The sequence below is a fragment of the Jaculus jaculus genome, chromosome 14 (assembly GCF_020740685.1).
Source record: "Jaculus jaculus isolate mJacJac1 chromosome 14, mJacJac1.mat.Y.cur, whole genome shotgun sequence".
In the NCBI taxonomy this organism is placed as follows: Eukaryota; Metazoa; Chordata; class Mammalia; order Rodentia; family Dipodidae; genus Jaculus; species Jaculus jaculus.
The window spans coordinates 4,575,629-4,715,950 of record NC_059115.1 but is presented as its reverse complement, the minus strand read 5'-3'; the positions used below and the strand labels follow the sequence as shown (position 1 = coordinate 4,715,950).

The 140,322-nt window shown below is 49.5% G+C and overlaps 6 protein-coding genes across 12 annotated transcripts in view; 4 read left to right on the top strand and 2 right to left on the bottom strand.

Annotated features, from left to right (window-relative positions):
• Gpr4 (G protein-coupled receptor 4) overlaps nucleotides 1–9,796 on the top strand; it is a 22,694-nt gene extending 12,898 nt beyond the window's left edge. Inside the window, exon 2 of the mRNA XM_045134009.1 lies at nucleotides 7,386–9,796. Coding sequence (XP_044989944.1) covers nucleotides 8,099–9,250 — 1,152 coding nt within the window. The 5' untranslated portion in view covers nucleotides 7,386–8,098 and the 3' untranslated portion in view covers nucleotides 9,251–9,796. The remainder of the gene's footprint in view (nucleotides 1–7,385) is intronic.
• An 11,472-nt stretch (nucleotides 9,797–21,268) lies between these two features.
• On the top strand, nucleotides 21,269–48,165 carry LOC101602688 (outer mitochondrial membrane lipid metabolism regulator OPA3). The gene is made up of 2 exons (XM_004672958.2): nucleotides 21,269–21,550; nucleotides 45,678–48,165. The coding sequence occupies exons 1-2, from the start codon at nucleotides 21,409–21,411 to the stop codon at nucleotides 46,082–46,084; spliced, it is 549 nt and encodes a 182-aa protein (XP_004673015.1). The 5' UTR covers nucleotides 21,269–21,408; the 3' UTR covers nucleotides 46,085–48,165.
• Nucleotides 48,166–62,480: 14,315 nt separating this feature from the next.
• LOC101602981 (optic atrophy 3 protein-like) lies at nucleotides 62,481–62,902 on the top strand. The gene has a single exon (XM_004672959.3). The coding sequence runs from the start codon at nucleotides 62,495–62,497 to the stop codon at nucleotides 62,900–62,902; it is 408 nt and encodes a 135-aa protein (XP_004673016.3). The 5' UTR covers nucleotides 62,481–62,494.
• A 1,189-nt stretch (nucleotides 62,903–64,091) lies between these two features.
• LOC101602100 (vasodilator stimulated phosphoprotein) lies at nucleotides 64,092–84,587 on the bottom strand. 5 transcript variants are annotated; one of them, XM_045134188.1, is made up of 13 exons: nucleotides 84,232–84,587; nucleotides 71,574–71,745; nucleotides 71,323–71,488; nucleotides 70,096–70,183; nucleotides 68,997–69,046; nucleotides 68,641–68,882; nucleotides 68,403–68,503; nucleotides 66,580–66,631; nucleotides 66,385–66,421; nucleotides 66,148–66,193; nucleotides 65,900–65,993; nucleotides 65,058–65,115; nucleotides 64,092–64,930 (listed from the first exon to the last, which is right to left on the bottom strand). In XM_045134188.1, exons 1-13 carry the CDS (start codon nucleotides 84,234–84,236, stop codon nucleotides 64,893–64,895), a joined length of 1,149 nt encoding a protein of 382 aa, XP_044990123.1. In that variant the 5' UTR covers nucleotides 84,237–84,587; the 3' UTR covers nucleotides 64,092–64,892. The 5 variants fall into 5 exon arrangements, with proteins under 5 accessions (XP_044990123.1, XP_044990125.1, XP_044990124.1 ...); XM_045134190.1 differs by having other exon boundaries at nucleotides 66,385–66,418; XM_045134189.1 differs by having other exon boundaries at nucleotides 68,403–68,500.
• Nucleotides 84,588–93,542: 8,955 nt separating this feature from the next.
• Nucleotides 93,543–100,847, bottom strand: Ppm1n (protein phosphatase, Mg2+/Mn2+ dependent 1N (putative)). The gene is made up of 5 exons (XM_045134197.1): nucleotides 99,897–100,847; nucleotides 98,924–99,041; nucleotides 98,743–98,848; nucleotides 98,596–98,656; nucleotides 93,543–93,840 (listed from the first exon to the last, which is right to left on the bottom strand). The coding sequence occupies exons 1-5, from the start codon at nucleotides 100,845–100,847 to the stop codon at nucleotides 93,748–93,750; spliced, it is 1,329 nt and encodes a 442-aa protein (XP_044990132.1). The 3' UTR covers nucleotides 93,543–93,747.
• Nucleotides 100,848–103,608: 2,761 nt separating this feature from the next.
• Rtn2 (reticulon 2) lies at nucleotides 103,609–118,699 on the top strand. Of its 3 annotated transcripts, none has more exons than XM_045133809.1 (11): nucleotides 103,609–103,734; nucleotides 107,442–107,486; nucleotides 107,593–108,063; nucleotides 109,007–109,252; nucleotides 115,120–115,327; nucleotides 115,613–115,751; nucleotides 115,871–115,940; nucleotides 116,053–116,099; nucleotides 117,697–117,755; nucleotides 117,842–117,923; nucleotides 118,192–118,699. In XM_045133809.1, exons 1-10 carry the CDS (start codon nucleotides 103,701–103,703, stop codon nucleotides 117,891–117,893), a joined length of 1,371 nt encoding a protein of 456 aa, XP_044989744.1. In that variant the 5' UTR covers nucleotides 103,609–103,700; the 3' UTR covers nucleotides 117,894–117,923; nucleotides 118,192–118,699. The 3 variants fall into 3 exon arrangements, with proteins under 3 accessions (XP_044989744.1, XP_044989742.1, XP_044989743.1); XM_045133807.1 differs by lacking the exon at nucleotides 117,842–117,923 and adding an exon at nucleotides 110,577–110,786; XM_045133808.1 differs by lacking the exon at nucleotides 117,842–117,923.
• Nucleotides 118,700–140,322: the final 21,623 nt, after the last annotated feature.

The following is a 140,322-nucleotide window of genomic DNA, read 5'->3' as shown; positions in this document are numbered from 1 at the left end:
TTTAAGTTGCTGATAGGAGGAAAGGGTTTATTTTCACTTACATCCTTTTGTTTGTTTGTTTGGTTGGTTGGTTTTTTTTTTTTGTTTTGTTTTGTTTTTTTTGGTTTTTCGAGGTAGGGTCTCACTCTGGTCCAGGCTGACCTGGAATTAACTCTGTCATCTCAGGCTGGCCTTGAACTCATGGCGATCCTCCTACCTCTGCCTCCCAAGTGCTGGGATTAAAGGCGTGTGCCACCACGCTTGGCTTCACTTACATTCTTGAAGGGATATATCAGCATGGTGGGAAAACGTGGTAGAACGGAGGCTGGCATCACATCTTGCCACAGCAGCCAGCAAAAACCAGTGAGAATGAGCTGAGCTCTAAACAAACACTGGCAAGCTGGGCTGATAAGAAACCTTAAGTTCTGCCTCCAGTAACACACCTTCTCCAGGATGGATCCACTTCCCAGATTGCTACTATATAAAACACATGATGCTTTGGGAGACATTCCCCATCCAAATTGCCATGGGTTTGTTTCAGAAAGCTATGAATGGTCCCTTATCCTATCAGGATGTTTTAAGGGAAATTTAATCTCTCACATTAAGCTGATGAGGTAATATACAAAAGGTTGTACTTCTTCTGGTTCTCAGCACCATCTCTGATTGATCCCAATAAAATAACAAACTAAGGTAGGTAATAAGTCTACCTTATTGAGTTTATTAGGTTTCTAACTACTGTTGAGTTGTCTGAAGGGTAAATCATAGACTAGAGAGTGCATGGTTGAGAACTACTGCAGCCTTGAGTGGAACCTGAGCTATCTCTTTGGCCTGTTGACTAGCCTGGTAGTTTATTTTTGGTTGTTTGGGGTTTTTTTTTGTTTGTTTGTTTGTTTTGTTTTGTTTTTCCAGGTAGGGTCTCACTCTGGCTCAGGCTGACCTGGAATTTACTATGTAGTCTCAGGGTGGCCTCGAACTCACCACACCCAGCTTAGCCTGGTTTTTAACCTGAGAAATGTCGGAGTGGTCCTTCTGGTGGGCCTTGCAATGTATAGTAGCCACCTGAGTTGGAAGCCAGATGGCTTAGAGTAGAGCCAAACTCTTAGTGCCCTGTTTAATAGGGTTATTGTGGACAAGTGAGATTCCTTCTCCCTAGATGACTGTATGGGTGGATCACATGGAAAACACAGGCTGAATCTGTGTAAATATTAAATCTCATTCCAGCCCTCAACTGGAGAGTCATAATGAGAGTGATTAATTCAGGTTTTCAGGCTGATGTGGGAATACCCCAGAAGGGACTCAGATTCTATGACCCCTGTGAAGTCCCCTATTGTCTACCCAAATGCCTGTGTCCTTCCACTATAAAATTACTTCCCCTGTGATCCAGCCCTGGGATCTAGCAGTAAGGTAGCAAAACTTAAAAGTCTGGCGAGGTTTAAAGTGAGCTCCAGAGCTTGTAAATGAAGAGTCTAGTACTTATTAATTTTGCTTTCTGAGGCTCTTGAGTTGAAAGTTTTAAGGGCCTGGTAAGATTTTCAAGTGGGCTAAAGCTGGTTATTTCAATGACTGTCTTCATAGGGCCTTAAGAGCCTTAGGTTCCCTAGCTGGTCAGGTCAGGTGAGAGGCCTGGATGGTGACTGGTAGAATTTTATGTTATAATATTATTATTTATGTTTATACTTTCCTGTGAAGTGTTTAAGACCATATGGGTAGCTAAAAATTAATCTTTTTAGTTCTGGTCAGTTGAGATTATTCAGGCGTAACTTTTAGGGACTTGAAAGAAGTCCCTTGGTACCTTTAATTTTCCTCTGCCACTTGTGCTGTCAGGTATTCTTTTTTTTTTCTCAATTTTTATTAACATTTTCCATGATTATAAAAAATATCCCATGGTAATACCTTTCCTCCTTCCCCCACCCCCACTTGTTTTCTTTTTATTGTGATCATCAGCAATCCTTTGGACAGTAGTCAAGCCATTCCTCTGGTGAATTCTTTTTTATTTATTTACTTTTTTAAAAAATTTACTTATTGAGAGTGAGAGAGAGAGAGAAAGAGCCAGAGAGAGAGAGAGAGAGAGAGAGAGAGAGAATGGGCGCACCAGGGCTTCCAGCCACTTCAAAGGAACCCCAGACGCGTGCGCCCCCTTGTGCATCTGGCTAACGTGGGTCCTGGGGAATCGAGCCTTGAACTGGGGTCCTTAGGCTTCACAGGCAAACGCTTAACCGCTAAGCCATCTCTCCAGCCCCCCTCTCGTGAATTCTTACATGGGTGTAACCCTCTGTGCCTGCGGGAAGCAGGTCATCACCCTTGCTTGTATCAGCAAAGGGGATGAAAGAGCGGAGGTTCTGGACAGCGGACGTATGACAAGAGTCCTTTTCCTTGATGAAAACGGCCTGTGGGAGAGACTGTGGGAGAAAGCAAGCGGGGGGCCAGAGCGTTGGGAAGCGAGGGAGTTCGAGGGGCAGACAGACCTGAGTCCTCGGCAGCAGGTTCACGACTGGGGCTATTTAAAAATTTTTGTTGTTGTTGTTTTTTCGAGGTAGGGTCTCACCGTAGCCCAGGCTGACCTGGAATTCACTATGGAGTCTCAGGGTGGCCTCGAACTCACGGTGATCCTCCTACCTCTGCCTCCCGAGTGCTGGGATTGAAGGCGTGCGCCACCATGCCCGGCTTGAAAAATATTTTTGTTTGTTTGAGAGAGTGAAAGAAAAAGAGAGAGGGGCTGGAGACATAGCTTAGTGGTTAAGGCGCTAGCCTGTGAAGCCTAAGGACCCAGGTTCGAGTCCCAAGGACCCACATAAGCTAGATGGTACACGTATCTGGAATTGCTTTGCAATGCCTGGAGACCCTGGCACGCCAGTTTTCTTCTTTATCTATCAGCCTTTTCCTCTCTCATAAATAAATAAAGAGAGAGTGACAGAGAGAGAAACTGAGAATATGGGCACACTAGAGTCTCCTGCCTCTACAAATGAACTCCAAGCAGCTGACTTTATGTGGGTATTGATCCCAGGCCTTCAGGCCTTGGAAGCAAGTATCGTTAACCACTGAGAAATCTTTCCAGCCCCTATTTATTTATTTTATTTGGGAGGGGTTGGTAGGGTCTCACTCTTGCTCTGACTGGCCTGTAACTCACTGTGTAGTCCCAGGCTGGCCTTGAACTTACAGAAGCCTCCCTATATCTACCTCTCTGGTGCCCTCTTTCTTGAGAAAAGTTCTCACTATGTAGCTGAGGTTGATTGGAAACATACTATGTCGCCCAAACTAGCCTCTCAATTGCAGTACTTCTGATTCATTCTCCTGAGTGTGAAGATTATAGTGTGCCCTGCCAGGCCCCGACTTTAAATCTTCTTTTGGTTTTTCAAGGTAGGGTCTCACTGTAGCCAAGGCTGACCTGGAATTCACTCTGTGGTCTCAGGGCAGTCTTGAACTCACGATAATCCTCCTACCTCTGCCTCTCAAGTGCTGGGATTAAAGGTGTGCGCCACCACGCCCAGCTTTAAATCCTTTTTAAAAAAATTATTTATGCGAGCTGGAGAGATGGCTTAGCAGTTAAGGCGTCTACCTGCAAAGCCAAAGGATCCCAGTTTGATTCTCCAGGACTCACGTAAGCCAGATGCACAAGGGGATGCATGCACCTGGAATTTGTTTGCAGTGGCTGAAGGCCCTGACACACCCATTCTCTCTTGTCTCATTCTCTCTCACAAATAAAAAAATAATAATAAATATTTTTTAAAAATCGATTTACTTAGCCAGGTGTGGTGGCACACACCTTTAACCTAAGCACTTGGGAGGCAGAGGTAGGAGGATCGCCACCCTGAGACTACAGAGTGAATTCCAGGTCAGCCTGGGCTAGAATGAAAACACTAGCTCCATAAACCTATATAAATGTGAGATATACATAGGTAAATAGAGAGATGGCTTAGCAGTCAAGGCTCTTGCCTGTGAAGCCTTAACGACCCAGGTTCGACTTCCTAGCCAGATGCACATGGTGGTGCGTGTGTCTGGAGTTCATTTGCAGTAGCAGGAGGCCCTGATGTGCCAATATTCTCGCTCTCTCTTTCTTTCTCACTCTCTCTTTCTCTCTCACACACACAAATAAAACTTTTTAAGAGAGAGAAAGATAGAATGGGTACACTTGGGCCTCCTGCCACTACAAACAAACTCCAGATGCATGTGCCACTCTGTACATCTGCTTTACATGGGTACTGGGGGAATCAAACCCAGGCTGTCAGGTTTTGCAAGCAAGAGCCTTTAGACGTTGACCCATCTTAGATCTCCAGCACTTAAAAAAGATCTTTTTTGTTTTGCTTTGTTTTTGTTGTTTTCAAGGTAAGGTCTCACCCTGGCCTGGGCTGACCTGGAATTCACTATGTAGTCGCAGGGTGGCCTCGAACTCATGGAAATCCTCCTACCTCTGTCTTCTGAGTGTTAAAAAAGATCTTAACTGGAGTTAAGCTCAGACAGTGAAAGGAGAAAGCGCTTGGTGCTCTGACTGGAATAAAGTGGAAACAGGGAAGCCACCAACAAAACGTCCCCGGTACACACTTTTGCAAACCATGATGGCCAGGCTATTGGACAGATGAGGAAACTTTGGCCCCAAGAGGGGAAGGAATCCAGAGAGTCCCTGGGAACTTCCCAGATGCTCAAGTCACTGCCCAAAGGGAAGTCCTCATGGCTGTGCTCCAGATGGGCTGTGAGCTTTAAATCCATGGACGGGTCACTAACCCTCTGTCAGCTGTGGGCTACCGTCACTGCCTGCTGACATGCTTGCAGTAGCTTCCTACTGCCCTCCCTCTGGTCTCTCTGCCTCTCCTCAGCTAGCTTCACAGAGCAGTCAGGGAAAAAAAAAAACTTTCTAGCATGGGAATCAGCTATTATTATCTGCATGAAACTCTCCAATTCCATCCAAGTGGCTCTTCAGGTGCTTGCCTGGGATCCACAGTGAGGGGCTGGGGCGTGGCTCAGAGATAGAGCACTTGTCTAGAACCCACAGTGAGGGGCTGGGGGCGTGGCTCAGAGGTAGAGCACTTGTCTAGATCCACAGTGAGGGGCTGGGGGCGTGGCTCAGAGGTAGAGCACTTGTCTAGAGTCCACAGTGAGGGGCTGGGGGCGTGGCTCAGAGGTAGAGCACTTGTCTAGATCCACAGTGAGGGGCTGGGGGCGTGGCTCAGAGGTAGAGCACTTGTCTAGAACCCACAGTGAGGGCTGGGGGCGTGGCTCAGAGGTAGAGCACTTGTCTAGAGTCCACAGTGAGGGGCTGGGGGCGTGGCTCAGAGGTAGAGCACTTGTCTAGATCCACAGTGAGGGGCTGGGGGCGTGGCTCAGAGGTAGAGCACTTGTCTAGATCCACAGTGAGGGGCTGGGGGCGTGGCTCAGAGGTAGAGCACTTGTCTAGGATCCACAGTGAGGGGCTGGGGACGTGGCTCAGAGGTAGAGCACTTGTCTAGATCCACAGTGAGGGGCTGGGGGCGTGGCTCAGAGGTAGAGCACTTGTCTAGATCCACAGTGAGGGGCTGGGGGCGTGGCTCAGAGGTAGAGCACTTGTCTAGATCCACAGTGAGGGGCTGGGGGCGTGGCTCAGAGGTAGAGCACTTGTCTAGATCCACAGTGAGGGGCTGGGGGCGTGGCTCAGAGGTAGAGCACTTGTCTAGAACCCACAGTGAGGGGCTGGGGCCGTGGCTCAGAGATAGAGCACTTGTCTAGAACCCACAGTGAGGGGCTGGGGCCGTGGCTCAGAGATAGAGCACTTGTCTAGAACCCACAGTGAGGGGCTGGGGGCGTGGCTCAGAGGTAGAGCACTTGTCTAGATCCACAGTGAGGGGCTGGGGGCGTGGCTCAGAGGTAGAGCACTTGTCTAGAGTCCACAGTGAGGGGCTGGGGGTGTGGCTCAGAGGTAGAACACTTGTCTAGAACCCACAGTGACGGGCTGGGGGCGTGGCTCAGAGGTAGAGCACTTGTCTAGAGTCCACAGTGAGGGGCTTGGGGCCTGGCTCAGAGGTAGAGCACTTGTCTAGAGTCCACAGTGAGGGGTGGGGGCGTGGCTCAGAGGCAGAGCACTTGTCTAGAACCCACAGTGAGGGGCTGGGGGCGTGGCTCAGAGGTGGAGCACTTGTCTAGAGTCCACAGTGTGGGGCTCCGGATGCAAAAGCCCTGGATCCACTTCCTAAAGACATAAGCAGGCCTGTGGTGTACTCTGAAATCCCTGCATTCAGGGTAAAGCAAGAGGACCCAAGTACATGGTGGCTCATGTTTCTGGGGGGTTATTTTTTTAAATGAAGGGTATCACTCCTAACAGTTCAACTGCTCAGATAGAAGCTAGCCTCGATATCCATGACCTAGCAGTGCCTGGCATTATCTCATAATAGGAGAAAAAGACAATGACATCAAAATAAAAGGGAGACTAAAGGAGAGATGGATGCCATATTATGGGGAGCAGAGTTGTGACGGAGAAGTGGGGGAGGGGAGGGAGATATCATGGTTTATTGTCTGTAAGTATAGAAGTTGTCAATAAAAAAATATTAAATTTTTTTGTTTGTTTGTTTGTTTTTGGTGAGGTAGGGTCTCACTGTAGCTCAGGCTGACCTGGAATTCACTATATAATCTCAAGGTGGCCCTGAACTCACAGTGATCCTCCTACCTCTGCCTCCTGAGTGCTGGGATTAAAGGCGTGTGCCACCATGTCTGGCTAAAAATATTTTATTTATTTGCAAGGAGAGAGAGACAGAAGAGAGACAGTGAGAATAGATACACAGGAGCAGGGTATGGTGGCGCACGCCTTTAAATCCCAGCACTTGGGAAGTGTAGGTAGGAGGTTCGCTGTGAGTTCAAGACCACCTTGAGATTACAGAGTGAATTTCAGGTCTGCCTGGGCTAGAGTGAGACCCTACCTAAAACGAAACAAAAAAACTTCAAGCCAGATGTGGTGGCACAACATCAGGACCCTGGACAAGTCTTGGGTGGCTCCCTACCTCAGTTTGTCAAATGTGAACACCAACCATTTGCATCATGGGAATCTGGAAACATTTTAAGTGTTTCCTACAGTTGGCTACATTGTAGCTTTTTGTTGTTTGAGACAGTGTTTCATGTAGCCCAAGTTTGTCTCAAACGCCCTCTGTGGTTGAGGGTGACTTTGAACTCCTGACCCTCCTCTCTCCACCTCCCAAGTGCTGGGATTACAGGCATGCACCAGGCTCTGCACGCTGGGTCTTTAACATCTAATCTGGAAACCTCTGTTTGCCCAAGTCCCTCACATCTGTTTTTGTTTTGTTTTGTTTTTGTTTTTTCTGACATCTGTTGCTTTCAGGTAGGGTCCAAGCTGGATTTGCTGGGGTGTGTGGCTCCCTGTGGACAGATGTGGGGAGACGTGGGTGACAGATGTCCACATCTGCCTCATGCAGCCCTCTCTCCCACAGGCCCTGCGAGGTCAGCTTTCTACCAGGTGGTTAAGTGGAGCCAAACATCTCAAGCCCTCAGACCCCACCAGGACAGACCCCGAAGTCCTCCACGGGTCCATCAGACTTCTTCCGTCCACAACGCTCCTGTGTTCTAGTCCTTACTCATCTTTCTATTTCTTCCCACAGTCCCCAGCCCTAGCCAACGTTTTCTTAGAGAATACCTCATTTTCTTCCTCCTTGGTGAATATATATATATATATTTTTTTTTTTCCCCTCATTTTCTGCTGGGGCCTAACAAATGCTATCCTTCTTGCATCTTCCCCACTCTGTGTCCCCCCAACCCAACCCATCTGAACCCTCTGCTGATAGTTCCTGAGCCTTCTGGACCATTCCATGCCAGTGGCATTTCATCATGGCTGCGGTTTACTCCCTAGGACCTTGACCAGCATCCCACCCATTGGTGCCTTCACCGCCTCCTTAATTAACCACCCTAAACGGCCCTCCTCATCCGATCCCCCCTGCGCCCGTCAGGTGCATGACTCCGGCTCTCCATGGCTTGCCCAGTCACCCCTCTCTGACAGATCTCTCAGCCCGGCCTTGTTTCCCCCATCCCTCGGGCCACCTTCTCCTCCCGAGCCCTCCTCGCCGCCGCCCAGCTCAGCCGGGGTGGATTGCTCCGCGTGCCACCATGCCGCGCCCCTGAGCCTCCGGAGAGGGGCCCAGGGGACCCGATGGCCTCCCGCCCCCGGTGTCCCTGCAGCCCCCGGTGGGTCAGGGGGAGAAACGACTGGGACACGCCGGCGCCCAGCATGGGCAACCGCACGCTGGAGGGCTGCCACGTGGACTCGCGAGTGGACCACCTGTTCCCGCCGTCCCTGTACATCTTCGTCATCGGCGTGGGGCTGCCCACCAACTGCCTGGCCCTGTGGGCTGCCTACCGCCAGGTGCGCCAGCGCAACGAGCTGGGCGTCTACCTGATGAACCTGAGCATCGCCGACCTGCTGTACATCTGCACGCTGCCCCTGTGGGTGGACTACTTCCTCCACCACGACAACTGGATCCACGGCCCCGGCTCGTGCAAGCTCTTCGGCTTCGTCTTCTACAGCAACATCTACGTCAGCATCGCCTTCCTGTGCTGCATCTCCGTGGACCGCTACCTGGCCGTGGCGCACCCGCTGCGCTTCGCCCGGCTGCGCAGGGTCAAGACGGCCGTGGCCGTGAGCTCGCTGGTGTGGGCCACGGAGCTGGGCGCCAACTCGGCCCCGCTGTTCCACGACGAGCTCTTCCGGGACCGCTACAACCACACCTTCTGCTTCGAGAAGTTCCCCATGCAGGGCTGGGTGGCCTGGATGAACCTCTACCGCGTCTTCGTGGGCTTCCTCTTCCCCTGGGCGCTCATGCTGCTCTCCTACCGGGGCATCCTGCGGGCCGTGCAGGGCAGCGTGTCCACCGAGCGCCAGGAGAAGGCCAAGATCAAGAGGCTGGCCCTGAGCCTCATCGTCATCGTGCTCGTGTGCTTCGCCCCCTACCACGTGCTGCTGCTGTCCCGCAGCGCCGCCTACCTGGGCCGGCCCTGGGACTGCGCCTTCGAGGAGCGCATCTTCTCCGCCTACCACAGCTCGCTGGCCTTCACCAGCCTCAACTGCGTGGCCGACCCCATCCTCTACTGCCTGGTCAACGAGGGGGCCCGAGGGGACGTGGCCAAGGCCCTGCACCACCTCCTCCGCTTCCTGGCCAGCGACAAGCCCCAGGAGATGGCCAGCGCGTCTCTCACCCTGGAGACGCCGCTCACCTCCAAGAGGAGCAGCTCGGGCAAGGCGGGGGCGTCCGGCTGGGTGACCGGGGACCAGGGGCCTCTGAAGATGCTACTTCCGGCCCACTGAGCCAGGCTGGTCACCCTCCGCCCTCCTCTGCTGTATGCAAATTGTATGTAAATAAGGTTAAATTCCTGAGAATGTAAGAAAAAAGAGTGAGGTCTGCGTGCGGGTCGATATTAGCCGTCTTCGTCCATCGATCGGGACCCCTGATGATTCAGTCTGGCTGGCTGGGCCCGCTGGGATAATGACCCAGAGGTGCCCGGTGTCCCTGTGACTTCCCAGATTCTGCCGCCCTCTGGGGGTCACGGAGGGCTTCCTGGAAGAGGGGCCGAGTAAATTATGTCAAATGTTTGGTTTCCAAAGACGAAGACAAAAGGAGAAGAAAGATCCTAGCCTGGTGGCACATCAGTCGTCCCACCTGCTTGGGGACGCTGAGGCAGGAGGATCCCAAGTTCAAGACCTGCCTGGCTTACAGAGTGAGAAGTTACCTCAAAAGTAATAAGGGCTGGAGGGATGGCTTACTGGTTAAGGCGTTTGCCTGCAAAGCCAAATGACCCTGGTTCGATTCTCAGGACCCATGTAAGCCAGATGCACAAGGTGGCACGTGTGTCTGCAGTTTGTTTGCAGGGGCTGGAGGCCCTGGCGCGCCCATTCTCTATCTGCCTCTCTCTCTCCCTCTGCCTCTTTCTCTCTCTCAAATAAATAACTAAATAAAACTTTTAAAAATGTTTAAAAAGTAACAAGTGTTAAAGAGATGGCTCAGCAGTTAAGTGGGCTTCCCGCACAACAAGCAGGAGGACCTCGGTCTGCGCAAGTTCGAATCTCCAGAACCCGTGTTAAGCAGCTGGGCGTGGCCACACACACCTGTCACTACAGTCCTGAAGGGAGCAGAGACCCACGCATCTTCAGAGCTCACAGGGGTGGGAGGGCATGAGACAAGAACAGGTGGGGCTGGGCGTGGTGGCGCACACCTTTAATCCCACCACTGAGGAGGCAGAGGTAGGAGGATTGCTGTGAGTTTAAGGCCAGCCTGGGACTATAGAATGAGTTACAGGTCATCCTGGGCTAGATTGAGACCCAACCTCAAAAAAAAAAGGGGGGGAGGGGGCTGCAGCGATGGCTTAATGGTTAAGGCAATTGCCTGCAAAGCCTAAGGACCCTGTTTCAATTCCCCAGGACCCACAGAGGCCAGATACACAAGGTGGCACATGTGTCTGGAGTTCATTTGCAGTGGCTGGAGGCCCTGCTGTACCCATTCTGTCTCTCTATCTGCCACCCCTCTCTTAAATAAATAAAATTTTAAAAAATTAGGGCTGGAGAGATGGCTTGGCAATTAAGGCGCTTACCTGTTAAGCCTAAGGAACCCGGTTCGAGTCCCCAGTACCTACATAAACCAGATGCACAAAGTGGTGCATGCATCCGGAGCTCATTTGCAGTGGGTGAAGGCCCTGGCATGCCCATTCTCTGTATTTATCTGCCTCTCTCTTTCTCTCTCTCTCAGATAAATAAACAGAGAAGTAAAGGATGGTTTTCACAAAGAAGTCAAAGTCTGTGTGCCGAAGGGGACATGGAAGGAGAGATGCACTTAGCAGAGCAAACACATTTGTCCTTGGGGCAACCCCAGTCACGTTGGGGAACAATTCCTTTCCTTCTTTTTCTTTTCTTTCTTTTTTCATAAACAGAATTTTGCTATTTATTCCAGGCTGGCCTCAAACCCACTATGTTCCTTCCGTAGCCTCCTCTGGGATTACAGTGAGCAGCACATGACCCAGCTGAACAGTAACACTGAGATTCTGCATAAACAGCCTTCACCAGGGCTGGGTGGGAGAAGGAGGCTGGATAATGTCAGAAACCATATAAAGGGCGATTTCGGCCAACCTCACGGAAACAGAGCGAGCAGAACAGAATTGGAAAGGAAGCTCAGGCCAGAAGGAAGACTGTTCACACCTCCCTTCACCCGTTCATTCCGTGGCAGCTCAAGCCTGGCCTGTGCTGAGTGGGGCCTGACTCTGTTCTCATGGGCTTCAGGATTACCGAGTAAAGGGCAAGGGCGACGCAAGTGTCTACACGTGCCAGCTACTCAGAAGGCTGAGGCAGGAGGATTACCCCAGCCCATGAGTCTGGGATTGGCTTGGGGAGCATAGGAAGACATTGTTGTTGTTGTTGTGAAGCAGGGTCTCACTCTGGCCCAGGCTGACGTGGAATTCACTATGTGGCCCAGGCTGGTCTTGAACTCACGGGCCGTCCTACTAGCTCAGTCTCCCAAGTGCTGGGATTATAGGTGTGAGGCACCATGCCTGGCTATACTTTTTTCCTTTTTCTTTTTTGTTTATTTTTATTCATTTACTTGAGAGTGACAGACAGTCAGAGAAAGAGGCAAAAAGAGAGAGAGGGAGAATGGGTGCGCCAGGGCCTCCAGCCACTGCAAACGAACTCCAGACGCATATGCCACCTTGTGCATCTGGCTTACGTGGGTCCTGGGGAATCGAGCCTTGAACTGGGGTCCTTAGGCTTCACAGGCAAGCGCTTAACTGCTAAGCCATCTCTCCAGCCCTTCTTTTGTTTTCTTTATTTCTTCTTTCTAATTTTATTTATTTGAGAGAGAGAGAGAATGGGCACACTAGGGCCTCTGGCCACTGCACATGAACTCCAGATGCATGCACCACCTTGTGCATCAGGCTTATGTGGGTTCTGTGGACCTGAACCTGGGTCCTTAGACTTTGCAGGCTGCTGCCTCAACTGCTAGGCCATCTCTCCAGCCCCTCTTTTTTTTTCTGAGGTAGGGTCTCACTCTAGCCCAGGCTGGCCTTGAACTCCTATCTCTGTCTCCCAAGTGCTGAGACTAAAGGTGTGCACCACCATGCCCAGTATCTCTCCTTTCTTTCTTTTTGTACTGAAAATTGAACTACATTTCTGGTCCTTTTTTTTTTTTTTTTTTTTTTTTTTGTTTTTGTTTTTCGAGGTAGGGTCTCACTCTAGCCCAGGCTGACCTGGAATTCACTATGGAGTCTCAGGGTGGCCTCGAACTCATGCAATCCTCCTACCTCTACCTCCCAAGTGCTGGGATTAAAGGCGTGCGCCACCACGCCCGGCTCTTTTTTTTTTTTTTTCAAGCTTCTTATTTTGAAACAGTTCTGATAAATTGTCCCAGTTGGCACTGAGATTGTGATCTTTCTGCTTCAGTCTTCCCAGTACATAGAATTCCAGGCACCGCTACAATCAGCTGTTTTTGATTTTTCAGGCAGGGTCTTGCTCTAGCCCAAGCTGACCTGGAATTCACTATGTAGTCTTAGGGTGGCCTTGAAGTCATAGTGATCCTCCTACCTCTGCCTCCTGAGGGCCGGTATTTAAGGCATGAGCTAGGATTCCCAGCTCAATAAGCTTTTTAAAAAAATAGTTTTTTGGGAGTTGGAGAGATGGCTTAATGGTTAAGGCATTTGCTTGCAAATTCAAAGGATCCTGGTTCGACTCTCCAGGACCCACGTAAGCCAGATGCACAAGGGGGCACTGCATCTGGAGTTCATTTGCAGTGGCCGGAGGCCCTAGCATGCCCATTCTTTCCCTCCCTCTCTGTCTCTGCCTATTTCTCTCTCAAATAAATTAAAAAAAAAAATTTAAGTTTATTGAACGCTGGGCGTGGTGGCACATGCCTTTAATCCCAGCACTTAGGAGGCAGAGGTAGGAGAATCACCATGAGTTCGAGGCCACCCTGAGACCACATAGTGAATCCCAGGTCAGGCTGGGCTAGAGTGAGACCCTATCTTGAAAAACAAAAACAACACAAAAAATAGCTTATTTGCAAGGAGACAGAGAGAAAGAGAAAGAGAAGAGAGAAAGAGTATGGATGTACTCTAGCCACTGCAAATGAACTCCAGATGTATGAGCCACTTTGTGCATATGGCTAATGTGGGCCCTGGGGAATCAAACCTGGGTCCTTTGGCTTTGCAGGCAAACGCCTTAACCGCTAAGCCATCCCTCTAGCCCCATAATCAGCCTTTAAGTTTTAACGCTTATATATTTTACTATTTGAGAGAGAGAGAGGGAGGGAGGGAGATAACAGGCACGCCAGGGCCTCCAGCTGCTGCAAACTCCAGATGCATGTGCCACCTTGCACATCTGGCTTTTGTGGGTCCTGGGGAATTGAATCTGGGTCCTTTGGGGGCAGGCAAGCACCTTAACCACTAAGCCATCTCTCCAGCCCAAGGAAGATTTTTTTTTAATTGGGTGGGTGGGGGCGGGGCAGATAGAGGGAATGAGCATGCCAGGGCCCGCTGCAAATGAACTGCAGATGCTCACACCACCTTGTGCATCCAGCTTTAAGTAGGTCCTGGAGAATTCAACCTGGGTCCTTCAGCTTGGCTGGCAGGCACTTTAACCACTAAGCCATCTCTCCAGCTTGGCTTTATTTGGGTGCTGGGGAATTGAACCTGGGGCCATCAGGCTTTGCAAGCAAGTGCCTTTAACTTCTGAGCCATCTCTCCAGCCCCTTCAGGTTTATTTGGAAGAAAGACTTTCAGGAAAGAAACACCAGGTTCGTGGGATTGTGTAACATGAGCCCATGGCCCATTCTGGGAAAAGGGTGCCCAGGGGGCCTGAGCGGAAAGGGCCTCTGGGAATGAGCCTAGCCTGGTCGTCTGCAGGCGCAGCAAAAGGGTTCAAGGTCTTATGGCCGGTGAGTCAGTGCTGGGGCCGCCCATATTTGTGTTTATTCCCACGCCCGGGTTAGCCAGGGCTGTCTGACCTAACTAATGGGGTCCCATTCCTGAGGTCCCTGGCCTCAGGCATCACTGCGAATGGCTCTATGACCAGGCGGGAATGTAGAAGGAAGGGCTTAGCTCTGAGTGGCCCTCCTAATGGTTCACACTTGCTGCTGGGCATGGTGGCTCACACCTTTAATGCTAGCACTCAGGGAGGCAGAGGTAGGAGGATTGCATGGCTGTGCGTTTGAGACCAGCCTGAAACTACATAGTGAATTCCAGGTCGGCCTGGGCTAGAGCGAGACCCTACCTCGGAAAAACCACAAACAAACAAGGCACACTCCTCACCTGGATGCGAACACTTCCCTGGGAAGTGAAGGTCTCTTACACGCCCCTCCTTGTCCCGGAAGTTCCAGGAAACCCATCTCAAGAGAAAGGAAGAGGAGGGGAGAAGGGAAAGGAGAAATAAGTGCACTTCGAAAAGGATTTTGTGGAGGAAGGTGTGGGGCGCTCAGAGTGCGGGGAGGCGGGGCTTTGGTGTTAGAATAGGAATGGGGAGGCCTCTGGGTGGCATGGGGTGCGTTTATAATCTCAGCACTCTGGAGGTGGAGGAAAGAGAACCATGAGTTCAAGGCCAGCTGGGGCTACATGACAAGACTTTAAAAAATAAAAAATCCAGCCAGTGGTGGCGCAAGCCTTTAATCCCAGCACTTGGGAGGCAGAGGTAGGTGGGTCGCCATGAGTTCGAGGCCACCCTGAGACAACCTAGTGAATTCCAGGTCAGCCTCAGCTACAGTGGGACCCTACCTTGAATAACAACAAAAAATAAATAAAAGTAAAAAATAATAATAATCCAGGTGTGTTGCCACACACCTTGAATCCCAGCACTCGGGAGGCAGAGGCAGGAGGATCGCTGTGAGTTTGAGGCCAGCCTGGTACTACAGAGTAAATTCCAGATCAGCCTGGGCTAGAGTGAGACCCTACCTAGAAAAAGCCAAAAGATAAAAAATCTAAAATTAAAAAAAAAATAAAATAAAAAGGTATTGAGTACTGACTGTGCTATACAACTGTTCTCAGAACGAATTAAATGAATCACAAGTTTGAAAGTTTCACAAACCCTTCCTGGGGGGTTCGGCCTCCCTGGAGGTCCCTGGGCTCCAGGCTGACTCCAGCATGAATCAGGGGAAGGCCCTGGGGGTCAGGGGCAGGCTGAAGAGAGCCCGGGCTCGGCTTCACCTGATCACCTCTGGAACCTGAGGCAAGTCCTTCCCATTCTCCGGCCTCAGCCCTCCCTCCTTCCCATTTGACACACTCTTTTTTTTTTTTTTAAATATTTTATTTATTTATTTATGAGACAGAAAGAGACAGATGGAGAGAATGGGCATGCCAGGGCCTCTAGCCACTGCATAGGAACTGCAGACACACGTGCCCCCTTGTGCATCTGCCTTACGTGGGTCCTGGGGAATCAAGTCTGGGTCCTTAGGCTTCATAGGCAAATGCTGTAACCGCTAAGCCATTTCCACAGTCCCCTTCCACCATTTCTTATTAAGAAAGAGAGAGAGAAAATGGGCTTGCAGGGCCTCTTGCCATTGTGAACAAACTCCAGATGCATGGGCAACTTTGTATATCTGGCTTTACCTGGAATTGAAACTGGACCTGCAAGCTGTGCAAGCAAGAACCTTTTTTTTTTGTTTGTTTATCATTTTTATTTATTTATTTGAGAGTGACAGACAGAGAGAGAAAGAGGCAGAGAGAGAGAGAGAAAGAGAGAGAGAGAGATAGAGAGAGAGAGAGAGAGAATGGGCGCGCCAGGGCTTCCAGCTACTGCAAACGAACTCCAGACGCATGCGCCCCCTTGTGCATCTGGCTAACATGGGTCCTGGGGAATCGAGCCTCGAACTGGGGTCCTTAGGCTTCACAGGGAAGCGCTTAACTGCTAAGAAGAACCTTTAAATGCTGAGCCATCTCTCCAGCCCCGGACTTTATTTTTTCCTTTGGTGGTGCTGGGGCGGGGGGGGGGGGGGCTGAATTCCAGGCTTCAGCTACCCTACCATGAGCTATATCTGCAACGTTTATTTAACATTTCTACTTTTTTCTTTTTTTCAAGGTAGGGTTTCACTCTAGCCCAAGCTGACCTGGTATTCACTATGGAATCTCAGGGTGGCCTTGAACTCACAGTGATCCTCCTACCTCTTTCTCCCAAGTGCTGGGACTAAAGGCACACGCCACCACGCCCGGTTTATTTAACATTTCTTAAAAAAAACTATTTTAGCCAGGTGTGGTGGTGCGTGCCTTTAATCCCAGCAGGGGTAGGAGGATCACTGTGAGTTCAAGGCCAGCCTGAGACTACATGGTGACTTCCACGTCAGCCTGGGCTAGAGTGAAACCCTACCTCTACAAACAAAACAAAACAAAAATAATAATAATAATAATAATAATGAGGGAGAGAAGCAGATAGAGAGAATGGGCAGGCCAGGGCCTCCAGCCACTGCAAACAAATTCAGATGCATGTGCCACCTTGTGCATCTGGCTTACCTGGGAACTGAGGAATTGAACCTGGGTCCTTAGGCTTCCCAGGCAAGTGCCTTAACTATTAATCCATCTCCTACAGCCCTTATTTTATTTATTTACTGGCTGCTTGTTTTTCCTGACATAGTCTCTTATTCCAGGCTGGCCTTGAACCATCCGTGTGGCAGAGGATGAGCTTGAACTTCAGATCCTCCTGTTTCCATCTCCCAGATACTAGGGTTACAAGCCTGCACCACCATGCCTGGCGTATGCAGTGCTGGGGATGTAACCCAGGGCTTCATGTAGGTGAGTACTCTCTTGACTGAGCTCCATCCCCAGCCCCTCATTTTACTGTTGTTAAAAATATTTTATTTAGGGCTGGAGAGATGGCTTAGCGGTTAAGTGCTTACCTGTCAAGCGACCCCGGTTCGAGGCTCGATTCCCCAGGACCCAGTTAGCCAAATGCACAAGGGGGCACATGCATCTGGAGTTCATTTGAAATGGCTTGGAGGCCCTGGTGTGCCTATTCTCGCTCTTTCTCTCTATCTGCCTCTTTCCCTGTCACTCTCAAATAAATAAAATAAAATAAAATTTTAAATATTTTATTTAGCCAGGCATGGTGGCGCACGCCTTTAATCCCAGCACTCGGGAGGTAGAGGTAGCAGGATAGCAGACTCCATAGTGAATTCCAGGTCAGCCTGGGCTAGAGTGAGACCCTACCTCGAAAAACAAAAAAACAAACAAACAAACAAAAAATTTAGGTCAGGCATGGTGGCACACAACTTTAATCCCAGCACTTGGGAGGCAGAGATAGGAGGATCACTGTGAGTTCAAGGCCACCCTGAGACTGAGACTACATAGTGAATTCCAGGTTAGCCTGGGCTAGAGTAAAAGTCTACCTCAAAAACCAAAAAATATATACATATATATGTGTATTATTTAGGAGAGAGAATATGAGTGTGGGCCTCCCACCACTGCAAAGGAACTTCAGACACATGCACCAATTTGTGCATCTGGCTTTACTTGGGTTCTGGGGAATTGAACTCAGGTTGTCAGACTTGTAAATAAGAACCTTAAGCCCTACCCTGATCCATTTTACTTTTTGAGGCAGGGTCTCACTAAATTACCCAGGCTGATCTGAAACTCACTCTGTAGCCCAGGATGGTCTTGAACTTAAAAAAACAAAACTTTGTACACGTGTGTTGTGTGTGTGTGTGTGTGTGTGTGTGTGTGTGTGTGTGTGTGCGCGCACATCAGGGTCTCTTGCCACTACAAATGAATGTCCATCTGGCTTATACATCAGTGGCTGGGGAACCCTGGACCAGCAGACTTTGTAACATAAGAGCCTTTAACCACGAAACCATCTCCTCAACCTTGGCCTAGAACTTTTGATTCCATTGCCTCAGGCGTCCAGGCTTCTAGGATGACAGCACCAGACCCAGCTGTCATCATTACGGATGAAGGAGCACAGGTCCCTCGGGGTGGGACCGTGAAGAGACAGAAAGCCTGGGGTCATGAGGCTGCAGAGATGATGGCTTTGTGGGATAAAGTGTTCGCTGCGCAAGTGGGACATCCTGATGTCAGAGCCCCGGAACCCACATACAGCTGGGTGCAGTAGAAGGGGTCTATAATCCCAGCACCTCTACAGAGAGACGGGAGGAAGAGACAGGAGACTGACCAGATGCTTACAGGGTAGCCAGACTGGAGAATACATTGGTGAATATGAGAGCCTGCCTCAAAGTAGAAGCTTTGGACCAGAGCCCTCTGACCTCCACGCGCTCACACACATGAACACACACACAAGGATTTTTTGTTTGTTTGTTTTTGTCTTTTTCGAGGTAGTTTCTCACTCTAGCTCAGGCTGACCTGGAATGCACTATGTAGTTTCAGGGTGGCCCCGAACTCACAGTGATCCTCTTACCTCTGCCTCCAGAGTACTGGGATAATATTTTATTTTTATTTATTTATTTGAGAGAGAAAGAGGCAGAGAGAGTAGGGGAGGGAGGGAGGAAGAGAATGGGCACACCAGAGCCTCTAGGTACTGCAAAGGAACTCCAGATACATGCGCCACCTTGTGCATCTGGTTTACTTGGGTCCTGGGGAATCAAATCTGGGTCTTTAGGCCTTACAGGCAAGCACCTTAACAGCTAAGCCATCTTTACAGCCCTCCTCCTTGTTTTAAAACTTATCTTGGAGCCTGGTGTGGTGGAGCACACCTTTAATTCCATCACTTGGGATGGGAGGCAGAGGTAGGAGGATCACTATGAGTTCAAGGCCACCTAGAGTGAGACCCTACCTTGAAAAACCAAACAGAAAAAGAAGAAGAAGGATGCTATTGTTCATCTTATGTTAGCCTGGGGATGATGTCCACCCTCTGCTCATGCCATCATTTTCCCCTGCCTTTTTGGAGCTTCCCCTTGAGCCTGTAAGCCAAAATAAACCTCTTTTTCCCACAAAAAAAAAAAAAAAAAAAAGGAGGAGGAGGAGGAGAAGATAGAAGCAAGGAAAGAAAGGAAGAAAAAAGCTTATCTTGGGCTGGAGAGATGACTTAGCAGTTAAGGCACTTGCCTGCAAAGCCAAAGGACCCAGGTTTTATTCTCCGGGGCCCTACGTAAAGCCAGATGCACAAGGTAGCTCACATGTCTGGAGTTCCTTTGAGGCAGCTAGAGGCCCTGGCGCGTCCATTCTCTCTCTTTCAAATAAATAAATAACAAACATATTAAAAAACAAAAATAGGGGCTGGAGAGATGGCTTAGCAGTTAAGCGCTTGCCTGTGAAGCCTAAGGACCCCGGTTCGAGGCTCGGTTCCCCAGGTCCCACGTTAGCCAGATGCACAAGGGGGCGCACGCGTCTGGAGTTCATTTGCAGAGGCTGGAAGCCCTGGCGCGCCCATTCTCTCTCTCCCTCTATCTGTCTTTCTCTCTGTGTCTGTCGCTCTGAAATAAATAAATAAAAATTAAAAAATATTAAAAAAAAATAGCCGGGCATGATGGCGCATGCCTTTAATCCCAGCACTTGGGAGACAGAGGTAGGAGGATCACTGTGAGTTAGAGGCCACCTTGAGATGACATAGTTAATTCTAGGTCAGCCTGGGCTACAGTGAGACCTTACCTAAAAAAAGAAAAAAGAAATGAAAAAGAAAAAAAAGAAAGGGGGAAGAATGCCCAGAGTCCCCAGCCCAGACTGTGGTCAATCTCTTCCCTCTCTAGCCACTGTCACTAGGCAGCTCTGCTTCCTAGTGCCTCAGGCCACCCTTGTTCCACCCCCAGGAATTTCAACCCTGTCCTCACTTTGTTTATAGGAGCCTGCTCCCTGCTGGGTACGAGAGGACAGTCTGGAAGTCTGGAACATGTCCTTAAAAAGCTTCTTCCTCAAACAGCTCCCTGGGGACCCTCACCCTTCAAAAAAAAAGGAGTGGGGTTGCTTGACAATGAATCTCCTTAGTCAACACGCAGGGCTACCAACCTCTGTCGGCCAAGAAAACGTTACAGACTGCAGCTCTCTGGGCCTCAGTCTCTTGGTCAGTTACTTGGAAAAGGATGGATTAGCATTTTAAGGCTGAATGCACACAGCCTGGGCGTACAATGGGAGCCACACCATTCCAAGCACCTCACAGTAATCATTTACTGTGCTCTACACTCAGAATTCACGCACAAGTGTGGGGATGTAGCACAGTAGGAGAGCTTGTCTAGAGTCCACAGTGAGGGGCTGGGGGCGTGGCTCACAGGTAGAGCACTTGTCTAGAGTCCACAGTGAGGGGCTGGGGGCGTGGCTCAGAGGTAGAGCACTTGTCTAGAGTCCACAGTGAGGGGCTGGGGGCGTGGCTCAGAGGTAGAGCACTTGTCTAGATCCACAGTGAGGGGCGGGGGCGTGGCTCAGAGGTAGAGCACTTGTCTAGATCCACAGTGAGGGGCTGGGGGCGTGGCTCAGAGGTAGAGCACTTGTCTAGGATCCACAGTGAGGGGCTGGGGGCGTGGCTCAGAGGTACAGCACTTGTCTAGATCCACAGTGAGGGGCTGGGGGCGTGGCTCAGAGGTACAGCACTTGTCTAGATCCACAGTGAGGGGCTGGGGGCGTGGCTCAGAGGTAGAGCACTTGTCTAGATCCACAGTGAGGGGCTGGGGGCGTGGCTCAGAGGTAGAGCACTTGTCTAGATCCAAGGTGAGGGGCTGGGGGCGTGGCTCAGTGGAGCACACTACTTTGGGTTCCATACCTAGCACGGAAAAAAACAAAATCCATGCAACCCTCACTATACAACATCCAAACAGAATAAAAGATATTGGGACTTGCCAGCACTGATGTTCAAAGTTGGGTGAGGTGACTACACCTGTGTTACTCCATAGGAATTCAGGGCTCTAGAACCCTCCACTTTGTGAGTGAGTTTAGGACCATCCTTCTGAGACGTCCAAAAGAAGAGAAACAAAACATAATTGAGGAACACTGACTTCCGGAGGCAGAGCAGCTCAGACAATACTTAGAATTCTTTTTTATATTTATTTTTTTGTGGTAGGATCTCACTGTAGCCCTGAGTGACCTGGAATTCACTATTCAGTCTCAGGCTGGCCTCGAACTCACGGCGATCCTCCTACCTCTGCCTCCCAACTCCTGGACTGGAAGACGGGCGCCACCACTCCAGCCTGCGGAGGAAGGAGTATGGGAGACTCCTTGGTCTTCCTTGGTCTTAATGACCCCTATTTATGGGACCCTTCCGGGCAAGAACGTCGACCCAGCGTATGACATCACACGAACGCGGCGACGTCACTCCGCTCCGTGTCACTGCCCCGCCGCCTTGTCGTCATTTCCGCCTCATTTGCATATGCAGCGAGCGGAAGTTGGCTGGCGGCGTCGCGAGGACGTCAAGGAACGCCCCCGGTCGCTGCCAGTCGGAGCGTCTCCGTACGTGCTGTGCGTCGCGTGCGTGCGTACGCACGGCCTGTGAGCGGGCGGGGGAGGAGTGGCGCGGTGGGAGGAGGCCCCGCCCGGTCAGCGAGGTCGCGCGTGCCCAGTGAGGCCGCCAAGATGGTGGTGGGCGCGTTCCCCATGGCGAAGCTGCTCTACCTGGGCATCCGGCAGGTCAGCAAGCCGCTGGCCAACCGCATCAAGGACGCCGCCCGCCGCAGCGAATTCTTCAAGACCTACATCTGCCTCCCGCCGGCTCAGCGTGAGTCCGACCCCCCACGGCCCTCCAACCTTTGCTTGCTCCCAACCCCTCTCAGGTGGTTGCTCGGGGGACGGACTTGTGGGACTGGCCAATCCTAGCCCGGACCGGCAAAAGGAGCCTCTGCCCAATAGGAAGGGATATTGCTTGACTGGTGTATGGATCATCCAATAGCGACGAGGGGTGTGAGGCAAGGGGCGGGGCGCGCATGAACGCGCGCACGTTTGGAATCCCAGCCAATAGAAAAGGACGGTGGTGGAGACTGACGTATGGGCTAGCCAATAGTCTGGTGGAAAAGGTGCAATTTGGGCGGGGTTTCCAGATGAGAGAAGTTAGGGGCGGGACTGAGGAGAAAGGAGACTTAGGGGGATCCTTTGCCAAATCAAGCTTGTGCGTTTTAGACTTCGGAATTGTATCCTGTTCCTCAGTTTTTCTTTGCCCTAGGAACTGCTAGTGTTTATCCGTTTAGGTCATGGCTTTAACCCCTGGCCTAAGTTAGGGCCATGGTGGTGAAACTGGAGTCTGGGGGCGTGACTTGATTATCTGTCCAAAAGGACCTGAAAAAAAAAATTAAGGGGCTTGAGAGATGACTTGGCGGTTGAGGTACTTGCCTGCAAAGCCAAAGGATCCTTGTTGGACTCCCCAGTACCCACGTAAGCCAGATGCACAAGGGGGCGCGTGCATTGGAGTTCATTATCAGTGGCTGGAAGCCCTGGTGTGCCCATTCTCGACCTCCCTCCCTCCCTCTCTCAAGTAAATAAAAATAAAACATTAATAAGGAGCTGATCTGGGCGTGGTGGCACGCCTTTAATCCCAGCACTCAGGAGGCAGAGTAGGCCGCCCTGAGACTACGTAGTGAATTCCAGGTTAACCTGAGCTAGTGAGACCCTACCTCGAAAAACAAAAACAAAAAGGACCTGAAGCCAGATTGGGCATTCTTCTATATATTTAATTAATTAGTTTATTTATTTGAGCGATAAAAGGAGAGAGTAGAAGAGGCAGATAGACAGATAATGGGCGCTCCAGGACCTCCAGCCACTGCAAACGAACCCCAGGTGCATGCACCACCTTGTACATCTGGCTTTTATGGGGAATTGAACCTGGGTCTTTACGCTTTGTAGACAAGCACCTTAACTACTAAGCCATCTCTCCCTATATAAGCCCTCATCCCTACATTTATTAATCCGGCGTGCATTCATCTAATAGACATTGTGCAGGAGTTTTCATGGGCATGAGTGATGGGGGAGCTCAGGAGACAGGCGACCCACCCAGGGGCAGGGGGACAGGAAAGGTGTCTAGCGAAGAGCCACCTAAGCTGACGTCTGCGCTGCGTCACATCACTGAAACTATGAACTACTGCCAATAAGGTAATCCAGAGAAATAAAAAGACAATCTCCATGTACCAGGTATATAGGAGCATAAGCTGAGGATCATTAATGTGACTTGAGTACTATCCACCTCTCTATCCACTATCCATTTTGCTTGTTTTTTTATTTTCTATTTATTTATTTATTTATTTAAGAGAGAGAGAATGAGAATGGGTGTGCCAGCTGCTGTAAACAGATTCCAGACACATGCGCCACCTAGAACATCTGTCTGTCGTCTGTGGGTTCTGGGGAGTCAAACCTAAGGACTTAGGCTTCACAGGCAAGCACCTTCACCGCTAAGCCATTTCTCCAGCCTTGTTTTATTTTATGTTATGTTATGTTATGTTATGTTATTGGATTGGGAGAGAGAATGGGCACACCAGGGTCTCCAACCACTGCAGATGAACTCCAGATGCATGCACCCCCTGTACATCAGGCTTACGTGGGTCCTGGAGTCGAACCAGGATCCTTTTGCTTTGCAGGCAAATGTCTTAACTGCTAAGCCATCTCTCCAGCCCTGTATTTTGTACTTTTTTTAAAATTACATATATTTTTATTGACAACTTCTATACTTACAGACAACCATGGTATTTCCCTCCCCTCCCCCACTTTCTCTTTCATAGCTCTGCTCTCCGTCATATCCCCACCCTCTGTCCATTAGTCTCTCTTAATTTTTCTCCTATTATGAGGGTCTTGTGTGGGTACTGCTAGGCACTGTGAGGTCTTGTATATCGAGGCCAAATTCTGTCTGGACAACTGTACGTAGGGAGTGATACCAGTCCTTTGGCTCTTACGTTCTTTCCACCACCTCTTCCGCAATGGACCCTGAGCTTTGGAGGGTGTGAGGTGTTTGTTCTGGACACTCCTCCATCCCTTTTCAGCACTGTGTTGCCTTCTGGGCCATCCCAGTGGTCATCGCCATCTGAAAAGAGAAGCTTCTCTAACCAGAAGTAACAGCAGTGTTCATACTCATATATTAATGTTAAGTGTAGTGATTTCAGGGCAATTAGGTGAGAGTAATATATGCATTTATCCAGACAAGAGCAGGCTCATGACCTCTCCTGACATAGGCTTTTGATTAGGTTTTTAGTACCAGGTATCAGTTCTATAGAGTGGGCCTTCAGCCCAATTAGAGAGCCATTGGTTTCTCCCACAGCAGATAGGCCACTACTGCACTCGTTCAGACATCTGGCCTGTCTGTCCAAACTTGGTTTCCAGTGTCCACAGTTTTCACCGTTGATGACTTCTGTCTCCTACAAGACTGCATATAGTGCAGCTTTTTCCAGCTTTCAGTTGGGCTACAGGGAGGTTTTCTGCTCAGCACCGCCTTCTCAGTAACTTTGCTGATCAGGCATGTGACATCTTCAGCAATATATTTTTTACTTTTTAAAAATATTTTTTTTAGCCGGGAGTGGTGGTGCATGCCTGTAATCCCAGCACTCGGGAGGCAGAGGTAGGAGCATCACCATAAGTTCGAGGCCACCCTGAGACTACATAGTAAATTCCAGGTCAGCCCGAGCTAGAGTGAGACCCTACCTTGAAAAAACCAAAAAAAAAAAAAAAAAATTTTTTTTTTTTTTGTATTTATTTGCAAGCAGAGACAGAAGAATGGGTACCAGGGCCTCTAGCCACTGCAAATGAACTCCAGACACATGCAGTACTGGCATCCAGGTATAAATGGGTACTGGGGAATCGAACCTGGGTCATCGGATATTGTAGGCAAGCACCTAACCTCTAAGGCATCTCTCCAGCTCATTATGTTATTTATTCATTCATTCATTTATTTATTTATTTATTTTCAAGCAGAGAGAGACAGAGGACGAATGGGCACACCAGGGCCTCTAACCACTGCAAATGAACTCTAGATGCTTGTGCCACTTTGTGCATCTGGCTTCATGTGGGTACTGGAGAAGCAAACTCTGGTCATTAGGCTTTGAAGGTCAGTGCCTTAACTGCTGAGCCATCTCTCTAGCCCTTTTTAATTTTAAAATATTTAACTTATTTGCAAGCAGAGATTGACAGCAAAAAGAAAGACAGGCAGAGAGAGAGAATGGGAACCAAGGCTACTGCAAAAGAACTCCAGACGTGTGCACCACTTTGCACATCTGGTTTACATGGGTACTGGGGAATGGAACCTGGGTCCTTAGGCTTTACAGGCAAGTGCCTTAACCATTGCGCCATCCCTCCATCTTGTATTTTACATGCATTTATTTTGTGCCAGTGGTGGTGGTGATGCTGCTAGTCTCAGCTGTGAGTCCAAGGAGCTCACAGTCCAGTGAGGGCAGACCTGCATTCCCATGGTGACAAGCCAGAGGGACCCAGCGGAAATGGGCAAGCCCAGTAGGCACCTAACCTGGTATGGAGGTTAGCAAGGGTTTCCTGGCAGAAGGTGCATCTGAACTTAACCAGAAGGGTGAGGAGAATCTAGCCCGACAACACCGGTACCGCAAGGGTGTGGAGGGTAAGGAGAACATGTATAAAGGCCAGATGGCTCAAGGGAACCTTTCTCCCACCATTAGTTTGCGACTGTGTGGTCATTTGGTGTTTAATGGTACCTCTGCATGGGTTACAGATCTTAGAATGAAAAAGTATTGGGTTTCAAAGCTGGGTGTGGTGGCGCCTGTCTGAAATTCCAGCATTTTGGAAGTAGAGGTAGGAGAGTCAGGATCAAGGCCAGCCTGGGCTATGTGAAATCCTATCTCAAAAAACAAGAGCTAGGGGCATGGCTCAGCAGTTCAGGTATTTGCCTGCAAAACCTAATGACCGAGTTCAACTCCCCAGTACCCACATGAAGCCAGATGCACAAAGTGGCACATGCATCTAGAGTTCATTTGTAGTAGCTAGAGGCCCTGGCATGTCAATTCTCTCTGTCTCTCTCTATATGTATCTTTCTCTCTGCTCACAAATAAATAAATAAAAATATCTTTAAAAAAAGCTGACGTGATGGTGCACTCCTTTAATCCCAGCACTCAGGAGGCAGAGGTAGGAGGATCACCAAAAGTTCAAGACCATCCTGAGACTACATAGTTAATTCCAGGTCACCCTGGACCAGAGTGAGATCCTACCTTAAAAAACCACAAACAAACCAAAAAATATATATATGTGTGTGTGTGTGTGTGTGTGTGTGTGTGTGTGTGTGTGTGTGTGTATGTATATATATATATATGTATGTATGTATGTATGTATATTTTTTAAATCAGACCAGGCATGGTGGTGCACACCTTTAATCCCAGAATTGGGAGGTTGAGGTAGGAGGATTGCTGTGAGTTCGAGGCCAACCTGGGACTATAGAATGAGTTCTAAGTTAGCCTGGGCTAGAGTGAGATCCTACCTCGAAAAAGCAACAGCAGAGCTAGGTGCCATGGCACACACCTTTAATCCCAACACCTTTAACTGTTGAAAGGCACCCAGCCTGACCCTTCATTCTTGTGTGGGAAACTAGACAAAAGTACAGTCTGAAAGCCAGGTGTGGTGATGCACGCCTTTAATCCCACCACTCGGTAGAGGTAGAAGGATCACCATGAGTTCGAGGCCACCCTGAGACTACATAGTGAATTCCAGGTCAGCCTGGGCTATAGCGAGACTCTACTTCGAGAAACCAAACAAACAAACAAACAAACATAATCTTGCATTTCAGCAGGAGGGGGACGGCTTATACTTGCCTTTGGGGGGCTGAGGTGAGGGAACTGTTTTAATTTGAGGCCAACCTGAGCTACCTGTGCAAATTCCAGGCCAGCCTGGGTTACGTACTAAGATCCCGTCTCCAGTAATACTAAGAAGCAGCAGCTAGGTGTGGTGGCACCAGGGGATCTAGGCAGGAAGATCAGGAGTTGAAGCTCAGCCCTTGCTACATAGGACCCTCCATAAAACCCACTCCTCCCCACCCCATCACCCCCAAAGTTAACCTTCACCTCCTAAGAACAAAGATATTGTTATATATCAGGCTTCTTAAACTTTTACCACGCTTGATCCCTTTTGTCTAAAGCTTCTCACATGACTGGGTTTATAAATATATAAACTAGGTATATAATTCAAACATGTTAATATTAAATTATAAAGAAATTTAGGGGTTGGAGAAATGGCTTAGTGGTTATGGTGCTTGCCTACAAAGCCAAAGAACCCAGGGTTGTTTTTTGTTTTGTTTTCCAGGTAGGGTCTTGCTGTAGCCCAGGCTGACCTGGAATTCACTATGTAGTCTCAGGGTGGCCTTGAACTCACAGCGATACTCCTACCTCTGCCTCCCGAGTGCTGGGATTAAAGGTGTGCGCCACCATACCTGACTAAGAACCTAAGTTTGATTTCCCAGGACCCAAGTAAGTCAGATGCACAAGGTGGCACATGCATCTGGAGTTTGTAGCTGCTGAAGGCCCTAGCCCACTCATTCTCTCTATATCTGTCATCTGTCTGTCTGTCTATCTATCTATCTATCTGCCTTTTTTCTCTCTGTCTCTCACATAAATAAATAAAAGAAATTTATTGTCAAGCAATTGTTGAGCTGGGAAGGGTGGCCCATACTTGTAATCTAGACATGTGGAGGCTGAGCCAGGACGGCCATCAAGTTTGATGCTCTCATGGTGCTGGGAAGAAGTGACAGGAGTGCTCAGCACTAAAACATCTCTATCACACCTTTCAAAGCTCAGGGTCCATTGTGAAAGAGGCGGCAGAAAGAATGTAAGAGCCAAAGGAAGGGTAGGACTCCTTATAACGTGCTCCCTCAAGACACAAAATGGCCTGGATATCCATGACCTCACAGTGCCTGACACTACCTACACAAAGCCATCATAAGAGGAGGAAAAGATCATGACATCAAAATAAAAGAGAGAGTGATTGAGATGGGGAGGGGATATGATGGAGAGTGGAATTTCAAAGGAGAAAGTGGGGGGGGGGTATTACCATGGCATATTGTTTACAATCATGGCAGTTGTTAATACAAAATAAAATTGAAAAGAAAAGGAAAAAAGAGTCTGATGCTAGCCTGAACTACATAGTGAGTTCCAGGTAAGCCTGGGCTACAAATGAGACCCTGTCTCAAAACACACAAAACAAACAACAAAAACACCAATCAGGCCTTGGGATACAACATGCACAGAACCTTAGGTTCATGCTGGGTGCACGTCTTTAATCCCAGCACTCAGGAGGCAGAGGTGGGAGGATCGCTGTGAATTTGAAGCCAGCCTGAAACTACATAGTGAATTCCAGGCCAGCCTGGGCTAGAGCGAGACCTTACCTCAGGGGAGAAGAAAACCCAACACCATATATAACTGTGTTTAGTGACATGCACTTGTGACCCCGGCACTAGGGAGGCAGCAGGACATTGAGGCCAGCCTGGGATACATGACACCTGTCTCTTGAAAAAGCAAACAAAAAGGACCCAAACAGTTCTTTGCTACATATATCATTTTTATTTGTACATGTGGCACTATGCCAGGGTCTCTTACAACTATAAGTGGCACTTCTTTCTTTTATTCATTTATTTCAGAGAGAGTGTGTGTGAGAGTGTGAATGGGCACTCTAGGGCCTCCTGCCACTGCAAATAAACTCCAGATGATTGCACCATCATATACGTCTGCTGCTAGTGGGGACTGGGGAATCGAACCCAGGTACTTTGGCTTTGCAGGTAAACGTCTTCACCACTTAACCATCTCTCCAGCCCCACTATAGTGTTTGTTTGTTTGTTTGTTTGTTTTTGGTTTTGAGGTAGGGTCTCACTGTAGCCCAGATTGACCTGGAATTTACTATGTAGTCTCAGGGTGGCCTTGAACTCAATGGCGATCCTCCTACTTCTGCCTCCAGAGTGCTGGGATTAAAGGCATGAGCCACCACACCAGGGCATTTTTAAAAAAATATTTTATTTATTTATTTATGACAGAAAGAGGGAGAAAAAGCGAGATAGAGAATGAGAATGTTCAGGCCAGGGCCTCCAGCCACTGCAAATGAACTACAGACACATGTGCCACCACGTGCATCTGGCTTATATAAAACCTAAAAATTGAACCTGAATCCTTAGGCTTTGCAGGTATGCTCCTTAACTGCTAAGCCATCTCTCCAGCCCTCCTGCATTATTTAACTATTTAGAGAGAGTGAGAGAGAGAATTGGTGCTCCAGAGTCTCCAGCTACTGCAGTTGAATGCCATACAGTGCGCCACCTTGTGGACATGTGCCACCTTGTGTGCTTACATCACCTGGTGTGTCTGGCTTACATGGGATCTGGAGAGTCAAACATGGTCCTTAGGCTTCACAGGCAAGTGCCATAACTGCTAAGCTATCTCTCCAGCCCCATTTTTTTCCAGCCCCATTTTTTTGTGTGATTTTTTTGTTTGTTTTAACTTATTTGTATTTGAGACAGAGAGGAGGAGGAGAGAGAGAGAGAGAATGGGTGCACCAGGGCCTCTAGTGACTGAAAATGAACTCCAGACACATGCACCACCTTGTGTATCTGGCTTATGTGGGACCTGGAGAATTGAACCTGGGTCTTTAGGCTTTGCAGGCAAGTGCCTTAACTGCTAAGCCATCTCTCCAGCCCCATTAAATAAATAAATAAGTTTATTTATTTAGTTTTGAGACAGGGTCTCACATTGTACCCCGGACTGGTCCTGAATTTGTATTCGTTTTTGAATTTGCCTCTCCTCCAAGTGGGACAGTCACAGGCCTCACACCTGGCAACAGCAACACTGTGCTTTCCTGTCACAGTCCTTGGCTTTACTGGTTCCTTGCTGGTCCTTACTGGGCTCCACAGGAGAGCCATCAGTGACTGGCACAGGCTGGGAGGGCCCTCAGAATTGCTCATGTCATCCTCACAGCCCATGGGAGGCTGCCTGCCCTCACGGCACAGCTGTGGTATCCTCAGGGTATGTCTTGGGCAAGTCACTTCCTTTCTGTATCTCAGTTTCCTGCCTGTGAGGTGTAACACACACTTCATTGATGCACAAATACCTTCAGTGGATACCCTAAGCATGGGCCTGGCAGGCAAGAATTGGCCCCGAGCCCAGCCTGAGTGTCCAAGTCTGTGTGACCCTGAGCCTGTTTGTAGTCTGTTGGTTGATTCTGTAAAGTAATAATGAACATAAGGGCCTGGAGAGATGGCCTAGTGGTTAAAGTGCTTGTCTGCAGAGCCTAATGACCCAGGTTCAATTCCCCAGGACCCATATAAAGCCAGATGCACAAAGTGCCACATGCATCTGGAAATCGTTTGCAGTGGCTAGAGGCCCTGAAGTGCCCACCCCCTGCCTCCTCTCTCTGTCTCTGTCTCTGTCTCTCTCTCTCTCTCTCTCCCCCTCTGTCTCTCCTTGCAAACAAATAACAATGTTGTTAGGGCTGGAGAGATGGTCAGTCATGGAGTCAATTGCCTGTGAAGGCTAAGGACCCAGGTTCAGTTCTCCAGGTCCCACGTTAGCACATGGTGGGGCATGCATCTGGAGTTTGTGTGTAGTGGCTAAAGGCCCCGGCACACCCATTCTCTTTCTGTCTTTGCCTCTAATAAATAAATAAAAAATATACACACACACACATATCCAGCTTATCTATTTAATTTAAAAAATATATGTTTTAAGTCGGGTGTGGTGACACACACCTTTAATCCCAGCACTTGGGAGGGAGGCAGAGGTAGGGGGATCGCCATGAGTTCGAGGCCACCCTGAGACTACAGAGTGACTTCCAGGTCAGCTTGGGCTAGAGTGAGACCCTACCTCGAAAAACCAAAACAACAACGAAAACATGGGGAAGGAAAAGAACAAGGGGGGATGCCTCTGGAGCTGGTGAAATAGCTCTGAGTAAAGGAAAGTGAGCCAGTCACACAGGAGGGTGGTGGGTGGAGCCAGGGCCCCCCGACCTACCGAGCTTGCATACCGAGCTTGGGCGCGCTGGGCAGAGCTGCAGCACCGCAGCCCCAGCGCCCCGCTCCAAAGCACCCTGCCAGCTGCTTTTGCGCAAGTGCTGAGCCAGACCGAGGCCTGAACACGGAAGCCACCTGATCCTCTGGGGGCGGTTCTGGCTTCCCTCAGCCTGAGGTTGGGGACCTTGCTGTAGGGAAGCTCCCCCTGGGAAGACCCAACCAGCCCTAGCTCCGTGGGAGACAGATTCTTCCTCATTGTCACTGGCTGGGGATGGAAGCCGGGCCTCAGGCATGCTAGGCCAGTGAGCTTCCTCTGAGCTATACCCTCCCCATCTTCGTGTGGGTTCAGAGCTGAATTCTACTTTCTGGAAGGCCCTGGAAATAGCGCCTGAGAAGGAACCTGGGGTCTGGTGTACCCTTAAGTGTTGGCAGGGTAAATGTAGACCTCCCCGAGGAGAGCTACCTAGGCTCAGGCTTTGGAGAACTTCACATTGCTTTTTGGTTAAAAACGTATGCTCTAGCTGGGCGTGGTAGTGCACGCCTTTAGTCCCAGCACTTGGGAGGCAGAGGTAGGAGGATTGCCGAGAGTTCGAGGCCACCCTGAAACGACAGAGTGAATTCCAGGTCAGCCTGGGCTAGAGTGAAACCCTACCTCGAAAAAAAAAAGAAAAAGTATGCTCCACTGAGAGTGGTGGTGCTGAGTGAGTCAGCAGAGAGCCGACGTGGCGGGTCAAGGCTGCACACTCTACCACAGCATTATCAGATGTGGATTTAAAACCCAAGTTTGTATGTTAAGAGGTTAGAGGAAAAGGATAATAAAATACAAGTAAAACAAAATTTCCAGGAAGCTGGAAAATGTAAAAATAGAATTCGTCAGGCTGGTGAGACGGCTCAGCAGTTAAAGGCGCTTGTACGCAAAGCCTGTCTGCCCGGGTTCACCTCCTCAGGACCCACGTAAGCCAGGCGCACAAGGTGGTCACGCATCTGGAGTTCATTTGCAGCGGCAGGAGGCCCTTGCACGCTCAAACAGAAAAGAGAGCCTGACATGGTGGGGCACACCTTTAAAAAAAAAAAAAAGCAGGGCATGGTGGCACACACCTTTAGTCCCATCACTTGGGAGGCAGAGGTAGAAGGATCGCTGTGAGTTCAAGGCCACCCTGGGACGATATAGTGAATTCCAGGTTAGCCTGGGCTAGAGCGAAACCCTACCTTGAAAAACCAAATAATAATAAAGAAATAAATAACAACAACAAATAATGCTTGCCTGCAAAGCCGAAGGACCCAGATTCTGTTCCCTAGGACCCTTGTAAACCAGATGCACAAGGTGGTGCATGCATCTGGAGTTCATTTGCAACAGTTGATTTCAAGCCCTTGTGCACCCATTCTCTCTCTCTCTGTCTCATAAATAAACAAAATAAATGAAAAAGAAAAAACTTTTTTTTTAATATAGACAATATATTTTATTAAATTATTTATTTATTTGAGAGCGACAGACACAGAGAGAAAGACAGATACAGGGAGAGAGAGGGAATGGGCGCGCCAGGGCTTCCAGCCTCTGCAAACGAACTCCAGACGCGTGCGCCCCCTTGTGCATCTGGCTAACGTGGGACCTGGGGAACCGAGCCTCGAACCGGGGTCCTTAGGCTTCACAGGCAAGCACTTAACCGCTAAGCCATCTCTCCAGCCCAAGAAAAAACTTTTAAAAGGAATATATATGTATGTATGTGTGTTATTGCATATAGTGCAAAGAAGGCTAGGGCTGGAGATGTAGTCTGTGGTTGAGCACTTGTTTAGCACGCCCAAGGCCTTGGCTCCATCCGCAGCACACACACACAATAGAAAGACCAAACAGCAGGCTAAATACAGCTGCCACCAGAATGGGTGAGCGGAACAGACCTGCAGGGAACAGGTGGCTCTGCACGATGCTCCCCTTATTCCCAGGGTGCCACCCACACCTCATGGCCTGGCCAGCGTGGGGACGTACTGGACGTTTTTATTTTCTTAAGTATCCAGAGTGGCCTGAGGCCTATTTATAGTCCGCAGAGTGTCACATCGGTCTGGTATGTGACGGGCAGGCTGCTGTTGCTGACCTCCACACACTTTGTACACGCTCTCCTATTAAGGAAGCACTTTGGACATTCTTCCCTGGTATCTATGTGTGTGTGCATGTGTACAGGCATAATTATTTATTAGTTATGTATATTGCTAATATATATAGTTATATGATGAATACTGGGAAAACACAAAAATTAGATGGCATTCTAAAACTGCATTTTAGAAATAACTTTATTTTTCATTTTTGGTGTTTAGAGGTAGGATCTTGCTCTAGCCCAGGCTGACCTGGAATTCACTATGTAGCCTCAGGGTGGCCTTGAAGTCAAGGTGATCCTCCTACCTCTGCCTCCTGAGTCCTGGGATTAAAGGCATGTGACACCACGCCCAGCAGAAATGCACTTTTATGGGCTAAGGAGATGGCTCAGCAGTAAGAGGCACTTGCTTGCAAAGCCTGCGGTTCAATTCCCCAGGACCCATCCAAAGCCAGACACACAAAGTGGTGCGTGCATCTAGAATTATTTTGCAGTGGCAGGAGGCCCTGGCTTGCCCATATTCTGTGTGTGTGTGTCTTTCTCTTTCAAACAAATACTTTTTTTTTTTCTGTTTTTTCAAGGGTCTTGCTCTAGCCCAGCCTAACCTGGAATTCACTCTGTAGTCCTAGGCTGGCCTCAAACTCATGGCAATACTCCTACATCTGCCTCCTGAGTGCTGGTATTAAAGCTGTGTGCCACCACGTCTGGCTATCACATTTCTTTCTTTATTTTTTTTAGCTGAGCTTGGTGGTGCACACCTTTAATCCCGGTACTCGGGAGGCAGAGGTAGGAGGATCTCCGTGAGTTCAAAGCCACCCTGAGACTACATAGTAAATTCCAGGTCGGCCTGGGCTAGAGTAAACCCTACCTGGGGGAAAAAAATTAAAAAATAAAAAAAATTATTTTTTATTTAGGGGCTGGAGAGAGGGCTCAGGGGTTAAGCCACTTGCCTACAAAACTAAAGGACCCAGAGTTGATCCCCCAGTACCTGGTAAAGCCAGATGCACTAGGGGGTTGCATGTATCTGGGATTCATTTGCAGTGGCTGGAGGTGGGGGAGGGGTGATGAATGGGCACTTCCACTCAGGAGGTAGAGGTAGGAGGATCACTGTGACTTTGAGGTCAGCCTGGGCTAGAGTGAGACTCTACTTCAAAAAAAAAAAAACCCAAAAACATAAATAAAAAATAATAAGGGCTGGAGAGATGGCTTAGCGGTTAAGCGCTTGCCGGTGAAGCCTGTGGACCCTGGTTCGAGGCTCAATTCCCCAGGACCCACGTTAGCCAGATGCACAAGGGGGCGCACGCATCTGGAGTTCGTTTGCAGTGGCTGGAAGCCCTGGCGCACCCATTCTCTCCCTCTCTCTCTCTCTCTCTCTCTCCCCCCCTCTCTCCCTCCCTCCCTCCCTCCCTCCCTCTCTGCCTGCCTGCCTGCCTTTCTCTCTCTCTCTCAAATAAATAAATAAAAATAAACAAAAAATAATAATAAAAATTTAAAAAAATAATAATAATAGTGTACTCATCTGGAAACTTTACCAGCAACAGGGCTGGAGATGTAGCTCAGTGGTAGAGCACTTACCTAGTGTGCTTGAATTTCTAGGTTCCATCATCTGCAGAGTGCACTCGCCACCCCACCCCCCGTCTGTCTCTCGTGTGTGTGTGTGTGTGTGTGTGTGTGTGTGTGTGTGTGTGTGTGTGTGTGTGTAGGTTGTTGGCTTGCTACTTGAGAATATCTGTCAGAATTTACCTTCTCATGCTGCAAGCGACACTCTTAGTGGACAGCAGAGGGCGCCCTTGTCAGCTTTTCCGCTATTGAATTCCGCCCTTGGTCACTGGCCGGCAGGCGCTGGAGGCCATCTGTACCCTGGTGTCGGTCTGTGTGCGCGCTGCTCCTCCGTAGTGCATTAAAAATGCAGACCACGCTGTCACTGGCTGGTAGTAAGCTCTGAGGAAAGCACTCTGTGGCTGGTCTGGTGGCTTATAGGTGGCATCTGGGACGTATTTAGATAGTACTCCCCACCATCTCCAAAGGGCTGCTGACCTCACCTTTTACACTGCAGAGAGGCAGTGTGTTGAGTCAGCCAAGGCGGGCCACTTGCCTGCAGTGATTAGCAGGTAAGGATTAAATATTCCAGGTTAGAAAATGGCTTTCCAGAACCCCAAAATACTCCCAGCACCCCAGTTACACACTAGCCCTGCTGCAGGGAAGCAGAGATGAGGTCACTGTGGGGACGATGGCTCCTGCAGCCCTTTAAATTTGTATTTATTTCTTTATTTTTGGTTGAGGTAGGGTCTCCCTCTAGCCCAGGCTGACCTGGAATTCACTCTGTAGTCTCAGGGTGGCCTCAGACACACAGCGATCCTCCTATTTTGGTCCCCCAAGTACTGAGATTAAAGATGTGTACCACTATGCCCGGCTTTTTTTTTTTTTTTTTTTTTTATCTGAGCAAGAGAGAGAGAGTATGGGCTTGCCACAGACCTCCTGTTGCTTCCCATGAACTCCAGGTGCACATGCCACTATGTGCCTCTGGCTTTACATGGGGACAGGGGACCTGACTTGAGCTAGCAGGGTTTGCAGCCTTCAACTGCTGTCCATCGCTCTGACCCAAACCTTTTTTTTTTTTTAATATGTCTTTATTCACTTATTAGGTGATAGGGAAATCATACGGATGTGCTCGGACTTGTCACTGCAAATAAGCTCCAGATGTCCTTGCCACTTTTTGTGCCTCTGGCTTTACATGGGGACTGGGGACTCGAACCTGAGCTACCAGGCTTTGCAAGGAAGTGCCTTTAACCATGGAGTGGTCTCCGCAGCCCTCCCGCCCCTGTGTTTTTTTTTTTTTTTACATAGTCTCTCTGTAGAGCCAGGCTGGTCTTCCCCTGGTGCTCTTTAATCTCCGGGTGCTGGGTGCCACCACCCCCGGCACAGGCTGCTCTGAGCCTTCTCAAGCATTCCTTTGTTCTCTCCACACCTGGAGGAACTGGGGGAGGGGCACGGTTACGTAACCTGCCGGGGGGCACTTAGGTGGTGCCTGGCTCAGCCAGGGCTCCGAGCCAGATGGCCTCACTCCTTGGTGGCTTTAGGCACGGTCCTGTAGGGCCCCACTCCAGCCCCTGGCTCAGACAGCCTTGCTACACCTCCCATCAGATAAAGGCAACTTGTGCTCAGTCCTGGAATGAGCCGAGCCTGCAAGCCTGTCTGAAGTTCCCCACTTTGCAGTGGAGGCACTGGGAGCCCCAGAGGGCTGGAGCCTTGTCACAGCTACACAGCCAGGCAGAGGCAGAGCCAGGGCGGGGGAGCCTCAGTGCTGAAGAGCGCCTCCTGCAGATGCAGAGAGGAGGGCCTGGCCACGCGCCGAGGCTGGAGAATGGCCGGGGCTCATAAAAACACCCAGCAAGCTGCAGACTCCTCATGAAGTGAGAGCGATGGAGAAGGACACCGACCTGGCCCTTCAGCCACTGCAGGGGAGCACGTGGGGTGCCTCATGGGCACATACGTGTGCGAACAGCACACCACACACACACACACACACACACACACACACACACACACACAGTACCCATTACATACTCATCTGCAAAAAAGATACTAATTCAGGACTGGACTCAGGACCACCCAAGTCCAGAGCTCCCCAGCTCTCAGCCTCTGTTCAGCTGCTTCTTTTAGACTAACACCAGCTGGCCTCCATCAGTGTGGGTAGAGAGGTCAGAGGTCAGTGGGATGCGGCTCCTGGGTGGCCATACTGCAGTCCCTAACTCAGGACGTGTGTGCCATTAGCTGCCCTCCGAGGGACTACCTCAGCCCACAACCCTGACCAGACACACCGTGCTCATGGGGGCAGAAGTGGAGGCAGGAGGATCGAGAATGCCAGGTTATCCTCAGCTGTATAGCAAGTTTTAGGCCAGCCTGGGCTACATGGTGCCCAGCACTCAGGAAGCAAAGGTAAGAGGATCGCCGTGAGTTCAAGGCCACCCTGAGACTACATAGTGAGTTCCAGGTCAGCCTGGGCTAGAGCAAGACCCTACTGTAAGGTTCAGGAGTGACCAAGGACCATGAAGACGGCTCTGAGGCAAAGATGGAAGTTTTTATTCGGTGGGGGGGGGAGAAACATGAGCTGCCAGGACTGACTCTCAGGAGTGGAGCCGTCAGTCTGGGTTATAGACAGTGGGCTTTAGAGGAGTTTTCAATTGGGGGCAGGTGAAAAAGGGAAGGAATTTGCTTGTTAGGACAGCGAATCTGTTCTTTTACGTTAGCCACATGGAGAGACCAGGAGTGACCTGGTGAGAGATAAGGGGACAGTAAATCTCTGATCTCAGGGTGAGACCAGGAGTGACCTGGTGAGAGATAAGGAGGGGCGTAAACCCTGTTCCTGGGGCACCCTTCTTGAGGAATGTGGATGATCCATTTCCTTACATTTTTTACATTTACATTTCCCTGTAGCCATCCTGTTTTCCTTTGTTGACTCCCTTTTAGGAAGCCCATTTCCACCTAACACCTACCTTGAAAAACCAAAAATGGAAAGAAAAAAAAAAAAAAAGACGAAACAATGCCCCAAAATAAACACTAACCCCTCTTGTTGGGGTGCTCACATTGGAGGGTGTTAGTTACCAACCCTGGTGATGGGAGGTGCCTCTCCCCCAGTTTTCAGATTCCCGCACTGGTTCTTACTCAGAACCATCCCTCAGTTACTGTGGCCCAGGAATGCAGTCCTCGGGTTGGCCAGACCAAGGGGAGGGCTAACTCACCCTGAACCTCTGGAGCAGGAGCAGGGCCCCCAGGCTGGCTGAGGTACAGGGTTGACCCAAGTGGAGCCCTCAGTTCTTAACACCTTCAAGGTGAGGACTTCATGGTAGCCTTGCTCCAGCCCAGGCTGACCTGGAATTCACTTCGTACTGTCAGGCTGGCCTGGAACTCACAGCGATCCTCCTATCTCTGCCTCCCCAGTGCGTGCGCCTCCATGGGCAGGGTGAGGACTGTGGCTTTGGTTTTCCAGGGCGTGGTGATTGGCCTTGAAGTTGCCATCCTCCTGCCTCAGCCTCCCAGGTACTGGGATGACAGGGAGCAGGGAGATGGCTCAGTTAGTGAAGCATTTGCTTTGCAAGCAGGAGTCAGACCTGAGTTTGAGCCTCAGAACCCGCACAGGAGCTGGGGCTCTCGGTGTGTACATTGGGAACACAGAGACAGGATTCCTGGGATTTGGTGGCCAGCCCACCGGCCTAACTGGTGAGCTCTAGACCAATGACAGACCGTCTCAGTGGAGGTGGACAGCATTCCTGAGGATGTCTATGGCTTGCATGCACATGTGTACCCATGCGCACACACATGCACATGCAATAAAATCTTCCAAGTGCTGAAATGAGTGTGTGCCTCCCCCCACCTGCACACATACGGCTTTAGGGCTGGGGTGATGGAGTGTGCCTCTACCCCACACAGCTTCCGGGTAAGCTTTGGGCAGACAGAGCACGCCCAGGAAGATGGCCAGGGCAGCACAGCTGGAAGCTCTGCCTGTACAATAGCTCGTTAACCGATAAGGACAGCAGGTACTTAATGCGCTGCCCATTATCTGGACATTGACGTTTACCGTCTTGTTGGAGCTCATGGATCATGTAGGCTGGCTGGCTTGCTTGCTTACTTTCATTTATTTATGTATTTATTTTGGTTTTTCGAGGTAGGGTCTCGCTCCAGCTCAGGCTGACCTGGAATTCGCTATGGAGTCTCAGGGTGGCCTTGAACTCACGGCAATCCTGCTACCTCTGCCTCCCAAATGCTGGGATTATGGGATTAAAGGCATGCCATGGCAATTCGCCTTAGCTTTATGTGTGGGGAACTATATCAGAGGAAGAAGCCAGCTGCCTGAGGCAACACGGGCTAAGAAATAAAGCCCCACTGGCTCCCAAACACCTCCTCTCATGTTAGCTACTAAGATTATTTTAAATATATTTTTTTAATTTATTTGAGACAGAGAGAATGGGCACACCAGGGCCTCCAGCCACTGCAAACAAACTCCAGATGCATGCGCCCCCTCGTGCATCTGGCTTATGTGGGTCCTAGGGAATCAAACCTGTGTCCTTTGGCTTTGCAGTTGAATGCCTTAACCATTGAGCCAGCTCTCCAGCCCAGTATTTGTTTTTTTATATGTATGTTCTTATTGAGATCCAGCATGTATAGTGCAAAGTACAGGAATAAAGAATACATGCCTGGAATCCTAGCTCTCTGGAGGTTGAGGAAGGAAGGTTGTTGTGAGTATGAGGCCAGCCTGGGCTGCATGGTGAAGATCAAATGTATATAAAATCAGTCTCCAGGCATGGTGGCACAGGCCTGTAATCCCAGCACCTGGGAAGGGTGGAGGTGGAGGCAGGAGGATTAGCAGTTCCTGGTCATCTTTGGCTACCTAGCAAGTTCGAGGCCAGCCTGAGCTGCATGAATGAGTTCTCAGAAAACAACATGCAGTGAATAAACAAAGTGGGCAGGGGACGAGCACTAGTAAGTGTGGGGGGGGGTTACAGTTGTGTTGCTAGGAGACAGCAGTGGTGGGGCTTACAGGCTCAAGGGAATTCCCAGGGGGCAGCATGCAAGAGCAGAGGCTGCACATCACCTCTGCCACAGCAGGTGGAAGACAGCAGCAGGAGAGTGAGCCAAACTCTAGCAAAGGGGAGCTGGCTGTAACACCCCTAAGCCTGCCCCCAGCCGCACACCTCCTCCAGCAAGGCTCCAGTTCCCAAATTGCCCCAGCTGGGGCCCAACCAGTCAGAAAACCTGAGTTTATGGGGGACACCTGATTCAAACCACCACACTGAGTAAGCCAGCATGCAGATGTAAAATATTTCTTTCCCTCTAGAAGGTTCCTTCCTCCCACACCCTGTTGCCCTATCTGAGCCCCGCCCCCGCCTGTCACTGGTAGATTCTAAGAAAGTACTGGATTTTTCTGCGTGCTCGCTTTGGTTTGGTCTACTTGCTGATTTATTTTGAGCTAGGCCCTCCCTGGGAAGCCTGGCTGCTTCGAGTGCTGGGATTACAGTGTGTGCCCCAGGCCGAGCAGCCCCGGAGCAATCCTCGGAGGTACTTTTGAGATGGTTTGAGATGTTTGCTACTGCATAGGTACACTGATCTTTGCTTGCTGGTTTTAGTCTAGCCACCTCTCCAGCCAAGGGTACACATTTTAAAAACAGTCAACTCATCTGGAAATGTTTTAGAAATAAACAAAAAAAATGCCGGGTATGGTGGTGCACATCTTTAACCCCAGCACTCCAGAGGCAGAGGTAGGAGGATTGCCGTGAGTTCAAGGCCATCCTGAGACTACATAGTGAATTCCAGGTCAGTCTGAGCTAGAGTGAAACCGTACCTTGAGTGTCGGGGAGCCAATGGTGGGGTGGGGAGGATAGGGTCATGTGAGGGTGAACCCAAGGTCATCTGAGGAGGGCGGGCTTTACAGGTTATAGGTCAAATCCATGGTTTACATGTGGCATGTCCCTTTTTATCTTTGAAACAGGGTCTTGCAGTGTAGCCCGGGTTAGTCTTGAATCATGATCCTTCTGGGATTACAGGTGTAAGCAGGGGCCCACGCACCCGGTAAGAAAGAACAAATGAGAGCCATCTGTGTGCCTGGCCTTGGACACTTCTGTGCTGGGGCCAGCTGCAGATGGCTTCTTGAGTGACCCACCCTTCCTGCATGTGACAGGAGCTTTGAGGGAACGATACAGTTGGCATTTCTCCTGTCAGAAGGTCAGGTATGGGCCAGTGGTCAGAACTGGGACAGAACTTTGGCATGGACAGTAGAAAGTGATCTGGGAGGGCTGGAGAGATGGCTCAGTGGCTAAAGCACTTGCCTGCAAAGCCTGATGACCTGGGTTCAATTCCCCAGTTCTCATGTAAAGACAGATGCAGTGTGGTGCATGTGTTTGGAGTTCTTTTGCAGTGGCTGGAGCCCCTGGTGCACCCATTCTGTCTGTCTCTCTTCTGTCTCTCTCTGCTTGCAAATAAATTTAAAATATATATATACTTTTAGGGCTGGGAAGATGGTTTAGTGGTTAAGCACTTGCCTGTGAAGCATAAGGACCCCATTTCAAGGCTCGTTTCCCCAAGACCCACATAAGCCAGATGCTCAAGGGGTGCACACATCTGGAGTTTGTTTGCAGTGCCTGGAGGCCCTGGCGTGCCCATTCTCTCTCTCTGCCTCTTTCTCTGTCTGTCACTCTCAAATAAATAAATAAAAATAAATATTTATGTAGTGAATTCCAGGTCAGCCTGGGCTAGAGTGAGACTGTACCTCAAAACAGACAGACAAACAAACAAAAACAACAATAAATAGGGCTGGAGGGATGGCTTAGCAGTTAAGGCTTTTGCCTGCAAAGCCAAAGGACCCAGGTTCAATTCCCCAGGACCTACGTAAGCCAGATGCACAAGGTGGCACATATGTCTGGAGTTCGTTTGCAGTAGCTGAAGACTCTGTTATGCCCATTCTCTCTCTCATCTATCTGCCTCTATCTCTTTCAAGTAACTAAATAATAATAAATTAAAAATTACAAACAAATAAATTAATTTTTTTAAGCCGGGTGTGGTGGCGCAGACCTTTAATCCCACCACACAGGAGGCAGAGGTAGGAGAATCACTATGAGTTCGAGGCCACCCTGAGACCACATAGTGAATTCCAGGTCAGCCTGGGCTAGAGCAAGTCCCTACCTCAAAAAGAACAAACAAGCAGCAGCAGCAGAGGGACCAGGCACCTAGCTGCCAAGCTTTGGCAGGTGGGGAGGACAGCCAGGGGCAGGGTGGAGCCCAGGAGGAGGAGGAATGGGCGCTGGAGCTGGCCACAGGCTTGGACATGCCCAGGGTGAGGTGTCGACAGACTCCTGGCTGGCCTAGACCGTTGGCTTTAACAGAATACAACTGACTGCAGAGGCCGGGCGTTCGTGAGCATGGCCCGCCATCTGCTGGGCCCCACCCAGAGGGCAGGGGAGACCCAGGGTGGGTGGGAGACCGACGGGGCGGTGGGCCCGCCACAGGACAGGCACTTCACGGGGAAAGGGAGCCCCTCCTCCAGAGCCTGCACTTTCACCTGGCTCTCCCTGCCTTTTGTGCGGCGAGCCCGTCCTCGCGGTGCCCACGTTATGAATCATGGGCTGGCAACCGGATGTGTGCAGAAATCAATTTCCTGTGACTTGAAGCTTCTCAGTGCTGAAGTATTTCCTTCTGGATTGAAGTTGTTTTTGTTTTTGTTTTTTCGGGGTAGGGTCTCACTCTGGTCCAGGCTGACCTAGAATTAACTATGTAGTCTCAAGGTAGCCTCGAACTCTCAGTGATCCTCCTACCTCTGCCTCCCGAGTGCTGGGATTAAAGGCGTGCGCCGCCACGCCCGGCTGGGTTGAAGCAAGTTTAAAGTGATGGAGCCATGCGGGGTGGCTCTTGCTGTAATGCCAGCACTCAAGAGACTTGAGGGAGCAGGACCCGAATTCAAAGCCAGCCTTGATTACAAAGTGAGTCAGAGACCAAACCTTGTCTGAAAACAAACCTAACCGAGGGCTCTGAGGTAAGGCGCTTGCCTGCAAAACCTAAGGACTCAGCTTCAGTTCCCCAGACCCCACTAAAGTTCCCCAGACCCCACTAACCAGATGCACAAGGGGGCACATGCCTCTGGAGTGGCTAGAGACCCGGGTGTATTTCCCTCTCTCCTCTCTCCGCTTGCATATAAGTGAAATTTCTTTTATAAAATTAAAAATAAGTGTGCAGGGGCTGGAGAGAGAGTTTAGCAGTTAAGCGCTTGCCTGTGAAGCCTAAGGACCTCAGCTCAAGGCTCGATTCCCCAGGACTCATGTAAGCCAGATGTTCAAGGGGCGCACGGGTCTGGAGTTCGTTTGCAGTGGCTGGAGGCCCTGAGGTGCCCATTCTCTCTCTCTCTCTCTCTCTGCCTCTTTCCCGCTCTGTCTGTCGCTCGCAAAAAAATGAATGAATAAAAATAAAAACAAAATAGTTAAAATAAGGGTGGAGCTGTGGCTCTGCAGTCAAAGGCCTGCTGGGTTCAGTTCCCCAGCACCACATAAAGAGTGGCCAGAGTCCTTGATGTGCTGACTTCTTTCTCTCTCTTTGTAAATAAATAAATAAAATGCAAAATAAAAATAAATTGGGCATGGTGGCGCACACCGTTAATCCCTGCATTTATTTTTGTCTTTTCAAGATAGGGTCTCCCTTCAGCCCAGGCTGTCCTGGAATTCACTCTATAGTCTCAGGGTGGCCTCGAACTCACAGCCATTCTCCTACCTCTCTGCCTCCCCAGTGCTGGGATTAAAGGTGTGCACCACCACACCCAGCTAATCCCAGCACTGGGAGGCAGGGGTAGGAGGAGGGTCTGTCATCCTGAGTTTGTGGTCACCCTGAGATTACATAGTGGATTCTAGGTCAGGTTGGACTAGAGCAAGACTTTATCTTACCAAAAAAAAATAGGGCTGGAGAGAGGCTCTGCAGTTAAAGTGCTTGCCTGCAAAGCCACAAGACCCAGGTTCTGCTGGGCGTGGTGGCGCACGCCTTTAACCCCAGCACTGGGAGGCAGGAAGATCGCTATGAGTTCAAGGCCACTGTGAGACTACATAGTGAATTCCAGGTCAGCCTGGGCTAGAGTGAGACCGTACCTCGAAAAACCAAAAAAAAGACCCAGATTCTATTCTCCAGGATCCACATAAGCCAGGTGCAAGAGGTAGCACATTCATCTGGAGTTCATTTGCAGCAGCTAGGGGCCCTGTCACACCCATTCTCTCTCTCTCTATATATATATATCTGCCTCTCTCATTCACTGTCTCATAAATTAATAAAAATTTAAAAACCAATCAATAAATAAAATTTTAAAATTAGCTGAATGTGGTGGCACACGCTTTTAATCCCAGCACTTGGGAGGCAGAGGTAGGAGGATCGCTGTGAGTTTGAGGCCACCCTGAGACTACAGAATGAATCCCAGGTCAGCCTGGGATAGAGCAATATTGTACCTTGAAAACAAAATTAAATAAATAATAAATCATGGGTTGGAGGGATGGCTTAGTAGTTAAGGCATTTGCTTGCAAAGCCAAAGGACCTCAGTTTGAGTCCCCAGGACCCACATAAGCCAAATGCACAAGGGGCTGCATGCATCTGGAGTTCGTTGGCAGTGGCTGGAGGCCCTGGTGTGTCCATTCTCTCTCTCAAATAAATAAACAAATAAATAAACAAATAAATAAATAAAGTTTAGGTCTGGAGAGATGGCTTAGTGGTTAAGCACTTGCCTGTGAAGCCTAAGGACCCTGGTTCAAGGTTCAATTCTCCAGGACCCACGTTAGCCAGATGCACAAGGGGGCGCACACGTCTGGAGTTCGTTGGCAGTGGCTGGAGGCCCTGGCGCGCCCATTCTCTCTGCCTCTCTCTCTGTGTCTGTTGCTCTCAAATAAATAAATAAAAATAAATAAAAGTTTAAAATAATAATAATAAATGATGGCAGGCAAACAGAGCCTCTAGTTTCAGCTGTCTGGTGCTGAAGCAGAAGGGTGGTAAGTACAAGGCCGGCTTGGGCTACAGAGAGGCCTTGTCTCGGTTAACAATAGCAATGATGACAAGAAGTCAAAAGCCGGAGCGCCGTGAGTTCCCGCCACCCTGAGACTACAGAGTGAACTCCAGGTCAGCCTGTGCTAGAGTGAGACCCTGCCTCGAAAAACCAAAAATAATAATAATTTTTAAAAATGCCGTATGGGGAATGCATCTGGGAAGGAGCTATCCAGGTACAGCCCCTTCCTTCCCTCCCTCCTGCCTGGATGGAAATCCAGACGCCAAGCCAGTGAGGGTTAAGCTCTGCCCCACGCTGGAAATGAAAGCTCCTTCCAGAGCTCCCCACAGCTGCTGCCGGCCAGGCACAGTGCCCACGCCTGTGACCCCAGCACTTGGAGGTGGCGGTGGAATCACATATGTACATCCTGGTCAGCCCAGAGACAGACACCCTGTCTTTTAAAACAAAAAGAAGGCTTAGCCGGGCGTGATGGTACAAGGCATAGGTAGAAGGATCACTGTGAGTTTGAGGCCACCCTGAGACTACATAGTGAATTCCAGGTCCGCCTGGGCTAGAGCAAGACTCTACCCCGAAAAACAGGCATAGCCAGCTGAGGAAGGGAGTTCTGTCCCTGTGAGTGTGTGCTGAGAACCTAGGGCTGGAGTCTGCAGAGCCTCTGCAGGGACTGTCTTCCTGGAGTCCGAGTACTGCAACCACTCCCACACCGCGGCTGCCACACTAATTCCCTATTTTGAGAAGATGGGGAGAGGGAGCTGGATTCTAGTAGCTTGCATGTTCCGGGCCTGTGACCTGCCTTCCAGGTCACAGCCTCCCTTCCAAGGACCTCCCTCACAGCAGTTTTCTCCTCCTCTGCTGCTTGCCAGAACCTTCCACTACTTAGAAAAGATGCCCTTGAGGCATGGTAGGACAGGCCTATAATGTCAGATGCATTGGAGGCTGAGGCAGGAGGGTCAGGAGTTCAAGGTCGTCCTCAGCAAGTCAGAGAACAGTGTGGGCAGTGTGAGACTCTCAAGATGAGAACAAAAGTCCTGAGTGGGATCACGGCCAGCCTGGGCAACTGAGACCCTAAAATAAATGAAGACAGGTGTAACATAGTGGTACAGCATTTGCCTAACATGCACCGGGCCCTGGGTTCAATCCCCAGTACTGACTGGGAGGGGAAGGACACCCCCAGGTAACCCCACCCGGGTAACACAGTATTTCCGGGGGGAGGCCACGCTGGTCTTAAGTAGACCTCCTCTCCACTAAGTCCCCGCTGTTCCGACCCGGGCACAGGAGGTGGGGTGGCCCACCCCTGAGCGCGCCTGACCCCTCTCTCCCCCCGCAGTGTACCACTGGGTGGAGATGCGGACCAAGATGCGCATCATGGGCTTCCGGGGCACGACTATCAAACCGCTGAACGAGGAGGCGGCCGCCGACCTGGGCGCCGAGCTGCTGGGCGAGGCCACCATCTTCGTGGTGGGCGGAGGCTGCCTGGTGCTGGAGTACATGCGCCAGCAGTCGCAGCAGCGCCACAAGGAGGAGGAGCAGCGCGCCGCCTGGACCGCGCTGCTGGACGAGGTGGGCCGCCTGGCGCTCACCCTGGAGGCGCTGCAGGCGCAGGTGCAGGCGGTGCCCACGCCGGGCGCCCTGGAGGAGGTGCGCGCCGAGCTGCAGGAGGTGCGCGCCCAGCTCCGCGCCCGGGACCCGCCGCCCAAGTGCCAGGCGGCCCCTGTGGTGTCTCCGTCCAAGTAGGAGACTGCTGAGACCTGAACTTCGGTGTGGTCACGTGCGTGGCTCTCTCCCCACACCGGGCTCAAGCGGACGCCACCGGGATCGTAATGCAACCGTGGCATTCAGTCACCCCAACTGACAAATCCGAGGGGCTTCCCCTTGGAGGCACCTCTGGCAGCAGAGATGGGAGAGAGCCCCTCCGACCTCTGACTCACTGGCGCCATCCGCAGGGCCAGGCCCCCACCCACGCCATCATCGCCACCAAAAGTGGTGGCGCACGCCTTTAATCCTAGCCCTCAGGAGGCAGAGATAGGAGGATCGCTGTGAGTTCGAGGCCAGCCTGAGACTACATAGTGAATTCCAGGTCAGCCTGGGCTAGAGCGAGACCCTACCTCAAAAAGCAAAAAAAAAAAAAAAAAGTGGAAATGGCTGCTTTGAGCCAAATGACCTTTGTCACGATGGGACTCAGGGGCTGTAAGAAAGCCCTGCTCAGTTGTGGCTCACCTCATGAGCTGCAGCTGGCTTCTGCAGAAAAGGGTCATTGCATCCTCCTTTTCTTCCGCCTACTTCCTCTGCGCCCCTAGGGCTAGATTCCTGCCCGGCTCTCAGTCCTCTTCCTTCCTTGATGGAGAGCTCAATCGAGTGCAGCGTAGTCCAAGCTGTCTTTCAGATCCAGCCTGTTGATCTGTCCTGAGTCTCTGGGCTTTGTGCCCCGTGGCACGTTCTTCTGCCTTCCCCACAGCCTTCTCCAGGGGCCCTAGATGAGTCAGTGCACCCTGGTGGACCCTCCCATCCCTGGAGCCCTGGTTCTCCCCACCTCCAGTTAGCTGGGCGAGGCCACCAGTCCCATGCCCTTGGCTTCTCCTCACCCACCCCCCACCATGACACAGTACTATGTGATGACAGTGAACCGGACCGGTTCTCACACGGTCCCAGAATGCTGAGCTGAACTCGGGGTGAGCTCATTGCAAGACCCTTGATCCCATCTCCAAGAAGACCCCTTTTCTGAATGGAGACACGTTGGCAGGTCCCAAGGCTAGCACATGGTCATATCTTTTGGGAGGATCACTGTCGGGCTCATGTCCTTCGCCACCCCAAGGCCCCTACTAACTCCTGGACCATTCAGCGACTTCCTCGTGGGCTCCTCCTTCAGAATTGGGTTAACCACCGCCTCTCCGGGAGGGCTGTGGATGGGGTGGCCAGGTTCTTGGCGGAAGGAACCCCTGGGTGAGGCATCTTCAGAGAGTGTGAGACCCTAATGTGGTTCTGCAAAGCCAGGCATAGTAACGACCTGCGTCCCGGCACTCGGGAGGCTGATGCAGGGTCGTCACCGCGGGCTTGATTGAGATCAGCTGGGCTATATGCTGAGCTCTAGAGTCAGACCTTCTCAGAGGTGGGGGCACCAGAGGGGTGAAAATCCTGAGCGCTTTCCCACATTGGGAACCGAAAGCAGGGAGAGCAGAGGGCCAGGCTGCCCAGTAGTGAAGGCCCCACTGCAGGGCTGGCCACAGGAAAGTACTATTGGGCAGAGGGTGCCATCTTTGCCTGGAACCTGATTTCTGGGACAGCATCTCAGTTCCTTGTAGGAGAGGGGAGAAAATGAGATGGGTCATGGGGTGAGGGGTGTCTTTTAAATTGTAAATGGCTGAAGTGGGTGGACCACGGAGGGATGAGCCCGGAGAGGCAGGCTGTGTGGCCCTGCCCAGAACACGGTTCTCAGGTCCGGCCGGCGCTGTTCTTGGGGCTCCGTGTAATCCCCACCACGAGGGTTTTCTCCACTTGATGGGGGAGGAAGCTGCTTCAGGACGCCCCAGCAGGGAAAGGTGGGGTTTCATGAAGCCAGGCAGTCTGGACCTGTGCCCCAGCTCCTGAGCCTGCACACACATCCTGCACCTGTAGGAGGCTTCAGGCAGCCCTGGTGTGTCCCCACAAATGGCCAGTCCTTGTGGGCAGTGAAAGAGGAAGGGGGTGTGGGGCTGGGGTGTGGAGGTGCACAGAACTCCTCAGGGGCCGGGAAACTGATGCCACTCTGGCCTCCTGCTGCCTACCATCTTGTATATTCTGCCATGTGGGGAGAGGGTGAGAATAAATTTATAAATGAAGCTGGTTGGTGTCCAGTTGATGTTTTGGCTTTTCATATTGAAGTCTTAAGTCTAGCATGGTGGCACGTGCTTATAATCCCCAGTATTCAGAAGGCTGAGACATGAGGGTCACAAAAAGCTCAAGGTCAACCTTGACTAATGGCAGGACCCTAAAAGTAGACTACGAGCCTGCATTGGTGGCGCACGCCTTTAATCCCAGCACTGGGAAGGCAGAGGTAGGAGGATCGCTGTGAGTTCGAGGCCGTCCTGAGACTACATAATGAATTCCAGGTCAGCCTGGGCTAGAGTGAGACCCTACCTCGAAAAACCAAAACAAAACAAAAGGAAAAACCAGAAATAAATAAACAAAATGAGCAAATAAGTAAAACCTGAACACGTGCGTGGAAGCCCTACGGCTCGCAAGCCCTGCTGCCCTACATTGGTGTCCTCGTTGGACAAGACGTGATTAGAGTGTCCACGATAGCTGACATGCACCCATAGAAGGATGAGCCCACACGCGCTGCAGGCAGCCACTGGCCCCGTGACCATCCTGGGGCAGAGCTGGGCACTGAGCACCACGGGCAAAAGGAGAGAAACCATCTTCAGAGCAAAAAAGGTGACACTCGCTTGCCTGAGAAACCCAAGGACCCAGGTTCGATTCCCCAGAACCCACGTAAGCCAGATGCCCAAGGGGGTGCATGCCTCTGGAGTTTGTTTGCAGTGTCTGAAAGCTCAGGCAAGCCAATTCATTCTCTCTCTCTTCAAATAAATAAAAGTAAAATATTCGTGTTCAGCTGAGCACCGGCTGTGCTGGGTTCCTGTCGCTAGCCACCACCAGCACCTCGCAGCTCACACTGGTGCAGACTTGAAGCCGGAGCCTCTGGGGTCCCTGCACTGTGAAAACTCAGCATGCTGGCGCAGACCTGTAGCCGCAGCACTGGGGAGACAGGCGTCAGAGGATCACTGGAGTGCAGTGAGTTCCAGATCAGCCTGGGCTACAGTGAGACCCCGCCTAAAAAAGTTCCAGGCGTGTTGGCCCACGCCTTTAATACCAGCACTCGGGAGGCAGAGCTAGGAGGATGGCAGTGAGTTCGAGGCCACCCTGAGACTACAGAGGATTCCAGGTCAGCCTGGGCTAGAGTGAGACCCCCACCTCAAAAAAAAGGCTGGAGAGATTGCCCAGTGGTTAAAATGTTTGTCTGTCTGCAAAGCTTAACAACGCAGGTTTAATTCCCCAGTACCCACATCCTAAAGCCAGATGCACAAGGTGGCGCATGCATCTGGAGTTTGTTTGCAGTGCTTAGAGGCCCTGTCTCTCAAATAAATAAATAAATAAATATGAAAATACATTAAGAAAAAAAGTAGCATGATAAAAAAAAAAGAAAAGAAAAAAAAAGTAGCATGAGAGTTCTGGCCAAACAGTGGAGAAGCACTGGCCTTTGTAAGGGAACAGAAGGGCTGATTGGGTAACACGGTGTTACTTCAGTTCGCTTGTTGGAAAGTGAAGCAAACACAGCTTCCTTACTACACTGACTCAGGTAGGCTGAAATGTCCTGTGATGAGGCGAGGCCAGTCTGCATGGGAACCTACACGCTCGCCTCCTTATTAAGGCTTCTGTTTAACATGAGTAACTTCATTTTGGCCTTTTTAAAATTACTTAATGTATTTTCATTTTCACTTATTTATTAGAGAAAGAGGCAGACAGAAAGAGAGAATGGGGGGTGGAGAGATGGCTTAGTGGTTAAGGCGCTTGCCTGCAAAGCCCAAGGACCCAGGTTCAATTCTCCAGGTCCCACATATGCCAGATGCACATAGTGGCACATATGTCTGGAGTTCATTTGCAGTGGCTAGAAGCCCTGGCACACCCATTCTCTCTCTCGCTCTCTCTCACTGTAATAAATAAACTAAAATAAAACTTTAAAAAGAGAGAGAGAGAATGGGTACGCCAGGGCTTCTAGCCAGTGCAAACGAACTCCAGATGCATGCGTACCTGTGCGTCTGGCTTATGTGGGTCCTGGGGAATGGAACCTGGATCCTTTGGGTCTACAAGCAAATGCCTTAACTGCTAAGCCATCTCTCTAGCCCTTGTCTTTTATTATTATTATTATTTTAAATTTTCTTGAGGTAGGTTCTTACTCTAGCCCAGGCTAACTTGGAATTCACTCTGTAGCCCCACACTGACCTCCAACTCACAGCGACCAGCTCACCTTTGCCTTCCTGCTGAGATCGAAAGTGTGTACCACCATACCTGGCCATTGGCTTTATCTTTTTTTTCTTTTTTCAAGCAGACAGAAAGCAAGAAAGAGAATGGGCATGCTAGGGCCTCTAGCTATTACAAACTCCAGATGCATGCACCACTTTGTGTTTCTGGCTTTACATGCGTACTGGGAAATAGAACCTGGGTCCTTAGGCTTTGCAGGCATCTGCCTTAACCACTGGGCCATCTCTCCAGCTCTGTTTGTTTATTTATTTCTTTGGGAGAGTCAGACAGAGAATGAGTATGGGCACTCCAGGGCCTCTTGCTGCTACAAATAAACTCGAGACACATGCACCACTTTGTGCATCTGGCTTTAGGATGCATACTGGGGAATCTAACCCCAGGATATCAGGCTTTGTGAGCAAGTGCCTTTAATGGCTGAGCCATCTCCCCAACCTTCATTTTGGCTTTAGATGCCCATGATAAGCCCAATGGGTTTTTTTTTGTTGTTGTTGTTGTTTTGTTTGTTTGCTTGTTTTTTTCCCCCTCAGCTAGCTTTAAATCAGTTCACATGACCCTCTTGCAGATTTGATTCATTTCCCTAAAAGGTTCAGCCCCCAGGAAAACAGTGAATGAGCTGCACTGGCTTGGGAGGGCAGTCATGACAAGGGGGCACTGGTGAAGGGGTGACAGGGTGAGGTATGGGAAGGCTCCAGGAGCCAATGCCCTCTCCGCAGGGGTGCAGCCGGCAGGATACACCTCACCTCATGTCGCTGTGGGAGCCTCCTTGCACACTGTTCCTTTTTTTAATTTATTTATTTTAACACTTTATTTATTTGCAAGCAGAGAGAGATAGGAGACAGACAGAAATAGGACGGGCATAGCAGGGCCTCTCTAGCCACTGCAAACGAACTCCAGGCGCATGTGCCCCTTGTGTCCTGGGAAATTGAACCTGGGTCCTTTAGCTTCACAGCACAAGCACGTACCTTAACCACTCAGCCATCTTTCCAACCTTTTTTTTTTTTTTTTTGGTTTTCCAAGGTAGGGTCTCTAGCCTAGACTGACCTGAAATTTACTAAGTAGTCTCAGGGTGGCCTTGAACTCACGGCGATCCTCCTACCTCTGGCTCCCAAATGCTGGGATTAAAGACGTGTGCCACCACACCTGGCCACCTTGTTCTTTGAGACACTTATAGAGGGCAGCTAATCCATCAGGATGGATTAGCTCAGGCTGGAAAGGGACACCCAACAGGGCCACTACATTCAGCTTCTAGGCAGTGTCCCTCCCTCCAGGGCCTGGGGCAGGAAGCTTCCCCACGAGGAAAGTCTTATGACCTGTGATTGCTCAAGGAGAGGTCAGAAAGATTCTTTATGGCCAGTTACAGGCACCAGAAGACTAAAGGTTCTCTAAGCAGCATTGTTCTAGTTTCCATGCCTTTTCGGGGAGGGGAGGTATTGTAACAAGAAACTTATGCTTGAAAGCAGGGCGTGGTGGTGCATGCCTTTAATCCCAGTGCTCTGGAGGCAGAGGTAGGAGGTTTTCTGTGAGTTTCAGGCCAGCCTGAGACTACATTGTGAACTCCTACCTCGAAAAACCAGGACAAAGGGTTGGAGGGATGGCTTAATGGTTAAGGGGCTTTCCTGCAAAGCCTAAAGACCCAGGCTCCATTTCCAAGAACCCCTGTGAGCCAGATGCACAAGGTGGAGCATGTCTGAAGTTTGATTGCAGTGGCTATAGCTCCTGGCATGCCCATTTTCTATCCCCCCTCTCTGTATCAAATAAATAAATAAATAAAGTACATAAAAAAAAAAATGAGCCAGAAGTTGTGGCACACACCTTTATCTGAGCACTTGGGAGGCTGAGAGAGGAGGATCACTGTGAGTCTAAGACTCCATACTGAATTCCAGGTCAGCCTGGGCTAGAGTGAAACCTTGCCTCAAAAAAGCTAAACAATAATAATAACAATTTTAAAAAATACAAAAACAAAGCCGGGTGTGGTGGCACACACGTTTAATCCCAGCACTCGGGAGGCAGAGGTGGGAGGATCACCATGAGTTCGAGGCCACCCTGAGACTACATAGTGAATTTCAGGTCAGCCTGGGCTAGAGTGAAACCCTACCTCGAAAAACCAAAAAAAAAAAAAAATTAATAAATAAAATAATAATAAATAAAGTACAAAAACACAGTGGAGTGTCGTATGTCAGTATACGTAAGCTCCAGGCACCAGCTCTCCTTGTTCTCCCAGCTGTGAAAAATGGTGACATGCATGGTGCTGGCCATCGAGTGCCTTTGGTACCCACGGTTTTCATAGGGACTAGTGACAGACAGACAGACAACCATAAGGTTGAAGTCATCCTCACGAAGCCTGGGCCCACATCCTCCATCTCCCCCTCAGAAATTGGTGTGTGAGGCCAAAGCCCTAGAGCCAGTCTAATTAGGCCGGACATTCCACAGAGTTAAAGATCTCGTCTCCCAGGACCCACGAGCAGAGGCCTGATGCTTACGTGGACAGCTTAATGGCTGGCTGTACGTAAAAGAAAACTTGCCAGGACTGGAGAGAGAAACATGGTCCGGAAGGAAGACAGTGAGGGAAGTGACTCAAGGTGTCCTGAGGCACCTTCAGCGAGTGGGATGACACAGGCTCCTGTTACCACAGGTCATCGATCCTGGCCCCAGGAATGTGATTTTCAATGTGTCATTCTGGGCCTATCATCTACTCTGACAATATATTTCAAATATGCAAAGATTGCCCGGTATGGTGGCGCACGCCTTTAATCCCAGCACTCGGGAGGCAGAGGTACGAGGATTGCAGTGAGTTCAAGGCCACCCTGAGACTACACAGTTAATTCCAGGTCCGCCTGGGGCAGAGTGAGACCCTACCTCGAAAAGCCAAAAACAAACAAACAAAAAAAGATTTAGCTCACATACACTTCTGAAGCCAAAGCAGGAGGACGGCTGAGTCTGCAGCCAGCCTGGGTAATTAATGCGTCCCTGACACACCTGTCACGAAATGCAAAGCAAAAATTTGAAACACCTAAACTGGGGTGGGTGGTGGAGGTAGCTCTCCCCTGTAATCTAAGCACTCAGGCAGCTAAAACATGTGACTGCCCTAAATTCAAGGTCAGCCTGGGCTACAATGCGAGAGAAAAAAAGTCTGAGAAGAAGTGACAAAGGAGTGCTCAGCACTGTAATATCTCTATCACACCTTCCAAGGCTCAGGGTCCATTGTGGAAGAGGTGGCGGAAAGAATGTAAGAGCCAAAGGAAGGGTAGGACTCCTTACAACGTGCTCCTCCAGACACAAAATGGCCTGGATATCCATGACCTCACAGTGCCTGACACTACCTACCCAAGACCATCATAAGAGGAGGAAAAGATGATGACATCAAAAGAGAGACTGATTGAGAGGGGGAGGGTATATGATGGAGAGTGGAGTTTCAAAGGGGAAAGTGGGGGGAAGGAGGGAATTACCATGGGTTATTGTCTCCAATCATGGAAGTTGCTAATAATAAAAAATAGTAAATTTTTAAAAATAAAAATAAATTAACAGTCTGGGGAAATGGCTCAGCAGTTAAAGTCTCTTGCTTGCAAAACCTGCCAACCTGGGTTCAACTGCCCAGGAGCAAAAAGTAGTGCATCTGGCATTAAATTGCAGCGACAAGAAAATCTGGTGTGTTCACACACAGGGGCAAATTTTTAAAAATGTGCATGCCTTTAATTCCAGACCTGAATTCAAAAAAACAAACAAAAATATTGCAAAATATGCTTAAGAATACATTCCGGGCTGCTGGAGAGATGGCTCAGCTGTTAAAGAACTTGCCTGCAAAGCCTAAGTACCAAAGTTCAATTCCCCAGTACCCACCTAATAAACTATATATATATATATATATATATATATATGGGAGAGAGAGAGCCTAGCATGGTGGCACACACATTTAACCCCAGCACTCAGAAGGCAGAGGTAGAAAGATCACTGTGAGTTCAAGGCCACCCTGAGACTACATAGTGAATTCCATGTCAACCTAGGCTAGAATGAGACCCTACCTCAAAATAAATAAGTAAATAAGGGCTGGAGAGATGGCTTATCAGTTAAAGTGTTTCCCTGCAAAGCCAAAGGATTCTAGTTTGATTCTCCAGAACCCACATAAGACAGATGCACAAGAGGGCTCATGCATCTGGAGTTTGTTTGCAGTGGCTGGAGGCCCTGGTGTGCCCATTCTCTCTCTCTCTCTCTCTCTCAAATAAATAACTAAATAAATATAATTTAAAATTTAAATAATTTAAAATTTAAAAATAAACAAATAAAAATTAAAAAGATAAAATAAGCCAGGTGTGGTGGCACACCTTTAATCCCAGCACTTGGGAGGCAGAGGTAGGAGGATCGCCATGAGTTCGAGGCCACCCTGAGACAACATAGTGAGTTCCAGTTCAGCCTGCAAACAAACTCCAGATGCATGCGCCACCTTGTGCATCTGGTTTACGTGGGTACTGGGGAATCAAGCCTTGAACCAGGGTCCTTAGGCTTTGCAGGCAAGTGCTTAACCGCTAAGCCATTTCTCCAGCCCCCTCGTTTGCTTTTTGGATACAGGGTCTGTTGCAGTCAGGTTCTCATTGCTGGCAGAAATCACCCAACTAAGAGCAGCTTTGGGGGGAAAAAAAAGTTTATTTTGGTATACAGACTCAAGGGGGACACTCCACGATGGCAGAGAAAACAATGGCATGAGCAGAGAGTGGACATCACCTCCTGACCAATATAAGGTGGACAATAGCAACAGGAGAGTGTGCCAAACACTGACATGGGGAAACTGGCTATAACACCCATAAGTCCTCCCCCAACAATACATGCCTCCAGGAGGCGTTAATTTCCAAATCTCAATCAGCTGAGAACCTAGCATTCAGAACACCTAAATTTATGGGGGACACCTGAATCAAACCAGCACATTCCACCCCTGGCCCCCATCAACTGAAAACCATACATGATGTAAGATGCAATGCATTCATCTAACTTTAAAAGTCCCCATAGTTTTTATAAATCCTAATGATGTTCTGACATCCCCATAATCCAAGATCTTTTTACTGCGCCATAACACCAAAAAATTAACCTCAAAAAAACCACAATGTCACAGAATAAACATTCTCACTACAAAAGATGGCACTGGACATAGCAAAGAAATATTCAGCCAATACAAGATTTAAAACAACCAGGGAAAACATCAATCTCTGAGGCTCCAAATCCAACAACTCTAGTCAATGACAAATCTCCCAAGTCTGATAATTCTAACCAGTGACAAGTCTCTGGCATTCCAATTCCACCCATCCAGCTAGGCTACTCACAGTCCTGGAAATTTTCATTTGGGGCCAGCAGCTCTCCTTCGCATCCATTTTGTGGTACGGCATCTCCACTGGGTCTCCACAGCAACCCACAGTTCATCCCCACAGCTCCATTGGTTTACATGCAGGCATCCAGCAAACCTGTTTAACACTGCCATGGCTGTTTCCAAAACACAAGACGTGTTGCAAATTCAATGACCCTCTCTTTCCTGAATTTCTTATACTCCACAATACTAGGTAGGGTGCCAATTTGTTAATGCCCGGGGTGGTGGTGGGGGGGGATAAAGCAAACTTTGAAGAACAGAACACTTCTTGAGCACCCAGGCCCCTTCAAAAAACTGCATTCTTTCTGTTGTCCCAATGCTGGCTCAGTCTCAATGGCTGTGATAGCTCATACCATTGCAGCTAAACAGGAAGCAGTTTCGGCCTAAAGATTTCTTTCTGTGCCATATCCGTCTGCTCAGAACAGTCCACTCCTACACAAAGCAACACTGCACAAGTTCTCAGGACATGGCCATAACAGCAAGCCTCTCATACAAACTGCTTCTAGCTCAGTTCAGGCAAAGCTCTTTCTCACCCTCATAAGCCAAACCTCACAGTCCATAGTTCTTACTGCATTCAGTTCTTTCAACACTGACCAGAATAGTCCATCAAGCTATAATTACAGCACGGCATGGCGACTCTTAGGCCAAGGTTTCGAATCCTTCCACATTCGTCTTAAAAATCAGCTTCAAAAGACCAAAGCCACACAGTCATATGTCTAGCAGCAAATGACACCACTCCTCAGTACCAACATTACTGTTGCAGTCAGGTTTGCGTTACTGGCAGAAATCACCCGACCAAACGCAGCTTTTGGGGGGAAAATAGGGTCTACAAGAGAATGCTCCACAATGGCAGGGAAAAACAATGGCATGAGCAGAGGGTAGATATCACCCCCTGGCCAACATAAGGTAGACAATAGCAACAGGCGAGTGTGCCAAACACTGGCAAGTTTTATGGTTAAAAATACCCATAAGCCTGCTCCCAATAATATACTGCCTCCAGGAGGCGTTAATTCCCAAATCCCCATCAGCTGGGAAACTAGCATTCAGAACACCTAAGTTTATGGGGGACACCTGAATCAAACCACCACAGGGTCCCATGTAGCTGGGCTCAAACTTGCTATGTAGCTAAGGATGCCCTTGGAGACCCTCCTGCCATCACCTCTCAAGTGCTGGTAGCTTGAGTCACCACAGATAGATTGCTATGCTATGTTTATATCACTATTATTATTATTACTATTTTGGTTTTTTGAGGTAGAGTCTCGCTCTAGCTCGGGCTGACCTGGAATTCACTATGTAGTCTCAGAGTGGCATTGAACTCATGGCAATCCTCTTACCTCTGCTTCCCGAGTGCTGGGATTAAAGGCGTGTGCCACCTTTATATTATTTATATTATTAAGGTATCTTTCTGGAGTCAAAACAAAATCTTAAGCCTAACAACCTGGGTTCAATTCCCACCTAAAGTCAGATGCACAAAGTAGCACATGCATCCAGAGTTCCTTTGCAGTAGACGGAGACCCATCTCTTTTCTTTTTCTCTCTGCTTACAAATAAACAAATAAAAATATTAGCCGGGCGTTGTGGTGCACACCTTTTATCTAAACAATCGGGAGGCAGAGGTAGGAGGATCTCCATGAGTTCAAGGCCACCCTGAGACTTTGTGGTGAATTCCAGGTCAGCCTGGGCTTAGAGGAAGACCCTACCTCAAAAAACTAGAATAAATAAATAAATAAATACAGTAGGGCTGGAGAGATGGCTTCGTGGTTAAGGCACATGGTTATAAAGCCAAAGGATCCAGGTTCAATTCCCCCAGGATCCATGTAAGCCAGATGCCCAAGGTAGAGCATACGTCTGGAGTTCCTTTGCAGCAGCTAAAGGCCCTGGAATGCCCATTCCCTATCTGCTTCTTTCCCTCTTTCTCTCACAAATAAATAAAATTTAAAAATAATGAGCTGGGCATGGTGGTGCACACCTTTAATCCCAGCACTCAGGAGGCAGAGGTAGGAGGATCGCCATGAGTTCAAGGTCATCCTAAGACTCCATAGTGAATTCCAGGTCAGCCTGGGCCAGAGTGACACCATACCTTGAAAAACAAAAATAAATAAGTAAATAAAAATTCAATAAAACCAGATGTGGTGGCACACGTTAAAAAAAAAAGTAATGAGCCGGTTATGGTAGCATACGCCTTTAATCCTGGCACTCAGAAGACAGAGGTAGGAGCATTGTTGTGAGTCTCACATCAGCCTGGGGCTAGAACAAGACCCTATCTTGAAACAACCAAACAAAATTAGTGGCTGGCCAGGTGTGGTGGCGCACACTTTTAATCCCAGCACTCGGGAGGCAGAGGTAGGAGGATCGCTGTGAGTTTGAAGCCACCCTGAGACTCCATAGTGAATTCCAGGTCTGCCTGGGCTAGAGTGAGACTCTACCTCGGGGGAAAAAAAAAAAAAAGTAGGCACTGAAGAGATGACTCAGTGGGTAAGACACTTGCCTACCAAACCTAAGGACCCAGGTTTGATTCCCCAGCACCCACTGTAGTGGCTGGAGGCCCTGGTGTGCTCATTTCCTCCTCTCTGTCTCTCTCTGCCTGCAAATAAATAAGCTTTTTTTTTTTAAAGCAAATGAACAGGGGCTGGAAGAAGGCTTAACAGTTAAAGATACCTGCTTGCAAAGCTAGTGGAACAGGTTCAACTCCCAAGACATCTATATAAGGCTAAATAGGCACTCATTTGCAGTGGCAAGAGACCCTGTTACATGCATGTGTGTGTGTGTGTGTGTATGCACACACGTACAAATAAATAAATACATGAAATTAAAATATTTTGAGCTGATTATGGTGGTGCACACCTTTAGTCCCAGCACTTGGGAAGCAGAGATAGGAAGATCACTGTGAGTTTGAGGTCACCCTGATACTACATAGTAAATTCCAGGTCAGCCTGGGCAAGAGAGTGAGACCCTACCTCAAAAAAAACAAAAAAGGGAGACTGGAGAGATGGTCTAGAGGTTAAGGCACTTGCCTGCAAAGACAAAGGACTTTGGTTCAATTCCCCAGTATCCATGTAAGCCAGATGCACAAGATGGTATATGTATCTAGAGTGCATTTGCAGTGGCTATAAGTCCTGGTGTGCCCATTCTCTCTCTCTCTCTCTCTCTCATTCTGCCTCTCCCCCTCTCTCAAATAAATAAAATAAAATATAAACTGGGGGGGGGGTTGGTGCACACCTATAATCCCAGCACTCAGGAGGCAGAGGTAGGAGAATCGCCATGAGTTTGAAGCCAGCCTGAGACTACAGAGTGAATTCCAGGTCAGTCTGGGTAGAGTGAGACCCTACTTCGAAAAACAAAACAAACAAACAACATATATATATAATTTTGGGGGCTCAGCATGGTAGCACACATCTTTAACCCCAGCACTTGGGAGGCAGAGGTAGGATGATCACTGTGAATTTGAGGCCAGCCTGGGACTACAGAGTGAATTCCTGGCCAGCCTGGTCTACAGTGAGACCCTACCTTGAAAAAATAAATAAATGAATATTCCAGGATATGTGACACATGCCTGTAATCACAGCACTCAGTAGATGGAGGCAGGATGATCAGAAATTTAAGGTTTTCCTAGCAGTTATAGTGAGCTAGAGACCAACCAGGGATACACAAAACCCTGTGGTGAAAAAGAAGGAAAGAGGAGCTCAAGAGTTGGTTCAGTGAGCCGTGCCTTTAATCCCAGCACTCGGGAGGCAGAGGTAGGAGGATCACCATGAGTTCGAGGCCACCCTGAGACTACATAGTGAATTCCAGGTCATCCTGGGCTACAGCGAGACCCTGCCTTGAAAAAACTAAAAAAAAAAAATTAAAAGATGGAGAAGGATGGGCGGAGGGATGGGGTAATGGTTAAGGCATTTGCCTGCAAAGCAAAAGGACCCAGGTTTGATTCCCCAGGACCCACGATAGCCAGGTGCACAAGAGGGCGCACACATCTGGAGTTCTTTTGCAGTGGCTGGAAGTCCTGGCATGCCCATTCTCTCTCTCTCTTTCTCCCTCCCTCTTTCTCTGTCAAATAAATAAAAATATTTTAAAAAATAAATAAATGGAGAAGGGGACTTGAAAAACATAAGCACTTTATTTGAGAGACAGAAGGGTGAGAGAGAGAAAAATGGGTGCACAAGGGCTTCTAGCCACTACAAACAAACTTCAGACACATGTGCCACTTTGGCTTATGTGGGTACTGGGGAACTGAACCTGGGTCCTTATGCTTCACTAGCATGTGCCTTAACGATTAAACCATCTCTTCAGCTCTTATTTATTTATTTATTTTGATGTAGGGTCTCGCTCTAATCCAGGCTGACCTGGAATTCTGCTGGGATTAAAGGCATGCGCCACCATGCCCAGCTTGATCTGGAATTTTCTATGTAGTCTCAGGCCTCAAACTCACAGCCATACTCCTACCTCTGCTTCTGGGATTAAAGGCATGAATCACCATGTTGGGCATATGGTCATGGCAGGGCGTCCTACAACCATAAATGAACTCCAGACGCATGTGCCATTTTTTGCATCTGGCTTTATCTGGGTACTGAACCGCAGCCATCAGAATCTGCAAGCAAGTGCCTTTAACTTCTGAGCCATTGTTCCAGCCGCATTATTTATTTATTTATTTTTAATGTTAATTTTTAAAAAATTTTTAATTTTTATTAACATTTTCCATGATTATAAAAAAATATCCCATGGTAATGCCCTCCCTCCCCCATTTTCCCCTTTGAAACTCCATTCTCCATCACATCCCCTCCCCATCTCAATCAGTCTCTCTTTTATTTTGATGCCATGATCTTTTCCTCCTCTTATGATGGTCTTGTGTAGGTAGTGTCAGGCACTATGAGGTCATGGATATCCAGGCCATTTTGTGTCTGGAGGAGCACGTTGTAAGGAGTCCTACCCTTCCTTTGGCTCTTACATTCTTTCTGCCACCTTTTCCGCAATAGACCCTTAGCCTTGGAAGGTGTGATAGAGATATTGCAGTGCTGAGCAGTCCTTTGTCACTTCTTTCCAGCACCATGATGCCTTCTGAGTCATCCCAAGGTCACTGCCAAAGTGAGAGTAGCATTAATATAAGAGTATGAACATTAAGAGCAGTCCCATTATTTATTAATTTATTCACTTATTTTGTTTCTTTAAAATTTTTTTGTTATTTTTATTTATTTATTTGAGAGCAACAGACAGAGAGGGAAAGAGGCTGAGAGACAGAGAGAGAGAGGGAGAGAGAAAGGGAGAGAATGGGCACGCAGGGCCTCCAGCCATTGCAAACAGACTCCAGACCATGCATCCCCTTGGGCATCTGGCTAACGTGGGTCCTGGGGAATCAAGCCTCGAACCAGAGTCTTTAGGCTTCACAAGCAAGCACTTAACTGCTAAGCCATCTCTCCAGCCCTATTTTGTTTTTTTGAGGTAGGGTCTCTCTAGCCCAGACTGACCTAGAATTCACTGTGCAGTCCCAGGGTAGTCTTGAACTCATAGTGATCCTCATACCTCTGCCTCCCAAGTGCTGGATTAAAGGCACTACCGGTTCCAGCTTTTTAAAAATTTTTATTTATTTGTGAGAGAGAAGACAATAGTGAGAATGGGTTGCCAGGTACCTTAAGTCATTGCAAATGAACTCCAGACGCATATGTGCCACGTTCATTTGCCTTATGTGGGTACTGGGCAATCAAATTAGTGCTTGGACTTTGCAGGCAAGTTCCTTAACTGCTAAGCCATCTTTCCAGCCATCTCCACCCTTTTTTTTTTGTTTTGTTTTTTTGAGGTAGGGTCTCACTCTGGTCCAGGCTGACCTGGAATTAACTCTGTAGTCTCAGGGTGGCCTTGAACTCACGGTGATCCTCCTACCTCTGCCTCCCGAGTGCTGGGATTAAAGGCGTGCGCTACCACGCCCGGCTTCCACTCTTTTTTTTGAGACAGGGTCTCACTCTAGCTCAGGCTGACCAGATGGATCACACTCTACAGCTCAGGCAGGCATCAAACTGACTTGGTAGCTATAGATGGTCTTGAACTCCTGACCCTGTCCCTTCCCAGGGCTGGGATTACATCATGGGCCACCATCACCGGCTTGTGTTTCTGCAGCTTGAACCCAGGACTTCGCGCATGTTAGCCAAACACTCCACCAACTGAGCAAAGATTCCTCATGTCACCCCAGACTGGATAACTGCACATTCCCAGTTAAAGACGCTGCTTGTTAGCTTTAATATTTTATTTATATTTATTTATTTATGAAAGAGAGAGAGAGAGAGATAATGGGCACGCCAGGGCCTCTCGCCACTGCAAACGAACTCCAGACGCGTGTGCCACCTTGTGCCTCTGGCTTACGGGCATCCTTGGAATCGAACCTGGGTCCTTTGGTTTTGCAGACAAGTGCCTTAACCGCTAAGCGCTGTCTTTATTTTTATTTATTTATTTGAGAGCAATATAGAGAGAGTGGGGGAGAGAGAGAATGGGCACGGCAGGGCCTCCAGCCACTGCAAATGAACTCCAGACGCGTGCGTCACCTTGTGCATCTGTCTTACGTGCGACTTGGGGAATCGAACCTGGGTCCTTAGGCTTCGCAGGCAAGCGCCTTAACCGCTAAGCCATCTCTCCAGTCCTCGCCGTCCTTTTCTCCAGAGGTCCCGCGTCCGGGTGGCACTGACCCCACCCCCCATTCAAGGCATGGAGGGACAGGGCGGGCCTGGAATAGCGCTCCCCTCGAAAGCAAACCCGGCCTCTCCCCCCTCCCTCCCTGCAGTGTACCACTGGGTGGAGATGCGGACCAAGATGAGCATCATGGGCTTCCAGTCGTCGACCGTCAAGCCTCTGAACGAGGAGGCGGCGGCCGAGCTGGGCGCGAACCTGCTGGGCGAGGCCATCATCTTCGTCTCGGCCGGCGGCTGCCTGCTGCTGGAGTTCTGGCGCCAGCAGTCGCTGCGGCGCCGCCGGGAGGCCCGGCAGGAGGCGAGCTGGACCTCGCTGCTGGACGAGATGGACCACCTGGAGCAGGCGCTGGACCAGCTGCAGGCGCAGGCGCAGGAGGCGGCGCCCCGGGGCGCCCTGGAGGCGCTGCGCGCCGAGCTGCGGGACGTGCGCGCCGAGCTGCGGGACGCGTGCGCCGAGCTGCGGGACGTGCGCGAGCAGCTCTGCGCCCTGCAGGAGCCCGAGGACCCCTGCGAGTAGCGGGCCCGGGCCTCGGTCCCGGCTGTCGGCGGCGGGGGGAGGGTGACACCCTTCCTCTTCCCTCGTGGATGACGGGAGGGGGGCTCCCAGCGAGACATGCCTCCTGCTGGGTCTGCCCCTTTGCTCCCACCCGCGGAAGTACCGACAGGGACCCTCCCCAGCTCCTCACCCCGCATGCAACACTTGGGAGGTCAGCGATGACGCCTAGGAGGACGCACTGGCCTGCCATCCCTTCTCCCCCAACATCCATCCATAGCAGCTGGATACACCCCCCGCCCCCTCGTTCCCTGGCTCCGGACCATCAGGTAGAACTTAGCTACCTTAAAGCTTACATCTACCTCACTCCAGGGGAATAGGCAGGGCGTGTTCCCGCCTGGCACTAGCTTGTCACCCCTGGCCCTTGTCTTTTAGTCTACCAATGGCAGTCGCCTGGGGACCCCCACTCCGGGTGGATCAGTCCAGGCCATGCCAAAGCCTCCTCTTCCTTCAGCCCCATGGCACAACCCGCCCAGCTAGGCGGCGCGGTCTAGAGCAGAGAAAAGTTGGTCAAGGCGGGGTAAGCTACCGGAGCCCAGACCTACACGCACACCCTGCGGTTAGGAACACACCTACCCTGGCCCCAACCCCGGGGGCTGCTGTCACACAGAAACGCCCTCCCCCAGTCTGCCACCCATTATGTGAACCCCGGCATACCACCCGATCTCCCTCCTTTCCTGCCTTTGGACTGGTCCTTCATGCCAAAGCCTCTTAAGATGAAGCAGGCAGTCCCACCCCTATCCAAATAGAACATTCCACGAACCCCCTGGGCCATTGAAAGGGTGGTGTGTGAGCATATATATCTTTTTTTTTTTTTTCTTTTAACTGTAAATGTCTTATAATCAACAGGGCTTCAGGGTAAAATGGCAGAACATCCCAAGCCACGTGGACCCAAGTGTCATGTAAATTAAAAGGCTGGGGGGTTTCTGATGGAGTGAAAGGGGTTGGGAGGAAAAGTCACCCTAAATGGATTAAGCTGACGCCATATAAGGTATGGAACTTGCCAAGGACCACGCAGCACCTGCCCATCTCCAGGGTGGGTTGACTCCAAGAGGCAGGCTGGTAAGGGGCTCAGAGAGGTGGGCTGAGCTCCTAACCAGAAATGGGGACCCTCCTTTCCCAGCAAACAAGCCCTCAAGTCACTCCAGAGAACTTTGCACTTATAAAAAGGGCAGATTTATTCAGCAAGAGTCCTTTTTGGGAAGCTAAGGCGGAGGGACAGTTTCCTCCCTTTCTCCTCCCCACCCCTCACTTGATCTCTGCGGGGGGTGGGGTAAGGGGAGAGCAAAAATGATCTGGACCCTGTATCCCACCCAATAAAAACCGAAAAAACTGAGGTTTCAAAAAAGTTACAGCATCTTAATTCCTCATAGAAAAGGGTAAAGGGAGAAGGATAGTCCATAGGGTTGGGAAACGCCCCTCCCCAACCTGGTGGGACATCTACCCTCTTAAATAGCTGCCCCTAACGAGAAAGCCTGGGGCTATAGTATCTAAAAACTCCCACACCCTATTTTATCAAAACCAAAGAGAAAAAAAATTCTTCCCCCCCAAAAACCTAAATATATATATATATATATATAATTTTTTTTTCTTAAAAAAAAATCCAAGGCATTAAGCTTTAAAGTGAATCTAGAACAAGGGAATGTGACATTCCCTCCTTCCTTCCCCATCACTGTGGGGTAACTTGGTACATCCCCAGCGAAGGAACCAGCCCCAAGGGGATGGTAGGGGGAAGGACCAAAGGGAGAAAAGGGATGGGGCCTCCCCAATCAGCAGCCAGTATGGGTGTGGGCACAGTGCCAGGGGAGCCACACTCCCTTGGAGTTTTCCAAGTGGGAGGGGAGACAACGCATTCCTGTGTAGCCTTCAGCCAATTCCACATCAAGTAGAGGCAGGGGAAGCAGGCGGGATGTGCAGAAAGGAGAAATTGGAAGGTGTTCAGGGGTCCCTGTGGTCAGGGGGAACCCCGCTTCCTCAGCTCCTGGACAAAGGCTGGGAGGAAGGAAGAAATAAGGTCAGAGCCAGACTCTTCCCGCTTCCCATTCAAGTCAGAGCTCTTTCCAAGCACCATGATGCATCCAAGACAGAGACATTTTCAAGCAAAATGCAACCAGCTCACCTTCAATTATTTCCTCTTTCATTTTCCGCAGTTCCTTCCTCACCTCTTCTAGAAGCTCCTGAAAATAATTGAGGAGGATTTGCAGAAATATTATCCCTTTTGAATTTTATTTTTATTGTAGTGCTAAGGAATAGAGTGCAATATTTCTTGCATCACACAAGTGCTCTACCTCTGAGCCACGCCCCCAGCCCCTCGCTGTGGATCTAGACAAGTGTTCTACCTCTGAGCCATGCCCTCAGCCCCTCACTATGGACTCTAGACAAGTGCTCTACCTCTGAGCCACGCCCCCAGCCTCTCACTGTGGATCCTAGACAAGTGCTCTACCTCTGAGCCACGCCCCCAGCCCCTCACTGTGGGTTCTAGATAAGCACTGTATGGCTAAGCCACATTCCCTGTCTCTTCTAGACTGAAAAGAGAAAGTAGGTTCTAGACCCACCTAGTCCTTTATCCCCTGAGACACTCCTGAGGTCACCAAAGTGACTGGAATTTTCTAGAGGAGGTTTCTCCATCTTTGGAGCCAGCAGTAAAGTACTGGAGGACATCCAATACCAGACTTGGAAAAAGCACTTGTAGTCTCCTGCCAACCCTAATTGGTGATGGATGGCTGGAGCCACTGAGCCCGGGAGGATCCTGGGTACTCAGCAAGAATGAGTGCAGTCATAGATTGGGGACAGGTCTGCTATGGGCACTGGAAGCGGGCGTGGTATGCGTCATCCTGGCCCTGATCCAGTGTCTCCATTTCTCAGATTGGAAATCAGGTTTCTAAGCACATCAGTGACAGGCTGTCTAGTGCCAGCCTCTTTTTTCTTCCTGAGCCACTTCGAGCCACTTCCCCAAGCTACCTGCTTCACCCTCTCCAGGTCAGACTCCTCGCTGGAGCTTGGTGTAGAGGAGTGGGCCTCGGCAGAGGTAGTCACGGAAGAGGACGACTTCATCCTGAGTAAGTTGGTGTAGTTTGGAATAGAAATGAGGTTAGAGATCTGCATCTGCTACAGCCCATTCCAGAGGTAACATTATGTTCCTCCATGTATGTATACATGAGACAGGTCCAGCTATTTTGAGAGGTGCAGCCCTACTGTTGATGGCCCACCTTGGCAAGGTTGTGCTGTTCTTCTCCCAGGGTCTCCGCACAGGTTCTGGGGGACAGGCAACAGGTCAGAAAGATGGGCCACAGGACTGCCCCTGGTCTCATGTTCAAAGAATCATCTCAGGAAACTACAATGCCCAGCATGACTTTCACATACTGCCCATGTGGGTGCTTTCTAAGCCAAGAACAGGTGTATCCTGGGATTTGTAGTTTCTGGGGCTCCACGGGGTTCTCACTCACCACTCTGAGCAGGGACTCGGGCCTCTGGCTCCTCCTGCTGGTGGGAAAGGAAACTGTCAGGAGCCAGCGGGGCCACAACTATGGCTCCTCTCTTCTTCCGCTACAAAGCCAGCAGCGCCCTGACCCACCACCTCCTTGCCTACACGAAGGAACATCCAAGGCTACGTAGAGAGAGCCGGAGGAACCCCAACTTACACTGGCAGATTCGTCCTTGGAGGGCTTCTCTCCAACCTGTGTGGCTTTTCTTCTGCAAAATGGAAGAAAAAGGAGAGAACCTTCAGTTCACCTTGAGCCATCCACTACGCGTTCCCAGCGCTGCAGAGAAGTGGACTCCAGGGTGCAGAGCTTAAAGACAAACTGGACATGGGATGTCTGTCTGTAATCCCAACACTCGAGATCCTTGCAAGTTTGAGCCCGGCCTGGTCTACACAGAAAGTTCCAGGTCGGCTGGGCAAGGTGGATGCATGCCTTTCATCCCAGCACTCGGGAAGCAGAGGTTGGAAAATCGCAGTGAGTTTGAGGAAGCCAGCCTGAGACTACATAGCGAACTTCAGGTCAGCCTGCGCTAGAGTGAAACCCTACCTGAAAAACAAAAACAAACAACAAAGAAAGAAGCGAAAGAAAGGGAGAGAGAGAGAGAGAGAAAGTGTCCCGGCCTAGCCAGCCACAGTTACAAAACAAAACACAGCAAAAAAAAAACCAAAACAAAACAAAAAAAAAAAAAAACCCCAAAAAACAAAACAAACAGGGCTGGAGAGGTGGCTCAGCATTTAAGGCACTTGCCTATAAAGCCTAATAGATCAATTAGATTCACCAGTACCCACATAAAGCCAGATGTAGCGACACATATATCTGGAGCTTGTTTGCAGTGGTTGGAGGCCCTGGCTCACCTACTGTCCTTCTCTCTGCTTGCAAATATATATATACATACATATACACACATACACACACACACACACACACACACACATACATATATATATTTAAATATTTTTATTTATTTATTTGACAGAGAAAGAGAGAGAGAGAGATTGGGCACGCCATGGCCTCCAGCCACTGCAAATGAATTCCAGATGTGTACGCTCCCTTGTCCATCTGTCTAACGTGGGTCCTGGGGAATTGAACCTGGGTCCTTTGGCTTTGCAGGCAAACACTTTAACCGCTAAGCCATCCTTCCAGCCTTAAATAAAAAAATAAAAATAAAAATAAAAAAAACACAAAGGCTGGAGAGATGGCTTAGCAGTTAAGGTGTTTGTCTGTGAAGCCAAAGGATCCAGGTTCAATTCACCAGGACCCACACGAGCCAGATGCTTAAGGTGGCTGGAGGCCCTGGTGCACCCATTCTCTCCTTTCTTTCTCTGTATTTTTTAAAAGGAAAAGTCAAAACAGAGGCTGGGGAGATGGTTCAGTGGTCAAAGGCCACTTGCTTGCCAAGCTTGCTAGCCTGAGTTCAATGGGCAGCTCACAAAAAGCAAGATGGCATTTGTTTGCAGAAACAAGAGACCTTGGCATGTGTGCGCACATGCACACACATGTACAAATAAATAAATCTGGGGCTGGAGAGATGGCTTAATGGTTACAAGCACTTGCCTGAGAAGCCTAAGAACCCAGGTTCAATTCCCTAGTATTCAGGCAAGCCAGATGCACACAGTGGCGCATGTGTCTGGAGTTCATTTGCAGTGGCTAGAGGCCCTGGCACGTCCTTTTTTTTTTTTCTCTCTCTCTCTCAGATAAATAAATATTATAAAATATTTTTTAGAAATTTAAATCTGCTGGGCATGGTGGGCGCATGCCTTTAATCCCAGCACTCAGGAGGCAAAGGTAGGAGGATTGCCGAGAGTTCGAGGCCACCCTGAGACTATATAGTGAATTCCAGGTCAGCCTGGGATACAGTGAGATCCTACCTCAGAAAACCAAAAAAAAAAAAAAAAAGAAAGAAAGAATGAATCAGCCCTTTGCACGTTGGTCCCCAAAACTGTCAAGTCCGGGGGATCCCCACAGGCGACTCAGCAGCTCACCTTCGGGCCAGCATGGCGTTCATCTCTTCCATGAGCCCACCACCAGTGCTTCGATTGCTGTCAGCTTTGGGGGCTACGGGTCCCCCAGAGGCATCCTCCTGCTAGAGAAAGGAGAAGGGAGAGAGGGCTTCACAGGGGAGCCTCGCCTATGACCGACACTTGGGGGGGTGATTCTGGCTTCCCCCCAGGGTGCCCGCTGAGCCCAGCCCCCCACATCCAGCAGCACCCAGGACCTCACCTTGCTCACTCTCCTCAGTTTCGCTCCAGCAATGGCCGCGGCCAGGCCTGGGGCCCCAGACCCCCCACCAACGGGACCCTGTGCTGTAGGGAGAGGGGGTGCAGGAGGTGGGCCTCCCCCTGCCCCATGCCCCGCAGCCGAGACCCCTGAAGGGGGCAGACCTGGGGGTGGAGGGGGGCCCGGAGGAGGGGGAGGTCCCGGAGGTGGGGGTGGCCCCCCAGCTGGGGGAGCAGGTGGGCCTCCTGCAACAGAGAAGGGGCATTGCTGAGAGAGAGAAGAGCCTCATTCTCGGTCCAGCTAGATGCCCCTCTTCCTCCATGGAGGTCCCCAACTTCCAATATGGGGTGGGCCATCACCTGCATTAGAGACCCGGCGCTCCAGGTGTTCTGGCTGGCTGGGCTGCGGCCTGTGGAGGGGGCAAGGGAGTGACCCTCAATCCCAGAACCAGGCCACCCACAGGGCCAGTGGCCTCTGGCTCCTCTTTCGGAGGTCTCCAGTAAGGCCAGCTCCTAATCCCTACACCCAAATCTGCCTCTGTGGGGGATCCTGACAAACGGGTGGTGGATGGGGGATCTGGAGGGCAAGTAGGGGCAGCTAGAGTTCTGAATGTGAGCATTCTAGTCCACTCTCAACAGGAGCTGATTACAAGGATCCAAGTCTCTGAACAAGACAGTTTTGGAACTCAGAGACCCTAGAAGCTGGGTGTGGTGGTGTACGCAGTTAATCCCAGCACTCAGGAGGCAGAGGTAGGAAGATCACTGTGAGTTCAAGGCCAGCCTGGGCTAGAGTGAGACCCTACCTTGAAAAAATAAGCCAATCGCCGGGTGTGGTGGCGCATGCCTTGGGAGGCAGAGGTAGGAGGATTGCCATGAGTTCGAGGCCACCCTGAGATTACAGAGTGAAATTGCAGGTCAGCCTGGGAGAGAGTGAGGCCCTACCTCAAAAAACCAAAATAAATAAGAATTAGAGACCCTAAAGTTTCATAGCAAGTTATCATTCTTTCTTTGTTTTTTGGAGACAGGGTCTGGGATTAAACACATGTGCCACCACTCTTGGCTTTTTTTTTGAGACAGTGTCTCAAGTAGCCAAGGTTGGCCCTGAACTCCTAATCCTTCTGCCTTTACCTCCCTCCCAAGTGTGTGGATTGCAGGGCTGGTCTACCATGGTCAGGCAACAGTTTTTTGGAGACAGAGTCTTAACAGCTGCGTTCACCATGTATCCCAGGCTATGGTCAAATTCTTTGGGAATCTTCCTGTCTTCTGCCCGTGCAGAGATTGCATATGCCACTATGCTTAGATTTTGCAGTATTTCTTGTGCCTCAGGAGCTGGGAGGAGCCACTGGAAGCTGTTTTGCTTCTAATCTCTTGGGCCTTGGAACATTCTAGAGAGGTTCTGAACTCTGGGGCTCTGGGACTGTGGAACACTGCAGAACTCTGGTAGAGAAAGGGTCCTCACCTTTTCTGCTGCTCCGCCTCCTCCGCCGGGGAAGGGCCATTCTGGGCAGGCCAAGCGGGCGGCGCTGGGACTAGGGGAGGACCACCTCCTGCAAAGCAAGAGCAGAAAGCCAGTGAGCCCACAGACCTCTGCGCTGCTCCTCCCGGTGCCCCCCTAGTGACACAGACACCCCAACATCCCAACTCTGGGGCTGGCCCCGTGGGACGAGGGCCAGGGCTACTGGGGTACTCAAAGCTATACAGGTTGTGACCTGAGGGAACAGGTACCCCAGTCCCCATTGTCACAGCCCCAAGGATCCCAAGAGGCTCTAGAGTTCTTCCTAATCGACCCGGGTCTGAGGGTCACTCAGACCTGCACTGCCTAGGGCATTGGCTTGTGTAATTGTCCCTTGAAGCAAACTCTGCCACTGGGTAATTTTCACTCTATAGACCAGGAACCTTAACAGGTCCTCAGGGCCGAGAATGAGGCAAGGTTACACAGCGCTTGCCTAGAACCCACCAGTGAGGGGTTGGGGCCATGGCTCGGCCTTAAATATTTGCCTAGCATGTGCAAGGTCCTAGCTTCCATCACCCACACCACCAAAAACAAAACAAAACCAACCAACAGCCTCTAACCTCAGGCTGGGGTGATTGCTGAGAAGTGTTAAAGACATTTGTTTGCAAAGCGTACTGCTCCACAGTTAGATTCTCCAGCACCCAAGTAAAGCCATGTGCATAATGTGGACCATGCACTTGGAGCTCGTTTACACCTTCTAGAAGCTCTGGCATGCCCATACCCATTCATTCTCTCTGTCTTCTCTCTCTGTTAAATAAATATTTGGGCGTGGTGACGCAGGCCTTTAACCCCAGAACTCGGAAGGCAGAGGTAGGAGGACTGCCATGAGTTTGAGGCCACCCTGAGACTCCATAGTGAATTCCAGACCAGAGTACTTTTTGTTTTTCGAGGTAGGGTCTCACTCTAGCCCAGGCTGACCTGGAATCCACTATGTAGTCTCAGGGTGGCCTCGAACTCACAGGGAACCTCCTACCTCTGCCTCCAGAGTGCTGGGATTAAAGGCGTGCGCCACCATGCCCAGCCCTTTCCCCATCTTTTAAACGTGCTTTTTTTTTTTTTTTTTTCTTCCAGCGGGGTCTCACTTTGACCCAGGCTGACCTCGAACTCACAGAAACTCTCCTGCCTCAGCAGCGTCAGTGCTGGGATTACAGGTGAGCCACCTCCCCATCTCACCTTCCAAGGCCTCTAGGGCGCTGGCCATGCCCGCAGCAAACTGGGCTGCATCCTCTTTGCTGCCGAAGTTGAGGCCCCACACCTGGCGGGCATCACGCCACTGATGGAAGTTGGGGGTGGCCTGGTTGTATTTGACACCCCGGACGATGGCGCAGTTGATAACCACCTGCAGGAGGCGACAGGCGGGTGAGGGAGCGGCGGTGTCGGGGGGCTTGGTGGCACGGGGTGGGGCACAGAGAAGCGTCCTGCACCTGCTGGTCCGGCTGCATCTTGCGGCCCACGACGCGGAAGGAGTTGGCGGTGGGGTTGTGGTAGATCTGGACGCGGCTGAAGGCCTGCGGGCCCGGGCCAGCTGGGAGCCAGCGCTTGTTACCATCATCATAAAGCATCACGGTGGCCCGGCTGGAACAAACGACCACCTCACTGGCAGAGAGGGGGGGGGGAAGCAGAAGAGGCAGGTCACCTCCTCGTCGGTCCATCCAGAAGGTTCCAAGAGACAGTGAGAGCGCGGAAGGCAACAGTGAGAGAACCACCAGGTGGCAGAGACTGGGAGAGGCCACTGGACAGGGAGGCGCATCAGGATGGGGGGTACCATACTGCAGGGGGCGTGGCATGAGACAGGTGAGGAAAGGAGGGTGAGAAAGGGACAGTAAAAAGGGTAACGTAGGGCCGGAGAGATGGCTTAGCGATTAAGTCGTATGCCTGTGAAGCCTAACGCCCCAGGTTCGATTCTCCAGGTCCCATGTAATCCAGATGCGCATGGTGGTGCAAGCGTCTGGAGTTCGTTTGCAGTGGCTGGCGACCCTGGCGCACCCATTTTCACTTTCTCTGTCTCTCCCTGTCTCTCTTTCAAATAAATAATAGATAAATAAAATGTGTGTTTTTTTAACAAAGAAAAAACAAAGCTGGGTGTGGTGGGGCATGCCTTTAATCCCAGCCTTGGGGAGGCAGAGGTAGAGACACGTACCTGAAAGACCTAATGACTTGGGTTTGAATCCCCAGTACTCACGCAAAACCAGATACACAGGGTGGCACATGCATCTGGAGTTCGTTTGCAGTGGCTACAGACCCTGGTGTGCCCATTTATTCTCTCTCAAGTAAGTAATTAAAAAGTGGCCGGGCGTGGTGGCGCACGCCTTTAATCCCAGCACTTGGGAGGCAGAGGTAGGAGGATTGCCATGAGTTCGAGGGCACCCTGAGACTCCATAGTGAATTCCAGGTCAGCCTGGGCTAGAGTGAGACCCTACCTCAAAAAAAAAAAAAAAAAGTAATTAAAAAGTGGCTCAAGTGATGTTTGACTGCAAAGGCAAAAGACCCTAGTTTATCCATGCATATGTATATGTATATGTATATGTATGCAAATAAGAATTTTTCAGGTTGGGGGAATGGCTTAGTGGTAAGGTATTTGCCTGTGAAGCCTAAGGACCCTGGTTCAATGCCCCAGGACCCATGTAAGCCAGATGCACAAGGGGGCACGCACACCTGGACTTCATTTGCAGTGGCTGGAGGCCCTGGTGCACCCATTCTCTTTCTCTCTTCTCCCTCTCTCTCAAATAAATAAATAAAATTAAATTAAAAATAAAGAGGTTTGGAGAGATGGCTTAGCAGTTAAGAGCTTGCCTGTGAAGCCTAAGGACCCCGGTTCGAGGCTCGGTTCCCCAGGTCCCACGTTAGCCAGATGCACAAGGGGGCGCACGCGTCTGGAGTTCATTTGCAGTGGCTGGAAGCCCTGGTGTGTCCATTCTCTCTCTCTCTCTCTCTCTCTGCCTGTTTCTCTCTCTGTGTCACTCTCAAATAAATAAATAAAAATGAACAAAAAAATTTAAAAAAATTAAAAAAGAAGAAGAGCGTGGTGGCGCACGCCTTTAATTCCAGCACTCGGGAGGCAGAGGTAGGAGGATCGCCATGAGTTCGAGGTCACCCTGAGATGACAGAGTTAATTCCAGGTCAGTCTGAGCTACAGTGAAACCCTATCTCGAAAAACCAAAAAAAGTAAGAATTTTTCTTTTTTTTTGGTTTTTCGAGGTAGGGTCTCACTCTGGTCCAGGCTGACCTGGAATTAACTCTGTCATCTCAGGGTGGCCTCGAACTCATGGCAATCCTCCTACCTCTGCCTCCCGAGTGCTGGGATTAAAGGCGTGCGCCACCACGCCCGGCTCAGAATTTTTCTTTAAAGGACAAACCCTTTTAAGTACAGCACTCAGGAGGCAGAGGTGGGAGGATCACTGTAAGTTTGAGGCCATCCTGAGACTACAGAGTGAGTTCCAGGCTAGAGACCCTATCTCAAAAACAAACAAACAAACAAAGCCCAAAAAAGGACAAATAGACAACGGAAAGAGACTAGCTGGGCCCGGGGTCACAGGCTTGTAGCACCAGTTATTCCGGAGGCTGAGGCAAGAGGATCAGAAACTCAACATCTGCCTTGTAACTCAGTGAGACTACTTCTCAAAAATATACACTTACTGGCTTAGCAGTTAAGGCGTTTGCCTGCAAAACCAAATGACCCACGTTCGATTTCCCAGGACCCACATAAGGCAGACGCACAAGGGGGCGCACGCACCTGGAGTTCGTCTGCAGTGGCTGGAGGCCCTGGTGAGCCCATTCCCCCTCTCTCGCTCTCTCTCCCTCTTTCTCAGATAAATTAATAAAAATAATAAAATATTTAAAAAAATACATTTATCAAGAGCTAGAGAAATATTTTAGCAGTTAGGGCATTTTCCACCAAAGCCTAATGACCAGGTCCAGTTCCCCAGCACCCACGTAAAGCCAGATGCACAAAGTGGCGCATGCATTTGGAACAGTACGCCCATTAGCTCTGCTTACAGATAAAAAATATATTAAAAAAATTATCAGCCGGTCATGGTGGTGTGCATCTTTAATACCAGCACTTGGGAGGCAGAGGTAGGAGGATCACTGTGAGTTCGAGGCCAGCCTGAGACTCCATGGTGAATTCCAGGTCAGCCTGGGCTAGAGTGAGAAAACGAAAATAAATAAATAAAAATAAAATATTAAAAAAAACATAAAGACAAAGCAGATGGTCAAGCTGAGATGGACAGGCACAGGATAGAGGACAAGGCAGAGAAAGAGATAAAACTGAAGGCAGGAAGTTTGAGTTGGGGACAGACAAGGGAGTGAGGTGCCCACAGCAGCCCCTGCCTGGCCTCAGTTTCTCTATCTCTACCAGTGTGCACGGACACACATCCTCCCTGGGCTCCCACCCAAGTCAGAAAGGAAGCTGAGGTTCAGGGCCAGGAAGAGTGGGGACAGATACCAGCCCCTGGTCCCCCCCCCACCCAGGGGAAGGGTGCTCTTAGCTGGCTACCTGGACTTCCGGGGCATTTACACACTCCCCGTGGGTGAGTTAGCCCCTGGCACAAGGGCAAGTGACTCCAATAGAGCACCCAGGCACCAACCAGGCTCTCAGATGTACAAGCTATGTAGTGCTGGGCACAGTCAGGCCCTCAGACACGAACTCGGGACTGCAGGGCCCGCGAACCTCAGTCTGGGGCTGCCCACAGAGGGTGCTTGGCCTTGGGGCCTTGATCCTGGCTCTATGGGAAGATGGTCGGCTCCGATCTGATATCATTATTTCTGGGTTTAAATCCCTGCTGAGCCCGATCTCCCTCACTTGTCACTTGGGAAGAAAAAGACAGCCCCCCCTCATCCCAAGGCAGTGGCCAGGAATGAATGGAATTGGTCTAGCATAGCCCGGGGGGTCACCGTTCGCAGTAGGGTACTGAGTACTCAGTCACAGTAGTACTGGGGTGCCCCTGTCACCCTCAACAGCTCCATCTCAGAAAGCCCTCCCCCCACCTGTCATTCTGGAGGCCTTAATCCCCTCTGGCCATAAGGGAACTAAGACTCCCAGACAGGAAGTGAATTGGCCAAGGTCACACACAGACAGGGGAAGTGGGAGGAAGGGCAGTTCACTGTCCCATCCCTCCCCCCCCCACCCCCGCCCCACCCCTAGGCCTTTTCCTGAAAAGAGGAAGTTGGGGTTGGAGGGTTCCAGTGAAAGAAATCACACCCCCACCGTGGTGGGGGTGGAAGATGATAAAGTGAGCTGTTAAGTTGGTAAGGGAAATCCCCTCACAGCAGGCCCAGGTCCTGCGCTGGGGACTGAGTGTGGCACCCCAACTTCATACAACTGCATCTCCTCCCCCACGGGGTCCTCCAGCTAGGGCTGCGTTGAGCCCTTTGCCCAGTCTCTCATCCAATGCCCCGGGCACCAGCTCAGGGTGGACGCTGACAGCAGCACCCACACAGGCTCAGTCACCCACCCAGTCACTAGGTGACAGCTCCCGAGTCCCCAGACTTAACCACACTTAACCCACTGCCTGGGCCCTGCCCAAACACCAGGTGCCCTTCTCAGGCAAGCACAGCCTAAGGGGGCGGTTTCTGGCTCAGACACCCCTGGCAGGGCAGGGTTAATGCCTCACCCATACCTGCCACCCACACCCAGGGCAGACTGGCCCGGAGCCCGAGGCTGGCTATCGCTGCCCCACCTAAGCTGAACTTTGCCCTCCTGGGGGGTCCTGCCCTGTGGAGGCTCTGGCCCAGGCTGGAGTGTTGCTGGCTGAGTAAGCCTGGGCTGGGCCTACCCTCTAGGCCGGCCTTAACGACCTCATGACAGATAAAAACACCTAGTAGGTACTGAATGTTTGGTCACTTTCTCCACCGGGGTACTGAGCACCATCACTGTCAGCACTAGGGTACTGAGTGCCGGGTCCGTCAGCATTGGGGTACTTAATGAGCACTTACGTCTCTCTGATGCTGTCTCTCTGACGCTCTGGCTCCGGCACACCAAACGCCAAGTTCTTTCTAAGACCAATGAGGTTCCCCTCCCCCCAGCCTTCTCTGTCTCACTCCCTCCTTCCCTCTCCCTTTAGTTCCAGCCCTACACCCTGTTCTATCAACCCCCCCTTTCCCCACCCGACCAGCCAGAGCCCTCAAGGCCAATTCATACCTGCCTAGGTATCACCTCTTCCAAGAAGCCCTCCCTGACTGCGCCTTTCCAGGCAGCTAGCTACTAACCATGCTTGACAGTCTTCGAGTTAGGTTTTGTATTTCTGGAATAATCTTTATACTCCGTCACCCTCACACTTACATGATCCCCCTACCTCAGCCTCCCAAATTCGGGGATGACAGTCATGTGCTGTCACACCTGGCTTTCTGCTGCCTCACAGTATTTATCATCAAAACACCACGCCCACAGGGGTTCACTTTCTTTTCTGGAACAAAGAACAGTCCCAAGACCTTAGTGGACTCTACAGTCATTGAACACATCTATTTAACCACACATCTGTTTAAGAAAGCAAACCGGGGGCTGGACAGATGGCTTAATGGTTAAGATGTTTGCCTGCAAAGCCAAAGGACCTATGTTTGATTCCCCAGGACCCATGTAAGCCAGATGCACAAGATGGAGCATGTATCCGGAGTTCATTTGCAGTGGCTGGAGGCCCTGGTGCACCCATTCTCTATATCTGCCTCTTTCTCTTTCAAATAAATAAATAAAAATTTAAAAAACGCACCATCAGATTCAATGACAGCAGCTGACATTTGAAGGTTAGCTTGTGTCCCAAATAGTTTCCTGCAGCACAGAGCTCCAATTTCCACCCCGCATGGCTCTGCAGGTTGAGATGCTTATGTAGCCTTTTCACAGACGAGGAAACGCAGGCACAGAGATGAAGACACTGGCGATAGGCTGCAGAGATGGCTCAACGGTGAAGGCACTTGCCTGGGAATCCTAAAGACCCTGGTTCGACTCCCCCGTACCCATGTAAAAGCACATGGTGGCACATGCGTCTGAAGTTCGTTTGCAGTGGCTAGAAGCCCTGGAATGTCCATTCTGTCTATAGTGTGTGTACGTGTGTGTGTGTGTGTGTCTAAAATAAATAAATTAAAATAAAATGTTTTTTAATATTTTATTTTATTTATTTGACAGAGAAAGAGGGAAGAAGGGAGGGAGAGGAAGAGAGGGAGAGAATGGGTGCGCCAGGTCCTCCAGCCACTGCAAACGAACTCCAGACGTGTGCGCCCCCTTGTGCATTTGGCTAACGTGGGACCTGGGGAATCGAACCTCGGTCCTTTGGCTTTGAAGGCAAACGCCTTAACTGCTAAGCCATCCCTCCAGCCCTACAATATTTTAAACACACACTGGCCACAGACCACACAGCAAACAATCAGAGGGGCCCTTCTTTGAATGCAAGTCTATCCATGCTGTTAACCTCATGGAAGGATGAGAAAATGGCTAAGTAATATATTTTCTTTTTTAAAAAGATTGATTGATTTATTAGAGACAGAGAGAGGGAAAGACAGAGAGGGAGAATGGGCGCACCAGGAATTCCAGCCATTGCAAATGAACTCCAGTAGCATGCGCCACCATGTGCATCTGGTTTGCATGGGATCTGGAGAATCGAACCTGGGTACTTAGGCTTTGCAGGCATGCGCCTTAACCACTAAGCCATCACTCCAGCCCCAAGGTGATACTTTTAAAAGGCAAAGTACAAAGCGATGTGGATCAGATTTTTTTTTAAAGGCGGGGAAGGTAAAAATATATGTGTACACAGCATGGTAATATATACAGTGACTTCTCAGGATTTCTCAGGAGACTGTGGCCTGGGGAGAGAAAGCCACAAGTTTATCAACTTCATGCTTGGGATCTGATTCTCAACTTTTATTTTTTGCACTGTTATTCTTGATTCATAATTGTGAAAACCTGGATGTATGAGGTGTGTGTGTGTGTGTATGTGTGTGTGTGTGTGTGTGTGCACATGCCTTGAAGTCAGAGGATAACCTCGGGTGTTTGTACTCTTCGTCCATCTTGGGGCTTTTTCTTTTCTTTCTTTCTTTGGTGGTTGTTGTTTGTTTAAGTTTTTTCCAGGTGGGGTCTTGCTCTGGCCCAGGCAGACCTGGAATTTATTCTGTGGTCCCAGGCTGGCCTTGGACTCACAGCTATCCTCCCACCTCTGCCTCACAAATGCTGGGATTAAAGGTCACTAGGGGCTGGTAATCTGGCTGGGCGGGGGTAGTTGTTTGTGCGTCTCTCTCTTTTTTGTTTTGGTTTTTCGAGGTAGGGTCTCACTCTAGCCCACGCTGACCTGGAATTCACTATGTAGTCTCAGGGTGGCCTCAAACTCATGGCAATCCTCCTACCTCTGCCTCCCAAGTGCTGAGATCCAAGGCATGGGATTAAAGGGTCCTGGGGAATCGAACTCAGGTCCTTTGGCTTCACAGGCAAGTGCCTTAATCGCTAAGCCCTCTCTCCCGCTCTTACTTTCTTTTTTGAGGCAGGGTCTCATTCTGGCCCATACTGGAACTCACTCGGTAGCCCAGAGTCTTTGAACTTACAGGGATCCTCCTACCTCCGGCCTCTGGAGAGCCCTTCAATTTACTAATCCAAGCACCAGGGAGGGAAGGGGGATCCTGAGTTCAAGGGGAGCTTAGGCTACATGAAAACATTGCTCAAAACAACAAAACCCACATAGGGATATAAAACCAAACAGGGTCTAGGGATGTAGCTCAGCTGATGGACTGCATGTACTGTACGCAGCAAGCTCTGGGTTCAATCCCCAACACCCGATGGAGTGGGCAAGGTGAGTGTGCTGGCAATCCCAGCTCCCAGCATGTAGAAGCAAGAGCGTGAGGTCAAAGCCAGCCTGGGCTATGTGAGCCCCTGCCCTGGGAGGGAGGAGGGACATCAAGAAGTCCCACAGCTGACTCAGAAGGTATCATGGTGCTGGAAAGAAGTGACAGAGGAGTGCTCAGCACTGCAATATCTCTATCACACCTTCTAAGGCTCATGGTCCATTGCGGAAGAGGTGGCGGAAAGAATGTAAGAGCCAAAGGAAGGGCAGGACTCCTTACAACGTGCTCCTCCAGACACAAAATGGCCTGGATATCCATGACCTCACAGTGCCTGACACTACCTACCCAAGACCATCATAAGAGGAGGAAAAGATGATGACATCAAAATAAAAGAGAGACTGATTGACATGGGGAGGGGATATGATGGAGAATGGAATTTCAAAGGGGAAAGTGGTGGTGGGGAGGGAGGGTATTACCATGGGATCTTTTTTTTATAATCATGGAAGTTGTTAATAAAAATTTGAAAATAAAATAAATAAATAAGAAGTCCCGCAGCCAAGTAAGTTGAGGGGGAGGTGTGACTGACTCTGGTGGTCTTCTAGGGTCGCACATCCTCCCCTTGACAGCACTTTAACCACCCCCACCCCACCTTTCCCAGCAAATCACGGACTCGCTGTGTGGTGCCAACTCGGTTTTGAGCCCTGAAAACCCTAACTCACATGGGTGAGGAGGGACAATAGACAGGGAGCCCCCAAACTGACATACATTCCACATGTGAGAGTCCTAAATAACGAGGGAGCCTCCCATCCAGGGAGGTAATCAAATGTGGCAACTTCGGCTGCTCCCAACCTTTCAGATATAAGTCTTCCCCTCCCTTCACCGCTCCCCACCCGAGACTTACCCATAGCCTGCTTACGCCATAGAGCTTGTGACACACGCACACACAAACACACACACACACACACACACACACACACACACACACACACAAAACCTCCATGAACTGTAGCAGCCTCAAGAGGGGAACTAACCTGAGTGGGGAACTAACCTATCTGTCTATGTGGTCTGTGTGGCCTCACCCTAGTCCCTCTGTCCAGTGGGCCTCAATTTCCCACGAAGTGGACAGGTAGGTAAAAGTTCCTGTTGGGGTCGGGCGTGGTGGGGCACGCCTTTAATGCCAGCACTCGAGAGGCAGAGGTAGGAGGATCGCCGTGAGTTCGAGGCCACCCTGAGACTATATAGTGAATTCCAGGTCAGCCTGGGCCAGAGTGAGACTCTACCTCAAAAAAGAAAACAATAAAAGTTCCTGTTGGGTTGGTTTCTTTCTTTTCTTTAAAAAGGTAGAATCTCAGGCTGGAGGGATGGCTTAGCAGTTCAGACAGTTGCCTACAAAGCCAAAGGACCCAGGTTTGATTCCCCGGGACCCATGTAAGCCAGACACACAAGGTGGCGCATGCATCTGGAATTCGTTTGCAGGGGCTGGAGGCCCTGGCACAACCATTCTCTCTCTCTCTCTCAAATAAATTAAAATATTTCAAGGGAAAATCTCACTCTAGCCCAGGCTAATCTGAAATTTACTCTGTAGCCCAGGCTGGACTGGAACTAACTCATGGTGATTCTCTTACTTCTGCCCTGGGAGTGCTGGGATTATTGGTGTGCACCACCACGCACGGTTTCTGTTTCTTGGTTTTTCTTTCCCTTTGAGATAGAGTCTCAAGCAGCCTAGGCATCTTTGACCTCCTAATCCTTTTGCCTATTTATTTCTTTGAGAGAGGAAGAGGGAGAGACAGAGAGGAAGAGGCGCCACCTTGTGCAACTGGCTTACATGGGTACTGGGGAATCAAACCTGGGTCTTTAGGCTTCACAGGCAAACACCTTAACTGCCTCTCTCACCTCTCAGGTGCTGGGATTACAGGTTTGTACCACCACACCCACTTTTAAGTGAGTTTTTAAGGGGAAAAAAAACAAAACATTTTACAGTGAAAGCACCTTATTTGTATCTAATAAAAATCACGGTTGGTTGTGGTGGTACACATCTTTAATCCCAGCACTCTGGAAGCAGAGGTAGGAGGAGGATCACTGTGAGTTCGAGGCCACTCTGAGACTACATAGTAAATTCCAGGCCTGGCCTAGAGTGAGACCCTACCTCAACGCCCCCCCCACACACACATACACAAACACTCATCATTTTATTTTCCCTTTTCCTGTAATAATAAAATAGTTGGGAAACTGTCCTGGGTCCAAATTCAAGCTTGGCCCTTTCCAAACCGTTTGCTCTTATTTATCTATTCTCAGGGTCTCTTGTAGCCCAGACTGGCCTTGAAATCCTGCCCCCACCTCCCAAGTGCAGACAATCCAGGTATGTGACTGTCCAAGTGTGAGACTTTAGCAAGCACTTTCCTTAACTTCTCTGTGTCTCAGTATTACTACCTGTAAACTGGGGATGGAACTAAGACACAGCTTTTAATTGCACCAGTCTTAGAACTGTTGTGATTAAAACCCAGGCAGTGCCTGACACAAGGCTGTAAAACCAAATGGTCTCATCATTAAGGAAAAAAAAAGAAAAAAGTGGGCTGGAGAGATGCCTTAGCGGTTAAGGCACTTGCCTGTAAAGTCTAAGGACCCAGGTTTGGTTCCCCAGGATCCACATAAGCCAGATGCACAAGGTCGCGCATGCATCTGGAGTTCGTTTGCAGTGCCTGGAGACCCTGGTGCGCCCATCCATTCTGTCTTCCTCTCAAATAAATAAGTAAATGAAATTTTTTAAGAAAGAAAACATGTGTGTGTCACTTGCACTATCATGACAAGAGACTAGAAATGAACTCATATACTTGCAAGAGTCCCATCTGCCCAAGTTTCTCAGACCTCTGACCCTACTTCTGCCTTCCCAGCTCCCGGATACAGCGGACACTCAACAAATATTTGTCAAACTGGAAGAGAGGGAAAAAAAAAGAGCCCTATCTTGTAATTTTCCATCTTGTCCTCCCCCCTTCCAACTGCCCCTAGGACCTGTCCCCAGCCAAACCAGCAAGACACGGGGTGATCCCGGCCTCCGCCCCTCCCCCCCACATTGCACAAGACTTTCCAGGGCTCTAGAGTCAGTCCAGCAGCCAGCCTCAGTTTCCCTAGCCGGGAAGACAGGCATGAGTCTTCTTTTTCTTTTTTTTTTTAAATCCTAGCTGTCCTTGGGGAAGTGACAGAGTGAATCAAGGACAAGGGAGACACCCCCCCCCCCCCCCGATCCTCAACACTCACACACACCCCCCCCCCCTAAGAAACCACTTAAAACTTGTGAGCGCCTCCCCTCCCACCCAGGGGAAGTGGGAGGCTTTGGCCCAGGGTCACAGCAAAAGGGGGACCCTGGCCGCAGGAGGGCTGGGGGGTTGGGGGCGGAGGGGGGCGGGAGGCTGGGCCAGGCTCGCAGCGCCTTGCCCTTTTACGGTCTCGCAGTGAGTCAAGGAAGCTGCAGTAATTCGGACATCCGCCATCAGCCTTCCACCGGGCCTGGGACCGGAAACGGGTGGGGGGAGGGGCGGGGCCGGAGGGGGGCCGAGGGAGAGAAGAGTCCCCTGGGTGGGGGGGCAGGGGGTGTGCGTGTGAAGGAAGATGGCCTGGCAGCTGTAGGCTGTCCCCTCTGCGGGGACACTGCTCTCCTGGGATGGGGGTAGAGGGAGGCCAGGCAGCAAGTCCCGGGGTGTCTGACTGTCCCCTTGACTCCCTAATCTAAAAATTCCCTCCCACATCCCAAGAAGGTGTGTGTGTGTGTCTGTCTGTCTGTGTCTCAAATGGGTCCTCAGAAGGAAATGTCACCCAGATGTCAGAGGGCAGGGGTGTGGGGGAAGTTGGAGGATGTAAGATATGGGGGGGGGGGAGACAGTTAAGTCCAACTGTCCCCAGGGGCCTCCTCCCTTCTGGCCAGGGGCTTTAGGGGGGCAGGAAGTCCCCATGGAGAGTGGAGGAAGGGAGATAGCATTGTCAGGTCCCGGAGCCCCCCAAGGGAGAGATTATGGAGTCGGGGGGGGGGGTACCTCGACCTCCACAGGCCCCACCCTTTCAGGTGAGCCCAAGGAGTTGCAGGGGAAGGCCTGGATCCTTTGGGATCCCCCCACCCCACACCCCCAAGATTAAATTTCTGAGAACTGGGATGGACTTGATGAGGCTGGGGGTTGGGGGGGGAACAAGCTGTGTGTGACCTTGAAGCTTTGCAGCGCCCCCTCCTCCACTCCCACGGCTCCGGGTGGTGGATGGGGTGAAGTGTGGGTTGGGGGGGCGACCCTCCGTGACACTGAGCCCAGTGGGAGGGGCCGTAGCGGGGGACAGCAGCTGGCCCACAGCAGCGCTCATTGGGGGCCCGCCCCCCCACACCAGCTGTCTCGACAGGTGAGTCAGGAAGACAAAGGCCCCCCCTCCCCCAGCTGCCGCGCCCCCTCCTCCCTCTCTCCCTCCCTCCCCGGGGCCCCGCAGGTGGGGCGAGCCGCCCTCTGGCCCCGGGCCGGGGAACCCCGCCCTCCCTCCCTCGGTCCCGTTTGGAGCCTTGCAGGGGGGGATGGGGAGACCCGGCCAGAGACCCTCCCAGGCTCAAGATGAAGGGGGGGGGGTAAGAGAGGGGCGGTCCATTCCACAACCTCGTCCACTGGAGGACCTGAGTGTTGTCCCTCCTCCCCCAAAGAAATTTTTAGGGGGGATGTCTAAGTACAGCTCCTAGCCCCCCCCCCCGAAGTTAAGGTCCGCGGTCCCGCTCGGGGAGACTTTGGTCCAAGCGCCCCCTTAACCCAAATCAGGATCTGAGGCTCAGAGTGTGTGTCGGGTCCGAGGGGTTCTCAAACCAGGTCCCCAACCCCCCACGCCACACACACCTAGGGTCACCCGCCTCCTGACCACCCCTCCTCCCCACAACGTAAGGTTTAACGGGGTAACTCTAAGCCCCGCAAACATCCCGAGCATCCCTCAGGGGTGGAATGTGCCAACTTGGAGGTGCTCCCCCCCCACACACACAGAAAAAAAAAACTTCAAATTCTGGGAGTCCTGAGAGCGTCCCCACACACACACCTTCTCACGCACGCACACCCCTAAAAACTGACTGCCATCCAGAGAACCCCGCCGGCACCGCCCCAAGCCGTGGTGGGGAATCGGGAGTGGGGGTGAGGAATCGGGGGATCGAGATGGAGAGAAGACGATTGCAAGGTAGGGGTCCAAAGCCCAGGCTCCCCTAAACCCTGTCGTCATCCCCTCCCACCCTCGACCCAGGCCGGAGCGAGCTGGGAGGGGGGGAGGGGGACAAAGACGGGGCGCGGGGAACCGGGAGGGGGGGGGCGCGCTCACCTCATGGCTGCGCGCAGGGCGGGCGGTGCGCCCTCGGGTGGGTGTTCCCGGGGCGCCCCTGGCTCGAGGATCCGGGGGTTCGAGGCTGACTCCAGCTCCTGGCTCAGGGTCTCTCGGGGTCCCGCCCCATAGAGCCCAGCTTCCTGGTGGAGGTGGGGTGGCGGGGAGAACGTGGACCGAGACCCCTGGGCGGTTCCTTGGGCGCCTCCTCCACTTTGATGGACGGGAGGAACGGGGGGAGGGTCCCCTGCAATCGTGAACCGGGGTCGGCGTCCCTGTCGCCGGCGCGCCCCCCCCCTCGGCCCGGCGGCACCTCCGAGCTTACTCTTACTACTGTACTTCTCTTTGCTACATTTCGTTCCAAAATTCCACTCCCCACTCCCACAATGCCTCGCGCCTTAAAGGGGCCGCGGACACAGGCGCGGGGAGGGTGGGGGGAGGGATGGAGAGCGTTTTTAAAAAGGCAAGGCGCGCGGAACCCTCCACTTCCGCAACTTCCCTCTTTTTTCTCTTTTTTTTTTTCTGCCTCCTCCTCCATCCAGCGGGATTGCATGGGTGAGGGGCTTACAACCTGGGTCATATGCCACCCCACAATTCCACAATTGAAGGGTTAGCTCGGTGGTAGAGGAAGGATTGTTCCCCTCCAACCAAAAAAAGTGGGGGGGTGGCTGGAGAGATGGGTCAGGGGTTAAGGCTTTTGCCTGTAAAAATTAAGGACCTAGGTTCGATTCTCCAATACCCACGTAAGCCAGATGCACAAGGTGGTACATGCTTCTGGAGTTCGTTTGCAGTGGCTAGAGGCCCTTGTGCGCCCATTCCTTCCCTCTCTGCCTTTTCCTCTCTTTCTCTCTCTCAAGCAAATAAAATATTAAAAAAAAAAAAAACCACCAAAAAACTAGGGGCTGGAGAGATGGTTTAGCGGTTAAGGAGTTTGCCTGCAAAGCCAAAGAACCCAGGTTCGATTCCCCAGAACCCACTTAATCCAGCTGCACAAGGTTGCTCATGTATCTGGATGTATCTGTAGCTGGATGCCCTGGGATGCCTATTCTCTCCCTCTCTCTCTCTGCCTTTTTCTCTCTCTCAAACAAATAAATTTAAAAAAAACCTGGGCTGGAGAGATATCCATTAAGGTGCTTGTCTGTGAAGCCTAAGGACTCAGGTTCAATTCTCCACTACCCACGTAAGTACAAGTGTGTTTGCAGTGGTTAGAGGCCCATTCTCTCTCTCTCTGCCTTTTTCCCCTCAAATAAGTAAATAATAAACAAGTAGTAATTTTAAAAAAGCTACTTTGAACAAGACAGATGGATGAGAACTGGGATCCTGGACAGATGTAATGTTACAGGTTCAGGGCCAAATTGTCTTGGGCTATCTTTTGGCCGCATTCCCCCCACCCCCAAAGCCCTTTATTGCCCACCTCTGAGTGTGACCTAACTTCCTTATGACTTTCAGAGGAAAGCTTTTGGGATGTACTGATGGATCACTAGTTTGGACCAATGCAAAGAATGTCATCAGATAGCATCTGAGGCTGGTCACAGAGATTTTCCTGTCATGCCCTAACCTGCCCACCTGATGTTTCCACTAGGGTATTTAATTTTCTTTTAATATTTTTATTGGGGCTGGAGAGATAGCTTAGCGGTTAAAGCATTTGCCTGGAAAGACAAAAGATCCCGGTTCAGTTCTCCAGGACCTACATAAGCCAGATGCACAAGGGGGCACATGTATCTGAAGTTCATTTACCGTGGTTGAAGGCCCTGGAGTGCCCATTCTCTCTCTCTCTCTCTCTCTCTAGCTTTCTCTTCCCCTCTTTCTCTGTATCAAATAAATAAATAAATGGAGTATTTTTTATATTTTTATTTATTTATTTGCTAGAATGAGTGCACCAAGGCCTCTAGCCACTTCAAAGGAACTCCAGATACATGCACCACTTTGTGCATCTGATTTAAGTGAGTACTGGGGAATCAAACCCAGGTCATTAGGCTTTGTAGACTAATGCAAAAACCACTGAGATATGTCTCTAGCCCTGACATTTTTTGAATGTTATTTATATTTATTTATTTATTTGAAAGAGAGGCAGATATAGAGAGAAGGAGAGAGAATGGGTACACCAGGGCTTCCAGCCACTGCAAAATAACTCCAGATGCATGCACTTCCTTGTGCATTTGGCTTACATGGGTACTGGGGAATCAAACATGGGTCCTTTGACTTTGTAGGCAAGTGCTTAACTGCTAAGCCACCTCTCCAGCTCCCTCTTATTATTTACAAAAAAACATTTTTTAATCAAGTTATTTGAAATGTGTCTCGATTGATCACTCCTTTTGTTATGTTACTGTGAAATCTAATGGCACTGGGGGCTGGAGAGATGGCTTGGTAGTTAAAGGCAATTTCTTGCAAAGCCTGCCAAACAGGGTTCAATTCCCCAGTAAGAGGCACAGGGCCGGGCGTGGTGGCGCACCCCTTTAATCCCAGCATTCAGGAAGCACAGGTAGGAGGATTGCTATGAGTTCAAGGCCACCCTGAGACTACATAGTGAATTCCAGGTCGGCCTGGGCTAGAATGAGACCTTACCTCAAACTAAAAAAAAAAAAAAACTAAAAAGAGGCACAAATTGTTACATGTGTCTGGAGTTCATATACAGTGGCATCAGGAGGCCCTGGCACCCCATTCTCTCTCTTTCTCTCTCTCTCTCTCTGTTTCTCATACACACACAAATAAATAAAATGAAATAAAACTGTATGCAATTGTTACCACATTGGTAACCTGAAGCTGTGTTCCTGGGCCATAGTCACTCATATTTGACACCAGAATAAACAGTCTGTTATACCATGTGAAGTGAGACAGCTGTGATTTGTTTTGCCCTCCCTTCTTAACACTTACTGCACGCTGTCTGAATGTGGGACCCTAACACAATCCAGTTTTTAGAGAGGAGCGAAAGAGGAGTGAGTGTGAGAGACAGACAGAGAGACAGTGAATTGTCATGCCAGAGCCTCCAGCTAATGTTATTGAACTCCAGACACTTGCATCACCTTGTGCCCCTGGCTTACGTGGGTTCTGGGGAGTCGAACCTGGGTCTTTAGGCTTCACAGGCAAGCGCCTTAATTGCTCAGCCATCTCTCCAGCCCTAAATATTTTTATTTTTTTCTGGGCCAGGCAGATTCATGGGCCACTTTGTATGTCTGGCTTTATAAAGCAAGTGCTTTTAACCACTGGGAAATCTCTCCTGTCCTGTCCTTCCCCCTCCCCTAACGTAGGGTCTCACTCTAGCCCAGGCTGATCTGGAATTAACTCTGTAGACTCAAGGTGCCCTTGAACACCCTGCGATCCTCCTACCTCTGCCTCCTGAGTGCTGGGATTAAAAGTGTGTGCCCCCACGCCCAGCCTAATTTTTACTTTTTAAAAAAAATTTTATTTATTTATTTGAGAATGACAAAGAGAGAGAGAGAGAATGGGCGCGCCACAGCCTCCAGCCTCTGCAAACGAACTCCAGACATGTGCGCCCCCTTGTGCATCTGGCTAACGTGGGACCTGGGGAACCGAGCCTCGAACCGGGGTCCTTAGGCTTCACAGGCAAGCGCTTAACCGCTAAGCCATATCTCCAGCCCCTAATTTTTACTTTTAAACTATTTTTATTTATTAATTAGAGAGAGCGTGTGGTGGGGGGGAATGGATGCGCCAAGGCCTGTAGCCATTACAATCAAACTTCAGATAGTGCACCACCTTATGGGCATGTGCAACCTTGCATTTGTGCATCTGACTTTTTTTTTTTTTTGATTTTTGAGGTAGGGTCTTGCTCTATCCCTGCCTGACCTGGAATTCACTCTGTATTCCCAGGGTGGCCTCAAACTCTTGGCAATCCTCCTACCTTTGCCTCCTGAGTGCTGTGATTAGAGGCATGCGCCACCACACCCGGCTTGCATCTGGCTTTTGTGGGATCTGGGAAATCAAACCCAGGTCCTTTGGCTTTGCAGGCAAGCATCTTAAGTACTAAGCAATCTCTCCAGCCCTCACGCCGTATTTTGTCCTTTTTTTAATAATTATTTTTTATTAACAACTTCCATGATTGTAAACAATATCCCATGGTAATTCCCTCCCACCCCAACTTTCCCTTTGAAACTCCACTCTCCATCATATCCCCTCCCCATCTCAATCAGTCTCTCTTTTATTTTGATGTCATCATCTTTTCCTCTTATTATGATGGTCTTGTGTAGGTAGTGTCAGGCACTGTGAGGTCATGGAGATCCAGGCTATTTTGTGTCTGGAGGAGCACGTTGTAAGGAATCCTACCCTTCCTTTACTTCTTACATTCTTTCCATCACCTCTTCTGCAATGGACCCTGAGGCATGGAAAGTGTGATAGCGATATTGCAGTGCTGAGCACTCTGGTCACTTCTTCCCAGCACCATGATGCCTTCTGAGTCACCCCAAGGTCACTACTATCTGAAAGGAGAAGATTCTCTACCAAAAGTGAGAGTAGCATTAATATATGGGCATGAACATTAAGAGAAGTGCTTACTGGGTAGTTTGATGAGCATAGTATATACATTTAGCGAGACAGCAGCAGATGTTACACCCCTAGGGCTCATGACTACCCCTGTTTTAGGTTTTCAGTATCAGGGATATATTTCCTCCCATGGAGTGGGCCTCCAGTCCAATTAGAGGGCAGTTGGTTTCCACCATGACAGACAGGCCACTATTGCACCCGTTGGCTCATTTGGCCTGGCTGGCCAAATATAAGGCTTGCAGTGTCCACTGTTGAGTATCTTCACTGGTGATTTCTCTCTCTCCCATTGAACTGCATGCAGAATGGCTTCTTCCAGCTTTCTGTCAGCTGGTCTACACGGAGGAGGTTATCAGCTCAGTTCCAGCAGGATTTCTCAGTGGCCTTGCAGCCCAAGTATGTGGGGAGTCTTCAGCAATAGGGTCTTACCATCTATTCCTGGTGGGAAACCAAATCACGCCCCCCCCTTTTTTTTTTTTTTGAGACAGGATCTCACTGTAGTCCAAGCTGACCTGGAACTCATTCTGTAACCCCATGCTGGCCTTGAATTTATGGGGACTCTCCTACTTCAGCCTCTCATGAGTGCTGGGATTAGAGGCATGTGCCACTATGACTGGCTTATCTGAGGTTTCTAAGTAGCCCTTTTATTGGATAGTTATTTACATTTGCTTTGAAAAAGCATAAAGCATTTTGGACTCAGATCTTTTTGGTCATTTGCTAGCTAGCAATTGGTTCTTTTCCTCCCGCCACCTCCACTAATTCAAGGGCGTAAAGATATCTTTGGCTGTGCCAGCAGGTTTTATATTTGATATAAAGAAATAGCGCCAGGCATGGTGGCACATGCCTTTAATCCCAGCATGCTGGAGGCAGAGGTAGGAGGATTGCCATGAGTTCAAGGCCACCCTGATACTACATAGTGAACCAAAAAAAAAAAAAAAAAAAAAAAAAAAGCTCCCAGAGAGATGGCTCAGCAGTTAAGACGGCTGCCTGCAGAGCCTGACAGCCTGCAAGTATCCATGTGAAGCCAGGTGTACAAAGTGGCCCATGTATCTGGAGTATGTTTGCAGTGAGGAGGCCCTGGCTTGACCATTCTCTTTATCTCTCTCTCAATTTTAAAGAGATAAAATTATATATATATATATATATCTCCTCACTCTTGGATTCTTAGGAAGAGATCTTGCTTTAAAAAATATTTATTTATTTATTTGAGAGAGAGAGAGTGAGTATGGGCAGATCTAGGCCTCCAGCCACCACAAATGAACGCCAGATACATGCCCCTCTTTGTATATCAGACTTTATGTGAGTACTGGGGAACAGAATTTGGGTTCTTAGGCTTTGATTTCTGGTCCCTCTTAGGACCATGTTAATGGGGGTACAATTCCTCTAGTCCTATGTACTCCATGTACCTCTTCATTTATTAACATCCTGCTCAGTTTTGGAGGGCAAGGACGACCCCATGGCTAAGCAAGTGGTATCTGACATTTTCTCCCTTAAATGGCACTTTTTTCCCTAAAATACACGCGCGCACGCGCACGCGCACACACACACACATATTAAGTGAATTTGGCCAATTTCTCTTATTTATTTATTAGAGTCAGAGAGAGAGGGAAAGAGAGAGAAAGAGTGAGAATGGGCAGGTCAGGGCTTCCAGCCACTGCAAACGAACTCCAGACATGTGCGCCCCCTTGTGCATCTGGCTAACATGAGTCCTGGGAAATTGAACCTGGTCCTTTGGCTTTGCAAGCAAGCACCTTAACTGCTAAGCCATCCCTCCAGCCCTAAAAATATATTTTTAAAAATTAATTATTTGAGAGAGAAAGAGGTAGTTAGAGAGAGAGAGAGAGAGAGAGAGAGAGAGAGGGAGAATGAATGGGTGCACCAAGGCCTTCAGCCTCTGTAAATGAACTCCAGACCCATCTAGCTTACATGGGTGGTAGGGAATCGAACCGGGTTCCTTAGGCTTCACAGGCAAATGCCTTAACTACTAAGCCACCTCTCCAGTCCGTGACACTTTTTTTTGTTTGTTTGCTTTGTTTTGTTTTTCGAGGTAGGTTCTCACTCTAGCCCAGGCTGACCTGGAATTCACTCTGTAGTCTCAGGGTGGCCTCGAACTCAGGTGATCCCCTACCTCTGCTGGGATTAAAGGCGTGCCCCACCACGCCCGGCCAAGCGACACCTTTGAACGACTCAGTTTCTCCAGGTCTCTTCTCAGGCAATGGAAGAGAGGTTATTCCCAAGGGGCGACCCCCTGCCCTCCCCAGGGTTGTACCGTTGGGCAGGATCCCCACTCCTCACCCGACCTGGACGGGGCAGAGGAAGTGGGAAGAGGGCGGAGGGGGCATGGGGGGGCACAGGCCTGAGTGGGACGACCCTCCGAGACCAGCTTCCACGCCCGAGGACAGCAGGACGGGCACAACAATTGGGTGGGCACAGCCCCACATGCCCACACCCACAGGGGTTGAGCCAAGATACCCCTCAGGCTCCCTCCGAGGATCCCACAGGCCCCGCCCCGGGTGTCGTCATGATGTGACCACGTCTCTCACAGGGCGCCACCTGACCACAGCCAAAAGGCTTTTAACCCTAGGAAAGGATCAGTTTGACAAACTGAGGCCTGGAGGCAGGAAATGGACCTTTTTTTTTTTTTAAATACTTGGGCTGGAGAGATGACTTAGCAGTTAAAGTGCTTGCCTGCAAGGCCAGAGAACCCAGGTTGGAGTCACATAAAGGCAGATATACAACGTGGCGCATGCATCAGGAGTTCCTTTGCAGCAGCCCAAGGCCCTGGCGGGCCCTTTCTCTCCCTCCCTCTCTCTCTCTGTCTTCATTCTCCCAAATAAATATTTTACTTATTTATCTGAGAGAGAGGCAGATGTATATACAGACAAAGGGCGTGCCAGGGCCTCCAGCTACTGCAACCGAACTCCAGATGCATGCGCCACCTTGTGCATCTGCCTTACGTGGGTCCTGGGGAATAAAACCTGGGTCTTCAGGCTTCATAGGCAGGCGACTTAACCTTTAAGCCATCTCTCCAGCCCAGGAAATGTATCTTTTTTGAGTCCACAGAGCCTTTGAATATATTATATATGCAAAAATATTTATACACACACACACACAATAATAATATATATATATTTAGGAGGGAAAGAGGGAGAATGGGTGCATCAGGGCCTCTTGCTGCTGCAAGGGAACTCCAAGACATCACTTTGTGCTCCTGGCTTTACGTGGGTACTGGGGAATCGAACCTCAGACTGGCAGGATCTGTAAGCAAGCACCTTTAACTGCTGAGCCACCACTCCAGCTTCAAGGCACAAGTTTGCAGTCAACAATTTTGGGTCTTGGCTGAGGTGGTGGGGTAACAAACGTGCCCAGCCTTTGGCTGGGGGTCAGCCCGTTTCCTAGATGCAGGCTGCCCCACGCCATTTACCTGTGAGGACTGTCTGGTCTCCTAAAGCCAAGCATCTGTGGTGGAACAGCCTGGAATCAGCAGTGAGGGTGAGGCAGGATTGTGAGTTCAAGACCAGCCTAGGTTACACAGCTGCGTCTGCAAACACCACGTGGAAGGGAAAGACGGCTGAGCAGGTAAGAAATTTGACTGTAAGGGCTTGAGGTCCACGTCCTCAACAACCACACGGGAAGCGTGCTTGCCACCCCAACACTGGGTGGTGAAGGCAGAGAGAGGAGGGTGGCTGGGACTCGCTGCTCAGCCAGTGTAACTGAAAATCAAGTAGAACTCAGGTTGGAGAGATGGCTTTGTGGTTAAGGCGCTTGCCTGCAAAGCCGAAGGACCCAGATTCAGCTCACATAAGCAGGTACACAGAGAGGCACATGCGTCCGGAGTTCATTTGCAGCAGCCGAAGACCCTGCCACGCCCATTCTCGCCCTCTCTCTGCCTCTTTCTCTCCATCTCTCTCTCTCAAATAAATAAATAAAAATAAAAAATATTAAGAAATAGGAGCTGGAGAGATGGCTTAGCGGTTAAGCGCTTGCCTGTGAAGCCTAAGGACCCCGGTTCGAGGCTCGGTTCCCCAGGTCCCACGTTAGCCAGATGCACAAGGGGGCGCACGCCTCTGGAGTTCGTTTGCAGAGGTTGGAAGCCCTGGCGCGCCCATTCTCTCTCTCCCTCTATCTGTCTTTCTCTCTGTGTCTTGCTCTCAAAAATAAAATAACAAAAAAATCTTAAGCTGAGTGTGGGGGCGCGTGCCTTTAATCCCAGCACTCGGGAGGCATGGGTAGGAGGATTGCCGTGAGTTCGAGGCCACCCTGAGACTCCATAGTGAATTCCCGGTCAGCCTGGGCTAGAGTGAGACCCTACCTCAAAAAACCAAAACACAAAAAAAGTTTTTAAGTAGTTTTAAGAAAACAAAACAAAGCCAGACGTGGTGGTACAGGCCTTTAGTCCCAGCAGTCAGGAGGCAGAGGTACGATTGCTGTGAGTTCGAGGCCACCCTGAGACTACATAGTGAACTCCAGGTCAGCCTGGGCTAGATAGAGTGATATCCTACCTTGGAAAAACCAAACAACAACAAACGTGGAGCTCAAGCTGGAGAGATGGCTCAGCAGTTAAGGTGCTTGCCTGCAAAGCTTAATGCCCTAGGTTTGATTCCCAGTACCCCAACTCCCCATGACCTTTCCACTTCAGAGACAGGCAAGCTGAGACAGAGGAGACGGGGCTAGAGTGAGACCCTACCTCAAACAAACAAACAAAGGAATGAGGAAATGTAATTATTTATGTAATTAAAATTTAATCATCACAAGTTTTCCTAACTCCCCTCAAATAAAAAGTAAGAAGGAAGGAAGGGTGTCAAAAATGGGTGATTTCTCAGGCTCTGTTTGGTTTTAAAGGTTTCAGAAACTTTCAGTTGGGTTTGTGTGTGTGGTGGTGGTGGAATTTCCCGCCTCTCACAAGACTCCTGCAAGAGGGGGGAAGCAGCAGAAGGGGGAAATAGATGTCCTGGGGTTCCTCCGTTGACTCCTCTGCCTCCTGCTGATTCACATGTCCAGGGAAACATATAGCCTTCTTCCTCAGCCCCGCGGGCCAGAGAACAGCTGTTGACAGGCACCCATGTCAGAGGCCAAAGGGGTGCTGGTGAGTTTCCCGGCCCCGTCCCGCCTCGTCTGTAAGAAAATGTGGAGAGGGTGAAATGAAGTGTTTTTATTTTATTTATTTATATTTTTGGTTTCTCGAGGTAGGGTCTCACTCTACCCAAGGCTGACCTGGGATTCACTAGGGTGTCTCAGGGTGGCCTCGAACTCAAGGTGATCCTACCACCTCTGCCTCCCCAGTGCTGGGATTACAGGTACGCGCCACCACGCCCAGCTATTTTATTTATTTATTTATTTATTTTTGAGGTAGGGTCTCCCTCTAACCCCGGCTGACCTGGAATTTCATTCTGTAGTCTCAGGCTGGCTTTGAACTCACAACAGTCTTCCTACCTCTGCCTCCTGAGTGCTGGGATTAAAGGCTTGTGCCCTGCGTACATTTTTAAAATTTAATTAATTAATTTATTTATATTTATAGACAGAAAGAGAGACAGAGAGGGAGGGAGGATAGGCATGCCAGGGCCTCTAGTCACTGCAAACAAACTCCAGATGTATGCACCACCTTGTGCATCTGGCTTACATGGTTCCTCAGGAATCGATCCTAGGTCCTCAGGCTTCACAGGCAAATGCCTTAACCCACTAAGCCATCGGTCCAGCCCTGCACATCTTTTTATTTTAAATAATTTTACTTACTTGCTTGCACATGTGTGTGTGCTCACGTCAAGGTCTGTTGCCACTGCAAAGAAATGCCAATCTGGCTTTACATAGGTGGCTAGGGAATTGAATTTGGACCGGCTGACTTTATAAGCAAGCACCTTTTTGAACTGCTTAGTCATCTCCCCAGGTTCTGTAATCCCATCTTGCCTATCAGCATCTCCTCCAGTCGTCTGGAAGCATCCCTCTTTCTTTTATTCTTGGTACAGGGTTTCTTGTGGCCCAGGCTTGTCTAGAACTGGCTACATGGGCCAGTTGTAGTGGCGCACGCCTTTAATCCCAGCACTCCGAAGGCAGAAGTAGGAGGATCTCCATGAGTTCAAGGCCGGCCCAGGACTACACAGTGAATTCCAGGTCAGCCTGGGCTTGGGCAAGACCCTACCTAGGGAAAAAAAAAAAAAAAAAAACAGGGCTGGAGAGATGGCTTAGCGGTTAAGCGCTTGCCTGTGGAGCCTAAGGACCCCGGTTCGAGGCTCGGTTCCCCAGGTCCCACGTTAGCCAGATGCACAAGGGGGCGCACACGCGTCTGGAGTTCGTTTGCAGAGGCTGGAAGCCCTGGCGCGCCCATTCTCTCTCTCTCCCTCTATCTGTCTTTCTCTCTGTGTCTGTCGCTCTCAAATAAATACATAAATTTAAAAGAAAATCATTAAAAAAAAAACAACAACAACAAAAGCCAGGCGTGGTGGCACATGCCTTTAATCCCAGCACTGGGGAGGCAGAGGTAGGAAGATTGTCATGAGTTCAAGGCCACCCTGAGACTACATAGTGAATTCCAGGTCAGCTTGGGCTAAAGCAAGACCCAACCTCAAAAAAAAAAAAAAAAAAAAAAAACTGGCTATGTGGCCAAGGCTTTGAATTCATTCATGTCTTCACCTCCCTAGTGCTGGGGTTACTGGCATACACCACTGTGCGTGGCTGGCTTGCTTTCTCTCTCTCTTTTGTTGTTGTTTCGAGGTAGAGGGCTGGAGAGATCCCTCAGTGGTTAAGGCACTTGTGTACAAAGCCTAAGGACCAGGGGTTCAGTTCCCAGTACCCACACAGAACCACATTCACAAGGTGGTGCATGCATCTGGTGTTTGTAGCGGTTGGAGGTCCTAATGCACACATTCTCCCCCTATCTCTCTTGTTTTAATCTCTCTTTCTTTCTCTCTCTCTCTCTCTCTCTGGTTTTTCAAGGTAGGGTCTCACTCTAGCTCAGGCTGACCTGGATTTCACTCTGTAGTCTCAGGGTGGCATTGAACTCACGGTGATCCTCCTACCTCTGCCTCCCAAGTGTTGGGATTAAAGGCGTGCGCCACCTCACCAGGCAAATTATTTTTTTAATTTGCAAGAGAGAGAGAGAGAGAAAGGGAGGGAGGGAGGAAGGAAGGGAGGGAATGAGATAGAATGGGCAGGCCAGGGCTTTTGCCACAACAAACTCCAGATGCATGTACTACTTTGTGCATCTGGCTTTATGTAGGTGTGAGGAATTAAACCCAGGGCTCATGCATGCGCCACCTTGGGCTTCTGGCTTACATGGGTCCTGGAGAATTGAACCTGGGTCCTTTGGCTTTGCAGGCAAGTGCCTTAACTGCTAAGCCATCTCTCTAGCCCTCCCTGTGTTCTTTTTTAAAAATACTTTTCTCTTGTCGGGCATGGTGGCACACGTCTTTATTCCCAGCACTCGGGAGGCAGAGGTAGGAGGACCGCCATGAGTTCGAGGCCACCCTGAGACTACATAGTGAATTCCAGGTCACCCTGGGCTAGAGTGAGACCCTACCTCAAAAAACCAAAAAGAACCAACAACAACAACAAAAAACTTTTCTCAGCCGGGTGTGGTGGCGCACGCCTTTATTCCCAGCACTCGGGAGGCAGAGGTAGGAGGATTGCCATGAGTTCGAGGCCACCCTGAGACTACATAGTGAATTCCAGGTTAGCCTCAGCTAGAGTGAGACCCTAATTCGAAAAACAAAACAAATTTTTTTTTCTATTTATTTGTGATCAGAGAGCATATGGCTGGGCCAGGTCCTTTTCTCACTGCAAACAAACTCCAGATTGGGCTGGAGAGATGGCTTAGTGGTTAAGCGCTTGCCTGTGAAGCCTAAGGACCCCGGTTCGAGGCTCGATTCCCCAGGACCCACATTAGCCAGATGCATAAGGGGGCGCACGCGTCCAGTGGCTGGAGGCCCTGGCCCACCCATTCTCTCTATCTCCCTCTCTGTATCTGCCTCTTTGTCTCTGTCGCTCTCAAATAAGTCAATAAAATAATAAATAAAAATAACAACAAATTCCAGATGTATGGGCCATTTTGTGCATCTGGCTTCATGTAGGTACTGGGAAACAGAACCCAGGCCAGCAGGTTTCATAAGCAAGTGCCTTTTACCACTGAGCCATCTCCCCAGCCCTAGAAACAAGTTTTTTTGAGGTTCCCCTCACTTTAGCCCAGGTTGTCCCTGGAATTCATTATGTAGTCTCAAGGCGACCCCCTTCCATCTCTTCTTACTGAGTGCTGGGGTTCAAGGCATGCATCATCACGCTAGCCTAGAACCATGTTTTAATGTTGCAATTGTGGTTGGGGCAAATAGAGCCCTTGGTAGAGTCTTTGCTTGGCATGTATGAGGTTCTGTGTTCAATCCCCAGCACTACAAAATCAATCAGTCAGGGCTGGAGAGATGGGTTATAAGTTTAGATGCTTGCTTGCAGAGCCAAAGGATCCAGGTTTGGCTTGACCCACGTAAGCCAGATATATAACCTGGTGCATGCATCTGGAGTTTGTTTGCAGTGGCTGGAGGCCATGAGTCGCCTGTTCTCTCTCTTTCTCTCTCTCTTGCTCCCTCTCTCTCTCGTCCTGCCTATTTCTGTATATCTCTCTCTGAAATAAATAAAAATAAAAAAATCAATCACTCAATCAGTGTTACAATTCAATGATACTGCATAAAGGAGACCCTCATGACAATGAAGCCAATTCTGCAAAAATAAAATGAAAACAGCAGAATCTCATCTTGTTTGGTTTGGGTACTAGGAATTGAAGCGAGGGCCTATACTCTACCACTGAGCCAGCTCTTTATTTTATTTATGTATTGGCATGTTTGAGACAAGGTCTCACTCTGTCCCAAGCTGACCCAGGACTCCCTCTGTAGCCCAGGCTGCCCTGGAACTAACAGGGTCCCTCCTACCTCAGCCCCCTAAGTAATGAGTTAAAGATATAAACCAGCACACTTGGCATATTTAACATTTTTTTAAAATGCTGTTTAATTTTTCAGAACTTTAAATATTTTATTTATTTATTTGAGAGAGAAAGAGGCAGATAGACAGCAAGAGAATGGGGCACTCCAGGGTCTTCAGTCACTGCAAAAGAATTCCAGATGCATGCACGACCTTGTGCATCTGGCTTATGTGGGTACTGGAGAATCAAACTTGGGTCCTTAGGCTTCATAGGCAAGTGCCTTAACCGCTAAGCCATCTCTTCAGTTCTTATTTGGCTTACTTATTTATTTATTTGACAAAGAAAGAGGGAGAGAGGGAGGGAGGGAAAGAGAGAGAGAGAGAGAGAGAATATGAATGGGCGTGCCAGGGCCTCCAGCCACTGCAAATGAACTCCAGACGCATGCGCCCCCTTGTGCATCTGGCTTATGTGGGTTCTGGAGAATCCAACTGGGATCCTTTGGCTTTTCAGGCAAACGCCTTTAACACTAAGCTATCTCTCCAGACCCATCTTTCTCTCTTTCTGAAATAATAAAATTAAAGAGCTGGAGAGACTGCTTAGTGGTTAATGCGCTTTTCTGCAAAGCCAAAGAACCTCGGTTCGATTCCCCACGACCCACATAAACCAGATGCACAAGGTGGAACACACATCTGGAGTTCATTTGCAGTGGCTGAAGGACCTGGAACACCCGTTCTTGCTCTCTCTCTCTCTTCCTCTCTCCCAAATAAATTAATAAATAAAATATTTCTTAAAAACTAAGAAAGGCAGTCTTACAAAAAGAAAGACTGGTGGTGGAAGAAAAGAAGACCACAGGTCTGGGGTACACAGCTCAGTGGTAGAACTCTTGCCTGGCTGTGCGAATTCCCTGGTTCATCCCCAGTGTGTGTGGGTGGGGTGGGGGTAGTCAGGGGTTTGGAACACAGAGCGCTTACCTGCGGGTTTCCCTCTGCGGCTTGGCAGAGTCTAGTATAAGCTTCAGCGATGGTGATGGCCCTGAAGATAAGGAGAAAGCTCTTAGGAGGCGACTTCCTTTCTGCCACCCACCCCACCGCCACCGATGCCACCCCACCCCGGCTCACTTGCAGTGCAGGCCTCCGCCAGGAGGCAGATCCTGAATGTTCTCTGAGGCCAGAGTCCTGAACACCGAGCTTAGGCTAGGGGGCTCCTGAGCAGAGGCGCACAACTCTGAGAAGTAGAGGATTAGGGCGAGCCCCACGTCCGACCGCCCCACTCCCACTGAGACGCTGGGTGACTGCTCACCAGCGACTCTGCTGTCCAGGGCTGCATTCAGGGCCAACTCCCTTCGGATCGCCTCCTCACAGGGCCTGGGGGCCCCGGGGAAGCAGACCACGATGCAAGTCATGTTGTCCAAGCTGCCCTGGAGAGAGTGGAGAGATGAGAGCCTGGTGGGGGGCGGGGGGCTGAAGGCCCTAGCTCGGGGTTCTCTGCGTCCGGGAGCGCATGGTTTTCGAGGTAGGGTCTCGCTCTAGTGCAGGCTAACCTGGAATTCACTCTGTGGTCTCGAACTCACGGCAATCCTCCTACCTCTGACTCCCGAGTTGCCACCATGTCCAACTCCACTTACCTGTCTAACCCTGGTACTCTTTTTTTTTCATTGTTGTTTATTTATTTATATTTTTAAATATATTTTATTTATTTATGAGAGAGAGAATGGGCGTGCCAGGGCCTTGAGCCACTGCAAACGAGCTCCAGATGCGTGCGCCCTCTTGTGCATCTGGCTTACGTGGGTCCTGGAGAGTCGAACTGGGATCCTTTGACTTTGCAGGCAAACGCCTTAACCACTAAGCCATCTCTCCAGCCCTATTTGTTTATATTTTTTGAGAGCCACAGACATAGAGAGAAAGAGGCATATATATAGAGAGAAAATGGGAGCGCCAGGGCCTCCAGCCACTGCAAACGAACTCCAGACGCGGGCGCCCCCTTGTGCATCTGACTAACGTGGGTCCTGGGGAATTGAGACTCGAACCAGGGTTCTTAGGCTTCACAGGCATAAGCCATCTCTTCAGCCCTATCCCTGGTACTCTTTAAGTTGCCTGCTCCGCCTCTGCGCCCCCACTCCGCACACGGGTCCCGCCCACTCCGTGAGGCCACGCCTTCCACCTGAATTTCCCCCCTTCCCCCGCCCGTCCATCAGTGTCCCTTTTTCCTCCCCCCCACACCCTTAGATCACGTTCCCTTGTCCAGCTAGAGTCACGCTCCCCACCCCCAGGACCTTGCACAGACACGTGTCCAACAGCTGCGCGCAGAGCAGCTCCGGGGTCAGGCCCAGGCGGAGTCGCGATGCTACCAGCCCGGCCAGGTCAGCAACGGACATGGTATCCCACACGCCATCGGAGGCCAGGAGCACGAACTCGTCGTGGTCTTGCTGGCGGGCCAGGGCGGTCACCTCGGGCTCGGCAGAAACGAGCTGCAGCTCGGGAGGTCTCCCCGGAGCCTCCTTGTAGGCGAAGTCCCCGAGCGCACGCGACACGGCCAGGGAGCCCTCGACGCGCCGGCGGCGGATGGTGCCACCGGCGTCGTGGATGCGCTCGCGTTCGCGGGGTCGGAGGGGACGGTGGTCTTCGGTGCTGAAGGCCACGGCGCCTGCGCGGCTCAGCACGGCTCGGGAGTCCCCGCAGTGAGCCAGGTAGAGGAATCGAGGGGACACCAGCAACGCCACCGCCGTGGAGCCGCCGGGGTCCCCGCGGGGCCAGAGCGCGCGCAGACGCTCGTCGGCGCGCAGGAAGGCTCGGCGCAGGGCGTCGCGTACGCCTTCGGGTTCGCGGGGTTCGGGGCCCAGCTCCTCCAGCACGAGACCCGGGAGGTGACGTGCACCGAAACGGGCGGCTCGAGCCCCGCCGTGACCGTCGAACACCGCGAAGAAAGCCCAGTCGCCGAGCCCCGGCGGCGACCCGGCTAAAGACGGGCAAGTGCAGTGAGCGTCCTCCATGCGCGCGCGCCAGCCCTGCGCCGAGCTCGCCCCGAAGCGCAGGCCCCGCGACGACGACGCGCCCCCGTGCGGCCTCTGGAAGCAGCGCGGCGCCGCTAGGAGACGCCGAGGTCCCGGGCCGCCGTCGGCGGGGACCGCGCGCTCTCCCTCCTCCGAGCCCCCAGGCTCCCTGTCCGCCTCTTCCGTGCAAGGACCCCGCAGGAGACGCTGCAGCTGGCGGACTAGGGCGGCCATCCTCCTGCTAGCCACCGGATCAGGAAGTCTCCACCACCTCCACCCCCCTTCCCCCCGTGCACCTCCTCCTTAATCTCTCTGCTGTGAGATTTGTAAAGTAACTAAACCTCTTTCCTATCCCTTGACCTGCACTCAACACGGGTCACTAGAAGGAATTTGTGTGTGTGTGTGTATATACACATATACATATATATATGTATAGGTATACATTACATACATTATATTATATGTGTATATATTATATGTATGCATGTATGTATGTACGTGTTATGTATATGTGTGTATGTATGTGTGTATATATATATATATACATACATATATATATACATATATATAATTTTAATTTTTTTGGTAGGGTCTTGCTCTAGCCCAGGCTGACCTGAAATTTACTCTAAAGTCTCAAGCCATCTCTACAGCCCAGCACTTAACTTCTCTGTAACTCAGTTTCCTCTTCTGCGAATTGGTGTCGTATAATAGTGTGTATCACATATAAGTGCAATGTAAACTGGTTTGCCATCAAGAGATAATTAAGGACGGGCATGGTGGTTTGCGCCTTGAATCCCAGCACTCAAGAGGCAGAGGTAGGAAGATTTCTGTGAGTTCGAGGCCACCCTGAGACTACATAGTAAATTCCAGGTCAGCCTGAGCTAGAGCGGGACCCTATCCTGGAACACCCCTCCCCCCCCCAAAAATAATAATAATTAAACCAGGCGTGGTGGCACATGCCTTTAATCCCAGCATTCGGGAGACAGAGGTAGGAGGATCACTGTGAATTCAAGGGCAGCCTGAAACTACACAGTGAATTCCATGTCAGCCTGCACTAGAGTGAGACCCTACCTCAAAGAGAGAGAGAGAGAGAGAGGGAGGGAGGGAGGGAGGGATACATAATTAACTAGAGGATAGAGAGATGGCTCAGCTCAGGTTAAAGGTGCTTACTTGCAAAGCCCGGCGACCCGGGTTCAGTTCCCCAGTACCCACGGGGAGCCAGATGGACAAAGTAGTGCTTGTGACTGGAGTTTGTTTACAGTGTCAGGAGGCCCTGAGGTGCCCATTCCCTCTTCGCCTGCTTGCAAATAAAAACAACAATAAAAGACAGGAAACAGGGCTGGAGAGATGGCTTAGCGGTTAAGCAGCTTGCCTGCAAAAGCCAGAGGACCAGGTTCGACTCCGCAGAACCCACATAAAGCCGAATGCCCTAAGTGGCTCATGAATCTGAAGTCCATTTGCAGCAGGGCTGGAGGCCCTGGTATGGCCATTTTCTCTCTGCTTGTAAATAAGTAAAATTTATTTTAAAATGTTTAAAAAGAGCTGGAGAAATGGCTTAGCGGTTAAGGTGCTTGCCTGCAAAGCCTAAGAAGCCAGGTTTGACTCTCCAGATCCCACATAAGCCAGACGCACAAAGGTGAGGCAAGCGCAAGGCCACACATGCCCTCTAGTTGGCACAAGTGTCTGGAGTTCGACTGCAGTAGCTGAGGCCCTGGCGTGCCAGTCCTCCCTCTATCTAAAAAAAAAAAAAAGTTAAAAAAAAATGTTGGGGGGGGGAAGAAAAAGTAAGTGGTGTTTCTTTTTCCTCATGTTCAGATTCTCTCCAGGCCGTGCTCATTGATTTGCATAGTCCCACGCTCTTCAAAGCCCCACCTGAAAAGTTTCATTATTGTATACCCACTTTCCTTTCCCACAACCTCTGCACATCTAGGCTCGGCCCCAACCTCAGAACACAGTATTCATTTTTCCTTTTAAATTTTTAAAATTTATTTGCAATAAATTGCAGAAAAACTGCAATACATGTGTAAAAACAAAATTGTAGAAAGAGGCCGGGCGTGGTGGCGCATGCCTTTAATACCAGCACTCGGGAGGCAGATTTAAGAGGATCGCTGAGAGTTCGAGGCCACCCTGAGGATATAGAGTGAATTCCAGGTCAGCCTGAGCTAGAGTGAGACCCTACCTCGAAAAACCAAAGAAAAAGCTGGGCGTGGTGGCGCACGCCTTTAATCCCAGCACTTGGGAGGCAGAGGTAGGAGGATCACCGTGAGTTCGAGGCCACCCTGAGACTACATAGTGAATTCCAGGTCAGCTTGGGCTAGAGTGAGACCCTACCTCAAAAAACCAAAAAAAAAAAAAAAAGAAAAGAAAAAGAAAAACCAAAGAAAAAGAAAAAAAATTATAGAAAGAGAGAGAGAGAATGAGCACGCCAGGGCCTCCAAGCCACTGCAGATGAACTCCAGGCACGTGTGCCACCTTGTGCGTCTGGCTTCACGTGGGTTCTGGGGGAATCAAACCGTGGGGAGGAGGGGTCCTTAGGATTTGCAGGCAAGCGTCTCAACCGCTGACCCATCTCCCCAGCCCCAGCACACAGTGTGTCTACACACCCATCCTTCAATTCTACCCCTAGATGTGCCTTAACCCACTGTGAGGTCCACTCTGGCATCTCCTCCTGGGGACTTTTCATTCTCCCCCCGCCCCCATCCCAAGCCCCGCCCCTCTGCTGGCAACGACCACGCCCTCCCCATGGGCTCGACCCACTGCTTAGACCGTGGTCCACTTCTGACCACGCCCCTTCTGTGGAAGCCACGCCCCCTCCGCGTCCTGGCCACGCCCCTCCCCGGGTGCCCGCGCTGCGGTGCCTGCTCGTCCGCGGCCCCGCCTGCCCGCCCGCCCGCCCGCGCCGTGCCGAGCAGAGGGCGGCGGCGGCGGCGGCTGCTCGAGCAGCCGGGGAGGTGGAGGCGGCGACGATGGCGGAGGTGGCGGCGGCGGCGTCGTGGGCGCGGCGGAGATGAGCGCCGGTGGCCCCGGGCCCAGGGCGGCGCGGCCGGAACGGGTAGAGGGGGTCCCGATGCAGGCCCGACGTGGGCCATGGGGCAGGTCCTGCCGGTCTTCGCCCACTGCAGTGAGTATCGGAGGAGGTGTCTGAGTGGTTTGGGGGTGGGTGGGTGGGGGAGAGCACTCAGGCCTGTCGTGGGGTGCCGGAGGCCCCGCGCACCGATGCTGATCCGTTATCCCCCGGGCGCAGGAGAGCCTGCATCACCCAAGGAGGCGATGGAGACAAAGGAACCCCTCCCCTCCCCCCAGCCCCCAGCGCTTTGGCATCTACTGGGGCAACCTGACCCCGGAGGACCTGGAGAATCTGGGCGGAGGTGTGTGTGTGTGTGAGTGTGTGTGTGAGTGTGTGTTGGGGGGTCCCCGAGGACGCCCCGCCCAGCCTGAGGACGCAGAGCCGCGTGGGGGAGCTGTCCCCGGGCCCTGGTGCTAGCCGCAGCTGCATGGCATGGGACAAGGTTGGATGGGGAAGAAGGGAGTTCAGATTCAGGATGGAGACCCAGGCTCTGAACCCCATCTTCTCGTCTCACCCTCTTGTTTTGCTCAAGAGGCATCGTGATCCCTGACCTCACCCCAGTTGGCCAACACCCACCCACCCCCTCCATGCCCTCGGGAAAACAGCCAAACAGCCGTCCTTGGGTCGCTGCCAGGACTTCTGGGTCCTTAGTGGACTCTCATCGCCCATACCCCCCCCCCGCTTCTGTGTGTGACCCAGAAGAAGCCCCCCCCCCCCATTTCCTCTTCAGGACTCTGAGGAGACGTGGTGGGGCCCCCGGGGTGGGGTGGAATCTGGTTTCAGGTTTCCAAAGGCTATTGAGGGGTTTTGTGTGTGCAGAGCCCCGAGCTAGGATTGGAGGGACAGATTCGCGGATGCAGCGGCCCCCCCCCGCCCCCATCTCACCCCCTTCACGTCCGGGCCCAGGTCTCTGGCATTCCGTGTTTGTCATGGCACTGTCCCACACCTGGAGCTGGCAACGCTAGCAGATGTAGCCACTTGCATGTCTCCAGTGTCCATATGCCCAAATTCTAAGAATGTATGTCTTCGACATTTTTAGAGTTTCACCCCCTCTCGGCGTTCCAAGATGTTGTCCTTAGCTCAGCTTACGACAGGATTCCCTGTAAGTCTGTTCCCATCCCCCCTCTCTTGCCCTTGCCCTCATTTGTACCCCTTTTCTTCTTCCTTTCTCTTTATTTTGGTTTTTTTCAAGGTAGGTTCTCACTCTAGCCCAGGCTGACCTGGAATTCACTATGGAGTCTCAGGGTGGCCTCGAACTCACAACGATCCTCCTACCTCTGCCTCCCGAGTGCTGAGATTAAAGGCGTGCCCCACCACATCTGGCTTCCCCTTTTCAATTCTAAGGATGTGTGTTTTCACGCCCGGATCTGCGCCCCCTTTGCTTCTCCCCAGAATAGTCTTCCTAGCTCTCTGTTCCTCACATAGGCCAAACAGTGTCCATCTCAGGTCTGGGTGCTGTCTCTCCCCTCTACCTGCAAGAATGTGTTTGGCTTCCTCAGCTTCGTCCAGATCCTTCTCACATGTCACCTTTGTGGCCACCCTGTCTCAGATAGCATTCCCCTCTCCCTCCCCTTACCTTGTTTTCTATTTATTTCGCATATGTATGGGTAGGGGAGTGCATGTCTGTGTGCACGTGTGTGTGTGTGTGTGTGTGTGTGTGTGTGTGTCCACAGATGTCTTCCTCAATCACTTTCCACCTTACTTTTTAATGTTTTTATTTAAAGAATTTATTTTATTTTATTTTATTTGAGAGAGAAAGAAGGAGAGAGAGAGAGAGAGAGAGAGTGGGCGCGACAGGGCCTCCAGCCACTGCAAAGGAACTCCAGGTGCATGTGCCTCCTTGTGCATCTTGCTTACATTAATCCTGGAGAGTTGAACTGGAATCCTTTGGCTTTGCAGGCAAATGCCTTAACCACTAAGCCATCTTTCCAGCCTTTATTTACTTATTTGAGAGGGAGGAACACCGCATTGTGCATCTGCCTTTATGTGGGTAGTGGGGAATCGAACCTGGGCTGTCAGGCTTTGCAAGCAAGCGTCTTTAACCACTGAGTCATCACTCCATTGCCTCCACCATTCATAATGCATACGTGTATGTGTGTGTTTGGTTTTTCGAGGTAGGGTCTCACTCTAGCTCAGGCTGACCTGGAATTCACTATGTCGTCTCAGGGTGGCCTCGAACTAACAACGATCCTCCTACCTCTGCCTCCCGAGTGCTGGGATTAAAGGCATGCACCACCACACCTGGCTTTCCACCATATATATATTTGAATTATTATTGTTATTTTATATTAACAACTTCCATGATTATAAACAATATCCCATGGTAATGCCCTCCCTCGACCCACTTTCCCCTTTGAAACTCCACTCTCCATCATATCTCCTCCTCCTCTCAATCAGTCTCTCTTTTATTGTGATGTCATCATCTTTTCCTTCTATTATGATGGTCTTGTGTATACGCCTTGTATTTTTAATGGCTTATTTATTTGTGAGCAGAAAGAATGGGCACAAAAGCCATGTACATGTTCCACTTTGTGCATCTGGCTTTACGTGAGTACTGGGGAATTTAACTCGGGCCATCAGGCTTTGCAAGCAAGCCCCTTTACTGGCTGAACCATCTCCCCAGTGCCTGTCTGATTTATTCAGGAAATGGTTTTGTTCTGAATTTGAAGACTTAAGATTCAGGTTCTTGGACATGAACTTTGAAGATTTGTTTTCATTTTCTTTCTTTTTTTTTTAATGAGAGAGAGGGAAAGAGAGAGGAGAGAGAATTGGTGTGCCAGGGCCTCCAGCCACTGCAATTGAATGCCAGATGCGTGAGCCGCCTTGTGTGCACATGTGCAACCTTGCATGCTTCTGTCCCCTTATGTGTCTGGATTTTGTGGGACCTGGAGAGTCAAACATGGGTCCTTAGGCTTAGCAGGCAAGTGCCTTAACTGCTAGACCATCTTCCAGCCATCTTTTTCTTTTTCTTTTCTTTTTCTTTTTGGTGTTAGTAGGCCCTTGTGCAGGATAGGTGTTATACCAACCCTCTTTTCTTTCTTTCCTTCTTTTTCTTTTTTTCTTTTTCTTTTTCTTTTTTTTTTTTTTTTGAGGTAGTTGTTTCACTTTGTCCAGGCTGACCTGGAATTCACTATGTCGTCTCAGGGTGGCCTTGAGCTCTCAGTGATCCTCCTACCTTTGCCTCCTGAGTGGAGTACTGGGATTAAAGGCATGCTCCACCACACCAGGCAGGGAAAGAGAGAGAGAGAGAGAGAGAGAATGGGCACGCCAGGGCCTCCAGCCACTGCAAAGGAACTCCAGACACATGAGCCCCCTTGTGCATCTGGCTATCGTGGGTCCTGGGGAATCAAACCTGGGTCCTTTGGCTTTTTTTTTAATTTTAATTTTAATATTTTTTTTTTTTTAGCAAACGCCTTAATGACTGAGCCATTCCTCCAGCCCTCTTTCCACTTTTTTTTTTTTTTTTTTTAATTTTGAGCCAAGATCTCAGTGAGTTGCCCAGGCTGGCCTTGAACTCACTCTGCAGACAGGGAGGGCTTTGAAGTTTCTGTCCTCCCTGTATCTCCTGAGTAGCTGGAATGACCGGCCTGCACTGTCAGATGGAAATGTCACTAAGACCTGTGGTGAATGCAGAATGTCCTGTGATTCAAATCTTTTCTGAGATGGCTTCACGCAGGCCCCCCAAGATTCCAGCACTGGAACAGTTCTGTGATTGACATAGTTGAAGGCTCTAAGGATTTCGGGTTCTTTCTCGTTCACAGAAGAAGCTCCATCCACAGCCTCTTCTACCCCAGATTCCACAGAAGGTAAGTGGAAAGAGGGGGACTTGAGGGGAAGCTGAAGGGGTTCCACGGCGGGCTAGATGGCCGTTTGCTCAGAGAAGCTCATCGCCCTTCCTCCCAACCACTCTAGGAGGGAACGACGACTCGGATTTTCGAGAACTCCACACAGCCCGAGAGTTCTCGGAGGACGACGAGGAGGAGACCACGTCGCAGGACTGGGGCACCCCCAGGGAGCTGACTTTTTCCTACATCGCCTTCGACGGCTTGGTGGGCTCCGGGGGTCGGAGGGATTCCACTGCCCGTCGCCCTCGGCCCCTGGGACGCTCGGTTTCCGAACCCCGAGACCCACCCCCGCAGCCGGGCCTGGGGGACAGCTTGGAGAGTATCCCCAGCCTGAGGCAGTCCCCAGAGCCTGGACGTCGTGCTGACCCTGACGCCGTCCCCGCTGCGGAGCGTCCACTGGAGGACCTGAGGCTCCGTTTGGATCAGCTGGGCTGGGCTGCTCGGAGTGTGGGATCTGGGGAGGATTCGGCCACCAGCAGCTCCACGCCGTTGGAGGACGAGGACCCAGATGGAGTGGAAGCCCAGGAGGCTGGGGAAGGTGAGCAAGGGGCGGTGCATGTCAGGTGGTGGGCAACCCTTAAGACACTTCCACAGAGAAAGTTCATGACTCTCTTTCGCTTAAAATATCTCAGTTTATTTGCAAGAACAGAGAGAAAGAGAGCATGGGTATGCCAGGGCCTCTTATCACTGCAAACAAACTCCAGATGCATGTACCACTCTGTGCATCTGGCTTTACATGGGTACTGGGAAATCCGTCCCAGGGCAGCAGAAGCAAACTTCCATTACCCAGCCCCTCTTTTTTTGTTGTTGTTGTTGTTTGTTTGTTTTTCAAGGTAGGGTCTCACTCTAGCCCAGGCTGACCTGGAATTCACAATGTGGTCTCAGGGTGGCCTTGAACTCCTGGTGATCCTCCTCACTGCGCCTCCCAAGTGCTGGGATTAAAGGCGTGCGCCACCATGCCCAGCTTTTCTTTCATTCATTCATTTGTTTTTTTTAAAGATTTTATTTTTATTTATTTATTTATTTTTAATTTTTATTTATTTGAGAGCGACAGACACAGAGAGAAAGACAGATAGAGGGAGAGAGAGAGAATGGGCACGCCAGGGCCTCCAGCCTCTGCAAACGAACTCCAGATGCGTGCGCCCCCTTGTGCATCTGGCTAACGTGGGACCTGGGGAACCGAGCCTCGAACCGGGGTCCTTAGGCTTCACAGGCAAGCGCTTAACCGCTAAGCCATCTCTCCAGCCCTCATTCATTTATTTTTTAAGTATTTATTTATTTGAGAACTAGAGACAGAGTGAGTATGGGCACACTAGGGCCTCTTGCCATTGCAAATGAACTCCACACACACGTGCCACTTTGTGCATCTGGCTCTACATGGGAAATGGGGAAGTGAACCGGGTCACTAGGCTTTTCAAGCAAGCGCGTTTAACAAGTGAACCATCTCTCCTGCCGCACGGCCTTCTCTCTATCTGCACCAGAACAATTCCCACTTGCTCGGTTCTCACCACCCGAGGCATTGACTACTCAACCTGGCCCAAGCTCTGGGACTCCCGAAGCTCCTACCCCACCCCCACCCCAATCGCAAGATTCGAACTCTGGGTCCGACGAGCCCTTACTGGCGGAGGAGGAAGAGCCGTGGGGGCCTTTGGAGCGGGAGCCAATCACAGGACAGTGCCTCGGTAGCTCGGACCAATCAGAATTAACAGTGGAGCTACGCCTTCTAGGTAAGCAGTCAGTGGGCAAGGGGGATCCATTGAAATGCGGTTAAAAGGATGGGACGGTTGCCACTTACTTTTTAAAAAAATTTTATTTGAGACATGGGGGGGAGGTGGAGGGGGGGAAGGGAGAAGGAGAGAGAGAATGGGTGCACCAGGGCCTCTAGCCACAAATGAACTCAAGATGTGTGTGCCACCCTGTGCATCTGGCTCACTTGGGTCCTGGGGAATTGAACCTGGGTCCTTTGGCTTTATAGGCAAGTGCCTAAACCATTGAGCCATCTCTCCAGCCCTGAGGGTTGTCATTTACAGGGACCTGTCAACCAAGCAAAGTGGAGAAGGGAGGAGATGTTGCTATTGGCTACACATTGTGAACCCTGCTCTTCAAAATAAAATACTTTTCAAGACATGGTGGCTCACACCTATAATCTCAGCACTGTGGGGCTCCATCTCCCCAGCGGTAGGAAGATCGTCATGAGTTCGAAGCCAGCCTGGGCTACAGAGTGAGTTCCAGGTCAACTTGGCTAGAGTGAGACCCTACCTGGGAAAACAAAACAAAACAAAACAAAAAAACAAGTGTACCCTTGCAATGTGTGGTGACTTAAGCCTGTCATCCCAACACTTGTGAGATGGAGGCAGAGAGATCAAATTTAAGGTTAGCCTCTGCTACATGGCAAGTAGGAAGCCAACCTGGGCTATACTAGACCCAGTTTCATACAAAAAAATAACAAGAGGGGGCTGGAGAGATGGTTTAAGGGTTAAGGCATTTGCCTGCAAAGCCTAAGGACTCGGGTTCAATTCCCTAGCACCTATGTAAGCCAGATGCACAAGGTGATGCATGTGTCTGGAGTTCTTTTGTAGTGGCTGGAGGCCCTGGCACACCCATTCTTTAAAAAAAAAGAAAAAAAAAAAAGCCAGAGGTGGTGGCGCACATGCCTTTAATCCCAGCACTCAGGAGGCAGAGGTAGGAGGATCGCCATGAGTGCAAGGCCAGCCTGAGACTACAGAGTGAATTCCAGGTCAGCCTGGGCTGGAGGGAGACCCTACTTCGAAAAACCAAGTAAATAAAATAATAATAAAAATAACCAAAGAAAGTAGCTGGTTGTGGAGGTGCATGCCTGTAATCCTAGCCCTTGGGGAGACTGAGGTAGGAGGATTGAAAGTTCAAGGTCATCCTGGGCTACAAGAGATCCAGTCTCAAAAAAAAAAAAAAAAGAAAAAGAAAAAAGAAAAGAAAAGAAAAGAAAAAACAATGAAAGCCCTCTCCTTGTCCCTGACCATATCCAAAAGTCAGAGGTTAAGAGACCCAGTTTAAAGTGCTCTATGCCTCCAGGAACTGCCACGGATTGGTTAAAGACCTTCTTGGATGTTTACGAAGTTCCAAGTTTGGAGTTGTCCCCACCTCTCTGGACAGCCATTGGTTGGGTACGAAAAGGCCCCTCCCCTCGTACCCCCCCCCAAGTCCCACTGAAGTGGGCAGAATCCCCGAAGCAGAGGTGTCCCCGCAGCTTATCTCTCTCGGAATCGGAGATGGAGGGTCAAGGTGGGCTTGTGGGCATCCTGGGGGGCGGGGCGCGGTGGGGGTCCGCCGGGATGGGGTTCAGATTTGTCCTTATCTCCCTCCAGTCCTTCGCCTCTGGGTCTCCTCTGGTTCCTGGGCTCCCCGGATCTGCAGGCTGAGCCTGGGAGGGGGGCTTACAGGGTGTATAGAAAAGGTACGGAGGGAACGTGGGGCGGAGGTGGGGGTCCCTTCTTCTCCAAGCTAGGGCTCGGGGACCCGGGCGCAGGGGGGTCCCCTCCCCCCAGTCTGGTGGCCTGATGGTGCTGTCACTCAGGGGCTGGATGAGCCAGCACAGCTGCAGGGAGGCTCCCCGCCCCCACCCCAGCGAGCCTAAACTTAGCCCCCGCCTCAGGCGACCCGGCCCCTCCTCCACCCGCTGGCATCTGGCTGGAGAGCCAGCCTGGGAGGGAGGGCCTGGCATTGAGGAGAAAAAGAGGGGCTCCCTTTAGAATCGGAGGGGAGGGTTGTGTGTCAGACGCAGTAGTGAGAAGGTGAGACCCGGAGAGAGGCTGGCAGGCAGACTGGCCGGCTGACGGATGAGTTTGAATGAGAGTGGGCAAATGATGCTGGAGAGATGCTTTAGAGATTAAGGCGCCTGCATGCTAAGCTAGAGGACCTTGGTTCGATTCCCCAGGACCCATGTAAGGCAGCTGCACAAGGTGTTGCATGCATCAGTGGCTGGAGGTCCTGGTGCGCCCTTTCCCTCTCTCTTTCAAATGATAAATAAAAATAAAAGTAGTGGGAAGATGTCAAGGGTCTGGAAGAAAATAGGTGGCTACTGAACTCATGGTTTGGAGCTCAAATGGATGTGGGTTTTGTTATTTACTTTTTAAAATATATTTTATTTATTTGATAGAAAGAGGCAGAGAGAGAGAGAGAGAGAATGAGCACGCCAGGGCCTCCAGCCACTGCAAACGAACTCCCAGATGCATGCACCCTCTTGTGCATCTGGCTTACGTGGGTCCTGGGGAATCCAACCGGAATCCTTTGGCTTTGCAGGCAAACTCCTTAACCGCTAAGCCATCTCTCCAGCCCCTTGTTATTTATTTATTTATTTTTAGTTTTTCGAGGTAGGGTCTCACTCTAGCCCAGGCTGACCTGGTATTCACTATGTAATCTCAGGGTGGCCTAGAACTCTTGGCGATCCTCCTACCTCTGCCTCCTGAGTGCTGGGATTATTTATCTATTTTCTTGAGGGGGGGGGAGAGAGAGAGGCAGAGAGAGAGAGAACGGGCGTGCCCGAGCCTTTAGTCATTGCAGATGAACTCCAAAAGTATGCTCCACTGTATGCATCTGGCATATGTGGGTACTGGGGAATCGAACCTGGATCCTTAGCCTTTGCATGCAAGTGCTTTTACAGCTAAGTGTCCCTCCAGCCTTTTTTTATTCCCCTAAGCTTTTTAAAAATATATTTGTTTATTATTTATTTGCAAACAGAGAATGGGCACACCAGGCCCTCCAGCTGCTTGCAAATGAACTCCAGATGCATGCACCACTTTGTGCATCTGGCTTTACGCGGGTACTGGGGAATCAAACCCAGGTCCTTAGGCTTTGCAGGCAAGTGCCTTAACGGCTGAGCCATCTCTCCACTCTGGGTGTGGGTTTTGAGACGTCTGAGAGTATTTGCTTGGAGCTAACACTGCAGCCTGGAGATCCTTGGCTGGGCGCTCAGGCTGAGTTACTTACACGTTAGGACTTTGAAGATGTCTTGGTAGCTGGGTGTGGTGGGGCAAGCCTGTATCCCAGCACTTGGGAAGCAGAAATAAGATCTTCAGAAGTTTGAGGTTATCCTGGTCTACATAATGAGTAGAGTATCAGGCCAATCCAGGCTACATAGCAAAGGCCCTGTCTCAAACAAACAAAAAATCAAAAGCAAATACAGCTAGGCATGGTGCCCCACTTCTTTAACCCCAGCACTCAGGAGGCAGTGATAGGAGGATCGCAGTGAGTTAAAGGTGACCCTGAGACTACTTAGTGAATTCCATGTTAGCCTGGGCTAGAGTGAGACCCTACCTGGGGGACCATGGGCAGGCTGAAACTACAACAACAAAAGAAAAAAACAAACATAAAGGCCAGGCATGGTGGCACACGCCTTTAATCCCAGCATTTAGGAGGCAGAGGTAGGAGGATCACCATGAGTTCCAGGCCAGCCTGGGATTTACAGAGTGAGTTCCAGGTCAGCCTGGGCCAGAGCGAGACCCTACCTTGAAAAAACAAAAAAACAGAAAACAAAAAAAAAAAAAAAAGAAAGAAAGAAAGAAAGAAAGCCAGATATAGGCTAGAGAGATGGCTCAGCTATAAAAGCACTTACCTGCAAAGCTTGCTGACCCTGATTCCATTCCCCTCTACCCGCGTAAAGCCAGATGCACAAAGTGGTGCATGTGTCTGGAGTTTGTTTACAGTGGCAAGAGGCCCTAGTACACCCATGCTCCTTCATTTCTCTGCTCACAAATAAATAAAACTTTAGGAAAGAAAGAGGGCTGGAGAAATGGCTTAGTGGTTAGGCGCTTGCCTGTGAAGCCTAAGGACTCCAGTTCAAGGCTTGATTCTCCAGTACCCACGTAAGCCAGATGCACAAGGGAGGGGGGCACATGCATCTGGAGTTTGTTTGCAGTGGCTGGAGGCCCTGGTGTGCCCATTCTCTCTCTCTGTCACTCTCAAATAAATAAATAAATAAAATAAATCTTTAAAAAAAGAAAGAAAGGAAGAATGCCAGGAGTTATATAGTTATAACTCTGAGGTACTAAGTAGGATTGCAAATTCAAGGTCAGACGGCTACAAACATGAGACCCTGACTCACAGAGAGAGAGAGAGAGAGAGAAAGAGGGAGGGAGGGAGATGGAAGGGTGACGTAGCTCATTGGTAGTGTGTATCATGCACAAAGTCCTGGGTTCAATTCCCAGCACCAAATAAACCAGGCAAGGTGCCCCAGGCCTGTAATCTTAGTACTCAGGAGGCTGAGGCAGGAGAATCAGAAATTGAGTTTAAAGCCATCTTGAGTTACACCAGCCCCAGCTACACAGCGAAACACTGTCTCAAAAAACAAAAAGAGGCTGTGTGTAGTGGCGCAGGCCTTTAATCCCAGCACCCGGGAGCAGAGGTAGGAGAATCACTGAGACTACATACGGAATTCCAGGTCAGCCTGGAACAAACAAACAAACAAACAAACAAACAAACAAAAAAGAGGGCATGAGAGATGGCTTAGCGGTTAAGGCACTTTATTGCAAAGCAAGAAGGACTCAGGTTCAATACACCAGAGCCCAGTAAACCAGATGCATAAGGGGAAGCCTGCACGTGGAGTTCCTTTGCAGTGACTGGCGGTCCTGGTGCGCCCATTCTCTGCGCCGCCCACCCCTCGCCTCTTTCCCTCTTTTCTGCCACAGCTCGGGCTGACCATGACTTTGTAGTCTTACTTCCTCAGTGCTGTCCCTGTAAGTGTGCACCACCACTCCCGGCGTTCTTTTTCTTTTTCTTTTTTCGAGGTAGGGTCTCACTCTAGCTCAGGCTGACCTGGAATTCACTATGGAGTCTCGGGGTGGCCTCGAACTCACGGCGATCCTCCTACCTCTGCCTCCCGAGTGCTGGGATTAAAGGCGTGCGCCACCACACCCAGCCCTTTTTTCCTTTCTTAGAGTTTTATTTATTTCTGAGCAGAGAAAGGAAGGAGTGTAGGTGCACCAGGGCCTCTTGCACTTGCATTTGGAGTTTGCAGTGGCTAGAGGCCCTGGAGCGCCCATTCTCTCTCTCTTTCTCTCATAATAAATAAATAAATAAATATATGCATATATAAAAAAAATAGAGGGCTGGAGAGTTGGCGTAGCGGTTAAGCGCTTACCTGTGAAGCCTAAGGACCCCGGTTCGAGGCTCGGTTCCCCAGGTCCCACGTTAGCCAGATGCACAAGGAGGCGCACGCGTCTGGAGTTCGTTTGCAGAGGCTGGAAGCCCTGGCGCACCCATTCTCTCTCTCTCCCTCTATCTGTCTTTCTCTCTGTGTCTGTCGCTCTCAAATAAATAAATAAAAATTTTTTAAAAAAAATAATTAATAGGTAAATAAAAATGAACAGATGGGATTAAAAACATGTCTCCTGCCGAGCGTGGCGGTGCACACCTTTAATCCCAGCACTCGGGAGGCAGAGGTAGGCGGATCGCTATGAGTTCGAGGCCACCCTGAGACTCCATAGTGAATTCCAGGTCAGCCTGAGCTAGAGTGAGACCCTCCCTGGAAAGACAAAAGGAAACAAAATTTGTCTTTTAAAATGAGAGAGGTGAGCCAGGCTAGGTCCGAGTCCCCGCCTGACGCCTCCCCCTTCCACAGTGGCGGACCTGCTCTACTGGAAGGACAGCAGGACGTCCGGAGCCGTGTTCACGGGCCTCATGGTCTCCCTCCTCTGCCTCCTGCACTTCAGCATCGTGTCCGTGGCCGCCCACCTGGCTCTGCTGGGGCTCTGTGCCACCATCTCTCTCAGGGTTTACCGCAAAGTGCTGCAGGCTGTGCACCGCGGCGATGGCGCCAACCCCTTCCAGTGAGGACCCTTTGCTCGGTTCACCTCTGTGCAATCATGACCCTTGACCTCAAGCCGGCGCTGACCATCCTCATCCTTTTTCCACCTGATCCTGACCTCCAGCCCTGATCACCTGTCCTAACCCTGAACTTGAGCCCTGTCCCTGTGTGTATATGAGTCCTCTGATCTCTCTTGGCCTTCTGCCCACGTCTCATTTTTACCTTGCTTGGGCCATTACTCCCCCCGTCCCCCAGTCCGAACTCAACGTACCCACTGAGTCACCCCACACTCCTTTTTTCCCATCAGGGCTTATCTGGACATGGACTTGACCCTGACTCGGGAACAGACGGACCGTCTGTCCCAGCAGATCGCCTCCCACGTGGTCTCTATGGCCACCCAGCTGCGGCATTTCTTCCTGGTGGAAGACCTAGTGGATTCCCTCAAGGTGCCCTGAAGCCCCAATGGGTTCCTGGGTTCCCACCTTCCTCCTGGATGCCCCTGGTGGGGAGGGGTGGGTAAATCCGTAGTCGTAAGTCCTTCTCACCCTGACCCTCCCCCCCCCAGCTGGCTCTCCTCTTCTACATCTTGACTTTTGTGGGTGCCGTCTTCAATGGATTGACTCTTCTCATTCTGGGTGAGCAGGGAAGGTTGCGGGGAGCAGGTTGTTGGGGTCTGGTGGGGGATAGGTCTCCAGATGGAGCTGTCAGTGTCCTGGAAGGGCCTGACCCCTCTCTCTATACCCACAGGGGTGATCGTCTTGTTCACAGTCCCTCTGCTGTACAGACAGCACCAGGTAGGTGTTGTGACAAGCCAATCCTTCGTCAGCTTGGTGGCCAAAACTGGGGGGTGTACCTCCCTTCCATAACTAGTGGCCCAGGGAGAAACATGTCTCAGGCATTCTGCTTGCTGCCCTTCTCCATCAGACTAAAATTAGAGGCAACGTGGGGTAACACATGCGCTTAATACCAGCACTCAGGATGCTGAGGCAGGAGGATTGCCACAAAGTAGAGACCAGATGCTTAGAATACACAATGAGAGGCTGGGGGCGTGGCTCAGAGGTAGAGCACTTGTCTAGATCCACAGTGAGGGGCTGAGGGCATGGCTCAGAGGTAGAGCACTTGTCTAGAGTCCACAGTGAGGGGCTGGGGGCGTGGCTCAGAGGTAGAGCACTTGTCTAGAACCCACAGTGAGGGGCTGGGGGCGTGGCTCAGAGGTAGAGCACTTGTCTAGAACCACAGTGAGGGGCTGGGGGCGTGGCTCAGAGGCAGAGCACTTGTCTAGAGTCCACAGTGAGGGGCTGGGGGCGTGGCTCAGAGGTAGAGCCCTTGTCTAGAATCCTCAGTGAGGGGCTGGGGACGTGGATCAGAGGTAGAGCCCTTGTCTAGAACCCACAGTGAGGGTCTGGGGGCGTGGCTCAGAGGTAGAGCACTTGTCTAGAATCCACAGTGAGGGCCTGGGGGCATGGCTCAGAGGTAGAGCACTTGTCTAGGATCCACAGTGAGGGGCTGGGGGCGTGGCTCAGTTGCAGAAGTATGCAGAAGGCCCAGGTTTCAAAGAAAATGTGGAAGCGGGGATGGTGGTGCATGTCTTTAATCCCAGCACTTGGGAGGCAGAGGTAGGAGGACCCATGAGTTTGAGACCACCCTGAATCTACATTGTGAATTCCAGGTCAGCTTGGCCTAGAGTTAGACCCTACCTTGTAAAACCAAAATATGTGTATAAAAGTAGGTGTTTGTGTGTGTGTGTATATTTATAATAAAGCAGGCATGATCCTAGCACTTAGTAGGTGGATGCAGGAGGAAGAGTAAATTGAAGGTGATCGTTGGTTAGCATAGCAAGTTGGGGCCAGCTTGAGACTCTGGTAGAAGCAAAACAAAATGAAAGGGGTTATTATGAACGTTCTTACTGGGCTGGAGGCATGGCTTAGCAGTTAAGGCGTTTGCCTACAAAGTCAAAGGATCCAGGTTCGATTTCCCCAGGACCCAAGTAAGCCAGACGCACAAGGTTGGTGCATGCATCTGAAGTTTTATTATTAGTTTTTGCAGTAGCGCCCCTATTTGCCTCTTTCTGTTCCCCCAACCCAAATACATTTAAAAAAGGAAATGGCTGGGCGTGGTGGCGCACACCTTTAATCCCAGCACTCCTGAGGCAGAGGTAGGAGGATCAAAGTAAATTAGAGGCCACCCTGAGACTACATAGTGAATTACAGGTCAGCCTAAACGAGAGTGAAAAACCAAAAAAAAAAAAAAAAAAAAAAAAAAGGAAATGATGAAGGTGGAGGGATAGACCACAGGCGGAGCTTCTGATGGAGTGATTGGAGGAGCGCAGTTTCCCACGGGAATTAACCAGAACCCCTTCCATTTCTCTCTTTGCCTCCTTGGTCTCCTCAGGCCCAGATCGACCAGTATGTGGGGCTGGTGACCAGTCAGTTGAGCCACATCAAAGCTAAGTAAGTGCTTGACATGAAGATGGGGAGGGGTGCAAGGGGAGGGAGAGGGGAACTTGGGACCCTTATTGTATTTATTTATTTGACAGAGAGAGAGAATGGGCATGCCAGGGCCTCCTGCCACTGCAAACGAACTCCTGATGCGTGTGCCATCTTGTGCAGCTGGCTAATGTGGGTCCTGGGGAATCGAACCTGGGTACTTTGGCTTCCCAGGCAAACGCCTTAACCGCTAAGCCACATCCCTCCTCCAGCTCGGGACCTCTTTTTTTTTTTTTTTTTTCCTTCTACATTTCTTGTCCCCAACTCTTCCAGGGTTGAATGCCTCCTCAAAGCAAGCCATCGGGTGGAGGGCAGGGGCCGGCTTTTAGCACTCAGCTAGTTTCCTGGGGCTCCGCCTGTCTCGCTCACACCTCGTGACCCAAGCCTGTTGTTTCCGCAGGATTCGAGCAAAGATCCCAGGGACCGGCGCCCTTGCCTCAGCAGCATCTGCAGTCTCCGGGTCCAAAGCCAAAGCCGAATGAGGTGTCTCTGCCTGAGGGACGCCTGCCCCCAACCCCCGCCCACCCCAGCAGTCCTCCCGTTCTTCTTCATTTCCCGGCTACCACTCACACCCTCTCCCATTCTGGGTCCGAGCCATTTTCCTGTGGGTGTGAGCATCACTCCCACGAGGGAGTCTGCAATTTGTCTGAGAGGTCAGGACTACATTTCCCAGAGGCGCTGCTGTAGGAGTCCAGGAAAAGCGATGCGCCTTCGTCGCTCGGCCTGCTGGGAGTTGTAGTTTGAATAGACAGGGCACCGCCCTGCACTTTCGACACTCAGCCGCTGGAGGCGCTGTGAGGAAGGGTTGGTGCCTCCAGAGATCACCAATCCCAATGCTGGGGCTTTGCATGGGGCCCAGAGGAGCCCTGAGCCTGGATTTACACTGTAATAAAGACTCCTGTGGAAAATCCGAGGCTTCCTGTGCTTTCAGCCCTCTGTGGTTTTCAATTTCCTACACAAAAAGGCGTTAATAGGGCTGGAGAGATGGCTTTGCCGTTAAGGCGCTTGCTTGCAAAGCCAAAGGACCCAGGTTTGATTCTCCAGAATCCCTGTGAAGCCAGATGCTCAAGGGGACTGGAGTTCATTTGCAGCAGCTGGAGGCCCTGGCGTGCCCATTCTCTTTCTCTCTGTCTCACCTCTTTCTCTCTCTTAAAAGAAATAAAAATAAAATATTTTTTAAAAGGCATTTAATAGGTCTGGAGAGATGGCTTAGTGGTTAAGCATTTGCCTGTGAAGCCTAAGGATCCCGGTTCGAGGCTCGATTCGCCAGGACCCACGTTAGCCAGATGCACAAGAGGGCGCATGCATCTGGAGTTCGTTTGCAGTGACTGGGGGCTTTGGTGCACTCATTCTCTATCTGCCTCTTCCTCTCTCTGTCGGGAAGGCTCTGCTGAGAAAGCCCACTTTACCATCTGTTCATATTAGGAAATAATTGAGGGAAAGATGCTGAGACCATCTACCTTGGGGCTAGCAGGAACTTTGCAGACACTTCAGGCTTGCGCTCAAGGCAGACATTACTAACGGATACCACATTCGGCCTATAAGTGATCATGGCATCAGACCCACCTCCAAGCATGTCCAAACCTCTTCCTTCATCCTACTTTATTTCCAACTGAAGGACATCCCCACTGTCCACACTGCAGGCCAGCCATCCAGGTATGACCCTGGACACCTACTCCCCCACACCTAAACAGCCAAGGCACCATGTTTATTCTACCTTCTAACCAGAAATCTCTCTACCCAAATTGTCTGGGGACCAAATACTGGGCCTCATGGTCTCTCTAGGCCAATGATTTAAAAACAACTGGGGAGACTGGATAGATGGTTTAGCGTTTAAGGCGTTTGCCTGCAAAGCCAAAAGGATCCAGATTCTATTCTCCAGAACCCACATAAACCAGAGCACAAGGCGGCACATGCATCTGGAGTTCCTTTACAGTGGCTGGAGGCCCTGGCGTGCCCATTCTCTCTTTCCTCTCCCTCTCTCTCTCTCTCTCAAATAAGTAAAATACATTTAAAAGAAAATTAACCAGGTGTAGTGGTGCACGCCTTTAATCCCAGCAGTTGGGAGGCAGAGGTAGAAGGATCGCTGTGAGTTTGAGGCCACCCTGAGACTACATAGTGAATTCCAGGTCAGCCTGGGTTAGAGTGAAACCCTACCTTGAAAAACTAAAATAAAAAATAAATAAATAAAAACAACTGGGGGAGGAGGCGACATTGGGAGGTAAGAGGAGACTGGAGTTTCAGCTCTGCTACCTTTTGTCCATGGGGCCTTAAACAAGAGACATTATCTCTCAGGGCCTCAGTTTCCTCAAATGGGAAAGTCACTCTATGGCAAAATACCAAGAGCCAGGCTGGAGATATGGCTTAGCAGTTAAGCGCTTGCCTGTGAAGCCTAAGGACCCCGGTTCGAGGCTGGATTCCACAGGACCCACATTAGCCAGATGCACAAGGGGGTGCATGCATCTGGAGTTCGTTTGCAGTGGCTGGAAGTCCTGGCACACCCATTCTCTCTCTGTCTCTCTATCTGCCTCTTTCTCTCTCTCTGTCACTCTCAAATAAATAAATAAAAATGAAGAAAAAATTTTAAAAAATACCAAGAGCCAGCTAGCAAGGCAGTTCAGCAGTACAGCATTTGTCTAGAATCCACAGTGAGGGGCTGGGGGCATGGCTGTTCAGTGGTTAACATCACTTGCTTACCAAGCTTGTTGACCTGGGTTCAATTCCTCAGTATCCACATAAAACCAGATGGACAATGTGGTCATTTGTCTAAAGTTCATTTGCAGCAGCAAGAGGCCCTGGACTGTCCCTACTCTCTCACACAAATAAATAAAAAATATTTACAAAAAGGGAGGGGGCTGAGGAGATGGCTTAATGGTTTTGTTTGCGAGGCCTAAGTACCAGGTCCCACATAAGCCTGATGCACAAGGTGGCGTTTGCACCTGGAGTTCATCTGCAGTGGTTAGAGGTCCTGGCATGTCCAATCTCTCCCTCTCTCTCATTCTTTCTCTCTGTCTCTAATAAAAAAAAATTAAGTCAAATGTGGTGGCACACGCCTTTAATCCCAGCATTCAGAAGGCAGAGGTAGATGGATCACCGAGAGTTTGAGGCCAGTCTGAGACTACATAGTGAATTACAGGTCAGCCTGGCCTAGAGCAAGACCCTACTTCGAAAAACCTAAATAAATGAATAAATAAATAAATAATTTTTTTTTTTTTGGTTTTTATTTATTTATTTGAGAGTGACAGAGGAAGAGGCAGAGAGAGAGAGAGAGAGAACGGGTGCGCCAGGGCCTCCAGCCACTGCAAACGAACTCCAGACGCGTGCGCCCCCTTGTGCGTCTGGCTAACATGGGACCTGGGGAACCGAGCCTTGAACTGGGGTCCATAGGCTTCACAGGCAAGCGCTTAACCGCTAAGCCAATCTCTCCAGCCCTAAATAAATATTTTTAAGAGCTTAGCAGTTAAGGCATTTGCTTGCAAAGCCAAAGGAACCAGGTTCTATTTCCCAGGACCCACATAGCCAGATGCACAAGGTGGCACATGCATCTGGAGTTCGATTACCGTGGCTGAAGACCCTGGTGTGCCCGTTCTCTATATCTGCCTCTCTGTTGCATTCAACTTCCCATTGCTGGTAGAAATCACCTGATCAAGAGCAGCTTGTAGGAAAAAGAGGTTTATTTTGGCTTCCAGGCTCGAGGGGAAGCTCCACGATGGCAGGGGAAAACGATGGCATGAGCAGAGGATGGACATCACTCCCTGGCCCGCATGAGGCAGACCATAGCAACAGCAACAGGAAAGTGTGCCAAACACTGGCATGAGGAAACTGACTATAACATACATAAGCCCACTTCCAACAATACACTGTCTCCAGGAGGCATTAATTCCCAAATCTCTATCAGCTGGGAACCTAGCATCCAGAAATATAAGTTTATGGGGGACATCTGAATCAAATCACCACATTCCGCCTCTGGTCCCCATAAACTGATAACCATCCATGATGTAAAATGCAATGTATTCATCCAACTTTAAAAGTCTCCATAATTTTTATCAATTCCAATGATGTTCATACAGCCCCATAGTTCAAGATCTTTTAACTGAGCCATCATACCAAAAAAGTCCCCCCCAAAAAACCTATAATGGCACAGAATAAACATTCACACTGCAAAAGATGGCATTGGGCATAGCAAAGAAATACTCAAGAAATACATGATTTAAATAGGGCAAACACCAAACTTTGTAGCTCCAAGTCCAATAACTCTAGCCAGTGACAAGTCTGTAAGTCCAATAATTCTAACCAGCAGCAAATCTCTGGAGTTCCAATTCCACCCATCCAGCTAGGCTACTCACAGTCCTAGAAAACGGGCCGGCAGCTCTCCTTAGCAGCCATCTCCTGGTCTCGGCATCTCCACTGGGTCTACACTGTAACGTAACGTTCATCCTCATGGCCCCATGGGGTCTCCATGCAGGCATCCAGCAAACTTGCTTCACACTGCCCATGGCCATTTCCAAAACAGAAGACCGTGTTGCAAACGCAATGACCCTCTCTTTCCTGCATTTCTTTTTTTAAACATTTTTTTGTTTATTTTTATTTATTTATTTGAGAGCAACAGACAGAGAAAGAGGCAGAGAGAGAGAGAGGGAGAGAAAGAGAAAGAGGCAGAGAGAGAGAGAATTGGCATGCCAGGGCTTCCAGCCACTGCAAACGAACTCCAGATGTGTGCGCCCCCTTGTGCATCTGGCTAATGTGGGTCCTGGGGAATCCAGCCTCGAACCGGGGTCCTTAGGCTTCACAGGCAAGCGCTTAACCGCTAAGCCATCTCTTCAGCCCATCTTTCCTGCATTTCTTATACTCCACAATATCAGGTTGGGTGTCAATTTGTTAATCCAGGGGGGAATAAAGCAGACTTTGAAGAACAGGACACTCCTTGGACACTCAGACCCCTTCAAAAGAGTCTGCATTCCTCCTGTTGCCCCGGTACAGGTCAGCTGGCCCAATCACAAAGGTTGTAATCTCTCAGTTGCAGCTGAATGGGCAGCAGTTTTGGCTAAACATTTCTTTCAGTGCCCTCTGCTCACACCAGTCCGTTACTACACAAAGCAACCCTGCACAACACAGGACACAGCCATAACAGCAAGCTTCTCACACAAACTGCTTCTAGCCCAGTCCAAGCAAAACTCTTTCTCACCCTCATAAACCAAACCTCACAGTCCATAGTTCTTACTGCATTCAGGCCTTTCAACACTGACCAGAATAGTCCATCAAGCTGTACTTACAACACTGCAAGGCATCTTTGAGGCCAAGGTTTCAAGTCCTTCCACATTTCTCTTGAAAATCAGCTCCAAAAGGACAAAGCCACACAGTCAGGTGTCTAGCAGCAATCCCACTCCTCGGTACCACTTTACTGTTGCAGTCAGGTTCGCATTGCTGGTAGAAATCACCCAACCAAGAGTAGATTGTAGAAAAAAGAGGTCTGTTTTGGCTTCTAGGCTTGAGGGGAAGCTCCACGATGGCAGGGGAAAACGATGGCATGAGCAGAGGGTGGACATCACTCCCTGGCCCACATAAATTGGACCATAACAACAAGAGAGTGTGCCAAACACTGGCATGGGGAAACTGGCTATAGCACCCATAAGCCCACCCCCAACAATACACTGCCTCCAGAAGCATTAATTCCCAAATCTCCATCAGCTGGGAACCTAACATCCAGAAAACTAAGTGTATGAGGGACGCCTGAATCAAACCACCACACATGCACTCCCTCTCTCAAATAAGTAAAAATAATTTTTTATTGACAATTTCCATAATTGTAAACAATATCTCATGGTAATTCCCCCCCTCCCCCCACTTTCCCCTTTGAAATGCCACTCTCCATCATATCCCCTCCCCCTCTCAATCAGTCTTTTTTATTTTGACGTCATGATCTTTTCCTCCTCTTATGATGGTCTTGTGTAGGTAGTGTCAGGCACTGTGAGGTCATGGATATCCAGGCCATTTTGTGTCTGGAGGAACACATTTGTAAGGAATCCTAGCCTTCCTTTGGCTCTTGCATTCTTTCTGCCACTTCTTCTGCAAGGATACTGAACCTTGGAAGATGTGATAGAGATATTGCAGTGCTGAGCACTCCTGTCATTTCTTCTCAACACTATGGTGCCTTCTGAGTCATCCCAAGGTCACCGCCATCTGAAAAGAGAAGATTCTCTACCAAAAGGGAGAGTAGCATTAATATATGGGTACGAACATTAACAGAAGTGCTTACTGGGCAGTTTGGTGAGCATTGTATATACATTTAGCCAGACGCCAGCATACGCTACACCCCTAAGGCTCATGACTACCCCTGTTGTAGGTTTTCAGTATCAGGGATGTATTCCCTCCCATGAAGCCGGCCTCCAGTCCAATTAGACAGTGATTGGTTTCCCCCATAACAGACATGCCACTATTGCATCCATTGGGTCATTTGGCCTGACTGGCCAAATTTAAGGCTTGTGGTGTCCACTGTTGAGTATGTTCACTGGTGATACTCTCTCCCATTGAAATGCAGCTTTCTGAAAGCTGGTCTACATGGAGGAAGTTTTCAGCTCAAAAAAGGGCAAAAAAGAAAGGAAACTAATCTGAGCCTTATTCAGTCAGAATGGAAGGATCTCTCATAAAACAGCATACCTGCTTGAAACCAGTGCACAGATGCTTTGTATGTGACACCCCTGGATCGAGGCACTGAATTTGGGGGTGAGGCAGTCTACATGACTTACACCGTGGTTCTGACCGTGTCTGCAACCCAGTCACGACTGAGCAGCTCATGTCAAGACGCCTATTTAGAGAAAGGCCAAATGCTGACAGCAAAAGACAGAAGCCGAGGCCCTCACTGCTCCCTTCAGTACCACAGACAGAGAAGAGCGAACAAGAGAAAGAAGCAGAGGTCCCCGCAAACCTTTGCAACATTTTATTTTTAAATATTGGCAATAGACTCCCAGGATGTAAAATTCTAAATATACAAGATACCATGTAGTAAAACATCACCCTCTCCCCACACCCCTCATAGGTAGCTAGTGTCTTATTTCCAAAGGAAATTATCCTTCTCTTCTTTTGTAAAAAGAAAAATATGCATATATATATATATATATATATATATATATATATATATATATTTTATGTAGCTGGGCATGGTGGTGCATGCTTTTAATTCCAGCACTCAGGAGGCAGAAGTAGGAGGATCACCGTGAGTTCGAGGCCAGCCTGAGACTACATAGTAAGTTCCATGTTAGCGTGGGCTACTGTGAAACCCTACCTCAAATAAATAAATAAATAAGAAAGAAAAAATGTATTTATTTGAGCGAGAGAGAGAAAAAGTACATATATAGATGGACATAAGAGAGATAAGAGAAAATGTTCATGCCAGGGCCCCCAGCCAGGGCAAAGGAGGCTCCAGACACATGTGCCACCTTGCTCATCTGCCTTTATGTGGGTACTGGGGAATCAAGCCTGAGTCTTTTTTTTAAATTTTGGATTTTTGAGTCTCACTCTAGCCCAAGCTGACCTGGAACTCACCCTGTGGTGTCAGGCTGACCAGGAACTCCTGATGATCTTCTTACTTCAGCCTCCCACGTTCTGGCGGGGATTAAAGGTGCGCACCACCGGGCCTGGAGGAACCGTATTTACTTTAATACCTGCGTGTGTGCATTTGTGTTCATATGTGGGAGGGGCACCGTGTGGAGGTCTGACGGCAGTCTCGGGGTCATCCTCAAGAATCATTGACCAGGGCTGGGATCACACGTGTCCACCAACATGCTTGGCTGAGCCACTGCATCATTGCAAGCCCACCCCTGACCACCAAGGCTCCACCCCGTCACCTGGGTCAGCCCTCAGGTAGCCTTGGTGTGACAGCTGAGGACCCTCCCTTGGTCCTGCGTTACTGCTCCAGCTGCAGCTTCTGCTCCCCGCGCTGGGCGACCCGCTGCCTCTCCTGGGGGAGATCATCTGGAACAGCATGGGATGGGTGCAGCCACCCACTCCAGGTGGGGGCACCAAGGCTGCCTGTGGGCACCTGCAATGACTGCCCAGCACCCCCTAGATGGACCATATCTCCCTGTCTGGTCCCCAACTGGGGGACACTTAGATGGCCTTCCACTCAACCAGTGCGGGTCTAGGTGTCCTCTTTCAGGGAGGGGATACCCAAGGTAAGGATTGGAGACAAGGTCTCATGTACTCCAGGCTGGCCACAAACTTGCTGTGTAAAGGATGACTTTAAACTGGTCCTCCAGACTCCACCTCCTGAATGCAGGGGTCACAGGGCTGCATTTCTAGGACTAGCTTCAAGATGAGTTTTTTTTTTTTTTTTTTAGGTTATATAGTGTCAGGATGGCCTTGAACTCACAGTAATCCTCCTACCTCTACCTCACATGTGCTGGGGTTAAAGTCGTCCTAGTAATTAATTTTATTTTATTTTAGAGAGAGGACAGGAGAAAGAGAGAAAGAGACACGAGAGATTGGCCCGCCAGGGCCTCAGCCTCTGCAGTCTAACTCCAGACACTTGGACCACCTAGTGGGCTTGTGTGACTCTGCCTTTGCCTCACCTCACTGCATCTGGCCTAAGCGAGTCCTGGGGAATCAAACCTGAGTCTTTAGGCATTGCAGGGAAGCGACTTAACCTCTAAGGCACAGGGGTGCATGTCTTCAATTCCAGCACTTGGGAGGAGGCAGATGTAGGAGAATTGCCATGAGTATGAAGTTACCCTGAGACTACATAGTGAACTACAAGTCAGCCTGAGCTACAGCGAGACCCTTCCTTGAAAAATAAGCAAACAGACTTCCGGTTAAGATGGTGGCATAGGAACCACACCAAAGCAGCCTAGGGGAGAAAAAGCCAACAAAACAAAACAAAACAAAACAAATAAAAAACCCCAGGAAAATACACACTTCTACTAAAAAGTGAGGGGTATAAGAAATTACCAATGGCAGCAGAGAAGTAGGAGAGATCAGAGCATCCAGAGCCCATGCGGGCAGGCAGAAGCGGCTCCAGCAGCGGCGCACCAGGTCCGCGGGGCCACAGCTGCCAGGATGGCTGGAGCCGCAGGAAAAGCCAGGTGAGGGGATTTTTCACTCACACCGGAGCTCTTTGCAAACTCCAGAAACATGATGGGAGAACCACAGTGAACAAAGGAGGAGCAGATCAGGAGGTAGAGGATCATGTGGAGCAGCAGGAGAACTAGATCCACCATCCACAGCCTCCCCTCCCCCACTGCCAGCACAAGCGCCAGCCAGCACCAGAGACCCGGGAAGGGAGCTCACAGCACCCAGCACCAGCGACCAGAACAGCGATCCAATGGCCCAGCCAGCCTACTTGAACCCACAGTGCACCAAAGAGGGACCCAAGCAGGAGCGCAGCATAACTGAGACCAAATTCATCCCAAAAGGAAACTGGGGTTACACCCGGTCAGTACTCGCCAAATAAGACTGGTATATAGGCCTGAACTGGAAGTGATAATTGCACCTTCCATATCAGGATAAATTATATGTTAAATCTGGTGGATGGTTGGATCTGCCCTTCTTAAATAAGCTATATTTTGGGCTTGTTATTTGTTGCTTCTTGATTTATATTGCCTTTGTTTCCTCTTCTGTTGTTCATTAGGGAAGGGCCTCACTTGGTCACAAGCTGACTTGGAACCCTCAACAGACCAGAAATCTTAACCTCCTTGTTGACAGGATTAAGGGTATGGGGCACCACACACCCTAAGTACAGTGATTTTGTAAGAGGATCTGGTTGTCATAATACCTACTCTTGCATAAATACTCTGTGCTGTTTTTCATTAAAAGTGTACATCATTTAGTTAAATTTTAGGATTTGCCTATATTTTGTTCCACTCAGCCTACTTGAATACCCTCATAGCAGGCAAATCCAACACCTAGGGTCACTTTTGTAGATACTCCGAGAGTCTTGAGAGCCACACCTACCACCTTAAGCTCCTACCCTGAACACATATAACATCACATTGATTGATACATCTAATAATACTGCAGCTAACTGAAAATCCAAGCATTAAATTAAGCCAAGATGCAAAAATATGTACATTATAACACAAGAAACACCAAAAATCAAGATAATATAAATCTACCCAAAAGTATTAATGCATAAGAAATGACCTCCAGTGAGAATGAGTTAGAGAAAATGCCTGAGAAATATTTCAAAAGAATGATTATAAATATCCTCAAAGAAGTCAAAAAGGAAATAAAAGGAATCAAAGAAGACCCAGGAAACCAATTTAATGAAATAAAGAGGTCAATACAAGACATAAACAAGGAAATAGAAATAATAAAGTAAAAACAGTCAAAATTACTAGCAATGAAGAACACAGTTAATGAAATAAAAAACTCTGTAGAAAATCTCAACAGTAGAATGGATGAAGGAGAGGACAGAATATCTAAGCTAGAAGACCAGCTGGTAGCTCTAATACAGTCCAACAAAGAAAGACAAACTAATAGAAAAGTATGAATGGGAATTTCAAGATAGTTGGGACACTATGAAAAGATCAAACATAAGTATTCAGGGTATAGCAAAAGGAGAAGAATTTCACTCCAAAGGTATAGTAGGCATTTTCAAAATATCATAAAAGAAAACTTCCCCCAAATTGGGAAAGAGGTGCCAATGCAGATACAGGAATCCTTTAGAACACCAACCAGACAAAACGTGGAAAGAACCTCTCCTCACCATATTATAATTAAACTACAAAACATATAAACCAAAGAAAATATATTGAAAGCAATTAAAATCAAGTTACATACAAAGGCACACCCATCAGGATCACAGCAGATTACTCAAAAAAAAAAAAAAAAAAAAAAAAAAAAACAACTTTAAAAGCCAGAAGGGCTTGGAGTGATGTATTCCAAGTCCTGGAAGATAACAACTGTCAACCAAGGTTGCTTTATCCTGCAAAGCCATCCATTCAAGTAGATGCAGAAATAAGGACATTCCACAACAAAAGCAGGCTAGAGGAATATTTGAAGATAAAACCAGCTCTACAGAAAATAGTTGAAAGAATCCTCCATGCTGAAGAGAAAGAAAAGCACATGTATAGGAACCTGGAAAAAACAAGCAATACTCAAATACTAGTTAACACAAGAGAGCAAAGGTAAAACTGGAAGAACTACAAAAAATATTGGCAAAAATAACAAAAAACAAAAAGAAAAAAATATTGGCAAAAATAAATACACACCTTTCAACAATATCTCTCAATATCAACGGCCTCAATACCCCAACCAAAAGACACAGGTTTGCAGACTGGGTTAAAAAGCAGGATCTTTTAATTTGTTGACTCCAAGAAACTCACCTTTCTACAAAGGATGGACACTATCTTAGGGTGAAAGGTTGGAAGACGGTGTTTCAAGCAGATGATGGACCTAGAAAACAAGCAGGGGTTGCTATTCTAATATCTGACAAGGTAGACATCAGTCCAACATTAGTTAAGAAAGATAAGGAAGGTCACTTTATATTGATTAAGGGCACACTCCAACAGAAGGACATTACAATCCTAAACATATATGCACCTAACATGGGGGCTCCCAACTCCATCAAACAAATGCTATTAGAACTAAGGTCACAGATGGCACCAAACACAGTGGTAGTGGGAGACTTCAAAACCCCATTCTCATCAATTGACAGGTCATCCCAGCAAAAAACAAACACAGAGGCATCTGGATTAAATGAGGTCATAGACGAAATGGACCTAACAGATATATACAGGACATTTCATCCAAATGCTGCAGAATATACATTCTTTCCAGCAGCACATGGAACATTCTCTAAAATAGACCATATATTAGGACAAAAAACAAATCTTAACAAATACAGGAAAACGGAAATAATTCCTTGCATTCGATCTGACCACAATGAAATCAAACCACAAATTAATAGCAAGAAAAGCTATAAAGCATACACAAAATCATGGAAACTAAACAATACACAATTCATGGAGTCAAATGATAATGATAACACAACATACCAAAATCTTTGGGACACAATGAAGGCAGTCCTAAGAGGTAAATTTATAGCCTTAAGTACCTATATTAAGAAATTAGAAAGGTCTCAAGTAAACGACCTAATGCTTCACCTTAAAGCCTTGGAAAAATAACAAGGCAAACCAAAAATCAGTAGATGAGAAGAAATAATAAAGATTAGGGCAGAAATTAATGAAATAGAAACCCAATAAACAATCCAAAGAATCAATGAAACAAAGAGTTGATTCTTTGAAAGTATAAACAAGATTGATAAACCCTTAGCAAATCTGACCAAAAGAAAGAGAGAAGAGACACAAATTAATAAAATTAGAGATGAAAAGGGCAACATCATAACAGATATTAGAGAAATTACAAAAATCATAGGGACATACTATAAAAACATATACTGCACTATGAAAATCTGAAAGAAATGAATATTTCCTTGATTTAGGTGACCTACCTAAATTAAATGAAGATGAGATTAATCACTTAAATAGACCTATAACAAGTATGGAGATCCAAGCAGTTATCAAAAATCTCCCAACTAAAAAAAAAAAGTCCAGGCCCAGATAGATTCACTGCTGAATTTTACCAGACCTTCAGGGAAGAACTAACACCATTGCTTCTTAAGCTTTTTCATAAAATAGAAAAAGGAATCCTACAAAATTCCTTCTATGAAGCCAGCATCAACCTGATACCAAAACCAGGCAAAGATAGAACAAAAAAAGAAAATTACAGACCAATCTCCTTCATGAACATAGATGCAAAAATTCTCAATAAAATATTGGCAAACAGAATACAAGAATATATCAGAAAGATCATTCACCCCAACCAAGTAGGCTTTATCCCAGAGATGCAGGGATGATTCAACATACGCAAATCTATAAATGTAATACATTACATAAACGGGTTGAAGGACAACAATCACATGATCATCTCATTAGATGCAGAGAAAGCATTTGACAAAATCCAACATCCCTTCATGATAAAAGTCCTACAGAGACTGAGAATAAGAGGAACATATTTCAATATAATAAAAGCTATTTATGGTAAGCCTACAGCCAACATATTACTAAATGGGGAAAAACTGGAAGCTTTTCCACTAAAATCTGGAACAAGACAAGGGTGTCTACTGTCCCCACTTTTATTTAATATAGTTTTGGAAGTCTTAGCCATAGCAATAAGGCAAGAGACACACATAAAAGGGATACAAATTGGAAAGGAAGAGATCAAAAAAAAAACGTTATCATTATTTGCAGATGACATGATTCTATATATAAAGGGCCCTAAAGACTCTACCAGCAAATTGTTAGAGCTGATAAACACCTATAGCCATGTAACAGGATACAAAATAAATACACAGAAACAAGTAGCCTTCCTATATGCTACCAACAAACAGAGGATGAAATCAGAGAATCACTCCCATTCACAATTGCATCAAAAAAAAATAAATAAATAAAGTACATTGGAATAAATCTAACCAAAGAAGTGAAGGATCTCCACAATGATAATTTTAAAATACTCAAGTGAGAAATTGCAGAAGACACTAGGAAATGGAAAAACAACTCTTGTTCCTGTATCGGAAGAATCAATATTGTAAAAATGGCAATCTTACCAAAAGCAATCTACACATTTAATGCAATCCCCATCAAAATTCCAAAGGCATTCTTCATGGAAATAGAAAAAACCAATCCAAAAATTCATTTGGAATCACAAAAAACCTCGAATATCTAAAATAATATTGAGCAACAAAAACAAGGTGGGAGGTATCACCATACCTGATTTTAACCTATACTACAGAGCCATAGTAACAAAAACAGCAGATATGTAGATCAATGGAACAGAATAGAGGACCCAGATATAAGTTCAGGTAGCTATAGCCACCTGATATTCAATAAAGATGCCAAAAATACTCACTGGAGAAAAGACAGCCTCTTTAGCAAATGGTGCGGGGAAAACTGGATATGTATCTATAGAAGGATGAAAATAGATTCTTCTCTCTCTCCATGCACAAGAATTAAGTCCAGGCCGGGCGTGGTGGCACACACCTTTAATCCCAGCACTCGGGAGGCAGAGGTAGGAGGATTGCCGTGAGTTCGAGGCCACCCTGAAACTCCATAGTGAATTCCAGGTCAGCCTGGGCTAGAGTGAGACCCTACCTCAAAAAAAAAAAAAAAAAAAAAAAAAAAAGAATTAAGTCCAAATGTACTAAAGACCTTAACATCAGACCTGAAACTCTGAAACTGCTAGAGGAAAAAGTAGGAAAACCCTTCAACATATTGGTCGTGGCAAAGACTTTCTGAATATAGCCCCAATTGCTCAGGCAATAAAACCACAGATTAACCACTGGGGCCTCATGAAATTACAAAGATTTTGTACTGCAAAGGACACTGTGAATAAAGCAAAGAGGCAACCTACAGAATGGGAAATAAATCTTTGCCAGCTATATATCTGATAGAGAATTAATATCTAGGATATACAAAGAACTCAAAAATTTAAATAATAAGAAGTCAAACAAGCCAATTAAAAAAATGGGCTATGGAGCTAAATAGAGTTTTCAAAAGAAGAGATATGGATGGCATATAAGCATCTAAAAAAAGTTCTATGTCACTAGTCATCAGGGAAATGGAAATTAAAACTACATTGAGATTCCATCTCACTCCTGTCAGATTGGCTACCATCATGAAACAAATGATCATAAATGCTGGCAGGGATGTGTAAAAAGAGGAACCCTTCTACACTGTTGGTGGGAACGCAATCTGGTCCAGCCATTGTGGAAATCAGTGTGGAGGATCCTAAAACAGCTAAAAATTGATCTACCATATGACCCAGCTATAGCACTCCTAGGCATATATCCTAAGGACTCATCCCATTTCCTTAGACGTATGTGCTCAACCATGTTTATTGCCTCTCAATTTATAATAGCTGGGAAATGGAACCAGCCTAGATGTCCCTCAACTGATGAGTGGACAATGAAGATGTGCCACATTTATACAATGGAGTTCTACTCAGCAGTAAAGAAAAATGAAGTTATGAAATTTGCAAGAAAATGGATGGATCTGGAAAGGATTATACTAAGTGAGGTAACCCAGGCCCAGAAAGTCAAACGCCACATGTTCTCCCTCATCTGTGGATCCTAGCTACAGATGATTGGGCTTCTGGGTGAGAAGGAAAAAACTCAGTAGCAGAGGTCAGTAAGCTAAAAAGGAGATATAAAGGGAAGAGAAAGGAAGGGAGGAGGGTACTTAATAGGTTGGTATTGTATATATGTAAGTAGAAGAATAGATTAACGGGGGTGAAAAGGCCCAAAGTGAGGTCAGGGGAGAGATTGAGTAAAGGAAAGGTGGAGGGAGGGCTAATCAAAATCTAAGAGGATGCAAAGAAATCATATGGAATCCTCCGGTTTCAGACAATGGAACACTCAGGAGCCATAGATTGTTGTTAGAAAATTTTCAGTGCCAGGGATGGGATACCTCCAGTGAGTTGTTGGCCAGGGAGGTCCCTGATGCCCCCAAAACATTATAGGCCATTGCCAAGGCCCTTGGTTTCCCACCAGGAATAGATGGTAAGACCCTATTGCTGAAGACTCCATATACTTGGGGTGCAAGGCCACTGAGAAATCCTGCTGGAACTGAGCTGATAACCTCCTCCATGTAGACCAGCTGACAGAAAGCTGGAAGAAGCCATTCTACATGTAGTTCAATGGGAGAAAGAGATACCACTAATGATGATATTCAACAGTGGACACTGCAAGCCTTATAATTGGCCAGCCAGCCCAAATGAGCCATCGTCTGTCATGGTGGAAACCAACTGCCCTCCAATTGGACTGGAGGCCCGCTCTATGGGGGGGGAAACACATCCCTGATACTGAAAACTTAAAACGGGTAGTCATGAGCCCTGGAGGTGTAACAACTGCTGATGTCTGGAAAAATGTATATACTATGCTTATCAAACTGCCCAGTAAGCACTTCTCTTAATATTTATACCCTTATATTAATGCTACTCTCACTTTGGGTAGAGAATCTTCTCTTTTCAGATGGCAGTGACTTTGGGATGATTCAGAAGGTATCATAGTGCTGGAAAGAAGTGACTGGAGTACTAAGTAACATCTCGATCACATATTCCAAGGCTCAGGTTCTAATACGGAAGAGGTGGTGGAAAGAATGTAAGAGCCAAAGGAAGGGTAGGACTCCTTACAACGTGCTCCCTCCAGACATAAGATGGCCTGGATATCCATGACCTCATAGTGCCTGACACTACCTACCCAAGACCATCATAAGAGGAGGAAAAGATCATGACATCAAAATCAAAGAGAGACTGATTGAGAGGGGGAGGGGATATGATGGAGAATGGAATTTCAAAGGGGAAAGTGGGGGGGGGGAGGGAATTACCATGGGATATATTTTTATAATTATGGAAAATGCTAATAAAAATTTTTTTAAAGTATCCCATGGTAATACCCCCCCCACTTTCTCCTTTGAAATTCCATTCTCCATCATATTACCTCCCCATCACAATCATTGTACTTACATATATACAATATTAACCTATTAAGTATCCTCCTCCCTTCCTTTCTCTTCACCATGGGATACATTTTATAATCATGAAAAATGTTAATAAAAATTGAGAAAAAAAGGTGGTGTAAGCATCTGGTGTTCATTTACAGTGTCAGGAGGCCCTGGTGGTGCCCTCCCCAACACACATATGTACAAATAAAATTTATAATTAAAATTAAAAGGGAGAGCTGGAGAGTTGCTTAGCAGTGAAGGTGCTTGCCTGCGATGTCCAAGGACCCAGGTTCAATTCCGCAGTACCCATGTAAGCAAGATGCACATGTTGGCGCATACGTCAGGAATTCATTGGCAATAGTTGGAGGCCCTGGCATGCACATTTTCTCTATCTCTACCTTCCTCTTTCTCTCTCTCTCTCAAATAAATAAGTAAAAATAAAAAATATTTATTAAAAATAAAGAAAATAAAAAGGGGCCGGGCATGGTGGGGCTCATGCCTTTAATGGCAGAACTTGGGAAGCAGAGGTAGGAGGACTGCTGTGAGTTCAAGGCCACCCTGAGACTACAGGGTGATTTCCAGGCCCGTCTGGGGGGAGTGAGACCCTACCTCGACAAACCAAAAAATAATAGTAATATTAAAAGGGGCTGGAGAGATGGCTCCGCGGTTAAAGGCGCTTGCTTGCAAAGCCTTTAGCTCGATTCCCCAATACCCACGTAAAGCCACAAGGTGGCGCATGCATCTGGAGGCCCTTCTCAATGGCAAGAGGCCCTGGTGCAGCCATTCTCCCTCCTCCCCCATTCTTTCTCTCCGTCTCTCTCAAATAAAAATATGTGAAAATGAAGGACAGGATTCGGATTTCCGAGCTGGCTCTAGGCTCCAGGCACGCTGCTCTCCTGCTTCCTGCTCTGGTCCCCGCCCTGGTCTCTGGGTCTCGCTGGCCCTTGCGCCTGTCCGGCAGCGGGGTCCTCTCCTCAGCCCCGCCCCACGGGGTGCGGATGGGGAAGAGCCCCAAGACCGACTGGCTGTAACCCAAAGCGGCTTCCCTGCGCGACCAGCTCCACCATCTCCGCGCCTGAGCTGAGGCGGGTGCGATGGGTGCTTTCCCTGAGGTTGGGGCCCAAGACCAGCACACCTGGCCTGGTTCAGATGAAGCTGCTGTTGGGAATTCATGGCACTTCATTTTTTAAAAATATATATATTAGGGCTGGACAGATGGCTCAGCAGACAAGGCACTTGCCTGCGAAGCCTAAGAACCCAGGTTGGGGATTTCCCTGGACCCACATAAACCAGATGCGCAAGATGGCACATGCATCTAGGAGTTCCTTTGCAGGGGCCAGAGGCTCTGGAGGATCCATTCTCTACTTTCTCTCTCTCAAATAAATAAATAAAATATTATACATATATTTTTTCTTTGCAGGCGGAGAGATAGAGGATGGGTGAGTCAGGGCCTCCAGCCACTGCAAAGAACTCCAGATACTTGCGCCACGGTGCATCTGGCTTTAGGTGCGTACTGGGGAATCGAACCCAGGTCTTTACACTTTGCAGGCAAGCACCTTAACTGCTGGGCCATCTCTCCGGCCCTGTTGGTGGGGTCCCAACAAAATTCTTCCGTATTTTTTTGCGAGTGGAGAAAGAGTATGAGCACACCAGGGGCCATACAAACGCCAGACGCATGCGCCACTTTGTGCACCTGGCTTTGAGTGGCTGGAAAAACGAACCCCAGCTGATGGGCGTTGCAAGCAAATGCCTTTACCCTCTGAGCCGTCTCCCTGGCCCGTGGGGTCACCACTTTTTGCAACTATCTTATGTGGGCAGCTTGGCAATTGAACCCTGGTCCTCAGGCTTTGCAAACAAGCAGTTTAAGCATTGAGCCATCTTCCCAGCCCCCTAATTTTATTTTTAAAATATTCTGCTTACTTACTTGAGAGAGAAGGAATGAACTTGCCAGGCCCTCCTGCCACTGCAAACTGACTCCACATGCATGCACCGCTTTGTGCATCTGGCTTTACTTGGGAACTGGGCATTCTAACCTGGGCTGTCAGGCTTGCAAGCAAGTGTAGTAACCATTGAGCCATCTCTCCAGCCCCAAGACAGGGCTTTTAGCCTCTGAGCTCCCCCTCCACGCCTCTAATTGGAAACTGGCGAATTGAACCCAGGCCATCAGGCTTTGCCAGAAAACATGTTTATCCACGGAGCCATCTTATCAGCCCGTATTTTTTATTTTATTTTTGAATACTTATTTATTTATTTGCAAGCAAAGAGAAATAAATAGAGACAGGGAAAATGGGAATATCAGGGTCTCCAGCCACTGCAAATGAATTCCAGATGCATGCACTGGGTCTTTTTCTGTGCATATGGCTTTACGTGGATACTTGGGAATACAACCCAGGTCCTTAGGCTTCAGTAGTAAGCTCCTTAACTGCTAAGCCATCCCACCAGCACCCCCTCAATATTATTTTATTTTTAAAAAATATCATATATATATATATATATATATATATATACATATATACATATATATGTGTGTGTGTGTGTGTGTGTGTGTGTGTGTGATTTATTTATTTAATTGAGAGTGAGAGAGAATGGGCGAGTCAGGCCCTCAGTCACTGCAAATGAACTCCAGACACATGTGTCACCTTGTGCATCTGGCTTACAGGGGTACTGGGGAATCGAACCTTAGGTTTCACAGGCAATTGCCTTAACCGCTAAGCCATCTCTCCAGCCCCAATTTTTTTTGTTTGTTTTGTGTTTTTTGTTTTGTTTTCTGAGGTAGGGTCTCACTCTGGCTCAGGCTGACCTGGAATTAACTATGTAGTCTCAGGGTGGCCTCAAACTCATGACAATCCGCCTACCTCTGCCTCCTGAGTGCTTGGATTAAAGGGGTACACAGCCCTAATTTCATTTTTACTTAATTTTTTGTTTTGTTTTTTTTTTTTCAATGTAGGGTCTCACTCTAGCTCAGGCTGATCTGGAATTCACTCTGTTCTCAGGGTGACCTTGGACTCATGGTGATCCTCCTACAGTTGCCTCCAGAGTGCTAGGATTAAAGGCGTGTGCTGGGCTGGAGAGTTGGTTTAGCAGTTAAGCGCTTGCCTGTGAAGTCTAAGGACCCTGGTTCGAGGCTCGATTCCCCAGGACCCACGTTAGCCAGATGCACAAGGGGGCGCACGCGTCTGGAGTTCGTTTGCAGCGGCTGGAAGCCCTGGTGTGCCCATTCTCTCTCTTGCTCTCTGCCTTTCTCTCTCTCTGTCGCTCTCAAATAAATAAAAATAATAATAAAGGCATGTGCCACCAGGCCTGGCCAAATTTATTATTATTTTATTTTATTGTTATTATTTTTTGGTTTTTTGAGGAAGGGTCTTACTCTAGCCCAGGCTGACCTGGAATTCACTATGGAGTCTCAGAGTGGCCTCAAACTCACCGCAATCCTCTTACCTCTGCCTCCCGAGTGCTGGGATTAAAGGTGTGCGCCACCACGCCTGGCTTGCTGGCCAATTTTATTTTTAAAACACTGTCTCTTGGGCTGAAGAGAAGGCTTAGTGGTTAAGGCACTTGCCTGCAAAGGCTAATGACCTGAGTTTGATGCCTAGTACCCACATAAAGCCAGATGCACAAAGTGGCACATCCACCTGGAATTCTTTTAGGGCTGGAGGCCCTGTCACAACCATTCCTTTTTTCTCTCTTCTATCTCTGCTTGCAAATAAATAAAAATATATTTTTTAAATGTGTCAGCCAGGTGTGGTGGCACACGCCTTTAATCCCAGCACTCTGGAGGCAGCCGTAGGAGGATCACCATGAGTTCAGGGCCTGCCTGAGGATACAGAGTGGATTCTAGGTCAGCCTGGGCTGGAGTGAGACTCTACTGCAAAAAAAAAAAAAAAAAAAAAAGAAAATAAATAAAAAACCCTGTCTCACTATCTAGCCCAGGCTGTCCTTGAACTCACAGCCTTCCTCCTTCAGTCCTCCTCTTGCTGGGATTACAGTTGTGTGGCACCATGTCCAGTTTTATACCTGAAAACAGAAGCCTTTGGTGGCCCATAATGGCCTTGGTGCTTCTAGAGCGCCGGCCACTTTGATGAGTGTCTGTCTGGCTCAAGGCCTTCCCAGACACGAGCTGCCACTTACCCTTCAGGCTCCTGGAAGACATTTGTCCGGCACGGGTTCTTTTTTTTTTTTTTTTTTAAGTCTTTTCACTTTAAATATTTTTATATTTTATGAATTTATTACAGAAGGGGCAGAGAGAGAAAAATGAACTTGCCCAGGCCTCTAGTCACTGCAAATAAGCTCCAGGCACATGCACCACTTTGCGCATCTGGCATACATGGGTTCTGGGGAGTCGAACGTGGGTCCTTAGGCTTGTCAAGCAAGGGCCTTAACCGCCAAGCCATCTCTGCAGCCCGGGCGGGGCTTATTTCTTAGTCTCGTCTTCACCTGTGTCCACAGAGCCCCTACCACGGAGCCATCCGGCGACGTCGCTATCCGAGCTGCCCAGCAGGTAAGTGGCTGGACCTCGTGGCGGGTGGAGAGAGCTGAACAGCGGCCTCTGCGTGGGAGCGGGGCGGGCTGGAGCCGGAGCCGCGGCGCTGGAGCAAAGGCCCCGGGGCCAGGGCAAGGACGGGGCTGTGAGCGGGCCCGGGTCTAGATCGAGGCTGATACCCCGGCCAACAAGGAGAGCCTGCGGCTGAGGCCAGACAGGGGACCACCGAGGTAGAGATTCGGGGCTGGGGCATCATGGGGTCCCCGCAGGTCCCCACGGCACGGGCAGCCCCGTGTCTGCAGAGGCGCAGGGGTCCCCCTCTCACCCGCCGAACAGCGTGAACACGAGGTCCTGGGGCCTCGTCAGACCCGCACCCCGAGGCGTGATGGAGAAGCCTGGCTGCGGGCAGAGCGGGTGAGCGCGGTGCCCGCGGCCCGTCCTGCCCCGGCTCTGCACCGCCCTCTGCTGGAAAAGCCGCAGAACACAGCGGCGTCGTGCGCGCAGGGCGCTCTGCTGCCCTCTGCTGGAAGCCAGCGACAGTGCAACGGCTGGAGTGACCACTGGGTGACCCCAAAAGGCACCATGGTGCTGAGAAGTGACAGAGGACTGTTTGGATTTTTTTTTTGACAACTTCCATAGTTATAGAGTTAAAAAAAAATCAACGCCTGAAGTGTGTGGTGGTCACTTTCAGTGAGGCGCCCTTCCCAGTGTCCAACGAGCACAGATGTTCTCATAGAGCCTGGTTCTGACCTTTCATATTTCTCTGTGCTAATTTTTAAAAAAATATTTTAGCCGGGCGTGGTGGTGTGTGCCTTTAATCCCAGCATTCGGGATGCAGAGGCCACCCTGGGACCACATAGTGAATTCCATGTTAGCCGGGACTAGAGTGAAACCCTACCTTGAAAAAAAAAATTTTTTTTTAATTTATTTGTCAGCAGTGATGGCACATGCTTTTAATCCCAGCATTCAGGAGGCAGAGGCAGGGGGATTGCCATGAGTTTAAGGCCACCATGAGCCTATGTAGTGAATTCCATGTCAGCCTGGACTACAGTGAGACCCTACCTCAGAAAACTAAAAAATAAATAAATAAATAAAATAAAATAATTTATTTATTTGGCAGAGAGATAGGGAACAATGCAGACAGAAAGTGATAATGGGTGCCCTTGAGATGCATGCACCACTTTGTGCATCTGGCTTTATTTGGGTACTGGAGAATTGAACCCAAGCTGACAGGATTTATAGGCAAGCACCTTTTAAGTACTGAGCCATCTTTCCAGCCTATTTGGGTGCAAAATTTTAAGGAATTGCCTTTGGGTTTCCTATGGGCCCACTTTTTTACATCTTAAAAAAACTTTTAAGCTGGGCATGGTGGTGCACTCCTTTAACCCCATCACTTTGGAGGCAGAGGTTGGAGGATCACTTTGAGTTTGAGGCCACCCTGAGACTACTTAGTGAATTCCAGGTCAGCCTGAGCTAAAAAAAAAAAAAAAAAAAATCCAAAACCTTTTAAATGACAATCTTCATATATACATATAATAATATGCCCCATTGAACCCAA

Bases quoted from the DNA above. Each gene is read 5' to 3' on its own strand.
- LOC101602100 (XM_045134188.1), bottom strand. The intron at 66,632-68,402 runs GTGAGCTGCTGA...TCCATTTTGCAG, and splicing joins AACGCCATGCTGGCCCGAAG to AAGAAAAGCCACACAGGTTG. The intron at 64,931-65,057 runs GTGAGCTGGTTG...CCTTCCTCCCAG, and splicing joins GAAAGAGGAAATAATTGAAG to CCTTTGTCCAGGAGCTGAGG.
- LOC101602981 (XM_004672959.3), top strand. From the start codon at position 62,495: ATGCGGACCAAGATGAGCATCATGGGCTTCCAGTCGTCGACCGTCAAG.
- Rtn2 (XM_045133807.1), top strand. From the start codon at position 103,701: ATGGGGCAGGTCCTGCCGGTCTTCGCCCACTGCA. The intron at 115,328-115,612 runs GTGAGGACCCTT...TTTTCCCATCAG, and splicing joins GATGGCGCCAACCCCTTCCA to GGCTTATCTGGACATGGACT. The intron at 116,100-117,696 runs GTAGGTGTTGTG...TGGTCTCCTCAG, and splicing joins TGCTGTACAGACAGCACCAG to GCCCAGATCGACCAGTATGT.
- Ppm1n (XM_045134197.1), bottom strand. From the start codon at position 100,847: ATGGCCGCCCTAGTCCGCCAGCTGCAGCGTCTCCTGCGGGGTCCTTGC. The intron at 99,042-99,896 runs GTCCTGGGGGTG...CACTCTCTCCAG, and splicing joins TGGACACGTGTCTGTGCAAG to GGCAGCTTGGACAACATGAC. The intron at 98,849-98,923 runs GTGAGCAGTCAC...TCTACTTCTCAG, and splicing joins CCTGGACAGCAGAGTCGCTG to AGTTGTGCGCCTCTGCTCAG.
- LOC101602688 (XM_004672958.2), top strand. From the start codon at position 21,409: ATGGTGGTGGGCGCGTTCCCCATGGCGAAGCTGCTCTACCTGGGCATC. The intron at 21,551-45,677 runs GTGAGTCCGACC...CTCCCCCCGCAG, and splicing joins CTGCCTCCCGCCGGCTCAGC to TGTACCACTGGGTGGAGATG.